At 45.6% G+C, this 131,727-nt stretch overlaps 4 protein-coding genes across 5 annotated transcripts; 2 read left to right on the top strand and 2 right to left on the bottom strand.

Annotated features, from left to right (window-relative positions):
• Positions 1-32,313: 32,313 nt before the first annotated feature.
• TMIE (transmembrane inner ear) lies at positions 32,314-42,274 on the bottom strand. Its single transcript, XM_031504138.2, has 4 exons — positions 42,188-42,274; positions 39,428-39,545; positions 35,104-35,253; positions 32,314-32,699 (listed from the first exon to the last, which is right to left on the bottom strand). The coding sequence occupies exons 1-4, from the start codon at positions 42,272-42,274 to the stop codon at positions 32,314-32,316; spliced, it is 741 nt and encodes a 246-aa protein (XP_031359998.1).
• An 8,923-nt stretch (positions 42,275-51,197) lies between these two features.
• Positions 51,198-92,992, top strand: ALS2CL (ALS2 C-terminal like). Its single transcript, XM_077789982.1, is given in 26 exon segments — positions 51,198-52,433; positions 54,726-54,843; positions 55,540-55,732; positions 56,643-56,708; positions 57,371-57,536; positions 58,850-58,978; positions 60,493-60,612; positions 61,968-62,044; positions 62,602-62,668; positions 63,123-63,319; positions 67,875-67,940; positions 69,257-69,355; positions 70,330-70,488; positions 70,728-70,839; positions 72,382-72,459; positions 75,915-75,996; positions 80,236-80,455; positions 81,202-81,295; positions 82,402-82,559; positions 84,090-84,152; positions 85,833-86,006; positions 86,884-86,926; positions 87,141-87,202; positions 90,125-90,274; positions 91,755-91,851; positions 92,085-92,992. Coding segments are annotated over 26 exon segments (2,973 nt in total). The 5' UTR covers positions 51,198-52,313; the 3' UTR covers positions 92,148-92,992.
• Positions 92,993-93,725: 733 nt separating this feature from the next.
• JMJD4 (jumonji domain containing 4) lies at positions 93,726-106,108 on the bottom strand. Its single transcript, XM_077789975.1, has 7 exons — positions 106,023-106,108; positions 102,896-103,373; positions 101,069-101,234; positions 99,743-99,868; positions 98,495-98,762; positions 96,397-96,543; positions 93,726-95,563 (listed from the first exon to the last, which is right to left on the bottom strand). Exons 2-7 carry the CDS (start codon positions 103,152-103,154, stop codon positions 95,252-95,254), a joined length of 1,278 nt encoding a protein of 425 aa, XP_077646101.1. The 5' UTR covers positions 103,155-103,373; positions 106,023-106,108; the 3' UTR covers positions 93,726-95,251.
• A 93-nt stretch (positions 106,109-106,201) lies between these two features.
• SNAP47 (synaptosome associated protein 47) lies at positions 106,202-124,833 on the top strand. Of its 2 annotated transcripts, none has more exons than XM_077789967.1 (5): positions 106,202-106,263; positions 113,672-114,224; positions 116,394-116,881; positions 120,905-121,026; positions 121,571-124,833. In XM_077789967.1, exons 2-5 carry the CDS (start codon positions 113,731-113,733, stop codon positions 121,715-121,717), a joined length of 1,251 nt encoding a protein of 416 aa, XP_077646093.1. In that variant the 5' UTR covers positions 106,202-106,263; positions 113,672-113,730; the 3' UTR covers positions 121,718-124,833. The 2 variants fall into 2 exon arrangements, with proteins under 2 accessions (XP_077646093.1, XP_077646096.1); XM_077789970.1 differs by lacking the exon at positions 106,202-106,263 and adding an exon at positions 106,284-106,352.
• Positions 124,834-131,727: the final 6,894 nt, after the last annotated feature.

The raw sequence follows: 131,727 nt of genomic DNA, 5'->3' as shown, positions 1-131,727 counted from the left end.
CAGCAAATCCACCCAAGCAGGGCCACGCTTCCCTGTGTTTGTCCAAGCCCAGGAATAAAAATGATGATTACAATAATAATAAATCCTTGCTGATTTATAAATAGGGGCTGGAGAACCCTTTGGAATTGACTCCATATCTGCTTTCAGAGGATGGATGCAGTTTATTTTTGTAGGAAGCTAAAAATTTAGGAATATTCCGGGAGCTGCAGCAAAGGGGAGGAAAAGTGGAGGAAAGAGGGTTCTGGGTGGGGGGGAAATATCTGGGGGCTTTCCCAACTACTGCTGCCATAGATGGGAATGCCTGAAAAGAGGGAATGGGGATTTGCCAGAGAAAGTGAAGGAAGGAGAGGAGAAGTGGGAGAATGAGAACCCTGAGGAAGCTTCAAGGTGATGGAATCAGAAGAAGGGAAGACAAAATTCCACAATTCCCAAATGTCTCGGTACAAGTCTGTGCATTCCTCCCATACTCCCCAATACCAGGATTCCTTCTCTTTTTATGGGAGGGGATCTGAGATGCAAACAGGGAGAAAGGAGGAATTTTTCATCCAGAGCAAAGGGAAATGCAATTGGTGAAGAAATTTTTGGGATGTGTTGGGAGCAGGGAGATGTCTCCCAGCATGGAAGAGGACTCGGGACAATGGGAAAGAGGAGAAGGAGGATCCCGAAGGCTCGAGGAGGGAATGGGGTTACAACCTGCAGGGCCAGAGGGTCCTGAATCCCTCTGCGCTTCCAGATGTGACCCTGGTGGAAAAGGAGAGTGGTGGGATGGCTGTGGAGCCGGGAGAATCTTGGATCCAGCAGCTTCTGCCAGGCAGGATGGACAAAGGGCAGGAAGAGAGGTCACAGGAAAGGTCAGACCTGGAGATCTGCAACCACACCACCAAATGCCAGGCCGTGGGATTTAATTCCCATGAAGGATCCCCTTTCCTTCCCTTTCCCAATAAATTAGACAGCAAATCAAACACTCCAGGCCATGGGATTTGTTTCCCATGCATGATCCCCTCTTCTTCCCTTTCCCACTATTCATAGAGCAAATCAAACACTCCAGGCCATGGATTTTGTTCCTACACAGGATTTCCCGATTAATCATGGAGCAAATCAAACACTCCAGGCCATAGATTTATTTCCCATCCATGATCCCTTCTCTTTCCCTTTCCCAATTAATCATGGAGCAAATCAAACACTCCAGGCCATGGATTTTGTTCCTACACAAGATTTCCCAATTAATCATGGAGCAAATCAAACACTCCAGGCCATAGATTTATTTCCCATCCATGATCCCTTCTCTTTCCCTTCCCCAGTTAATAATGGAGTAAATCAAACACTCCAGGCCATGGAATTAGTTTCTACAAAAGATTCCCTCTCCTTCTCTTTCCCACTAAATTCCAGAAAAACTGAAACACTCCGGGCCATGGAATTAGTGTCCACACAGCATCCCATCTCTTTCCCTTTCCCACCTAATTATGGAGCAAACCAAACACTCCAGGCCATGGATTTATTTCCCATCCACGATCCCTTCTCTTTCCCTTTCCCAATTAATCATGGAGCAAATCAAACACTCCAGGCCATATATTTATTTTCCATCCATGATCCTTTATCTTTTCCTTTTCCAATTAATTATGGAGCAAATCAAACACTCCAGGCCATGGATTTCGTTCCCGCACAAGATCCCTTCTCTTTCCCTTTCCCAATTAATCATGGAGCAAATCAAACACTCCAGACCATAGATTTATTTCCCATCCATGATCCCTTCTCTTTCCCTTTCCCAATTAATCATGGAGCAAATCAAACACTCCAGGCCATGGATTTCATTCCCATCCTCAGTCCCCTCTCCTTCCCTTTCCCACTGAATTCCAGAGCAAACCAAACACTGCAGGCCATGGATTTTGTTCCCACACAAGATCCCTTCTTGTTCCCTTTCCCAATTAATCATGGAGCAAACCAAACACTCCAGGTGCTGTTCCTGGCCCCGAGGCCCAGTCCCACGTCGTGACTCACATCCACTCACAGGAACTCTTTCCCTCCCCACCCTCCCAAGAAGAAAATGTCTAATTCCCAACTTTCCTTTGGGAATTGTTCCTGGATCCTCCTGCCTCAAAATCCAGGGATCTTTCCAAGCTCCCAGGATCCTGGTTTATTTGTAATGGATCCATGAGTATTTCTCGATTGGAAGGAGCCGGCTGAATCCTGAGACAATCTCCCAGTCATTCCAGCCCAGAGGTGTTCCAGTGTTTCAAAAACAAGGAATGAACGAATGGAATTGTCTTTATTCCATGGCTGGAATCCAGTGAGGGCAAAGGGATTAAGAGACTCACTCGAGCCAAACAAATGGATACTGATGGAGCAGTCCTCGGATTCTTGGATAAATCTTTGTTTTGGAAGTGTGCAAGAACTTCTGTCAGCTCCATGATTCCTTTCCAGCTTCAATAAATACCCAGGCTGAAATCCCAGACTTCCTAGTTTTTGGGGTTTATTTTCCCTTAAGAAAATGCCTCTCTTCCTACACCCCTCATATGAGTGAAGGTAAATATTCCCATATTTATATCTGGTGGAGAAAATTCCTTGTAGCAAATTCAGGATTAGCAATTTCTGACACTGCCCTAAAGCTTTATTGTGTGCAGTCCAAACGGAGTGTTTAAATATTAAATAAATCTTAAATAACGAAGAATGAATCATAAATTCATATGAAATATCATGGTTTTATGAGGAAGACCAGCCCACTCCCTAGGGATCAGATGACACTGGAGAACCTGATAAGCAGCTGGGACAAAATGTTTGATGATGCCAAAAATGTTTCCAAAGCCAACAAGGAGCAAAGAAATCCCAGTGACCCCAAGGATTGGCAGGAAGCCAATTCCTGGAATGTCTACGACAGGGCAGAACTACAAAGCTGGATTTTCTTTTTTTGGGAATTATGAGAGATGAGAGCAGCTCAAGAGAAGCACTGAAAGATGGGTTTCTTTTGGGAGAACATCCATTGATTTTTATCTCTCTCCAGCTTGAATTTCCCTGGATTTTCCATGGGTTGGCTGACAGCTTTGTCTGAAGCTGTCTCAGACCAACCTTGGAGCTGTTCCTGGGCACGGAACCACAGGAAATATCCCGGGAAGAGCACGGCCTCCCTGACACCCCCTGCTGCTGTCATTTCTCTGCTGATTCAACTCTTCATGTCCTTTACATCCCTCTCTCCCAAAATCTCAATGGCTTAGAGCCCTCCCCTCATCACTGCTCCTGAATTTTCTGTTTTTTCCTCCACTTTTTAGGAGGCTCCAAACCTTGAGAGTGGGGAGGGCCTGGAGCAGTTTTCCCACAGAAGTTGTGGCTTCCCCTGGATCCTGCAAGTGTCCAAGGTCAGGTTGGATGGGGCTTGGAGCAACCTGGGACAGTGGGATTTCCCCCAGCCCATGGAAGGGGATGGTCCTGAAGATCCTCTCCAATCCATTAATTGAGAAGGAATTTCATAGCACAAAGCTCTTCCTCATTTTCCTGATTTTTCCCCACACTGAAAGTGGTTCCATTTCTCCCAAGTGCTCCCAAAATTAGGGATTGATGCCCAGAACTCTCATCCCAACCAGAACTAGACATAACAAGAGATCACATTCCATGTGTTTCTCATGGAAAGTTTTCCCTCTGCTTGAGACCAGCAGGGGGGTAAAGATTTACAAAATCCTGGGAAAATCGGGAAATTTTCCATCTTTTTACCTTCTCTGGAAAGGCATAGAAATTTGAGACAAGACCTGGAGTGCAGGACAAAAGGAAATGGCTTTAAACTGAAGGGGAATAGGGGATAGATGGGATTTTGGGAATTGGGAATTCCTGGCTGGGAGGGTGGGGAGGGGCTGGGATGGAATTCCCAGGGCAGCTGTGGCTGCCCCTGGATCCCTGAAGTGTCCAAGGCCAGGTTGGACAGGGTTTGGATCCACCTGGAATAGTGGAAGGTGTCCCTGCCCAGGGCAGGCTGGGACTGGATGGGCTTTGAGGTCCCTTCCAATCCAAACCATTCCAGGATTTTCTGGAGATAAGGAAGGGATCTGAACGGGGCCCCTCTGGCTCCCAAACGGACCTTTCATTCCTTGCCTGCGCTTTGACCACGTCCAACATTCCAAGATTGCTGGAAGGTCCCACTCCTGCTGCAGCCGTTCCTCTGAAGCTCTTCAGAGGAGACACGTGAAGAAAGTCATGGAAATTGCGACAGCGGAGCAGAATTATTTCCCGAAAACCACAACGTGGGACAGGAAAATATCAAATGCAGGAATCTCCTGAGTTCCAGGGAAGGGCAAGGATCATCCAGCTCTTACATATCAGTTCCTCCATAGCCCAAATTTCTTGGAATGGCCTCTGGATCTTCCAATCCGTCCTTTAGATGTGTGAACATCAGATCAGCCCCAAAGCAAAGCTGCTCCTGCTTTTTCTCCTTTGACCACACAATTCCAGTGCTCAGGAGGAGCTGAGCAGATCAGGAAGGGAAGAGCAGCAGTTCAGGAATATCCCAGAAAATCAAGCACGTGGATCTTTTTTAGAGCTCTGGAGAGAAGATAATTCAAAATCCTGACATTGTCCAAAAATGAAATCATTTAAAAGGCCACTACACCCTGAGTTCTCGGCGTCTTTGCTCCAAGTCTGGGTGTGTGTCATTCCCACCTCCCTGTTTGTCTGGAAACAACAAACTCTGGAATTGGAAAGGGATGACACGATGAGGTAGAAAACCTCGATCCATGGGGAAAACTCAGGGATAATTTTTAGCTGCTGGGGTGACGTGGGAGAATTTTATTAAGGAATACAAAAAACTTGGAGCAACCAGGAAATGCATGAGACACCAACAACAGTCGTGCCATTCCCAAACAAGTGCTGGAAAGCTCCCTGATGTTCCCAGCATGGATTAGTCACCCTGCTGGGAAGGCCTTGGCAGCTCCTCCTGGTGGGCAGTCCAACAGGTGGGGCTGAAATTCCAGGGACTTCAATCCATCCGCTGCTCTGCCAACACCGGGAATGTCCTTCCTGGGAAATGGGGGTGTAAGTCACACAAATATCAAAAAAGCCATCCCAAAATTCTGTGTCCAGGGTGTGAAAAAACACCTCCGACCCTCCTGCAGCCTGGCAAACATTCCTTCATTTCTGTGCTTACTGAGGATTTTGGCTTCCCAACTTCTTTATTATTTTGTCGAAGAATGGATGATAATTCCCGTTCTTTTGGTTGAATTCCAAATTTTGTTTTCTCCTCTTACTGCCATTTGCCAGAATCCTTTTTTTTTTTTTTTTTTTCCCTTAAAATTGCTTTTAAAGATTCCATAGGACATTCCAGCAGGGAGTGACGAGGACACAAATTCTGAAAGTAGAAGGCAAACACACTGAGCCAAACTTCATTTTTTGGGAGCGGGTGTCCAAGTGGCGACTTTGTTCCCACGTTCATGCAAAGGAGACATCAAACTCCCGAAAACCAGGACATCTTAGGAAAAAAAATGTCCTAGGACAAAAAAAAGTCCCAAAAAGTTGTTGGGATAGGAAATCCTTCAGGAAAAGAGCACCTGCGTGTCCCCCGTTAATGATGTCATGATCCCTCAATTTGCATTTTTCCGGGTGCTTTGTGGCAAAGAGAGGTTCCAGGAGCCAAACATCCCTAAAATAGGAGCAAGCAGCAGTGTCGCATTCCCAATCCATGTTTTGGGGGAGCATCAGGTCCCTCCTGTTCCAAACAGGGAAATTCCAGACTCTGTTGGCACGGAGTTGGAAAAGAGCTCAGAGCCCAAACTCCAACTTCTCGATACAATCCATGGAGATTCTGGAAGGAGTCAAAGCTGGAAAATCTCCTCCTTTTGTGATGGGACAGCAAGAGCATCTCAGATATCCCTGTCCCATCCAACCAGGGATTTTGGGTTGAGGCAGATGATAATGACATTTTTCCTTCTCTGTTTGTGGCTGTGTCCAGGCAGAATTCTCTGCAATCCTTCATTTATCCAGCCAAAATCCAGGATGAACATCACCTACCCCACAGGTTTTAGCTTTTCCTGGCTTCCTAAAAAACACCCCTTTCCCGACACCCGAGTTCCATCCATTTCTGTGTTCACATCCTTCATTTTGCCCCCCAGATCCTGTCCATTTGTGTGTCCACATCCTTCATTTTCCCTCTCCATCCTTCCCCTCCTGACCTTTTTTTAAAGTGCAATAATTAATGACAACTGGATTTGCGGTGCTGCCTCAGATTCCTGGGAAATTTTGCGGCCAAAGCTCCCCAGACAAGGTAGAGAAGAGTTATTTATAACTCCCCAAAAATAAGGAAAAAGAACTTTACCTTTTGGAACCAGCCAGCCCTGCAAACAGGAATTCCTTTGTTTTCCTGCTGCTCCAAGCCCAGCCTTTACAAATTCCAACAGGGCCCCATTGTTAATCCCAATCCTGGAAGCCATCAACGCGTCGGGATAATTTTTCAGCACATTCCAGCACCTCCTCATCCATAATTTTCCTCTTCAGGAGCTTTTAAGTGGAGCAATTTCAGACCCAGCCTCCTCCTCCTTCCCTGCTGAGGCTCTTTGGGGGGAACTTTTCCCACTTCGACGCTCCCAGAGCCACCGGGAAACCTGAACTCCTGGAAAGAGATTTGGCATTCCATGAAAATTTCACTCCATCCTATGGAATCACATCCAAGAAAACCAGAACAATCCTATGGACTTTTCTTCCTGCTGCCGCTGCCAATTAAATCAAAATATTTTGAGGTTTTTTTTCAGCTTTCCTGCTCCTGAATGGAGTCTGGGTTTTGTTTTTTCTCCTCTTTCCCAATATTTTCTTTGTAATTCCAGAGCTTTTAAAATCCATTCATGGACTTGAGGAGTTATTTTTATCCAGGGGCTTCTCCAGGGCCAAACCCTGAGAAAACAGTGCTGGGCTTTGAGAGGGAATAAAAATTGCCAGGGAAATATTCAGGTTCATTTATTATTAGTTTAAAAATTGTTATTATCTATATATATTATAGTAATAAATATTATTAGCAACAATAATTTATGACACGAATAAGAATCCTTTATTGAAATTAGGCAGATTTTGGTAATAAAATATACAGTTTTTATTTATTTTACTATTTCTGACTAAAATTAAGGATGTATTTCCTTTCCTTTCCAACAGCTGGAGCAGCAGGAGGAAAATTTCACCCAAATTCTTTAAAGATTATTCCTTTTTTCCCTCCTTTTCTCTCTCACTTCCCTTTCCCCCTTCAGCTTTGATTTTACTCCTCCCAAATAATTGATGATGCCATTCATTAATTGATTGTCATCATCCTTAAAGCAAATTAATTCTGAGTGTATGCAAATGAGGTCTTTGTTCTCGTGTGTAGGATTCTAAGAAATGACATTTCCTCCCTTTCCTCTAATTTATTCATTAATTAATTACTTTGAAATTATAATAATAATAATAATAGTTATTATGTTAATATAATTTATATATATAATTTAGTATATTATAATAATAATTATTATTTTAATAATGTTTTTTAAATGGCTATTTTTGGCTTGAGATTGCCAGCCTGGAAAATGGCAAAAAAATTTTGGAACAATGAAAGATTAATTAAATTTTAAATAAAATTAAATTCAAAGGGCTCCCAAAATGGGAATGAGCATCCTGACATTCTATTTCTTCCTGGTTTTCCTTTTTTGTGATTTTTTGGGATACAGAAATAGCCAGGGAGGCATGGATGGATTTCAAGCAGGACTAAAAAAGCCCCAAATTTTTCGAGGAAGAGCCTGAAATCCCAACAGAGACGTTCCATGCTGAGAGATCAAAGGCTCCTGGATAAACATCTGGATCCTTGGATTTTTCCATCTGAGTCAGCGCCTCTGTCCGATCCTTCAGAGATTCTGGAGCAGGAGGAGGAAAATTTCACCCAAATTCTTTAAAAATGACTCCTTTTCCCCTCCTTTTCTCTCTCACTTCCCTTTCCCCCTTCAGCATTGATTTTACTCCTCCCAAATAATTGCTGATGCCATTAATTAATTAATTAATTAACTCATCTAAGTCAACGCCTCCGTCCGATCCTTTGGAGGCTCTCCCATGCTTTGAAACAAATTCTGCTTCAAACTGAGCTCCTGTCGGAACTCCAAATGTCCCTCAGACATTTTTGGAGGTTCCAGGCCCAGGTCAGAAGCATTTGAGACCCTGGCACAGCTGGAAACAGCTGGGATTTTGGGTTTGAGCCATGGAATGAGTTACCAACCTTGGAGGGGGAACAAGCAGTCACAAAAGTTTAGATATTAGAGTAGAAGTAGTCACAGAGTAAAAGGAGGAATTTTTGAGTGCTGTACAGGAGGGTTTTGGTTTTGTACATGGGGGTCAGAGGTTTAAGATGGATTTGGGATTTGGGCCTGCCCTGTCCTCCCTCTTTCTCCTGCCTCACCTCCATGTTCTTGGTGATGTTGGCACTCACAGATTGGTTTAGAGTAGAAAATCACCATTTAATATAGGTAATAGGCATTGGGGAAAAACTGTGAACATGTAACACGTAATGTACCATATAAAAGATAGAAAATCACCATTTAATATAGGTAATAGGCATTGGGAAAAACTGTACCCATGTAACACGTAATGTACCATATAAAAGATAGAAAATCACCATTTAATATAGGTAATAGGCATTGGGGAAAACTGTACCCATGTAACACGTAATGTACCATATAAAAGATAGAAAATCACCATTTAATATAGGTAATAGGCATTGGGAAAAACTGTACCCATGTAACACGTAATGTACCATATAAAAGATAGAAAATCACCATTTAATATAGGTAATAGGCATTGGGGAAAAACTGTAACCATGTCACACGTAATGTCCCATATCAAAGAGAGCAGCAGCCCTGGGTGGGAGAGAAGAAGCAGTCGGGGTCAGAGAGGATGTCAGGGTGTGTGTGTGCCTCTGCCTGAGCTCTGAGCAAACCACAGCAGCTCCAGGAGAAAATCTTTTAGATAACTTGCAATAAACTGCCTTGAGACCCAACAACAGAGACTGCTGAGCCTTTCTTTGGGAGCTCGGGTTGGAGGAGAGACTTTTCCACCACACGGAGCCACCCGTGACCTAGGGTGAGCTCCGGCCAGCTCCCTCTTCTGGATAGATCCAAGGAATCCTATGGATCTGGCTGCCCCTCTTTGCAGCCTGGGGAGCTCATCCCAGCTGGAATTCGCCCGAGGAGCTCCTTGCTGGCAGACAAGTGGCCGGCAGCGATCCCGGGAATGGCTCCACCTGGCAGCTCTCCTTGGATGGCGGGAGCAGCGGGATAATCGGAGCACGGGAGGGCGGAGGGCAGCTCCTGTTGATAGCAAAAGGGTTTTAAAATCACGGGGATTTGGGGTTGAAAGGAAAATTAAGCTTAGCAGGCCCTGAAAAAAAAAAAATACCCTAGGTACATGAAGACCTTGTACCTTGCTAGAACTGCACCTGTGTAGCCAGTACATGAGAAATTGTTAGATGTGATGATTGTTTAGTAATTAAATATAATTGCTGTTTAATCATAAGAATAATCATGAGAAACTGTGGTCAGGGGCCTAAGAAAGATCATGAGAAACTCATGTCAATGTATACAGTAGAAGAATATAAATTTAATAATTAATATATAAGTTATATAAGGATAGAATATAAAATAAGTTCAGCTCAAAAGCCGTGTCAGAGTCAGATTTGGGTTGGTACCCCTGATTCCCAGAGCTCTCAATAAAAGCACCTGCAGATAATCATATCCTGTGATTATTTGTGTTCCTGAACAATGTAAATTTAGTAATTAATATGCAAATTAATATATAAGTTATATAAGGATAGAATATAAAATAGGTTCAGCTCGAAAGCCGTGTTGGAGTCAGATTTGGGTTGGTACCCCTGATTTCAGAGCTCTCAATAAAAGCACCTGCAGATAATCATATCCCATGGTTATGTGTGTTCCTGAACGCTAAAACCATTGGATTGTAATTCCCTTGGAGGAAAATCAGTCCCAATCCCCAGATTTCATTCCCATGGATCTGTGTCCTCCACAAATAAATCAATAGGGAAATAATAAATTAGGATAAATCAATAAATAAGTATCTGCCTTCCTCCATGTTTATACATTTCCAAGACAAGTACTTGGAAAAAAAATTTGGAAGAGAGGCAGTGAGACTCCAATTAACATGAAAATAATAGATTTGTTTTTCTTTTTTGAATTATCCTTTCTTTCTGTCCAGGCAAAACAGCAGGATGAGGGTTCCACTACAGCCCTCAAAGAACAACATTAAATTAAAAAATCTGGGGGACTAAACAACCATAATTGAGATAATTGTTTAAAGTTTGCATCCTAGTTCCCTTAACTACTTATTAAAATTAAATTAATTAACATAAATTAAACTGAAAAGAATTAAATTTTTGCAACATTGAACCTGCCTGTATTTGATATTTCTCTATCCAATTCAAACTGATCTCTCAACTCTACACTTCTTTACGCAGGATTAGGGGAGTATTTGGATAATTGGTATCATGTCATGGAATAAATGGCATTTGGGATTAATCACATTCAAATAATCTTCCTGGAGCATTCCCAAAAAACCACAAACCAACAGGAAAAGCCGGGCATGGACTGATCATCCCTGACAAATTCCAGCTCTCCAGATGTTCTTTAATTGTACAACAAAATAACAGCAGCTGCAGACCAGGGAGAGAAGTTTGGAAATGAGAATATTCCCGCTGAGAATCCCAATTCTGTGGATATTTTCCTGCTTCTCCTTCCTTTCCTCCTATATCCAGGAAAGTGCCGGGTGGGAATCCTCAGGGTTGGGAGGTGAGGGGGGTCTGGAGCGGTGAAACCCCTCAGGTAAAGGAGGACACCTGGAAAGGCTCGGGATAAGGTGCCATGTCCAGGTATCCTAAAATCTATCCGTTAATTCCTAAATTTCTCCATGGAAAGGCGCTCAGGCCTTGGAACTGCCCAGGGAGGTTTGGAGTTCCCACCCATGGAGGTGTCCCAGGAATTCCTGGACGTGGCGCTCAGTGCTCTGGTGATCCCAGAGATCTGGGATTCCATCCTGGAATCTTGAAGCTTGGGAAAGGTCTCCAAAGTTCAGCCTTCAAATCCCACCATGCCCAGGGAAATCTTTCCTGCCCAAGCAGCCCCAGTCCTGGTGCAAAGGGAAATTCATTGGATAAGGAGCAACTTCTTGGCCATAAAGTGGAAGGAGTTGGGTTTTCCGAGTATTCCGTTATTTTTTCACTGGGATTCTTGATTCCACTCAGGATTGTGATCTCCTCATGCCAGGTGCAACACAAACGTTCAGATTTCATTGTCCAGAGAAATGGTGGATGCCTGGAAGTGCCCAAGGCCAGGTTGGATGGGGCTTGGAGCAAGCTGGGATAATGGGAGGTGTCCCTGCCCACTGGATGGGCTTTGAGGTCCTGTCCATCCCAAACCATTCCAGGATTCCATGATAATCCAATGTTTAATATCTACAATATAGAGAGCCACAGATTCTATAAACTGCTGGATGTAATTCCTGCAGTGACAGCTTTCCTGGGAGCTCAGTGCTCCAAAGGATCAATGGATAGGAATGCTCAGGATTCTTCTACTTTAATTATCTGATGACCTTGGAAGTATTTCCAACCTCAATGATTCCTTCGTTCCATGCCTAGCACCATGTCCCAAAGCTATTCCTTCATTCCTAAACCTGCAGGGAAGGGCACTGTGGGAATCCGTTATGAATATATTGGGATAATCCCATTGAACTCTGACAATGATAAAATCCCTGGATAGAGGCACCGAAATTTGGGAAAATCCAAGCACTGGTGGCCAGCTGGCAGCTCCTGAGCATCACCAGTAGCACGAGGAGCTCCAATCCAGCACTGCGTGGAGCCCAGCTGGCAAAAGGGAACACAAATCCCTGGATGAAGTGGGAATAAGCTGGGAAAGGAGCACCCTGAAGTCACATCCTCTTGTCCCACCACACCAGGTCCTGGTGGACAATCCATGTTCCACCTGGGAACAACTTCCCTTCCCTTCCCTTCCCTTCCCTTCCCTTCCCTTCCCTTCCCTTCCCTTCCCTTCCCTTCCCTTCCCTTCCCTTCCCTTCCCTTCCCTTCCCTTCCCTTCCCTTCCCTTCCCTTCCCTTCCCTTCCCTTCCCTTCCCTTCCCTTCCCTTCCCTTCCCTTCCCTTCCCTTCCCTTCCCTTCCCTTCCCTTCCCTTCCCTTCCCTTCCCTTCCCTTCCCTTCCCTTCCCTTCCCTTCCCTTCCCTTCCCTTCCCTTCCCTTCCCTTCCCTTCCCTTCCCATGGATATGTGGCACAGGTTCAATCATTTTGGCAAATCCAAATAATCTTTGGCAAATCCGGCTTTTAGGCTCGGCCTGTAGGCTTGGCTTTGTCCCCAGACCAAGCAGGAGCAAGGGAAGGTCATGAAGGACAACCTCCAGCCCTGCCACCCTGATCCATCCGGAGAACTTCTGGAAAGCCCTGGAGAAAATCCAACACGTCCATTTTCGTCTGGAAGCTGCCAAGCCAAACAAAGCTCTCGTAGCCACATGAATGAGATCCACATGTTTTTATGGAGTGCTCCCTTCAGATGGATCCACACAGAGGAATTGTGCTGATTTTGAGGGAAAACCATCCATGAAGAAGCTGCCAGATCTTATTGCAAAGCGCTTTTTGCACAAAAATATTAGTTTTTTTTCCCTTTTCCTTTCTTTATTTCCTCCCAAAATGAGAACGGGGGGAAAAAAGAAATCCCTATAAATAACTCTATTATACTACTCTGTCTGAAAACTCAGGGGATATTTTACGAGCTGGACTCAGAGCCAGAATTTGGGACCTGCAAATGGGAGCCCTTTCTGTGGTGGTTTAAAAATGTGGGGAAATAATAAAATGAGGAATGTCTCAGCTTAAAAAAAAAAAAAAAATTGAAAAAGGGAATCCAAACCCTCTGGTCTGTATTCCTGTTTTTTAATGGATTAAGTACAGGGGAAACATTCTTTAATTTGGGGGTGCTTGGAAGGGCCAGGGAAGGATCTAAAGCTGAGGGAAGGGTTTGAGCATTAATCAAAAGCAGCTGAAAATAATCAAATTTAAAATGAGGGGTGGGGGGAATGGGAAAAATGTTATTACATTTTACTCCAATCTTTTTCTGCTCGGGATTCAGGATGACCTGGGATAAAGGATGGCCTTGAGCCTCTTGTGGACATGGACCAGTTCTTCAGAGAGCTGAGAAATCACGGAATTCCAGAGTGATTTGGATTTGAATGGACCTTAAATCCCATCCCATCCCATCCCATCCCATCCCATCCCATCCCATCCCATCCCGTCCCGTCCCGTCCCGTCCCGTCCCGTCCCGTCCCGTCCCGTCCCGTCCCATCCCATCCCATCCCATCCCATAGGCTTGGACACCTCCCTCTATCCCAGGGTGCTCCATCCTGGCCTTGGGCACTTCCAGGGATCCAGGGGCAGCCACAGCTGCTCTGGGAATTCCATCCCAGCCAGGAATTCCCAATTCCCAATCTCCCACCCAGCCCTGCCCTCTGGCAGTGGGAGCCATTCCCTGTGTCCTGTCCCTCCATCCCTTGTCCAAAGTCTCTCCATCTTTCCTGCAGCTCCTCCATGTCCTGGAAGGTCACACTGATCTCACCCCAAAGCTTCTCCTCTCCAGGGGAACATTCCCAGCTCTCCCAGCCTTTCCTCCCAGCAGAGCTGCTCCATCCCTGGGATCATCCTGGAGCCTCCTCTGGGCTCTCTCCAGCAGCTCCAGCTCCTTCCCGTGCTGGATCCAGGCCTGGGGCAGCTCTGCAGGTGGGGCCTCACCTGAGCGGGGCAGGATGGATTGACACCACCATGGAACTCTGTTGTGTGTTTCCACAGAATTCCAAAATCCATCCCCCTGCTGCTATTCCGGACCACCCAATTCCACCTGTCTGGAATGACGTCGTTAAACCTGAGCAAAACAAATCCTGGAAGGGTTTGGGTGGGAAGGGACTTTAAAGCTCATCCCATTCCATGGACAGGGACACCTCCCACTATCCCAGGTTGCTCCAAGATCTGTCCAACCAAATCCCACCACCAGAGCAGTTTGAGGCAGATTTATCCTTTCCTTGCGTTGTCAACAACTTTAACAAAATCAACAAAATCAACAAAATCCAACAAAATCCTCAAGTGATGCCGGTGGTTTTTGACGGATCCTCTGATCCTTGCAGTGCTTTGGATTTCAATCCCTAGGAATTTGCCAGGTGGTTTTTGATGGATCTGCTCATCCTCACAGTGCTTTGCTTTTTTTTTTTTTTTAATTTTATTTTTTTTAGGCAGATTTGTCCTTTCCTTGCATTTTGCACAAAATCAACAAAATTAACAACAAAATCAGCAAAACCCTGAAGTGATGCCGGTGGTTTTTGATGGATCCTCTGATCCGTGCCATGCTTTGCACTCCAACGCCCAGGAATTTGCCAGGTGGTTTTTGATGGATCCACTGATCCTTGCAGTGCTTTGCAATTTTTTTTGAGGCGTATTTGTCTTTTCTTTGCATTATCCACATGATTAACGGAATTAACAAAATCAACAAAATCCCAAAGTAATGCCGGTGGTTTTTGATGGATCCGCTGATCCTTGCAGTGCTTTGCAATTTTTTTTGAGGCGTATTTGTCTTTTCTTTGCATTATCCACATGATTAACAGAATTAACAAAATCAACAAAATCCCAAAGTAATGCCGGTGGTTTTTGATGGATCCGCTGATCCTTGCAGTGCTTTGCATTCCAATGGCCAGGAATGGCAGCCCTGGGAGCGATTATCAGGGATTGGCATGCCTGGAAATTGCTTTCCTACTGAGGAACCATCAGGAAAAGAAGATATTTTAAATTGTGGGAATGATTTGAGCTGAAGCTCTGAGGGGAAGGAGCCGTTCCAGAGCATCTCTGGCAGCTCCGAGGTTGCTAATGAGGGAATCTTTATGGAGCTTCCTGCTGGGAGAGAGGGAAAATCTGGGATTTATTTCTGCGTGCAGTTTGTGCTTGGCAGCCAGAGGTGAAAATAAGACAGCAAAGCAAACAAAAATCAGGCACCGTCAGCAAATTGGAGGCTGTGGAGCAGAGAGGGGTGGAAATTTAATGGGAAAAAAGAGGGAAAATGAGGGGGAAAAAAGGCTCTGGGAGAGGGGAGCCACAATTCTTTCCAACTAATCAGCAAATCCAGGTTTCCTTTTCCAGGCTGGAGATTTGAGCGTGAGGGGCCAAAAGCAGGAAGAAGTTACAATATCCAAAATATCCTTGGGAAAAGTCGAGGAGATTGGGAGGTTGGAATGACGGGATCCTAAAGGTCCCTTCCAATGCGACCCGTTCCAGGATTCTATGGATGGAAGGAATTTAAATCCAGCTGGAGCATTTCCATGGGCTGAGGGAAAGCAAAGGATTTGGGAGGTTTCCATGTTGGCATTTTTCAAGGGAATTCTCAATTTGTAAAGGGAATTTCCCATTTTAAAAGGAAATTTTCTATTTTTAAGGGAATTCTCAATTTTTAAACAGTATTCTCAATTTTTCAAAGGGAAATATCAATTTTTTTGAGGGAATTATCCATTTACAAAGAGAATTTTCAATTTTGAAAGTGAACTCTCCATTTTGAAAATGAATTCTCCATTTTTAAAGAAAATTTTCAATTTTGAAAGGGAATTCTCCATTTTTAGAGGAATTCTCCACATTAAAAGGGAATTGTCCATTTTTAGAAGGGAATTGTCCATTTTAAAAGGGAATTCTCCATTTTTAGAGGGAATTTTCCTGCTTTCAGCTGGGATTTAGGTTGTTGAAGGCAGCAACCAGATCCCCCTTTAGAATTCCCTATTCAAGACTGGAAACTTTTTGTTGCCATGGGATTTTTTGGGAATACAGGTCAGATGATGGCAGAGGAGCCACCCTTTGGATTCCCTTCCCAAGGCGTTGGGAAGTCCAAGCCATCCCTTAGAAAGATCCAATGGCAAATAAATGAGGGATTCAGCACCCTCCTACAGCTGTAATTCCCAAAATCTCTTCCTTAATTTTGGAGACTGGAGGATGGATGAGATCAAGCTGTGAATTTTGTCTGGATTAAACTCGGTTTTGGGTCTTCTGAAGGAAAAGCAACACTAAAGAGGATCAAAAATCCTGGGATTTTCCAAGGTCTGAGTCCTCAGGGATGGGGATGTGGAACCACCGTGAGGAAATGGGGAAAGGACAGAGAATTTTTTACTTCGGGATTTTTTAGCAAACCGTCATTTTAAATTGGGAAAATCCAGCATTAATTGCTGTAATTAAAGGGCAAAACTGATGGGCTTCCACCACACCCAGGATTTGGGATAGGATACACCAGGATGATTCCCTGCTGGATACAGGAATGGTTTTCAGCACCTGAACTACATTGCAGTGGATTTTTGGCTGAATTTTGGGCATCTTCAGGGAAGGAAACAGGGTCCTCTCAGCATCTTCAAAGAGATTTTATCAACTCCCAGATATGTGGGCCGAAAAGGAGTTTTTAGACCATTTCCTCAGAAGATTAAATCCCACAAGGCTTCAAATTCCCTGATTCCCTTATGAGGAGCCACAGGCTGTGCAACCCACCAAAATCCAGAGCTCCCCACTCCCACCCATCCTGGTGCTCTCGTGGGAGCAAAATGGGGAAGTCAGGAAGAAAGATTTTTACTGGGTTTATTTTGGAACTCAGCATTTTGTGGTTGTAAAATGAAGTGTTTTGTCCCAAACCACTTTTGAGGAGCAAAAGGTGTATTTGGAGAACCAGACTTCTCCAGTGGTTTGCTGGTTTCATTTTGGGTGGTTTTGTTCAAAGGCAGGGGTGATTTTGGATTTCAGTTCCCAAAATCCATTGGCTATGAACTGAAAATAGAAACCCTTGGCCACTCAGAGCCAGAGATATTTTTTTAAAACCTATTTTATTTTTTACCCACATTTTAAATCCTTTTTTTTTCTTTTTTTTTTTTTTTTTTTTAATGAAAGCCAGAAACTCATTTCAGGGGGGACAGCAGGGAGAACTTCTGGATCCATTCCAGTTTTTCTATCCTTAATTATTTAATAAAGATGAGATTATTTTTGTCTCTTCCAAAGCTTCTAACACCCCTAAAAAATGGTGTTTAATTAGTGCAGAAGGTTTTAATGAGGGTGGAGCGCTCGTTCATCTGGAGATGGAGATAGGGGGAGGACTTTGGATGTTTTCACACTGACAAAGAGGAAAAACAAACTTCCATCATTTTTCATTCTTTATTTTAAGCATCCCCATCTGCCTTGTAAATCCCCCCCCTTGGCTGCTGGGGATCCTGCTTTTTCTTTTTGAGGAGAAATCAAGCTAAAAATGTAATTTGATTCCAAATCCAGATGTTCATTGAGTCTAAATCCACTCCCAGCCCTCCAAAGGAATTGTCTGGTGGTTTCGGACCTTCTGCTCAAATGAAATTTGGGAATCATCCCTGCTGAGAGCCTGGATTAATTTTAGGATTGGGATAGCAGGGATGGCCTGGATGCAGAGTGACATCAGCAGAGTCTGCTCTAAATGGTGTAAAGAAAGACACCGGGAACACGTTCCCTGGAAATGGCTTCCAGCAGGAATCTGATTCATCCCAAAATTCACAGATGTCTTTTCCACTGGCCTGGGATCACAAAATGAAGCTTTTTATTCCCAACTTCCTGGCTCCAACTTCAGCTCTGTGCTTAAAGTCTCTCCCCTTGAAGTGCAGCTGGCAAAGGATGCGATGAAATGAAGGATGAGGGACAACTCCCAGCGGATCATCCCGTCCCTTCTGGCTTTGGGAAGCAGCAGGGACCCTTTCCACCATCCCAGGCTGCTCCAAGCCCTGTCCAGCCTGGCCTTGGGCATTTCCACGGATCCAGGGGCAGCCACAGTTTTTCTGGGAAATCCAATCCAGTCCCTCGCTGCTCCCTGTCTCAGTTTGAAGAGACAGGTGTCTGCTAAGGAAGGCACGAGCTTCTCCTGAAATGGAAAATGTAAACCCATTCCCTCTGAATTATTATAATTTTGAAATTAAGGGGCTCTCAGACAAAGATGTGGGAATAGGAATAACAGTTCTTTATTAGGGAAATTAAAAATACAAATGCAATAGTACAAAAAAACCCCAAAACCAGAGTCAGAATCGGGATACACCCTGGCAGCCTGTGTGTCAGGGAGTGGCTCAGCCCCATCCCAGGGGGGCTCAGCCCTCCTGCAGTTCCAGCTGTGCTTCTGCTGGAGCAGGATCTGCACAAGGGGGGAGTTTTCCTTGGAGCTCCAGGGCTGGGGGAGATGGGCCTGGGCTCCTCTGGGAATGCAGGGGGAAGAAAGCTGCTCCTCTGGGAATGCAGGGGGGAGAAAGCTGCTCCTCTGGGAATGCAGGGGGAAGGAAGCTGCTCCTCTGGGAATGCAGGGGGAAGGAAGCTGCTCCTCTGGGAATGCAGGGGGCAAAGGCTGCTGTGCTGTTCCCAGGTCAGATTGTATCCAGGTAGGAATGTTTGGCTCCTCCCCTGGGCACAGCATCTCCCCATGGATGATGGAATTTTCTCAGCCATGCAGGGACACTCAGTGGCCATGAACAGAAGATAATTAATAATTAATGGCCCATGGACAGCAGAGATCTCCTGGAGGGAGGATTGGCTGTGGGAGAAATAAAGAAAACTGCCCCATGGAGAACAGAGACCTGCCCCAGCTCTGACAGATGGTGACAGAACACACACCCCCAAACACATCCTGCATTATTCCTTCCCAATTTATTCCTTCCCAATATCCCAGATAACTCTGATCTCCTTCAGGTTGAATCCACTCCCCCTCGTCCTGTCTCTCCAAGCTTTTACCAACAGCTCCTCTCTGGAATTTTTGCAAGCCTCCCTTTAGGATTACTCCAGGGATTTTGCAGTTTTCATTGAGTGTAGGAAATAATGTAGCTCAACTTGCTAAAATCAGAGTGTGCCCAATTAAATTCAGTCCCCGACACCGTGTGGAGGCAGTTGAAGGAAAGGAAGAAGTGTGGATACACAGCAGGAAATGGTTTTCCCTTAAAACAAAGAAATCTGGATATTTTAACAAGATAAAAAACTATTGCTAGCATCCCTTTCCCTCACAAACCACGGTTGCTTTTATCTCTTTGCTCACCTCTCTTTTCCATTCTCTCCATGCACAAAAATTCACTTGGATTTCATTTAATCACCCATTAAAAAGCAGGATGGAATCCCTTTGGAAGAGTCGAAAAAGGGGGTTATGGATTAATTTGTCTGAAGCAGGTGCGGAGCCACTGCTCAGTGATGGGATGGAATTCCCGGATTTCCAAACAGAAATTCCTGGATTTCCCTGGCCTGGTTCCTCAGGCTCCTTGAACCGGGTTTCTTTTTCAGATCTGGGAAGAATCTCCCGAAATCTCAGGGAGCTGAGCAGAGTCAGTCTCTTCCCCCAGGGAAAAGGAAAGATGGAATTTGTGCCAGGAGAGGTTTAAATTGGATGTAAGGAAAATTCCCTTTACTAAAACAGTTGTCCATGGCTGGAGGCAATTCCTGAGTGATTCCTGAGGGATTTAAAGCCCTGTGGATGTGGCACTTGGGGACACGGCCAGTGGTGGCTTTGGCGGTGCTGGATTAATGCTTGGACTTGATGATCCTAAAGGTCTTTTCCAATCTCAACAATTCCATGATTCCGTTTTAATTTAAGCCTCATCTTCCATTCTTTGCAACAAGAAGCAAGGTTGAGCCGCTGTTCTGAGTTAATTTTGATCAACTTTACATGAGCTTGAGCAGATTAAACTCAGCTCCACGTGGACTCCATCCCTTTTTATAATGGAATAAGTGGATTAAAATGATTCCAGCAGATAGAAAATCTCTCATCAGTACCACAAACTTGTTCTCGCCACAGAAATTTAAGTCAGCCTCTCTCCAAGCAGCTGCCCAGGCCAAAAATGCTGCAAATAAAGAGCTGAGGGTAATGAATCATCCCTAATATTCCATGGCATTGCAGGGAAGCAGTTCAGTGGCATATCCACACGGAGCAGTGGGAGACAACATCCTTGTTCGTGATCTGGCAGAGAACTGAACACAGGCATGAATGAAATTCACGGATTTTACTCGAGTGGGAAGTGCCAAAAAAAATCCCAGTGGATGGAGGATTTGGGGAACAGGGCCAGAAGAGTTAAAGGAGCAGGGACAGGCAGGAGCAAGCCAAAAGGAAAATTGGGACTTGCCCGTGCCAAAGGGTAGATGGAAGGGAGATCAAAGGAAAGAAAGCTGCAAAGTGTGAAGAAAATGGGGGAGGCTCTGAAGTGGGATTCCCAGAGCTGCTGTGGCTGCCCCTGGATCCCTGGAAGTGTCCAAGGCCAGGCTGGAGCAGCCTGGGACAGTGGGAGGTGTCCCTGCTCATGGCAGGGGTGGGAATGGGATCACCCTTCAGATCCCTCCCAACCCAAATTCTGGAATTCCAGGATTGTGTAGCACTTATTTCACACAGCTAGCACAAAACAAATTCCAACGGAGTCAAAGACTGCTGGGACATGGAGTATTCCCAAGAAACTTTGAGGAAAGCCACTTGGATTTTCCTCAAAAGGGATCTTCAGCTCCTGCTGGATTAATCCCATTGTTTGATTTATTTAAATGTTTCCCTTCCCTGGAGGTGCAGACGTGGAATATCAGGGCAAGGAAAAGCAGAGGGACGCCAAGGAAACGGCTCTGGGGCTCGGTGAGGAGAGTGGGAAGAGTGAAAGGATCATCCCAGGCTGTTGGTTTTCCCAGCTTTTACAGAGATGAGGCAACAGAGAGGTGCTTTAAAAGATTTTATTCCATTATCAGTCTTGATGAAGGGTGGGATGTAAGAGATGAAAAACTCAATGCCAATCCATCAGAACCTAACTTATTTCCTGGTTACAACGCCTTATAAATGTTTTTAGCCTATTAGCTTTTGTCACACTAAATGCTGCTTATTACTTCTAACACCAATCACCTGTATTTTTACTTGCTAGAATGCATCATTCACAGTTTTAATTCTCTAAAATATCTGGTCTTTGTGCAAGGCCATCTTTTGAAATCTATTGAAATTAGTTTTTAGTTCAACTTCTCTCTCAACAATGCCATCTCCATTCCATGGCCTTCCTAAGTCGGCACACCTCATCTCAGAGTCGGCACGCAGATGTACAAGACTATATGAACTTTCTATCAAGTTTTGAGAATTCTTTACAAATCCATTTCTCACATCTGTCTATAAATTTTAACTTCCCAAGTTTCTGGGATGAGTCTGGAGCTGGGAAATGAAAGGCAAGGTCCATTCTCCAGCCCTCGTGAGACTTTAAAGCTCCTGGAGGACATTTTGCTCTTCCCAGTTCCCAGAGAACCTCTAGCTGCCCCTGGATCCTTGGAAGTTGGACAGCCTGGATTGGGATGGAGTTTAAGGTCCCTTCCAAACCATTCCATGATATTCAAGCAGAGTGACCCCACATCCCTGCCCTTGGTGCCAGCTCCCCACAATCGGAAATGGGGAATCTGCAGCTTCCTAAGACACAGCTTTGTTTCAGGACCTGGAATAACATCCTCAAGGAAAGAGCGGTGTTACAGCTGAGGTGCGTGGCATCAGGAAAGAGATCCGCCGCCCCTAAATCCCGCTGAATGCTCAGGAATTCCCTTCTCCGGGCTGGCAGGAGGAGAGGCCATTTTGTCCCGCTGGGTGTCCCAGCTCCAGATCCGCTCCCCGCTGGGCCGGGACCTGTCCCACCTCAGCACTGCCTCTGCCTCCTCCAGGCTGGCAGCAGAGCAGATCAATCACCTCTTATTGGCTTCCCAATCACCGCTTATCAACCGCACAATCACCTCTTATCAATTAACATCTTACTGACTTCCCAATCCCCGCTTATCAACCGCACAATCACCTCTTATTGACTTCCCAATCACTGCTTATCAACCGCACAATCACCTCTTATCAATTAACATCTTATTGACTTCCCAATCACCGCTTATCAACCGCACAATCACCTCTTATCAATTAACATCTTACTGACTTCCCAATCACTGCTTATCAACCGCACAATCACCTCTTATCAATTAACATCTTATTGACTTCCCAATCACTGCTTATCAACCGCACAATCACCTCTTATCAATTAACATCTTACTGACTTCCAAATCCCCGCTTATCAACCGCACAATCACCTCTTATTGACTTCCCAATCACCGCTTATCAACCGCACAATCACCTCTTATCAATTAACATCTTATTGACTTCCCAGTTCACTGCTTATCAACCGCACAATCACCTCTTATCAGTTAATCTTTTATCAACTTCCCAATCACCACTTATCAAATGCACAAACACCTCTTATCAATTAACATTTTATTGACTTAGCAATCACCTCCTATCAACTGCACAATCACCTCTTATCAATTAATCTTTTATCAACTTCCCAATCACTGCTTATCAACCGCACAATCACCTCTTATCAATTAACATCTTATTGACTTCCCAATTACTGCTTATCAACTGCACAATCACCTCTTATCAGTTAACCTCTTATGAATGACACAATTGCATCTTATCAATTAACCTCTTATCAACTTCGTAATCACCTCCTATCAACCACACGATCACCTCTTATCAATTAACTCTCATCAACCACACAGTCACTTCTTATCAATTGACCTCTTATCAACTTCGCAATCACCGCTTATCAACCACACAATCACCTCTTATCAATTAATGTCTTATCAACCACACAATCGCCTCTTATCAATTAACCAACCACACAATTGCCTGTTAACAACTGCAGTCACCTCATATCAATTCACAATCAATCACCTCTTATCAACCTAGCAATCATCTCTTATCAATTGACCTCTTATCGATTCACAATGAATCACCTCTTATCAATTTAGAATCACCTCTTATCCACCCCACTGTCAGTCGCCTCTTATCAATTCACAGACACCGCTTATCAACCTCACAATCACATCTTATCAACCTCTTATCAATTTGCAATCATCTCTTACCAATTCACAACCACCCCTTATCAACCTCACAATTACATCTTATCAATTAAACTGTTATCTATTCACAATCACCGCTTATTAAACTCACAATCGCCTCTTAGCAATTCCCAATCACCTCTTATCAATTCCCAATCACTTCTTATCAACCTCACAGTCAGAACCTCCGGGGAATTTCATTCTGGAAAAAAAACTCCACATCCACCCAAAATCTTACCAAAACTTTGTTTTGGCAGAACTTTTTCCAGCAAAAATTCAATTTGTGTGATTTTCTTTTTTGTTTTTTTTTTGTTTGTAGGAAAATTCTCCTTTCCCAGTTTATTTTTGAGTCCCTGGATTTTAGCATTGATCTAAGAGTTTGTATGAGGAAATAAGACATAATGATTAAGAATGATAATATTTATTGTAATTAATTAAATATTCTCTAAGAGAGAAAATATTCATCAATAACTGGATTATTGCTAGGGTGAAGGAAGCAGAACAAGTTTTTTGGACAGCTGAATCTCACTTTTTTCCCAAATTTCCTTCCTGGAGAAAAGCCAGGTGAAAATGCTGAGCTGAGCTTAATGCAGCCCCTCCATCTCCTTGGGAATTGACCTCAAATCCCACGGCTCCTGCTCCAAATTTTCTCATTTTGGAAAATTACAGGCTGCAACTTGGCTCTTTCCTCCCCCACCTGGATGTTCCTCCCTTCCCAAACCCCAGCTCCGAAGGCCCCTGATCCCCTCCCAGGAATATCCCACAAAACTCTATTTTCAATCCTAATTAACGGCTCTGGCTGCTTTTGTTTGCTTTTCTGGTTAACCATCTTTACTACTCCACCTCCTCCTCGTTTTTCCAGGAAGAATGTTCCATGTGCACCCCACAATTAAATTCCAGACAGCGCTGGGGGAGATTTGGGCTATTCTGAAAGAAAAAAAACAACCAACCCAAGGTGCTCAAACTATATTTGACCACCCAAAAATGAGGTGAGGATCCTTCCAGGCAGAGTGAAAAAAAAAGAAAAATTACAAAAATAAAAAACTCAACTCAGCCACTGTGGGAGCCTCTTTTTTTGGAACGGCAAAACCAAACCCAGAGTTCAGCCCAAATGATGAATGCAAGAAAAAAAGCAAAATTTTGTGGTTTGCTGCCTTGAATCAGCTCCCACTTGATCCCCGGGGGGATTTGTTTCTATTTGAGCTCCACGTGGGATTTAGGATCGTTATCCCAGAGTGGCAATTTGCAAATTAGGACCTGCACTTGGAGGGAATTAAAACTGGAATTAGCTGAGGCATAATCACGCCACTGTCTTCTCTCAAGGTCTTCTTTATTCCCTGCTGGAGTCTCCCAAAAAAGCTTCGGCAAAACCCAAGTGGAGTTTTGGAGATGCCAGGTGGGGATGGGACAGTGAAGATCAAATGATCTTCCCCCTAAATATCCTCCCAGTCAGAGCTGCTGATCCCAGAATTACCAAAATCCCAAATATCCCCCAGTCAGAGCTGCTGAGCCCAGAATTACCAAAATCCCAAATATCCTCCCAGTCAGAGCAGATGATCCCAGAATTACCAAAATCCCAAATATCCCCCAGGTCAATGCTGCTGATCCCAGAATTACCAAAATCCCAAATATCCTCCCAGTCACAGCTGCTGATCCCAGAATTACCAAAATCCCAAATATCCCCCAGTCAGACCTGCTGATCCCAGAATTACCAAAATCCCAAATATCCTCCCAGTCAGAGCAGATGATCCCAGAATTACCAAAATCCCAAATATCCCCCAGGTCAGAGCTGCTGATCCCAGAATTACCAAAATCCCAAATATCCTCCCAGTCAGAGCAGATGATCCCAGAATTACCAAAATTCCAAATATCCCCCAGTCAGAGCTGCTGATCCCAGAATTACAAAAATCCCAAATATCCCCCAGGTCAGAGCGGCTGATCCCAGAGTCACCAAAATCCCAAATATCCCCCAGGTCAGTGCTGCTGATCCCAGAATTACAAAAATTCCAAATATCCCCAGGTCAGAGCTGCTGATCCCAGAATTACCAAAATCCCAAATATCCTCCCAGTCAGAGCTGCTGATCCCAGAATTACCAAAATCCCAAATATCCCCCAGGTCAGAGCGGCTGATCCCAGAATTACCAAAATCCCAAATATCCCCCAGGTCAGTGCTGCTGATCCCAGAATTACCAAAATCCCAAATATCCCCAGGTCAGTGCTGCTGATCCCAGAATTACAAAAATTCCAAATATCCCCCAGGTCAGTGCTGCTGAGCCCAGAATTACCAAAATCCCAAATATCCTCCCAGTCAGAGCTGCTGATCCCAGAATTACAAAAATTCCAAATATCCCCCAGGTCAGAGCGGCTGATCCCAGAATTACCAAAATCCCAAATATCCCCCAGTCAGAGCTGCTGATCCCAGAATTACCAAAATCCCAAATATCCTCCCAGGTCAGTGCTGCTGAGCCCAGAATTACCAAAATCCCAAATATCCTCCCCATTACAGCAGCTGATCCCAGAATTACCCCAAATCCCAAATATCCTCCCTGTATGAACTGCTGATCCCAGAATTAGCCCAAATCCCAAATATCCCCAACGTGGTTGTGTCCAGCCACTTCAGCATCTCTCACAAGGGACATCACGACATTCCCAGATGGAGCAGCACACACTAAAGCCCAGCCTAAATATTTAGGCCGGCTTAGATGGAACTTGGAGTCCAGTAGAAGGTGTCCATGGCATGGAGTTGGAATTGGATCTTTCCCAAAGCTCTTTCCGACCCAAACCATTCCCAGATTTTATGGCAAACACCCAAAAAAACTCCTCGGAGCACAGAGCCACAAAAGGCACCTCCAGGCCTTGGTTTTCAGCGGGAGGATTTAATCCCATAATGTTTTCCTGCCCTGGCATGAGCGGGAACAATTCATTCCACTCCCTAATCCCAGAAGTATTTTGTGGAGGTGCTGCCTCGTGCCTTTAGGACCTTGCAGCTGATCCTGAATTAATTACAGGGATTAATCCAGCTGGAGTTCCAGCCTGGCCCATCCCCGTGGACACGCTGACACCACAGCCTGGAATTCCAGCAGCTCAGCCTCTGGGAAAACCACTGGGAAAGCAGAGAGGAAAAGCATTCCCAAGGGATCGCTCATCCCATGATCTGGGGGGGCTGGAAAAGCGATTCCAGGAGGGGATCCCGCAGCAAGGAGAGCCGGGAATGGGCAACGCTGGTGAAATTCCTGCCTGGCCGTGCCCGGCTCTGGAGCCATTTCCCTCCCTCCCGAAATCCCACGCCACCCACACCCACTGACAGCTTTAATTCCAGCCTCATCCCAGAAAATCGGGTCCCTGCACATTCCCTGACGGACACAATGGAATTACAAAATCCTGGAATGCTTTGGCTTGGAAGGACCTGAAAGATCATCTCATCCCACGGGCAGGGACACCTCCCACTGCCCCAGGCTGCTCCAAGTGTCCAACCTGGCCTTGGGCAATTCCAGGGATCCAGGGGCAGCCACAGCTGCTCTGGGAATTCCATCCCAGCTCCTTCCCACCCTCCCAGCCAGGAATTCCTTCCCAAATTGAGTTTAAATGGATCTTGAGCATGGAATAAAAGGTGGAATTAAGCTGAGGCAGTACCAGGGATTTTAGGAGTTCTGAGCTCTTTTTGGAGCTGGAGGCCAAGGCTTTGGAATCCCTCAGGGAATGTTGGGATATTTTCCCTCCGTGCTGATGCTGAGTTCGTCTGCTTTGCCTCAAAGTCCCAACTGGAACACTTCAAAATCACGGAATTGTGGAATTATTAGGGAATCTTAAAGATCTTCAAGAACATCCAGTTCCAACCTCATCCCAGGGACACTTCCACTGTCCCAGGGTGCTCCAAGTGTCCACCCTGGCCTTGGACAATTCCAGGGATCCAGGGGCAGCCGCAGCTTCTCTGGGAATTCCATCCCAGCCCTTCCCTACCCTCCCAGGATTTTTTTTGATCTCCAAGCTAAACCTGCTCGGTTCCTGGCGATATCCCAAGTTCCTGGTGACAGATCCTGAAAGGAAAAGGGAAAAGCTCCAGGAGCAGCAGTGCCGGGGGCGTCTCTCTTATGGGAATTTTGGGAAAAATTCTGGATGAGTTAGAGACGGGATCTCGGAGTTGTTTTGGATGATGGGATTTATTTTCTTATCCTCTACAGAGGGTGAGCTCAGCTCACATCTTCACTGCACGGCTCAGAAGGTCACAGGACCCTCAGTCACAAACCTTTTAAGGATTTACTGACCACTAAAACACTGCCAACAAGGATATTTATGTTTCTGACCTGAAATATTTTGTCCTGAAATATGATATCCTTAATTATGTTCTAAATATTAATATGATATCCTCAAGTATTTTGTCTTACGGACCCATGCTGCAGTGTGAGCTTTCTAATCCAATCGTGTTATGGCGCACAAACCCACGGTGCTGCATTCTAAACCTCGTTTACCTCTGTAATTACTTTTATTATTTTATTATTAATGATAATAATAATAATAATTATTATTATTATTATTTATTTGTCTTAAACCCTAAAACTCCAGTCTTTCCTTTCCTTTGCTTAATGTGTCTCTGCTTTAAACTACAAATCCACATTCTCACCTCTAGCACCTCAGTTTGGAAGCCTTTTCCAAGGTCTCAGATCAAATCCTGGGTTTAATTCTAAGCTTTGGCTCACGGGCCCAAAGTTCTGAGAATTCCCGGCATTTTGGATTCCAACATCTCTTTTCCTTGGCTTTCCTGAGGTGCCAGACTGGGACAGGGAAGGGCAGGAAGGTGGAAGAAAAAAAACCAGGAATGGAAAGAGGAATGGTGGGAGCAGGGGTGAACGTTTGCCATAGAAACCACTCCTCTTTCTTGCCGTGCTTCCCTGGATAATTCCAGCCTGGATAAGGCTCCCTGATCCTTTGGTTCTGGTGGAAGGTGTCCCTGGCCACGGCAAGGGGTTGGAATGAGATGATCCAACCCAAACCATTCCAGGATTTTGGGGTTTCAGTCCAAACACCTCCTTCCTGATGGTGACACTGAAGTGAGTGCAAGGAAAGAGCTTCCGGAGGAGTTTGGCTTCCTTATTCCAATAGAAAATGGGAGCGTGATCCAGAAGTTTCCATAAATAAGAATAGTGTTTTATTTTGCCCAAACAAAAAAAAAAAACCAAAACAAATTGGGATTGGGATAAATCCTCCAATAAAATTCACACGCAGCTGGCAGAAAGGAAAGCTTTGAGAAATCCCCCTCAGCTTCAGAGATTTGGGATTCTTGTGTCATTCCTGCTTTTTTCCTGAGCACTCCCTTACTCTCTCCAGACCCTACCGGGATCCATGGGATTGATCCTCATGGAAACGTCTGGTGACTCTTTGGAAAACCCGGTGCATTCCATGGATGTTCAGGGAATACTGGAATACCTGAACTTTGCATCATCCATTCCTGGAAGCCAGGTGGCTTCAGAGCCCTTCTCCTGCTTTTTTTTTTTTTTTTTTATGGAATCATGGATTGGTTTCCATCCTCTAAAATTGTCAAGCCCACACTTTAAACCCCAAGTGTCACATGGATAATAAATCCCTCCAGGAATGGGGACTCCAAACCTCCCTGGGCAGTTCCAATCCTTGGCCACCTTTTCCATGAGGAAATTCCTGCTGATGTCCAACCTGAAGATCTCCTGGCCATTCCGTCTCCTCCTGTCCCTGTTCCTGGGGAGTGGATCCCAGATTTTCCCCCGGCCGTCCCCTCCTGTCAGAGCCAGGAGGTGCCTCAGGAGCCTCCTTTTCTCCAGGATCCTTGGTGGGATTAAGGGAAGAATTCCTGAAGCGAGGCAGAGATTCCTCTCTTCCCGCAGCAAACACCAAAATTGGGCTGATGGGAAACATTCCCAAAATGTTCATTTCTCCATGCTGATTATATGGATAACATGGATTTCTCTGGGGATATCCACGATCCCAACACCAAAATCCGGCTGAGGTGACACTTCCACAAGACCTCGTGGAATTTTCTTTCCTGCTCACCCACCCTCCCCCTCATTCCTTTTCCTTGGAAAAGCCTCACATCAGGAGTTCCTCGGACTCTGCCCTTTGGAAATTCCCAGAGGTGACAGCAGGACCTTGTTGGGGGTGTGCTTTTCATGGATTTGCTTCCCTGGGTTCAGTCCAAGAGGGAAAGATCCTTGATGGGATTAAGGGAAGAATTCCCGAAGCGAGGGAGAGATTCCTCTCTTCCCGCAGGAAACACCAAAATTGGGCTGATGGGAAATATTCCCAAAACGTTCATTTCTCCACATAGATTGTACGGAGAGATGTGATCCCAACACCAAAATCCGGCTCAGGTGACGATTCCACAAAATCCTGCGGAGTTTGTTTTCCTGCCCATCCACATCCACCCCTCATCCTTTTCCTTGAGATTACCTTGGAAAAGCCACAGACCTGACTTTGCCCTCGGCAAATTCCCAGAGGTGGCAGCAGGACCTTGCTGGGGCCGCGTTTTCCATGGATTTGCTTCCCTGGCTTCAGTCCAAGAGGGGTCAGGCGGTTCCTGATATTCCCGAGGGGGTTTTTCCAGGAGCTGCTTAACGAGGGACGAGAATGTCCCACAAATGTCCCACAAATGTCCCACAGGAGCCCGGGACTCAGGTCACTGCTCCCGCTGCCGGAGGGCTGAGCCGGCACCATTCCCCTTTCCAGGTTTTTCCATGGGCTCCACATTCCTGGGCACTGGGGAGGACCGAGGGAACAGCCCAATCCCTCTCCAGGCCGGCTGGGAATGTGTCTAACAAACGCTGGAGCACTCAATTTTTCCTTCTGTTTTCCATGGGAAGCTAATCCAGAGAGAAAACTGGGAGAAACCAGCACCAGGAGCAACTTCAGCTGGAAGATTTCCCAAATCCAGCTTAATTTCCCATCCCAAACAAGCCCAGATTCCTTAAAACTGGGTCTAAGATCCCAGACAAGATCCCCTCTAGTGGGAATTTCTGGAATATGTGGAGATCCTGGAATTTACTCCAGGTCCTGGCTGGGAGATTTTTCCTTCTCCAGGACCAGTGTCACCCGAATCCAAGAAAATGAGCGATCCTGTCATTATTCCCTGGATTTCTGAGAATTAAATGCAACTTTTGCCATCTGGAAATCCGGGACAATAAATCTAATTTGCCACTAAAAATTCCTTCCCACGGCTGTGGCTTTTCCAAGGCAATCTCTCCATCTGCTGGTGGAAAAGCAACTCCCAAGGTGCTGGAATTACTCCGGGCTGGAATTTTCCACCTTTTTTTTCCACTCCTGGCCTCCAGATCCCACTAGAACAGGAAAAACATCGATTTTGGGCTGGGAATTTCTTCCCTCTGTTTCCACTTCAGGAATTGGGATGAATTTTATGGGCAGGGTGATCCCTGGAAACTCTAGGAATGGATTCCCTGATCCCAGGAATGGATTCTGATCCCAGGAATGGATTCCCTGATCCCAGGAATGGATTCTGATCCCAGGAATGGATTCCCTACATTTCACTCCCATTCTGATAATTCCAAACCCAATTATTCCCAAAGAATATTTTTTTTTTTTTAAATGGAGAATCCCTTTTTTAAAATCAATAAGACAGTCCCACAAATCTTTTGGAATATTTGTTTGGAAAAAAGGGACTGAGGTGGATTTTAAAGGATTCCCCAATCCCAATGAATATTTTATTTCAGATTTTGATTATTTTTAACAAGATAGGGATGGAAGTGGGATGAGGGAGAAGGAATTCCATGGAAAAGAGAAGGAGTGGATTTTCCTCCTGGAAACCTTTGGATCGGGAATAAATCCACTCCTCTTCCCTCTCCAAATAGAGCCACATCCCAAATTTCCAGCACGATTCCAACTGCAGGACAGGAATCTGAGTTTTCCTGCCCCAATCCCACTTGGATCCCATCCTGGAGTTTTTGAGGCATAAATATCCTTTCCCAAAATTCCCGTGGATCCAGCAGATCCCAGGGAGCAAAGCCTGAATCCAATGGAAAAATCTTTTTTTTTTTTTTGTCATGGTTCCTGATTATAAAAGTCCTTGAAAAATTTGGATTGGGATGGAAATTCCAAAGAAATCCAATCTTTATATCCCTATTCCCACTTTTCTATCAGTGCCATTCCAAGGATGGAGATTTAGGGCTCCTCTGTGTCCAGGTGCAGAATTCCCAATGTTGGAATTCCAGATTTCCCTGGATCATTCTCTTCCCCAACATTCCCAGGCTTCCGAACATCATTCCCAACGTCTCTCCTTAGGTTTTCCGCCTTTTCAGGGGCTCTGGAATTTTGGGACATTTTGGAGCTGGGCGACCTCACTGAGACAGAAAATTCCCTTCAATTTTCCAGGCTCATTTCCCACCAGGATGAGTTGGGTGGGACAGAAGGGAAAGGAAAATTGGGAAAAGTGGGAAAAATCTTGGCACTGATTCATCCAGGTTGGAAAAACAGCTGGAAAACAGCTGAAAACAAAACAAAGCAAAAATCAATTAAATATCAAATAAATGCCATTCCTGGGGATAAAGGATTGGAGGGAATTCTCCCTATAGAGCAGACAGTTCCAGGATATCCTGAATTTTAATTATCCCAAGATTTTCCATGTTATCCCCCAAAAAATCCAGAGTTAAATCCCCCCAGCTGGAAATTTTAAGGCAGAAATTGCTGGAATATTCCCAATAGGGCTGGAAAATGCCGCTCTGGATAAATCCACTCCACAGGAATTCCTGGGAAGGGAGGCAATAGCAACCACATGGAAGCAGAGCGGAATTCCTGGTCTCAGAGCTGCCCTTCCTCAGCAAAAAAGTTGGAAAAATGTTGATAAATCTCCTGGAAAAGATGGAATTCCTGGTGTTTCCAGCAGCAATCCTGGGAAAGGGGCACTGGAGAAGGAAGGAAAAATTCCCATGTGTCCAAAAACCTCTTGGAATCCACAGGAGCCACACCTTGGAGAATTGCATCCTTTGGGATTTTCCCAGAATTTACATCATCCCTGAAATTCCCCACGAGGAGGTGCTGAGTGCCAGGAAATCTTTCTCCAACTTCTCCAGCTCCTCCAGGAGAAGAAATTCAGGATGAATCCCATTCTCCTTTAGTTTGGATCCTTATCCCTGAGCATCCCCCTGTTTATCCAACGTCCTCATTCCCATTCCAGCTTCCGGGTTCACGTCTATCCCATTCCCACTGGATATTTTTCCTGATTATGCAACCAAATTCCCAGTTTTCCTTCGCAGAGCCGAATCCTGATGGCTCCACCTCCAAATGGGAAGAAATCCACGCATCCAACAGTATCCCACAGGAATAGCTGGAAAAGCACATCCTGCTCCAAGTGCTCCTCCCCCAGCAACTTGCCAGAGCATTCCCAAAAAAAAAAAATTCCAGCCCCACCCTTCCGGGATGTCACTTCTTCTTTGCCGGAGCTTTGGAATTCCCACCGGCTTTTCCATCGGTTTTGGCGCCTCCGGATTTTCCAGCTTCGCCTTCTTTCTCCCCCTTTTTCCCTTGTTTCTTGTCGTTGGTGTCCTTTCCCTTTTCCCCCTTTTCCTTTTCCCCCTTTTCTCCTTTCCCCCCTTTTTCCTCTTTTCCTCCTTTTTCCCCTTTCTCCCCCTTTTCTCCGTCTTTTTTTTTGGCTCCGTCCTTCCCTTCCTTCTTGGATTCTTCCTTCTGCTCCTTCTCCCCGTCCTTTTTCTTGGAGCCTTTGGATCCATCCTTCTTTCCCTGAGCCTTGTCCACTTTTCCGGACACAGTGGGAACTTCTTCCTCTTTTTTTTCTTCTCCAACCTGGGCTGTTTCCAAGGAAAACAAAACAAAACAGAACAAAACAGGAAAGGAATTGATGTGGATTCAACAGCCCAGGGATTGTCAAAATTCCAGCTCCCTGCTAGAAATCTGGGATAAAGGGAAAATATTCCTACTGGGGATTTGCCCATCCAGATGATTGCTCCCGGTGAGGTTTTTTTGGGATTGAGAAGCAGCAAATCCAAGGATTGATGGATCCCCTTGGAAAAGAGAAGCCGCAGGCGGACGGGAACCAAAATTCCCTAAATTCCTTGGAGAACCATCTCATCCCATAAGGATTAATTGGAAGGACAAGGATTCAGTGGAAGGACAAGGATTTATTCATGGAATTGAGTTCAGCTCCAGAGGGAGGGCTGGGAATTCCCATTTCCCGGCACCCCTGAAATGGTGGGATTTGTGCAAATTCCCGTTGTTCAACTCCTAATTCCGCATTTTGATGGTGTAGGACTGAATTCCCCCGAGGAATTCCTGAATTCCTACAGTGGTGGGATCTGCCTCTTTTCCCACGGATTGAAGCAGCACATCCCAAATTTCGGAAATGCCGTTTTTATGGAATTACAGCTCCCGGAGAGACACAGGAAAGAAGGAGAAAAAAAGTCATCAAAAGGTGTCGAGGAAACAGGAAAAATCCAGGAATGGAGAAGCAGCAAATCCAAGGATTGATGGATCCCCTTGGAAAAGAGAAGCCACAGGCGGCTGGGAATCAAAATTCCCTAAATTCCTTGGAAAACCATCTCATCCTCTTCCTTCAGCACAGGCAGGGAGTGGAGAGGTCTGGACTGGCCGTGGCCAGAGAGAGTGAGGAGATTTTCGGGAGAGCCTATGGAATCAGGAAAGGAGAGTGAAAGCAGCGGAGAAGAAACATTCCAGCAGGAAAAACCGGGAATGTGGAATTCCAACCACGCCAGTTTCGCTCCCGGTATTCCCCAACCCAAGGGCAGGCCCTGAAATGAAATTAATTCCCACTGGGAATTTTCAGCATGGAGTTCCCCTTCTAACTAAGGAGGGTGAGGGATGGAAATTGTTGGGAAAATGGGATACGGCCGCCAGATGTCCCAGGAAAACTTTGGATTGAATATTAGGGAAAAAAATCCCTAATATGGTGTGAATAAGGATTGGGAAGCGTCGGAATCACCATCCATGGAAAGGGCTCCAAAACCCAGGAGATGTGGAATTCCACAGGATTTTTAGTAGGGTTTGGTTCAAAATAGGATTTGATGGATTTGAGAAGCTTTTTCCAAACCTAATTTGGGAATGAAGAAATGATTCCGACTCGAACTGACGGAAAAGTTCCCTCTTATCCAAAGGATTTTATCCCAGTATCCTGAGTCCATGCTGGGAGGGTTGACACTGGTGGTGGCACCACGGGAGGGACTTGGAGCTCCCAGAATCCCAAAAAAAAAAGCAGGAATTACCTCTGGAATGTCAGTGAGCTCATTGAGGGAGTTTGTGTTGCCACAATCCCAAAATAAAGTGGGAATTACCTCTGGAATGTCAGTGAGCTCATTGAGGGAGTTTGTGTTGCCACAATCCCAAAATAAAGTGGGAATTACCTCTGGGAATGTCACTGAGCTCTTTGAGGGACTTTGCACTGCCACAATCCCAAAAAAATAGTGGGAATTAACTCTGGGAATGTCAGTGAGCTCTTTGAGGGACTTTGCACTGCCACAGTCACAAAAAAATAAAGTGGGAATTACCTCTGGGAATATCACTGAGCTCTTTGAGGGATTTTGCACTGCCACAATCCCAAAAAAATAGTGGGAATTAACTCTGGGAATGTCACTGAGCTCTTTGAGGGATTTTGCACTGCCACAATCCCAAGAAAAGAGTGGGAATTAACTCTGGGAATGTTGCTGAGCTCTTTGAGGTATGTTGTGCTGCCACAATCCCAAAATAAAGTGGGAATTACCTCTGGGAATGTCGCTGAGCACTTTGAGGGACTTTGCACTGCCACAATCCCAAAAAAGGAGTGGGAATTACCTCTGGGAATTTCGGTGAGCACTTTGAGGGACTTTGCCAGAATCCCAAAGAAAGAGCGGGAATTACCTCTGGGAATTTTGGTGAGCACTTTGAGGGACTTTGCCCTGCCGGAATCCCAAGGAAAGGGTGGGAATTACCTCTGGGAATGTCGCTGAGCTCATTGAGGGACTTTGCCAGAATCCCAAAGAAAGAGCGGGAATTACCTCCGGGAATGTCGCTGAGCTCATTGAGGGACTTTGCCAGAATCCCAAGGAAAGGGCGGGAATTAACTCTGGGAATGTCGGTGAGCTCATTGAGGGACTTTGCCCTGCCGGAATCCCAAGGAAAGGGCGGGAATTACCTCCGGGAATGTCGGTGAGCTCATTGAGGGACTTTGCCCTGCCGGAATCCCAAGGAAAGGGCGGGAATTACCTCCGGGAATGTCGGTGAGCTCCGCCAGGGCCGGCACGGTGTCCAGCTGGTCGGCGTAGCCCTTGGCCGCCTGGCGCTGGGCGTAGCGCGCCTCGATCTCCTTCCGCGTGCGCGGGATCCGGCACTTGAAGATGCAGCACAGCGTGATGACTGCAACGGGAAACCGGGAATTCCGGGGACGGAACGGGAAACCGGGAATTGCGGGGAGGGAAACCGGGAATTGCGGGGAGGGAACGGGAAACTGGGAATTCCAGGAACGGAAGGGGAATGGGAAACGGGGAATTCCGGGGAGGGAACGGGAAACCGGGAATTGCGGGGAGGGAACGGGAATGGGAAACCGGGAATTGCGGGGAGGGAATGGGAAACCGGGAATTGCGGGGAGGGAATGGGAATGGGAAACGTGGAATTCTGAGTGAGGGAATGGGAATGGGAAACAGGGAATTCTGGGTGAGTTATTGGGAATGGGAAACGTGGAATTCTGGTGAGGGAACAGGAATGGGAAACGTGGAATTCTGAGTGAGGGAACGGGAATGTGAAATGTGGAATTCCGGGTGAGTTATTGGGAATGGGAAACGTGGAATTCTGGTGAGGGAACGGGAATGGGAAACCGGGAATTCCAGGTGAGTTAATGGGAATGGGAAACGTGGAATTCTGCGTGAGTTATTGGGAATGGGAAACGTGGAATTCTGAGTGAGGGGCCAGGAATGGGAAACGTGGAATTCTGGGTGAGTTAATGGGAATGGGAAACAGGGAATTCCAGGTAAGGGAACGGGAATGGGAAACGAGGAATTCCGGGTGAGTTAATGGGAATGGGAAACGAGGAATTCCGGGTGAGTTAATGGGAATGGGAAACGAGGAATTCCGGGTGAGGGGCCAGGAATGGGAAACGTGGAATTCCGGGTGAGGGGCCGGGAATGGGAAATGTGGAATTCCGGGTGAGTTATTGGGAATGGGAAACGTGGAATTCCGGGTGAGTTAATGGGAATGGGAAACTGGGAATTCCAGGTAAGGGAACGGGAATGGGAAACGTGGAATTCCGGGTGAGTTATTGGGAATGGGAAACTGGGAATTCCGGGTGAGTTATTGGGAATGGGAAACGAGGAATTCCGCGTGAGGTCCTGGGAATGGGATTCATGGAATTCCGGGGGAATTTTTGGGATCGGGAATTGAGGAATTCCGGGTGAGTTGCTGGGAATGGCCATGGGAAGGAGGAGGGGCTGGCAATGGAAATCCGGGATTTGGAATTCCCCCGTTGATTTTGGGATGGCGCCCCCTGGTGGGAGTTGGAATCCCCGCTTGGATCAGATTCCTGGATTGATTGGATTCCTTTTGTTTAATTTTATTAATATTAACCTTAATAGAAACATTAATATTAATTTATCAAATAGTCAATAATTATATTATGAGAACAATTCATTAAAACATATCTCTTATTAATTATAATGCTGTAGAAAATATTATTTATAACGTAAAAACGTATGTGTTAAATATTTATAATTTATAATATATTTATTATTATAATTACTTATAGTCACTATTTAATATTATTATAACTATAATGCTAATTAATGACATTATTATGTAAATACATTATTCCTTATAACGATATATTTCTATATATTCCTTATAGAGCAATATCTTTAGATGGAATATTTGTTTATTTAATATTTATTATTTGTTATGTATAATTATTGTAAACATTTCTGAAATTTTATATTGTTCTAATTAATTATTATAACTTGAATTATAATTAATTGTATAATAAAAATATATTAGTATTTGTAACATTGAAATATATTTAGATCAAATAAATATTATTTATTCAATATTATTTCTATTAATCTATATTAAATATTTATTATAAGTATACTATATTAAATATTTATTATAATTATACTATTATTGCTATAATTATAATTAATTCTCTTATTCAAGAAATATATTTTTATTTATGACATGGAAATATATTCCGTTACGATAATTTAATTTATTTAATTAATTCTTTTTATTTCCTTCTTTAATAAAATAATAGTTATTATAATAAAATAATTAATTATAACTATAATCGAAATTATTATGCCATGAAATACATACATTATTATTAATAAAATAGAAATATATTATTAAAAACATATAATTCAAATTACTTAATTTTATTTCCTATATTTATTATAATAATGAAAATGAAGTTATTAATTATAACTGTAATTACAATCAGTTATAACATTGTATAAACATTATTATTTATAAACATTATTATTTATAATACAGAACTCTATTATTCCATAAATATAATTTTAATTAATCCTAATACTTTATAATAATAAAAATTATTTTAAATTAGTAGGTCATCGATAAAGTAATACTCACTATAATACTAATTTAAATTATATTTACAACCCAATTACCTTTTAAGCATAATTCCTGTATTTCTATTTTATTTATGTTTATATTTGGTTCTTGTTTTTGTTTTTCAATTATTTCCATTTCTTAACTTTATAGTTTATATTTAATTCTAGTTTGAATTTACAGCTTGATATGAATTCTATTTTAAAATGCTACATTTTTGTATTAGTTTCTAATTTTTAATTTCCTATCTTATGGTTAATTTTATGTTTTCTATTTTTTGTATTGATTAAATCCTATTTTCATATTTCATTCAATGTAATATAACAGATTTACTAATTTATATTTAATTATATGTTTAAATTTCCCATTTTTCTATTTATTTTTTAATTTTATACTTTTATATATTTTTTAATTCCCCATTTTTATATTTATTTTTATATTTATTTTTATATGTATTTTTATATTTATTTTTATATTCATTTTTATTTTTCATTCCCTATTTTTGCGTTTCATTCCATTTCCCAGTTCCCCGTTTTCCATGGATTTTTCTCCATCCCAAATCCCATCCCAGGCAGGGATGGGGGCGGAGCTTGGGCCATCCTCCCTCTGCATTCCCACTGGGAAATCCCTCCGGAATTCCCACCCCCAGCTGGGAATTCCAGCCCAGAGGAATTCCCGAATTCCCGGACACCGGCAGGGAATCCAGGAAACTCCGGGATCACTCCCAGGGACAGGATGATCTTGGAAAGAGATTCCAGGTGGGAATCTCCAGTTTAGGGCTGGGACCTCCCTCTGGAATTCCCACACTCAGCTGGGAATTCCTGCCCGGAGGAATTCCCGAATTCCTGAAAGCCTGAAGGGAATCCAGGAAACTCACCCGACACATTCCACGATTCCCAACCCGATGCATTCCGCAATTCCCAACCTGCATCATTCCATGATTCCCAACCCGACACATTCTGCAATTCCCAACCCCCACCATTCCATGATTCCCAACCCGATGCATTCCACAATTCCCAACCCGACACATTCTGCAATTCCCAACCCCCATCATTCCATGATTATCAACCCACATCATTCCATGATTCCCAGCCTGACACATTCCACAATTCCCAACCCAAGGCAATGCACGATTCCCAACCCCCACCATTCCATGATTCCCAACCCGACACATTCCATGATTCCCAACCCAAGGCAATGCACGATTCCCAACCCACACCATTCCATAATTCCCAATCTGCATAATTCCATGATTCCCAACCCTCATCATTCCATGATTCCCAACCCCAGGCACTCCATGACTCCCAGCCTGAATCATTCCACAATTTCCAACCCAAGGCAATCCACGATTCCCAACCCGACACATTCCACGATTCCCAACCCCCACCATTCCACGATTCCCAACCCGACACATTCCACGATTCCCAACCCCCATCATTCCACGATTCCCAACCCCCACCATTCCACGATTCCCAACCCGACACATTCCACAATTCCCAACCCCCATCATTCCACAATTCCCAACCCTCATCATTCCACAATTCCCAACCTGACACATTCCACGATTCCCAACCCGACACATTCCACGATTCCCAACCCCCACCATTCCATGATTCCCAACCTGACACATTCCACAATTCCTAACACATTCCACGATTCCCAACCCCCATCATTCCACGATTCCCGACACATTCCACAATTCCCAACCCCCATCATTCCACGATTCCGAACCCCCATCATTCCACGATTCCCACCCCCCACCATTCCACGATTCCCAGGCCCACGGCTCCATCCCGCCTTGGGGCGGGAATGTTCTGCCGGAGCCGATTCCCACCCCGGAACGTCTCCAGGCTCTCCCTGGCGACGAATCCCCGGTCATTCCCAGCGGAGAATCCCTCCCCGCACGTTCCTGGGATCCCAGAGAGCGCCCTGGGGAGTTTTCCAGGGGAGAATTCCTGGGAATTCCGGGACTCACTGATGGAAAGGACGAAGAGGGCGAAGATCCCGACCACCTGCCAGAGGCGCAGCCCCCAGATCACCACGGTCTCCGACGTCACCGGATCCGGCTTTTTCTTCGGAGGGGCCGTGGTGGCCTGGGAAAAACCAGCGGGAAAAGATGGATCCGGGCAGCGAAATTCCCAAAAATACCCCGGGAGGCGTTGGGAGCACGGGAAATGGCGGAGAGGTTGGTGAGGGCTCAAGAATTCGGGAATGCTGGAGGGGTTTTTAAGGAATGGGAGCAGGAGGAATCTCCTTTTTCCAGCCGCTCCTTGGCTCGCTCTGGAATTCCTTTGTCCGCTTTTCCAATGGATTTTAGGGATTGGGATCTCCATCAATGAATGAGGAAATTCCTGGGAAAACTCCTGGAAAATTCCTCCCTTCACGTTCCCACTGAATTTTCATGGAAACACATCCTCGGGATGTTGGAAAGCCGCGGCTCCAGGAGGAAGCAGCATGGAATCACGTGGAAATTCCGGGATAAAAACTTGTGGAATTTCTTAATGGAAAAAATCGACTCAGCCTCAACCTAAGGGATGGAAATTGCACTAAATATTCCATGGGATTTTTAGGGAACACCTTGGAGCAGCAGCTGGAAAACAGCTGGAACACATCCGATGCCCAAAAGAAATTCCCGATTTTTTGGGAAGGGGATTTCCGAGCAATCCCGCTGCAACGAGGAGATTCCTCCAGGAATTTTATCCCGAGCTGGGAATGAAGGATTATCCCTGATTTCTCCTCCTGGGATCCAATTCCCGGAGAAATCCCTCGATATCCCGTTGTTTGCTGATCTCTGGATTTTCGGGATCACGCAGGGATTTGGGGGCACATCCTGGGATTTCAGGGTTTCGGATTTTCTGATTCTCTTCCCAAATTTTGGGAGAATTCCCAGCCCTGGGAATTTTTCCGAAGGCCTGGGAGCCTTTTCTCCATCAAATCCAAGATTTCAAGGGATTTTTGCTTCAAATATTCCCTTGCTTTTCCCCCCTTTATTTTTCCTTATCTTTGGGGTTTTTTGGGAATTTTTTTCAGCCACCAGAATTCTTTTCTTCTCCAGCTTTTTTTTCCTCCTCTGTCTGCTCCAGCCTGGCTGAGCCGGAATCGAATTATTCGGGATAACTCCATTATCCAATTATTTCCAGGAATAAACTCCTCACAGGGCTTTCATTTTTCCAGGAAAAAAAAAACCAAAAACCTGGAATAAACAAAGCAGATCCAGGAATTCTCGCTGATTATCCTGTTTTTTTGATGTTTGCGTGTTTTATTTTTAGTTTTTGGGAATTATTTGGAAAAAAAATGGGAAATTTTCCGGCTGGCTGGGTCGTCCTTGGGATTCAGGGAAGGATAATTTGGGAATTCTGCGCTGTCAGGGGAAGTTCTGCCTCATTTCTCCCCTTGGGAATGGTCGGACAGCTTGGAAAACCTGGAATTCTTCCTGGAGCAGCAGCCTGGCCTGGGAAAGGATTCCTGGATTTATGGAATGCTCAGGTAGGATGGGATGGGGAAAAGCAGGGATTCGGTCGGGAATGAGAGGCCAGAAATCCTGGAAAAAATCAGGAAAAAGGAAAGGATGAGAGACTGAAAATCCTGGGATATAAAAATATGGGAAAGGAGAGATGAGAGGTTTGAAATCCTGGGGAAAAATGGGAAAAGGAGGGAGAAGAGGCCAGAAATCCTGGGAAAAAAATATGGAAAGGGAAATCCTGGGAAAAAAATCAGGATAAGGGCAGGGGTGAGAGATTTGAAATCCCAGGAAAAATGAGAAAGGAGGGATGAAAGGCCAGAAATCCTGGGAAAAACATAGAAAGGGAAATCCTGGAAAAAACGGGATAAGGGAAAGGATGACAGACTGGAATACTTGGAGGAAAAATATATGGAAAAGGGAAAGGGATGAGAGGGTTGAAATCCTGGAAAAAAATATGGAAAAGGAGGGAGAAGAGGCCGGAGAGGCTGGAAATCTTTTGGAAAAATAAATCTGGATAAGGGCAGGGATGAGAGGCCAGAAATCCCGAGGGAAAAGCGTGGAAAAGGGGAAGGATGAGAAGCTTGAAATGCTGGGAAATCCCTGGAATTTTCCAATCCCAGAAATCGCAGCCAAATGTTGCTCCAGGAATTCCCAGGCGGAGCAGGGAAAAGGATCCAGAGGGGGGAAAGTGAAAGTTTTTGGGAAGTGGGATTTGTGCTCCGGGCAGGAATTTCCCTCTGGAATTGCAGCCAGGGCTCGGGAGCCGCTCTTCCCTCCCGGAGCATTCCCGCTTTTTCCATAAATTTGGGAATGCAGAGTCATCCTTAGGGAAAAGCTACTGTGGAGGGGCAGGAATTCCCTGAAATCCCACAATTCCATGAAATCCCACAATTCCATGGAATTCCACAATTCCACGAAGCCCAACGCTATCGGGAATGAGGGAAGGCAGGAGAAGGAAAACCCATCCCAAAGATTTCCAAAAGTTTCCAAATATTTCACGGGAATATCCATCAGGAATAGGATTTTTCAGGATCATTTTTGCCCTGCTCCTCAGACCGTTGAAAAACCAGGAAAACCCCGCGATTCCAACCCGAAATTCCCGATTCAGCCTTTCAGGAAGCACCAAAAATTCCCAAAAAAACCCTCCTTGGATCCACCTTAAATCGCCGGCCGCTCGTTTGCCAGCGAGATCTCCCATTCCCGGCCCTCATTCCCACTTTTCCCGAGGGTTTTTCCAGCGGGATGATTATTTTGTGTTTTGTTTTCCCTCACCTCGATCAGCTGCGCCAGGGAAAGTCGGGATGGGAGCAGGACGAGGCAGGAAAATCCCAAAAATTCCCAGCCGGGATCCCACGCCATCTTCTCCTCCCTGCCGGGATTTTCCACCTCCTGCCCAGCCTGGGATATTTGATTTTTTATTATTATTTTTTTTTTGGGAATTTCGGGAAAAGTGCCGGCCTGGCTTTTCCCAGCGGCGCCCTGGGAGCGGCGGCGGGCGCCGTTAATGAATTAATTAGTTAATGAGGCGGTGTCGCTGACGGAGCCCCGCGAGGGGGGAGCGGGAGCTCCGCGCAGGATTCCCGACTCCGCCGATTCCACCTTCGCTGTCCCGGCTTTTCCCGGTTCTCCCGCTCCTTTTCCAGGTTTTTTGTCAAATTTGTGGTTTTTCCAATTTCCCCCCATTTTTCCCCCATTTTAGCCCCCATTTCCCCCCATTTTTTCCCCCCTTTATTCCCATTTTTCCCCATTTTCCCCCCCTTTTTTCCATTTTTTATCCCATTTTTCCCCATTTTCTCCCAGTTTTTTTCTATTTTCCCTATTTTTTTTCCATTTTTTAATTTTCCCTATTTTTTTTCATTTTTAGAATTTTTACCCATTTTTCCATTTCCCCCAGTTTTTTTTCCATTTTCCTCCCATTTTCCCATTTTTTTCCATTTTCCCCATTTTTCCCCATTTCCCCCCAGTTTTTCCCATTTTTTCCATTTTTCCCCAGTTTTTTTCTATTTTCCCTATTTTTTTCCATTTTAAAATTTTTACCCATTTTTCCATTTACCCCCAGTTTTTTTTCCATTTTCCTCCCATTTTCCCATATTCTTTTCCATTTTCCCCATTTTTCTCCATTTCCCCCCAGTTTTTCCCATTTTTTCCATTTTTACCATTTTTCCCATTTTTTCCCCAGTTTTTTTCTATTTTCCCTATTTTATTCCATTTTTAAAATTTTTACCCATTTTTTCCATTTTCCCCCAGTTTTTTTTCCATTTTCCTCCCATTTTCCCATTTTTTTTCCATTTTCCCCATTTTTCTCCATTTCCCCCCAGTTTTTCCCATTTTTTCCATTTGTCCTATTTTTCCCATTTTCCCCCAGTTTTTAATATTTTTCCCATTTTCCCCTTTTCCCCCCATTTTTTTCCCTTTTCTCCCCCTGTTTTCCTTTTTTTTCCCATTTTCCCTCATCTTTCCCCATTTTCCCCATTTTTTTCTTTTTTCTTTTTACTTTTTTTTTTTTTTTTTTCCATTTTCCCCCATTTTTCTCCCGGCTTTTTTCCGTTCCGTTTTTTTCTCCCTTTTTTGTTTCTCTCGGGTTTTTTTCCCCAGTTTTTATTTTTATTTTTCCCTAGACTTTATTTTTCCCACTTTTTTCTTCCCGGTGTTTTTTTATTCCCAGGTGTATTTTATTCCCCAGGTTTTTTTCCCCCAGGTTTTCTTTCCTGGCATTTGTTTTCCCAGGTTTTTTTTTAGTTTTTTAGGGGTGTTTTTTTTTTTTATTATTATTTTTTATATTTTATTTTTTATTTTTTTAATTTATTTTTTCCCCAGGAGTTTTTCCCTCCCCCTGTTTTGTTTTTTTTCCCGGTGTTATTTTTCCAGGAGTTTTCTTCCCCCGGGTTTTTTCCTTCCCCAGTTACTCCCCTCCAGTTTTTTGGGTCTTTTTCCCTCATTTTTTTTAAATAATTTTTTTTTTGTTGTTTTCCCAAATCTTGTTGCTTCAGGGAGTGAAATTCTTGATTTTTTTTTTTTCCTTAAAAAGAAAAAATTCCCAAACCCCGCTGGGATTCAAGCCAAGCTCGATGTTGGAATTCTGGGATTTCAGGGATGATTTCCTTCACCTGCATTTAGTGGAATTCCTGATTTTTGGGGATTTAAAGCTCATCCCGTTCTCCAGGCAGCAACAGCTCCCAATATTCCAGGGATATTCCAGGGATATTCCAGGGATATTCCAGGGATATTCCAGGGATATTCCAGCTTTTCTGGGAATTCCACCCCAAAATCCCACAAAAACCTTCCCTGATTTGGGAATTCCTGGGATTTTGTCCCGGGAGAATCCCGGGATTTCGGGCGGCTCAAAAAGGGATCCAGGAGTATCCAACATTTTCCGGGAATCCGAGAGAATTCCAGGATCAGCGCATTCCCACGGGAAGGAACATTCCAGCAGCTCCAAGGTTTCATCCCGGATTAACTGGGAATATTCCAGCCAATCCGAGTCTTTGGTTTTGGGGGAATTTTCCAGGGGAAAATCCTTGGGAATTCGGGATGAGGGAAGAGCCACGCGGTGGCAGCAGCGCGACGGGGAATTCCCGCTTCCCAAAATTCCTCTGGAATTCCGGGCTGGGGCTCCAAGATTTTAAGGAATTCTTTGGTTTTTTGGGAATGAGGCTCCTGCATCCAAGATTTTCCTTGCTCCTCTCCCGCTCTCTCCTCCTTGATTTTCCCGGATTTCCCAAATTTCCCGTTTTCCCAAAAATCGGGATAAAACCGCGGGAGATCTCGAGGAATTCCTTGGGTTTTTTGGGTCTGGTTAAAAAAATTCCCTCTGGAAGCGAAAGGGATCAAATGTGGCGAAATCCTGGAGCGCAGATCTTTGGGAATTCTGGGTCAATCTGTGGGGAATAACCCGGAATTCCCAAATCCACACCAAAGCAAATTCTGGAATTTTCCCTTTTGGAAAAACGCCATGGAAATTTGGGATGTGGATAAGAGGATTTGCTGGGAATTCATTGGGAGTGCTGGGAATATCAATGGGAATTGTGGGATGGGAATTCCAGGTCATTCCTGTCCACAAAATGGGAATTCCAGATCCTTCATTTCATTCCCAGAGCTTTGGGAATGGAATTCTTTCCTTGTGGAAAATTCCGTGGAAATTTGGGATTTGGTTAAGAGGATTTGCCAGGAATCCATTCCAGGTGCTGGGAATATCAATGGGAATTGTGGGATGGGAATTCCGGCCCCATCCCAGAACTTTGGGAATGGAAATCCCCGGATGTGGAGCAGGGAATTTCCCGGGAATCCATTCCGGGTGCTGGGATATCAATGGGAATGCCGGGCCTGGCCAATCCATGGGAAGCTGCGATTCCCAAATCCATAATGAAGCAGAATTCCCGGATTTTTTCCTCTTGGAAAACACTGTGGAAATCTGGGATGTGGTTCAGGGAATTTGCTGGGAATCCATCCCAGGCGCTGGGAATTTCAACTCCGGGAATTCTGGGATGGGAATTCCAGGTCATTCCTTCTATTCCCGGAGGTTTTATTCTCCATTTTCTGCTGGTTTAATTTTATTTCTTTTTATTTCTTTTATTTGTTAAAAATGAAGGTTTTTTTCCTTGATTTTTAAATTTTACTTTGAATTTATTTTATACTTTTTCCCCTATTTTAATTTATTAAATTTTTAATATTTTCCTCTATTTTTTAAATTTCCCTTAAACTTTGTTTTTATTTTTTATTTATAATTTTAAAAAAGTTTCAAATGTATCGAATAGTATTTTTATTTATTTAATTTTTAAATTTTTATTTATTAGTTTTCATTTTATGTATTATTTATTCTTATTTTTATTTACTTCTCTATTTTTGTTTTAATGTATTTTATCTTCAACTTTTTTAATATTTTCAATTATTTATTTTAAATGTCTTTAATTTTTTTTTAATTTAATTCTTGTTTTATTTTTACTCATTAAAATTTTTAAATTTTATTTTTATTCCAATCTGATGTAGTTGTTGATTTGATTTTCTTTCTCTATAATTCTTATTTTTACTTTTATTTATTTTTATCTGGACTTTGAATTTTTGTTTTACTTTTATTATATTTTAAGTGTTATTTAAATGTAATTTAAATAGTGTTTAAATAGTATTTATTTTTTTAAAATATTAATTAAATATTATTTTAATATATCTTAACATAGTTTAAGTTCTTTTAATTGATTTTATTTCATTTTAATTGTATTTATTCTTTTAGTTTATTAAATTTACCAAATCCGGCAAGATCCGTCCCAAATCCCTTTGGCTGCAGGGAAATCCCTGGAAAACGGGAAATCCTCCCCTTCGTCTTCCGCGTCTGGAATTGTCCCGGCGGATTTTTGGGAATGGGGGAAATCTCCGGGAATTCGGCGCGTTCCCTTTAAATCCCGCGGAGCCGCTCCCGGCTCGGGTTGCGGCCGCTGGAATTTTCCAGCCGCGGAGTTTCCATGGACACCGGGAATGCTGCGCCTGGCGAGAAAAGAATTCCAGGAATTCCCGGAATTCCCCTTCCCTCCCTCTGGAATTGGGGCCGGGAATTGTCCCCGTCCCGTGGATCCCGGCTCATCCCGAGCCTGGAGGGAATTCTTGCGCCTCTGGAATTGTTCCTCTGGGAATTCGTGGGTGTCAGGGGATTCCAGCTGGGGAATTTTGGGATTTGGGAATGTCCGTGCCCAGCCGAAGGCACAAGGGAGGAAACTGGGAATTGTGGAAAAGGCCGTTCCGTGGGAATGCGCCTCATTTCCTACAAATATTCCCAAATCCTGGAGATGGATGGGACATTGGGAATGGGATAAATATTCCCAAATCCTGGAGATGGATGGGACATTGATTATGGGATAAATATTCCCAAATCCCGGACAGGGATGGGACATTGGGAATGGGATAAATATTCCCAAATCCTGGAGATGGATGGGACATTGATTATGGGATAAATATTCCCAAATCCTGGAGATGGATGGAACATTGGGAATGGGATAAATATTCCCAAATCCTGGAGATGGATGGAACATTGATTATGGGATAAATATTCCCAAATCCTGGAGATGGATGGGACATTGGGAATGGGATAAATATTCCCAAATCCTGGAGATGGGTGGAACATTGGGAATGGGATAAATATTCCCAAATCCTGGAGATGGGTGGAACATTGGGAATGGGATAAATATTCCCAAATCCTGGTGGTGGATGGGACAGCGGGAATGGGATAAATATTCCCAAATCCTGGAGATGGATGAGAAATTGGGAATGGGATAAATATTCCCAAATCCCAGACAGGGATGGGACACTGGGAATGGGATAAATATTCCCAAATCCTGGAGATGGATGGGACATTGGGAATGGGATAAATATTCCCAAATCCTGGAGATGGATGGGACATTGGGAATGGGATAAATATTCCCAAATCCTGGAGATGGATGGGACATTGGGAATGGGATAAATATTCCCAAATCCTGAAGATGGATGGGACATTGGGAATGGGATAAATATTCCCAAATCCTGGAGATGGATGAGAAATTGGGAATGGGATAAATATTCCCAAATCCTGGAGATGGATGGGACATTGGGAATGGGATAAATATTCCCAAATCCTGGAGATGGATGGGACATTGGGAATGGGATAAATATTCCCAAATCCCGGACAGGGATGGGACATTGGGAATGGGATAAATATTCCCAAATCCCTGCTGGTCCCAATGGAATGTTGGGAATGGGGTAGAACAGTGGGACAAATATTCCTAAAATCCCTAACTTGGATGTAACATCAGGAATGGGATATAACGGGGTGATAAATATTCCCAAATTCCTGCCCGTCCCGATGGAATGTTGGGAATGGGATGGAAGACGGTGGGATAAATATTCCCAAAGTCCTTGAGTTGGATGGAAAGTTGGGAACGGGATAAATATTCCCAAATCCCTGCCGGTCCCAATGGAATGTTTGGAATGGGATGTAATAGTGGGATAATTATTCCCAAAATCCCTAAATTGGATGGAACATCAGGAATGGGATATAAATATTCCCAAAATCCCTGAGTTGGACGGAAAGTTGGGAATGGGATAGAACGTTGGGATAAATATTCCCGAATCCCTGCAATTCCTGATGGAACTTCAGGAATGGGACACGGTGTTGGGATAAGTATTCCCAAATTCCCTGAGCTGGATGGAATATCAGGAATGGGGGATGATGGTGGCAGAAATATTCCCAAATCCCTGCCGGTCCCGATGGAATGCTGGGAATGGGATAGAACGAGGGATTCCCTGGCATGAGGGGATCTGGTGCCTCCGGGTCCTGACGGATCTCAAGGAATGTCCGGATGATGATCCCGGAAACATTCTGGGATGTCCTGGGCAGGAGCAGGAGCGGGATGATCCTGGAGGATCCCGGTTCTTGTGGATCATTATGGATGTGGGGACAGGGCCAGGGTGTCCCCATGGAGCTGGGAAAGGTTGGAGATGGATGGGAAGGTTGGATGGGGATGGGAAAGGTTGGATGGGGATGGAAAGGTTGGATGGGGATGGAAAGGTTGGATGGGGATGGGAAAGGTTGGATGGGGATGGAAAGGTTGGATGGGGATGGAAAGGTTGGATGGGGATGGGAAAGGTTGGAGAGGGATGGGAAAGGTTGGATGGGGATGGGAAGGTTGGAGATGGATGGGAAAGGTTGGAGATGGATGGGAAAGGTTGGATGGGGATGGAAAGGTTGGATGGGGATGGGAAAGGTTGGAGAGGGATGGGAAAGGTTGGATGGGGATGGGAAGGTTGGAGATGGATGGGAAAGGTTGGAGATGGATGGGAAAGGTTGGAGATGGATGGGAAAGGTTGGATGGGGATGGAAAGGTTGGATGGGGATGGGAAAGGTTGGAGAGGGATGGGAAAGGTTGGAGAGGGATGGGAAAGGTTGGAGAGGGATGGGAAAGGTTGGATGGGGATGGAAAAGGTTGGATGGGGATGGAAAAGGTTGGATGGGGATGGGAAAGGTTGGAGAGGGATGGGAAAGGTTGGAGAGGGATGGGAAAGGTTGGAGAGGGATGGGAAAGGTTGGAGAGGGATGGAAAAGGTTGGATGGGGATGGGAAGGTTGGATGGGGATGGAAAGGTTGGAGATGGATGGGAAAGGTTGGAGAGGGATGGGAAAGGTTGGATGGGGATGGGAAGGTCGCTCCAAGGCCACCAACTCCTGTGGCCACAGGAAAAAAGTCCTGGAATGTTTGGGATGGAAAGGACCTCCAAAGGTTCTCCAGAGCAGCCAATTCCGAGATTTCATCTCTCCTGTCTCTCCTCCATATCCAAAGGTTGGATGGGGATGGGAAAGTTTGGAGATGCATGGAAAAGGTTGGGTACAGATGGGAAGGGTTGGATGTGATGGAAAATTGGGGATGGATGGGAAATGTTGGATATAGATGGGAAAAGTTGGATGTGGATGGAAAGGGTTGGAGATGGGAAATGTTGGAGATGGATGGGAAATGTTGGATACATTTGGGAAAAGTTGGATGTGGATGGGAAGTTGGAGATGGATGGGAAGGGTTGGATGTGGATGGAGAGCTGGAGATGGGAAATGTTGGAGATGGATGGGAAATGTTGGATACATTTGGGAAAAGCTGGATGTGGATGGAAAGGCCGTTCCAAGGCCACCAACTCCTGAGGCCACAGTAAAACCATCCCGGTGGTGACGGAGCTCAAGGAATGTTTGGAAAAGCTGGAACGGGATGAATCCAACCTGGAACCCTCCAAAGGAAGGGACAAACTCCTGATCCTGATCCAAGGGCTGAGAATTCCCTGGGAATAAAAGAAAATATTCCTGAGGCCTGTTGGTTGAGCAGGACTGGTTCTGGAACTCCTGGAGAAATTCCAGCGGCGGCCGGATGGGGAATTCCCATGGAATTCCCATGGAATTCCGGCCTCTCCTGGCCCATTCCCGTCCCATTCAATCCCACTCTTCCCTAAATCCTCCTGTTCATCCCAATGGGATTTTCCTAAAAGGGAATTTTCTGGAATTAACCCTGGAATTCCATCCTGGTTTCCAACAGCTCTTCAAAGCGAATTCCCACTGCTGATCCCAATTTTTTCTTGGGATTTGTTTTCCAACCCCTCCCTCATCCTTTAGGGAAAGGTTTGCATTGCCTCGGTGAAAAAAGCTGGATTGGGTTTTGGGATCACACTTCCACATCCACGCCCCGTTTCCCAGGAATGTGAAAATCCCAGGATTCTGGACTTGCAAGGCAAAAATTTGGGAATTTTGGCGTTGGATTTAGGATCTTTTTAGGAAGAGGGGAAATGGTTCCTGGGGCTGAGGTGTGTGGGGTCTCCTTACAAGATTTTGGGAATTTTGGGGTTGGATTTAGGATATTTTTAGGAGGAGGGGAAGTGGGTTCTGGGGCTGGGGGGTCTGGAGTCTCCTTACAAGATTTTGGGAATTTTGGGGCTGGATTTAGGATTTTTTTAGGAGGAGCAGGAAGAGTTAAAAGTGGCTGAGGCGCAGCAGGGAACTCTGGGAGCCCCTGAGAGAAGGATTTGGGATTTTGGGGTTGGTTTTAGGGATTTTGGGAGGAGGGGAAATGGTTAAAGATGGCTGAGGTGTCTGGGATATCCTGAGGGACGAATTTGGGAATTTTGGGGTCAGATTTAGGATTTTTAGCAGGAAGGGAAAGAGCTGGAGGTGGCTGAGGTGCTCAGAGAAGTCCAGAACCTCCGGAGGGAAGGATTTGGGATTCGGGGTTGGATTTGGGGTTTTTTAGGAAGAGCAGAAAGAGTTCCTGGGGCTGAGGTGTCTGGGATCTCCTGGAAAGGTTTTAGGGATTTTGGGGTTGGATTTAGGATTTTTTAGGAGGAGGGGAAATGGTTAAAGGTGGCTGAGGTGCACAGAGACGTTCAGAACCTCCCGAGGGATGGATTTGGGATTTTTTGGGGTTGGATTTAGGATTTTCAGGATGAAGGGAAAGAGTTAAAGGCGGCTGAGCCGGAGCAGAGAACTCCGGGATCTCCCGAGGGATGGATTTGGGATTTGGGGTTGGATTTGGGGTTTTTAGGAGGAGCGGAAAGAGTTCCTGGGGCTGAGGTGCCTGAGATCTCCTGAGGGATGGATTTGGGAATTTTAGGATTGGATTTAGGATTTTTTTAGGAGAAAGGGAAAAACTTACAGGTGGTCGAGAGGTGTCTGGGGTTTCCTTGAAAGTTTTAGGAACTTTGGGGTTGGGTTTAGGGTTTTTTAGGAGGAGGGGAAAGAGTTAAAGGTGGAGGTGCAGCAGAGAACTCTGGGAGCTCCCGGGGGATGGATTTGGGATTTGGGGTTGGATTTGGGGGTTTTTAGGAGGAGCAGAAAGAGTTCCTGGGGCTGAGGTGTCTGGGGTCTCCTGGAAAGGTTTTAGAGATTTTGGGGTCGGATTTAGGATTTTTTAGGAGGAGGGGAAATGGTTAAAGGTGGCTGAGCTGTAGAAGAGAACTCCGGAACCTCCTGACTGATGGATTTGGGAATTTTGGGGCTGGATTTCGGGTTTTTGGGAGGAGAGGAAAGAGTTAAAAGCGGCTGAGGTGTCTGGGATCTCCTCACAGATGGAATTCGAATTTTTAGGGTTGGATTTAGGATTTTTAGGAGGACGGAAATCAATTTCTGGTGCAGCAGAGAACTCCGGGACCCACTGAGAAAAGAATTTGGGAATTTTGGGGTTGGATTTCGGGTTTTTAGGAGGAAGGGAAATGGTTAAAGGTGGCTGAGCTGTAGAAGAGAACTCCGGAACCTCCCGAGGAATGGATTTGGGAATTTTGGGGTTGGATTTAGGATTTTTAGGAGGAAGGGAAATGGTTAAAGGTGGCTGAGCTGTAGAAGAGAACTCCGGAACATCCTGACCGATGGATTTGGGAATTTTGGGGTCGGATTTCGGGTTTTTGGGAGGAAGGGAAATGGTTAAAGGTGCCTGAGCTGCAGCAGAGGACTCCGGGGGCTCCTGACCGAGGGATTCGGGAAGTTTGGGGTTATTTTGGGGTTTTAGACAGAAGGGAAGCGCCGCTTGTGAACGGCAGGAAAAATCTCCTTTCCCAAGGAATTCCTGGAATTTCCAGCAAATGGGAGCGAGCCTGGAAGGAGGAGGAAACAATCCCAAAGTTTTTTTTGTTTTGGGAGAAGCGCTGTGGGAACAGAGCGAGGCTGAAAAGCGAAACTTCCCCCAAAACCCCTCCTGACCTTCTTCCCTTTCGCTTCCCGAAATTACAACTTCCCCAAAATCCGGGATGACAAAATCCGGGATGACAAAATCCGGGATGATTTAAATTTAAAAAAAACAAGATAAAAGGGAGGAGGGGGGGAAGAGGAGGAGCAGGAACTTTGGGGAACCGAGATTTGGGATTTTGTAATCGCGGCGCCCGTGGGTGTTCGGGGTTTGGGGCTCTGCCTCCAAATGTGGGAGGGAAATATGGGAGGGAGAAATTCCAGCCTTGGGAACACCGAGAATTCCCGGATTTCTGCGCCTCCCGGAGTTTTTTCCAGCCGGGAATTTTCCTGCGCTGCCTCATTCCAGGTGGGTCTCTCCAGAATCCAGCGAATTTTGGGATTTCCTGCTCGGTTTTGGGATCAGTTTGATTTAACCCGCAGGAAATTCGGGAATGTTTTCCCTAGGCAGAACCGCGATCAAATTCCAAATGCCGGCGCGGATTTTCGCGGATTTTCCCACAAAGCCCCGCCTTCCCCAGAGGAATTTCAGTCCTTTCCAAGGAATTTCACCCCCGGCATAAATGTAAGCCCGGCCTAAAGGCCGTGCTGGCTCCCACGGCGGCTTTTCCAGGCGGGACTGCCGCTCCTGCTCCTGCAGGGAGGGATTTTCCAGCCGCGCCCGCAATTCCAGGGCGGAGGAGAGAAAACTGGGAAAGCCGCGCCGCTGCCGGGAGCCGGGAATTCGAGCCGGGTCCATAAACTCGGGTCAGCAGGAGGAGATCATCCCAAAAAAACCTTCCAGGAGCGCCGCAATTCCATGGAAAACCGGGATCCGAGGCTCGGCTTTGAGGGAAAGCGGCGCTTTGGAGGCTTTAAAAAAAAATAAAGAATTAAGGGCAGAGGAGAGGCCGGGTTTGGACTTCGCTTTATTTTGGGGCTGGGTTTAGTCTGTGGTTTAAACTTGGGTTTAGTTTGGGGCTGGGTTTAAACTGTGGTTTAACTTGGGGCTGGGTTTAAACTTTGGTTTAAAGTTGGGGTTCATTTGGGGCTGGGTTTAAACTTTGGTTTAAACTTGGGGTTCATTTGGGGCTGGGTTTAAACTTTGGTTTAAATTTAAACTTTGGTTTAAACTTGGGGTTCATTTGGGGCTGGGTTTAAACTTTGGTTTAAATTTAAACTTTGTTTTAAACTTGGGGTTCATTTGGGGCTGGGTTTAAACTTTGTTTTAGAGTTTGGTTTAATTTGGGTCTGGGTTTAAACTGTGGTTTAAATCTAAACTTTGTTTTAAACTTGGGGTTCATTTGGGACTGGGTTTAAACTGTTTTAAATTTGGGGTTCATTTGGGGCTGGGTTTAAACTGGGTTTAAATTTAAACTTTGTTTTAAACTTGGGGTCCATCTGGGGCTGGGTTTAAACTTTGGTTTCATTTGAGGCATGTTTTAAACTTGGGTTTAAATTGGGGCTGGGTTTAAACTGGGTTTAAATTTAAACTTTGTTTTAAACCTGGGTTTAATTTAGGGCTGGGTTTAAACTGGGTTTAAATTTAAACTTTGTTTTAAACCTGGGTTTCATTTGGGGCTGGGTTTAAACTGGGTTTAAATTGGGTTTAGGTAGGCCTGGCTTAAAGCTGAGGCTGTTTAAGGAAAACTCCTTTGGAATGTACAGCTGCTCCCTGGAATGGTTTCAATGCCAAAGAGCAGGAAAATGGGAATTTTTTGGGAATGTGGGCAGGATTATCCCAAAAATGTGGCCTCGAGTGTGTTTTGAAGGCCAAGAAATCCTGGAATTCCAAAGAAACTTGGGAATAACAGGGAGGAAGAGGGACTAAAGTTGGTCATTCGGAGATTCCTGATTCCAGAGTTGTTTTTTTGGGAATAGGAGCGGCACAAACCTCGGGAAGCTGCCAGGTTTAGGTTTGGCTGCTAAAACCAGCTCCAGTTAATCCCAGCCTAGCTGAGCCACAGGCCTGACCTGTTTGGGAATGTTGACATTCCAAAGGTGTTGGAAAAGGCTTCATGCAAAGCACCCGGAATTCCCTCGGGAAAGGCTTTGGGCAGGAAAGCGCCTGGGGAATTTCTCAGGGAATTGTGGGAAATTCCTCCGGGAATTGTAGGAATTCTTTCCGGGAATTGGGGGAATTCTCTGCAGGAATTGGGGGAATTTCCTCTGGGAATTGTGGGAACTTTCTCTGGGAATTTTCTTTGGGAAAAGACAAATAATCCTGCTGAATTCCATTGAAGGAATTAATTCCAGGCTTTTCCAAATATCTTGTGGCCCTGGGATCATCTGGAATTTGGGAAAAGAGGGATAAGAATGGGATGGGAAGAGATTTCTTTTTCATTCTTTGGATTTCCATGATTTAATTCCCTCTGGAATGAATCAGGATTAACACAAGGAATTAATTCCAGGCTTTTCCAGCCTTGAGATCTTTAGGAATTCGGGAAAATTCAGGAAATTTTGGGAAAACTGGGCCGGGCTGTCTCTACTTGTGCTGTTTGGTTTCCGTTCCTTTCCCAATTTTTCCTGCGGATTTTTGGGATCAGCTCCACCTGGGAACGCTGCCAAGGGCAGGGAAGCTTTGCTGGAAATCCAGGGAAAAACCTTGGCGATGGAATCTGACAGATTTCCAGGGATTTGATTCATTCCCGCTTTTTTGCAGGCCATGTCCGCAGGTGGAATTTCGGGAATTTTGGGATCATTGCTGCAGCTGGAGGAAAACTTCTCCTCCTGCCTGGCCCGGATTGACGCCCTCATCCTCAAACCTCTGCTCCAGGCAGGTAAATTCCGGGATTTTTAATCTGGAATTCCCACCAGGAATTGATCTGGGAAGGGATTTCTGGCTGGAATTCCCACTGGGAAGAGGAAATGTTTTGTGGGAATGTTTTTCCTAAAACTGGGGATAGGGAATGAGGCCAGGGTGGTTTTTTGGGATCAGTGTTTTCACCGGGATCAGCATTCCTGATCCTGGGAAATTCCTGGCCCTGATTTTCCTGGGTGGGGCTTTTCCAGGAATTCTTTCTGGGATGACTCCAAGGAAACTGGAAATGGTTCCTTGGGAAAAGGGTGGGAATTTTCCCTCTGGGGCAGCGGGATGAGCGTCCAGAGAGTTTGGGATAGTTTGTCCCATTCCAGCAAAAACTGCTCCATGGCCTCCAAAAATTCCTGGAATTTCCCCTGTTTTTTCCATTTTTCCCATTGTTTTCCTCTCTATTTTCCCAAATTATTTCATTCATTCCTTCCAGCCAAAACAGCTCTGAAAATTCCTGGAATTTTCCTTTTTTTTTTTTTTTCCATTCTTTGCCTATTTTCTTCTCTCTACATCCCCAAATTATTGAATTCATTCCTTCTAACCAAAACAACTCTGAAAATTCCTGAAATTTCCAATTTCCCGGAATTTTTCAGCCACAGAATTCCACAAAATCCCTTGGGAATTCCTGCTTTCCCACAGCGTTTTCCTGATTTTTCCCTCCCAGAGCCGCAGGATCCAAAGGAAAAGGAGAACTTCCAGCTCTTGGTGCTCCTCAACGATCGCTTCCAAACCCTCTGGAATTTCACAGAGGAGAATTCCCGGATCCTGAGGGGGAAATCCCAGGTGGAAAATTCCGGTTGTATCCAGGATTTTTACATCCTTTGGAAAGGAGATCTTTTCCTCAGCCTCTACATCCAGTGAGTGCTGGAATATTTGGGGAAAAAAGGATCGGGTTGATCCCATTGGGAATATTGGGAAAAATCGGGATGAGAGCCCACAGAGGGAAAATATCCTTGGAGAATGGGTTGGGTGTGATTTTTCCAGGATTTTGTGGTTTTGGATCAGGATTGGTGATCCCAGCGGGAATGGAATTTTATGGAGAGCTGAAATTCCGTAAAAATTTTCAATTCCACGTTTTTGCTTCTCCATGGAAGTGGCCAAAGCTTTTCCAGTTTGGGATTTCCTGATTTGGGATTTCCCAATTTGGGATTTCCTGGTTTGGGATTTCCCAGGCGGATAAGGTTTTGGATGATCCAAAGGAATTTTCTTTTGGAATTAAACCTGGATTTAATCTGGGATTTGCATGGGAAGTGTGGGATTTTCTGGGAGAAATTGTGGGATTTTCTGGGATTTTTTTGGTACAGAAAATGCAGATCTTGGAAGAAAATCTTGGGAAATACCAGATGGAAAAAGAAAATTCCAAGTTTTACTTGGAAAAATAAAGCTCAGAGCCGGAGTGTGACAACTCCATTATTTCCATCCCAGAATTCCCAGTTTTCCCAATTCTGATGGGAATTCTGTGGTGAAGAGTCTGTGAATGAACAGCTTGGAGCAGGAAATTCATTCCTGGAATTTCATTCCGTAAAACCTGATGGAAACAGATCCCGGGATTATCAGCACTTTTGCCTTATCCAAGTCTGCCCAAAATCCTGGAATTAAGATTGGGAAAGAATTCCAAGATCCAATCCAACCTTTGATCCCAATCCATCAAATATCTGGATTTTTCCAGAGGTGCTTTTATGGGATTAAGAGAACTTCCCAAAAAGTTGGGATCCATAAACTCATCCCGAATTTCCGTCTTGAACTTCTCCTTGGAATTTTTTCCAGGTATTTCGTCACCTTCGCCAACTTTGTCGTGGTCCAGGGCTTCGAGAAGATTGCCAAGAGCAAGAGGTCAGTGAGTGGAAAATCCTTGGGAATTTTGGGAATCCTTGGGATATGGGGACACCAGAGAATCACAGAATGGTTCAGAAAATTCCCAGAAAAATCCTCTAATTCCATCCCAGGCCAGCTCCCACTATCCCAGGTCGCTCCAAGCCCTTTCCAACCTTGGACAATTCCAGGATTGGATTTTCCTCTTTCCAAGCACCCCCAGCTTCTGCCGGAGTTGGAAACTTGGGAGATTTAGGGAAAAGATGGAATTGGAGAAAGGAATCTGTCTGGGAATTCCCACTTATCCCAGATTTTTCTGGAAGCAGGAAATGAAAACGTGATTTTCTGAGGAAAACATTCCCAATTTTTCCATGGCTCCTACTATCCCAGGTTGCCCCAAGCCCTGTCCCATTCCAGGATTGGATTTTCATCTTGCCAACCACCCTGAGCTCCTTCTGCAGTTGGAAATGTAGGATTTGGGGATTTAGGGAAGGGGTGGGAATCTGGCTGGGCATTCCCACTAATCCCAGATATTTATGGAAGCAACACCCGCAAACGCTAATTTCTAGGGAGCGCGTTCCCGGATTTTTCACGCCTTTCTCCCTCCTTGCCGGGCGGAAAGTTTGGAAAACAGAAGAGCAGGAATAATGAACGCCCCTTTCTCATCATTCCCAATTTTCCAGCGAGGCCTGGAAGCTGCACAAGGCCGTGCTGAAGGAATTCCTGCGGGATTTCCCCTCGGAGAAGTCCCTGGCGCTGGCCCTGCACTCGGCGCTCCACCAACCCTTCCAGGAGCACGTCCGGAGCTCCCTGCGGCTCCTCCAGCAGCTCCACGAGCAGCTCCAGCAGGTGGGGATTCCCTGGAATGCTCAGTGGATCTTCTTGAGCGCTTTGGCGGGAAGCAATATTCCCTAAAAATTCAACCTGGATCTCCTTGGCCAAATATTCCTGCCAATCTAACCTGGAACTTGTTTAGTCCAGGATGGACGCATTGGTGAATATTCCCAAAGACCCAAACTGGAAATCCTTTCCTAAATATTCCCAAAAATCCAGCCTGGACCTTTTCTGATCCAGGATGGACACGTTGCTAAATATTCCCTAAATCCAACCTGGACATTGATAAATATTCCCAAAAATCCAACCCGGAAGTCCTTTCCTAAGTATTCCCAAAAATCCAGCCTGGACCTTTTCTCATCCAAGATGGACGTGTTGCTAAATATTCCCTTAAATCCAATCTGGAACTCCTTTCCTAAATATTCCCAAAAATCCAGGCGGGACCTGTTCTGATCCAGGATGGACACGTTGCTAAATATTCCCTAAAATCCAACCTGGACATTGCTAAATATTCCCAAAAATCCACTCTGGACCTTCTTTTCTAAATATTCCCAAAAATCCACTCTGGACCTTTTCTGATCCAGGATGGACACATTGCTAAATATTCCCTAAAATCCAACCTGGACATTGCTAAATATTCCCTAAAATCCAACCCGGAAGTTCTTTCCTAAATATTCCCAAAAATCCAGGCTGGACCTTTTCTGATCCAGGATGGACACGTTGCTAAATATTCCCAAAAATCCAACCCGGAAGTCCTTTCCTAAATATTCCCTAAAATCCACCCTGGACATTGATAAATATTCCCTAAAATCCACTCTGGACCTTCTTTTCTAAATATTCCCAAAAATCCACTCTGGACCTTTTCTGATCCAGGATGGACATGTTGCTAAATATTCCCAAAAATCCAACCTGGACATTGAAAAATATTCCCAAAAATCCAACCCGGAAGTCCTTTCCTAAATATTCCCAAAAATCCAGCCTGGACCTTTTCTGATCCAGGATGGATGTCTTGCTAAATATTCCCTAAATCCAACCTAGACACTGATAAATATTCCCAAAAATCCACTCTGGACCTTCTTTGCTAAATATTCCCTAAAATCCACCCTGGACATTGATAAATATTCCCTAAAATCCACCCTGGAGCTCCCTCATTCCCGGAGGAACACGATGCTGAATATTCCCGAATATCCTGCCTGGACATTGCTAAACATAAAATAAAGAAATATTGAAATTTAATATGGAAATGGATAAATATTCCCTAAAATCCAGCCTGGACCTCCCTTGACCCAGATTTGCAGCGTTCCTGGAGTTTTCCTGTCTTTTCCCAGGGGTCGGAGCGGGATGTGGTGGCCGCTGTGGCGCAGGAATTCGGGAAGTTGGAATCCTTCATTGGTCAGGTCCTGGATGAGGCCGGCGTCACCAAGGAGCTCTGGAAATCCTTGGGCTACAAATTCACCGTGAGTCCCGAGGGAATGGAACGGGAATCGGGAATTTGATGAGGATGAGGACTTTGGTACGGATCGGGAATTTGGAATGGTTCGGGAATTTCACGTAGATCAGGAACTGGAAGTGGATGGGGAATTTGATAAGGATGAGGAATTTGGTATGGATTGGGAATTTGAAGTGGACTGGGAATTTGGTGTGAATGAGGAATTGGAAGTGGATGGAGAATTGGAAGTGGATGGGGAATTGGAAGTGGATGGGGAATTGGAAGTGGATGGGGAATTGGAAGAGGATGAGGAATTGGACGTGGATGGAGAATTGGCAGTGGATGAGGAATTGGAAGTGGATGAGGAATTGGAAGTGGATGGGGAATTGGAAGTGGATGGAGAATTGGAAGTGGATGGAGAATTGGAAGTGGATGAGGAATTGGAAGTGGATGGGGAATTGGAAGTGGACGGGGAATTTGATAAGAATGAAGAATTTAATATAGATTGGGAATTTGATATAAATTGGGAATTTGGTATGGGTCAGGAATTAGATATGGATCAGAAATTGAAGTGGATCAGGAATTTGATGTGGGTCAGGAATTTGTTATGGATCGGGAATTTGATAGGGATGAGGAATTTGATATGGATGAGGAATTTGATAAGGATGAAGAATTCAAAGTGGATTGGGAGTTTAATATGGATCAGCAATTTGGTATGGATCTCAAATTTGATAAGGATGAGGGAATTTGATATCGGGAATTTAATTTGGATTGGGAATTTGAGGCTGGAATTCAATAGAGCAGAGCTGGGTGGAAGTGCTGGAGGAACTCTGTGGGAGTTTCAAAGCTGCGTTTGTGTCCCAAGTGTGTCACTGCCACTGGAACCCCGAGCCAGAGGGAATTTGGTATGGATCAGGAATTGGATGTGGATTAGGAATTTAACGTGGATCGGGAGCTTGATTTTGATTGGGAATTTGATACGGATGTGATGTAGATTTGATATGGATCAAGGAATCGAGGATTGAGGTTGACAGAGCAGAGCTGGGTGGAAGAGCTGGAGGAACTCCCAGGAGGTTTTAATGTTGAGTTCTGTGTCCAGTGGTGTCACTGCCGCTGGAACCCTGAGCCAGAGGGAATTGGGCATGGATTGGGAATTTAGTATGGATTGGGAATTTGAGGCTGGAGTTAAATAGAACAGAGTTGGATGGAAGAGCTGGAGGAACTCCCTGGGGGCTTTAAAGCTGCGTTTGTGTCCCAAGTGTGTCACTGCCACTGGAACCCTGAGCCAGAGGGAATTTGCTATGGATCAGGAATTTGGTGTGGATTGGGAATTTGGTATGGATCAGGAATTTGGTATGGGTTGGGAATTCTATATGGATCGGGAATTTGAGATTGAAGTTGACAGAGCAGAGTTGGGTGGAAGATGAATTTGTGTCCCAAGCGTGTCACTGTCGCCGCAACCCTGAGCCAGCTGATCCCTGCAGGAATCCCTGCCTGGAATTCCATGTCCTTTCCCAATCCCGGTTTTTCCTGCTGCTCCAGGACGTGCTGTGTGTCCCCGAGAGGAGGCTCCTGGAGGACAGCAGGAACCTTCCCATCGCTTCCGGCACCGCCCGCTCCGAGCGGCTCCTGCTCTTCGACGACGTCCTGGTGCTCATCCAGGCGAGTCCGGGATCCTCCGCAGGGACTGGGAAGGGAACGCGGATTAACGGACCTAAAATTCCAATGGAATGGCAGAAATGACAGGAATTTCCATAGGAATGGTGGTAAAATTCCAGTTTCTGGATGCTGAGCACACAGCGGAGTTTGGCTGTTGGGAAAAGTTGGGAAAACTTTGTCTCGGATCCGTCTGTGTGTGGTTGGCTCTGGAAAATAAAGGAAATCTGGGAAAGAGTAGAGGAGATCCACAGAACATTTTCCCAGGAAATGCGGATTATCCACCACCACAGGCACTTTTTGAGTGGTCCAAACCCTTTTCCACAGGGATTTTTGGCCTTTGGTTATCCCAAGGGATTTGATGGATCAAGGATGACACATTCCGTGAACTCCCACGCATTGGGATAAACAGGATTTTCCGTGTTTGTGGCACGGCTGCAGATGCTGGAGGGGTTTTGGGGCTATTTTGGGAATTTTGGGATGTGGAGATGTGTTCCTATGAGGGAATTCCAGCTTGGATTACGCTGGTGGCTGGGATGGGAACACAGCACCAGCAAATCCATGGAATCATCTCCATGTTCAATCCATGACTGCCGTCTGTGTCCCACCTGCTGCTGCCAAGCTTTATGGAGGTTTGGGAATTCCGACTGAATTGGGATTGAGCTGGTTGGGAATTTTGATGTCCCTTCCTTGTCTGTTCTCCGAAATCTGGGAAAAGACTGTTGAATTCCTTGGAAAACTCCATCCCTCCAGGCAGCAGCTCTGTGTGAACACCTGGATGTGAGGCAGGGAAAGGAGATGAGAAATGAAAATCTTCCTTTTATTCCAATTGTTGGAGTTTGTTTGGGTGCTGCTGATCCCAAAAGCGGCTCCTTAAATTTGGGATTTCTGGGATATTTCTTGGAGTCCAAATCCTAAGTAAATCCTGGAATGGATTGAATGGAAAGGGAGCTCAAAGATGATCCATTCCCACCCTATTTCATTGTTCCCACCATCCCAGGTTGCTCCAAGCCTTGTCCAACCTTTCCATGGATACTTCCAGGGATGGGCAACCACAAATCTCTGGGAATGTTGGCTGGGATGATTTGGGAATGTTGCCATGTGACAGGGAAGGAATTCCTGTGGAGATCACGGTCATGTAGGAATGTTTTACTCCTGGATGTGGCCATGGAATTTTGCAAGAGCTTTAGAACAAGAACTTCCCTCCTTTTCTGGTGGCATTCCATCTCCAAGATCTCCCAATGTGGGATGGATGGACCAGAAAGTTGGGAATTTGTGCTGCCACTCCAGTTTTGCCATTCCATGGATATTTATGGATATTTCCAGCAATAACAGGACCATCTTTTCCCATTTTTTTCCAGGGAAACAGCTTCCAGAGTTTTGATCTGAAGCTGGTGTGGGTGGATGAAAACTGCGGAGAGAAATCGGCTCCAGGATTGTGAGTGAGAAATTCCCACTGGGAGTTTAAAAAAAAAGAATAAAAATTTTCCGGATATATGAGAAAATGATCCAAAGCTTTGTCCCATCTCCTTTCCGAGCTGTGGGATTGGGATATGGATAATAGGGTCTCATCAGCTTGGAATCTGCTGCCAGATTGAAATTCCAGAGTTTCTGAGGTTGGAAAAGCCCTCTGGGATCAACAAATCCAGCCTTGGATGGGTGTCCCATCCCCACCTTGTTTCCAGCCCAGAATTCCTTGGAGACCTCCAGGGATGGGCACTCCAAACCTGCCTGGGCAATTCCAATGCCTGACCACATTTTCCATGAAAAAATTCCTGCTGACGTCCAACCTGACCTTCCCCCAGAACAACCTGAGGCTGTTCCCTCTCATCCCATTCGTTGCCAAAGAATCCCAAACTTCTTTAATCCAGTCCTGGAGAATTTGAGATCTCTCCAGAAAAACCACCTGGGAAAGCACCAGGATCTCCAGGAGGGGAATGGGAAGAGCTGATGGATTGGGAATTGTGTTTTCCATCTTTTTTTTTTCCTTCCCAGGTACAGCCTACGCATCACGACCCCGGAAGAGACGTTCGTCCTCTCCACCAAGGACCCCCAGATGAAGGTCAGGCTGTGGGATTTTCCCATCTCTATTATTTAAAACAGGATAATAATCCTAGTGAGGGTGGGTTGGGATTTTTTTGGCTCCTTTTCAAAAAAAAAAATCCTGGATTAGATGGCCAGAGGTGGCTCGGAGTTGATGGCTGGTGAGGAATGTTGGTGGGAACCCATCGGTTTCTTGCTGCTTGTCCTGAAGTTTCTCTTGCAAATCAACTTGAAAGTTATATTTATTTATTTATTTTTAATATCCAAGTGGAATTTTCCCCCCCGTTTTTAAACATCCAAGAGGAAATTCCTCCCTCACAGCTGTTGTGCCTTGCTGCAGTACCCAACTTCCAGGAGAACCCCTGTGGAAGCCGCAGACGGGGGATCCCACGAGCTCCTGGCTGCTTTCCCGACGTTGCCTCCGGTGGCTTTCCCGGTTTCCCGCGCTCATTCCCGGTTTTCCGTGCCCGCAGGCCGTGTGGCGGTGGAAGCTGGCGCAGGCCGTGCGGCAGGCGCTGAACGGGAAGCGCGACTTCCCCCTGTGGGGCCGCGGCGGGGAGGACAGCGAGGCCCCGTCCCGCCGCTTCTTCTCCTACGGCTTCCGCAGGGACGGGCGGCTCCGCGGGGCCACCTACGAGGGCGAGTGGCTCTGGGGGAAGCCCCACGGCAAGTAAGGAACATTCCGGGCCCCTTTTCCGGGTGGGAATAAGGTTGGAAGTGGTGGGACACTTGGACTTTAGCTTAGAGTTTCTCTGAAGGTTGGTAAGGATCTCCAAGGTCAACCCAAACTTCTGCAGGTCAACTCAACCACATCATGAAGGGGCTGCTGATCCTTTTCTGGGCAGGTTCAGAGGGGTCACCCATGAGGGCGAGTGGCTCTGGGGAGGGACATTTTAAGCGTCTTTTCCGAGTGGGAATAAGGTTGGAAGTGCTGGGACACTTAGAGTTTAGTTTAGAGTTTCTCTGAAGGTTGGGAAAGTTCTCCAAGGTCAACCCAAACTTCTCCAGGTCACTCTACCACATCATGAAGGGGCTGCTCCTTTTCTAGGGAAGGCAAGTGGCTCTGGGGGAAGCCTCATGGCAAGTAAGGAACATTCCAGGCCCCTTTTCCAGGTGGGAATAAGGTTGGAAGTGGTGGTTGGGCTTTTCCGTGAAAGATCTCCAAGGTCAACCCAAACATCTCCAGGTCACTCATGAAGAGGCTGCTCCATTTCTGGGCGGGCTCAGGGGGGCTGCCTATGAGGACAAGTTCCTCTGGGAATGAACCTTTTAGGCCTCTTTTCCAAGTGGGAATAAGGTTGGAAGTGGTGGTTGGGCGTTTCCATGAAAGATCTCCGAGGTCAACCCAAACTTCTGCAGGTCACTCAACCACATCACGAAGAAGCCGCTCCTTTTGTGGGCAGGCTCAGAGGGGACACCATGAGGGCGAGTGGCTCTGGGAAGGAACCTTTTAGGACTCTTTTCCAAGTGGGAATAAGGTTGGAAGTAGTGGTTGGGCGTTTCCATGAAAGATCTCCAAGGTCAACCCAAACATCTCCAGGTCAACTCAACCACATCATGAAGGGGCTGCTCCTTTTCTGGGCAGGTTCAGAGGGGTCACCCATGAGGGCGAGTGGCTCTGGGGAGGAACATTTTAGGTCTCTTTTCCGAGTGGGAATAAGGTTGGAAGTGCTGGGACACTTAGAGATTAGTTTAGAGTTTCTCTGAAGGTTGGGAAAGTTCTCCAAGGTCAACCCAAACTTCTCCAGGTCACTCTACCACATCATGAAGGGGCTGCTGCTCCTTTTCTGGGCAGGTTCAGAGGGGACACCCATGAGGACAATTCCTCTGGGGGAAGCCCCATGGCAAGTAAGGAACCTTCTGGGCCCTTTTTCCAAGTGGGAATAAGGATGGCAGTGGTGGCTCGCAGTTTCCGTGAAGGTTGGGAAAGATCTCCAAGGTCACGCAACCACCTCACCAAGGGTCTGCTCCTTTTTTGGGCACTGCCAGGGTGGGGATAAGGTCAAAACTTGATTCTTAATGAGGTTGTGGATGTGAATCCAGGCCCGGCTCTGATTCCTGCCTCACTCATTCCCAGAGGGAATTCTGGCCTTGAGGGCAGGATTAGCAAAGCCTGAGTCCTAAAATTTGGGATTTATTGTGGATGTCTCATAGTTTATGGATTAAATCCTAAAGGCAGCCCCAAAAACGTGGTGTTGGTCACCCTGAGGGTGCTGCATGAGCTGCTGCCTCTGCTTAGAATTTAGGCTTGGCCTAAAATCAAGATCTCAGCCTGGGGTATGAAAATCTCACCCTCACAATGAGGAAAATCCCCGATAAAAACCCTTTGTGGGGAATTTTATTTATGTTTATTTTATTTTATTCTCTGCTATCAGAATCTCTTCAGACTTTATCCAAACTTGAAACATCCAGACTTTTACCCCAGGAATTAAGAAAAGCTTAATTAAGAAAATTAAGCTTAGTTAAGAAAATCCAAAAGGAGCTAAATGGGAACATTTGGGAAGTGTTCAATAAATCCAGGTTTAAGCGAGGGAATGTCTGCAAATCAAAGATCCCAACCAAATCTTTTCGGACATAGGATAGAGAATGCTCTGGTTTTTTTTGGGAATATCCCTGGAATATGACCAAGCTCCTCAGCCACTAAAACATGGGGAAATTTTATTTTCCTTGAGTTTTACACGGTTTGCTTTGGAAGCAAAACGGATGGAGAGAGACTCAGTTTGAGAGAGCCTTAAAATAATGAAAGGATCCGGAATATAAATGGCTTGGAAGGGATTTGAATCCAGTTCCAACCCCAAATCCAAAACTGAATCCTGAATATTCCGTGGAAGAGATTGTGCTGTGCCCTGGAACAGCATCAAAGGAGCTTCTAGGGCAGGAGACCTTTGGATCATCCCCCACTTCACCTCCCTCAAAACCATCTCCGGGTTTTTATCCTCTCCTGCCTTAGGGCTGGAAAACTGGGATTAATCCAAACCTCTCCTGCCCATGGAGTGACTTGGGCGAGGCAACCCAGGAAATTTCTGGCAGAATTCAGGGACTTCAGGTGTTCAATTCCTTGGATTTGAGTTCCCTTCTCACTCCAATCCCACCTGGATATGAGTTCCCAGAGGAACTCCTGGAATTGCTCTGTTGTGATTTTGTTGCTGGAAGGTTCTGGAGCAGCGTCCCAGCCTTGGTGGCTGCTCTGGGATTTCTGAGGGAGGAGGAGGTGAGCAGAGCTGTGGGACTGGGAATTTGGGCTCTTTGGCAAAAACATTGGCATTGTCCACTGGCTTCCAGAGTGTCCTGGAATTCCATAGTTCTCCAGTGGCTGTCCTGGGATTTCGGGTGACCTGGGCTGCGGGAAGGCCAGACTCCCACTCAGATGTGGCTTAAACATCCTCATGCCTGGAGCAGACTTGGAATTATGGAATATCTTGAGTGGGAAGCGCTCACAGGGATCAAGTCCTGCACAGATCCCAACAATCCCACCCTGTCCAAACTCCCGGAGCAGCTTTGGGAATGTGCCCATTCCTCAGGGAATGTTCACTGCCCGACACGCTCTGGGGGAAGAACTTTTCCCTAAAATCCAAACTAAACCTGGCCCAGCTCCAGCTGTTCCCTCATCCCCTTTGGCTGATCCCCTTTTCCATCCCGACCCACAAAGCCAAAGGAGATTTAAATGAAAATTAAAATATTGGAATGTCAAACACGTCTGACCAATCCCCTGGAAAACCTGGAGAAGTGCCAGTCTCGTGGAGGTGTTTGAAACAACAACCTCGGTGAAAGTCAAACAACCTCGTCACGGTTTTGGTGTTGCACCATCTCCTGGCAAACCGACCCACAGGAGGTTTGGATTAAATGTTGGGAAGGAATTCCTGGCTGGGAGGGTAAGGAGGGTCTGGGACGGAATTCCCAGAGCGGCTGTGGCTGCCCCTGGATCCATGGAAGTGCCAAGGCCAGGCTGGACACTTGGAACACCCTGGGATAGTGGGAGGTGTCCCTGGCATGGGGTTGGAACTGGATGTTCTTGAAGATCCCATGAACCCCAAAAATTCCATGATTCCGTGGGTTGCAGTTGTTCCAGCTGGGGTTTTGAGGTGAAGCAGACGAGCTCAGCATCAGCACAGAGGGAAAATATCCCAACATTCCCTGAGGGATTCCAAAGCCTTGGCCTCCAGCTCCAAAAAGAGCTCAGAACTCCTAAAATCCCTAGTACTGCCTCAGCCTCATTCCCAGCTTTTATTCCATGCTCAAGATCCATTTAAACTCAATTTGGGAAGGAATTCCTGGCTGGGAGGGTGGGAAGGAGCTGGGATGGAATTCCCAGAGCAGCTGTGGCTGCCCCTGGATCCCTGGAATTGCCCAAGGCCAGGTTGGACACTTGGAGCAGCCTGGGGCAGTGGGAGGTGTCCCTGCCCGTGGGATGAGATGATCTTTCAGGTCCTTCCAAGCCAAAGCATTCCAGGATTTTGTAATTCCATTGTGTCCATCAGGGAATGTGCAGGGACCCGATTTTCTGGGATGAGGCTGGAATTAAAGCTGTCAGTGGGTGTGGGTGGCGTGGGATTTCGGGAGGGAGGGAAATGGCTCCAGAGCCGGGCACGGCCAGGCAGGAATTTCACCAGCGTTGCCCATTCCCGGCTCTCCTTGCTGCGGGATCCCCTCCTGGAATCGCTTTTCCAGCCCCCCCAGATCATGGGATGAGCGATCCCTTGGGAATGCTTTTCCTCTCTGCTTTCCCAGTGGTTTTCCCAGAGGCTGAGCTGCTGGAATTCCAGGCTGTGGTGTCAGCGTGTCCACGGGGATGGGCCAGGCTGGAACTCCAGCTGGATTAATCCCTGTAATTAATTCAGGATCAGCTGCAAGGTCCTAAAGGCACGAGGCAGCACCTCCACAAAATACTTCTGGGATTAGGGAATGGAATGAATTGTTCCCGCTCATGCCAGGGCAGGAAAACATTATGGGATTAAATCCTCCTGCTGAAATCCAAGGCCTGGAGGTGCCTTTTGTGGCTCTGTGCTCCGAGGAGTTTTTTTGGGTGTTTGCCATAAAATCTGGGAATGGTTTGGGTCGGAAAGAACTTTGGGAAAGATCCAATTCCAACCCCATGCCATGGACACCTTCCACTGGACTCCAAGTTCCATCTAAGCCGGCCTAAATATTTAGGCTGGGCTTTAGTGTGTGCTGCTCCATCTGGGAATGTTGTGATGTCCCTTGTGAGAGAATTCCTTGGATTCCAGGGGGACGCTGAAGTGGCGCGATGGACGCAACCACGTCGGGGATTTCCAGGAGGGCCTGGAGCACGGGTAAGCCTTGGGAAACGGGATATTCCCTGCTCTGAACAGAAACTGGGATGGTTCCTGCCAGACGTTGGAACCTGGAGAAAGGGGACTGACTGTGACTGACCCCAGGGCATGGAATCTGATCCCAAAATCTGTGGGAATTTATTCCCAGGAAGTGTCTTCAAGTCATTTTTAGATCCCTTTAAAACCTCACTTAAATGTGTTTTTCCTCACGCTTTAAGAAACCAATCCACGAAATCCAAGTATTATTTATCTGAATTTATTATTTATCTCAATTATTTATCTCAATCCCAAAAATCTGTGGGAATTTTTTTCTAGGAAGTGTCTTCAAGCTATTTTTAGATCCCTTTAAAACCTCACTTAAATGAGTTTTTCCTCACGATTTAAGAAACCAATCCATGAAATTCAAGTATTATTTATCTCAATTTTATTGGAAGTAGGACTTTAGGATTCCTCATTTTTCCAAATGTGGGGGAAGAATTATCCCAGACACTTTGTGTTGGGAATCCCAGAACATTTTACTCAGCTCCTAAATCAGGTAAGGAGGAAAGAGGGGGAAAACCAGCACTGAAAGAAGCTCTGGAGAAGGAACAGTGAGGATCTGGGAGTGCAGCTCCCAAAGGGATGAGTTTTCCTTTGGAAAAAGTCCAGCAGCTCCTAGGAATGTCCCAGGTATGGCAGATCCAAGCGCATAAAGACTGGGAATCTGGACAATCCTTGGATTTTGAACTTCATCCGCTACAATGCAGTTGCTGTTTTCAGTGCAGACATTTCCATCCAGCTGGAACATGATCCCAGATCCCCAAATCCATGAGAATTTATTCCTAGGAAGAGTCTTAAAGTTATTTTTAGATCCTTTTATAAACCTCACTTAAATGAGGGGTTTTACAGGAAAAAAAAAACAATCCCATGAAATTCAAATTGGTTTTTAAACTTCAACCAATACAACGGAGTTGCTGTTTTCCATGCTGACCTTTTCCATGCAGACATTCCATCCAGCTGGAATCTGATCCCAGATCCCCAAATCCATGGGAATTTATTCACAGAAAGCGTCTTAAGGTTGTTTTTAGGTCTCTTTAAAACCTCATTTAAATGAGAAGCTTTTCACAGAAAAAAAAAAAAATCAATCCCGTGAAGTTTAAATTGGTTTTGGAAGTTCGACCACTACAATGGAGTCACCCTTTTCCATGTTGACCTTTTCCATGGTGATTTTTCCACTCTGACCTTTTCCATGGTGATTTTTCCACGCTGACCTTTTCCATGGTGACCTTTTCCATGGTGATTTTTCCACGCCGACCTTTTCCCTGTGCTCCCGCTAGGTTTGGGATCTGCCTGGTGCCGCGGCGCTCCGAGGACCGCTACGACTGCTACAAGTGCCACTGGTACCAGGGCAAGATGAGGGGCTATGGAATCTGTGAGTAAGTAAAATCCAGGATGGACTCCAGGGAAAAAGGGTTCCAGGGATTTAAATGGGGAAATGTTCCTTGAAGTCTTTGGAGCCTGGTCTGGAAATGCTTTGTGGGCATTTAGAATTCCAGAATTGTTTGGGAGCTTAAGGATGATCCCATTCCATGGGCAGGGACACCTCCCACTGTCCCAGGGTGCTCCAGCCTTTCCTTGGACATTCCCAGGGATCCAGGGGCAGCCACAGCTGCTCTGGGAATTCCATCCCAGCCAGGAATTCCCAATTCCCAATCTCCCACCCATCCCTGCCCTTTGGCAGTGGGAGCCATTCCCTGTGTCCTGTCCCTCCATCCTTGTCCCCAGTCCCTCTCCAGCTCTCCTGGAGCCCCTCCAGGCCCTGGAAGGGGCTCTGAGATTTCCCTGGAATTTTCTCCTCTGAGGTCACCCCCAGTGCTTGGGCCGCTGGGAACACCCAGCTCCTGCTGCTCATCCCTGTCCTTGATTTCTCCACGCCAAGTGGGACAGACCCAACATTCCACCTGGGATCATCTATGGGATAGGCCTGTCCTCCAGCCTGGATGTTCTCCTTCGTTCAGCTCGGAGCTGCTCTTCCAATCCAGGGAAGGGCTGGTGGCCACCACAGAGAGCTGGATCCAAGCCTGGCCTCCTCCTGTGGATTCCATTTTCCAGCCTGGATTCACCAGAGCTTCCTGTGCCCAGGCTGGTGAGAGGTCAAGGCCTGAGTGGCCTCTCCCAGGACAGTTCCAAGCCCATGTGTTGAGCCCTTGGATAATTTGGGAAGCTCTGGAATGTCTGGTTTGGGTGATGCACATTCCCAACAGCAAACAAAGATCCAGTTCAATGCTGTTGGAAATACCTATGGAATATTTCGAGATGGATGAGCCTGATCTCCTCGCTTCCCTGGTTTTCTACTCCGGGAGTAGCTGTCAAATATTCCCAGGCTGGAATTCCATCCCTCTTCCTGCAGGTATGGGAATGACCTGGTCTACAAGGGCTACTTCAAGGACAACGTGCGCCAAGGGTTTGGGATCCTGGAGAACTTCTCGGCTGAGCATCCCTTCAAATACACGGGACAGTGGGAAAACGACAGAAAGAACGGATACGGGGTCTGGGAAGACAAGGAGAGGTAACGATGGGATGGATCTGAGGTGTGGGACAGCTTTGGGTTTGGTGGGATAAATCCTGGAGCTTTGGGATGGATGTAAGGCTTGAGTTCCTTGGGAAATATTCCCAGAGCTCAGTTTGTGTGGGACAACCAGTCCGGAGTGTTACGTCAGGAAAAGCCACCCTGAGCAGGACAAATCCGACGGATCGAGAGCTGGGAAAATGGGGAGATCCATCACTTGGGTTCTCCTTGCATTCCAGAGGGGAGAGGTACATCGGGATGTGGTTGGATGACCACAGACATGGAGAAGGCATCGTGGTGACCCAGTCAGGGCTCTGCTACCAGAGGACATTCCATGCGGACAAAATGGTGGTGAGTCCAAGATTTCCATGGAATCTGGAAATCCCCGGGATGGGGAATTCACCGCTGAGGGCGAGATGGAGGCTTCATTCCCAAATTCATCCTGGAGGACAAAGAGGGTTGGAGATCAGGGAAAGGTTCTGCCCTCAGAGGGTGCTTGGGATGGACATTCCCAAGGGAACGGGCACATTCCAAAGGCTGCCAGAGCTCCGGGAATGTTTGGAAAACTCTCCAGGGAAGGGTGGGATTGTTGGGAGGTCTGTGCAAGGCCAGGGGTTGGATTTGGATCCTTGTGGACCCTTCAGGATATTCCACGATTTTCCTCTAATTGTGGTTTGGAAGAACAAGGTCTTGGTTAAGTCTTGTTTCTTCTCCCCTTCCAGAGGGATTGATGGGATACTGGGAAGGAATTCCTGGATTGGAGGGGTTGGGATGGAATTCCCAGAGATTTGTGGCAGCCTCTGGATCCCTGGAAGTGTCCAAGGCCACGTTGGAGCACCCTGCCCATGGATCCTGAAGGTCCCTTCCAGCCCAAACCATTCCAAGAATTCCATAACATTCCATCTTTCCTGGAAATCATTAAATCCTTACTTTTCCAGTGGGAATTCACCCGTCCAGTTCATGGAACGTTGGGAATTTGGTGGGGAATGCAAAGGGAATTGGCACTGGAATAAAAACATTCTTAAAAAAAATCAACCTTAAAAAAAGTCCATCCTTAAAATAAAACCAACAACCTCATTCCCGCTTCCCAAATTAGGGAAAAATAGGGTTTTTTTGGGTCTATGAGACATTTTTGGTTGGAATTTTGGGATCATTTTTTATAATTTTTTTTTTGATTTTTACTGGATTTTTATGGGACATTTTTGATGGAGCTTTTGGGATTTTTGTCTCCTTTTTTGGGTTCTTTATTTGGCTTCATGGGACATTATTGGTTGAGTTTTTTTTGGGGTATTTCCATTCCAGAGGAAAATATTCCAGCTCTGGAAGTGATCCCAGCTGCTTTGGGGATGAAGAAACCTTTGGGCTTAAACTACACAAGAAATCCCAGTGGGAAGGAAATTCCCTATGGATAGGAATTATTCCCTGGAATGGGCACATTCCCAACACTACCAGAGCTCCGGGATTTTCCAGGGATTCGTGGGGTGGCTCCTGTGCCAGGAGTTGGGTTTTGATCCTTCTGGATCCCTTTCCCACAGGGAATTCCACGATTCCACAGTTGCTGTTTTCTTGGAATAATTTCCCAAAGAATTCCCTAAAATATCCCAGGATTGGGGTCACCACGAGTTTGACCCTGTGACGATCCTTGGTGTCTTTTCCTGGATTTTTGTTCCTTTTCCATGGAAAATCCATGGAATAATTTTGTTATTCCAAGTTTCCTGACCTCCTGCTCCATGAGTTTTCCCCGGAGCTTCTCCCACACATTGAGAGGAAATGTTTGGCTTTAAAAAAAAAAAAAAAAATCTTGGAATGTAGATCCCATAAATTTTTCTGGGATGAATCGGACCAGGTGGGAAGTTCATTCCACGAATTCCTGACTTTTCCTTTCATCCCAAGGGTTCGGGAATTCTGCTCCTGGAAGATGGCTCCGTCTACGAAGGGAACTTCACGGAAGATCTGACGTTCGTTGGAAAGGTGGGAATTTTCTTCCTGGAATTTCCCATGGATTCATCTCCCAAGTTCATTCCTTCCTGCTCCGCTCCCCCCAGGCTTCCTAAAAAACCCAATTTTCCAAATTTTGGGAATATTTCCTGCAGAGGAAAAGCTGAAGCTTTTGAGAGATTTTGGGAATTTCGGGAATATTTATTAACGTCAGGTTCGGTTGGTTTGAGGTTTTTTGGTTGAGTTTTTGGGATTTATTTTGAGGTTTTATGGGACATTTTTGGTCGAGGTTTTGGGGTTTTTTGGGGTTTTTTTCGAGGTTTTTATTGGGTTTTATGGGGTTTTTGTTTTTGTTTCGTTGAGTTTTACAGGACATTTTTAATGGAATTTTTGGTTTTTTTTTTTTGTTGCAATTTTGTTTTTGGTTGATGTTTTGGGATTTTTTTCTTTTTTTTTGTGATTTTTTATTGGAAGGATATTTTTGATGGAGGTTTTTGGAGTTTTTTTCTCTTTTTTGGAGTTTTTATTGGGTTTTATGGAACATTTTTGGTTGAGTTTTTTGGTGTTTTTTATTGGGTTTTTACTGGGTGTTATGGGAAACTGAATTTTTGGGGTTTTTTACATTGGACTTTATGGGAAATTTTTGGTGGAATTTTTGGGATTTTTTTGGTTGGGTTTTATGGGACATTTTTGGTTGAATTTTTGGGGTTTTTTGTTGGGTTTTTATTGGGTTTTATGGGACATTTTTGGTTGAATTTTTGGGTTTTTTTGTGTTTTATGGAACATTTTTGGTTGAGGTTTTTTGGCGTTTTTTGTTGGGTTTTTATTAGGTTTTATGGGACATTTTTGGTTAAATTTTTGGGTTTTTTTGTGTTTTATGGAACATTTTTGGTTGAGTTTTTTGGCGTTTTCGGTTGGGTTTTTATTGGGTTTTATGGGACATTTTTGGTTAAATTTTTGGGTTTTTTTGTGTTTTATGGAACATTTTTGGTTGAGGTTTTTTTTGTTGCGTCTATTGGGTTTTACATGACATTTTTGGTTGAGTTTTTTTGGCGTTTTTGGTTGGGTTTTTATTGTGTTTTATGGGACATTTTTTTGTTGAATTTTTGGCATTTTTGGTTGGGTTTTTATTGTGTTTTACAGGACATTTTTGATGGAGTTTCTAAGGGTTTTTCTTTTTTTTTGGGTTCTTTTTATTGTGTTTTACAAAACATTTTTGATGGATTTTTTTTGGTGTTTTCTATTTTTTTGGTGTTTTTATTGAATTTTATGGTACATTTTTGGTTGAGCATTTGTTTGGGTTTTTTTTTTCTTTTTTTGACTGTTTTTATCAGGTTTTTTTGGGTTTTTTTGGGGCTGCAGCTGCACCCAAAATCCTTTTTGATGTTGGGAACAAAACCATTCCGAGGCCGCGGAAATTCGGGATTTCGCCGTCCGGGCCCTGCCCTGCCACGCCCCGACTCCTGCGGTTGGATTCCGACGGAAATTCCCGCTCCGGGGCATTGAGAAAAGGAATTTTCCAGAAATCCGGGAGGAGCCGGGCAGGAATTCTGGGAGCTGGCGCAATTAACGCTCGTTAATTAACGCTCGCCAAGAATTTGTCGTCCCTGCCCTCCTCCAAGGGCATCCCCTGCTGAGAAAATGGTGGCGAATCCAAGATTTCCTGGGAATCCGGGAATCCCCGGGAGGCGGGAATCCGGGAATCCCCGGGAAATCCGCGGGGTGGATTTTGCGGGATTGGTTCCGGCGCTGGGATGTTTTCCCTCCAAAATTCCTCTTTGGATTCCGGGGCAAATCCGGGGAAATCCGGGATTCGGTGCAGCTGGAATGTGCTTCCCGCTTTTCTGGCTGGAATTCCACGGCAGATTTGGGACATTGATTTGGGTTTAATTTTGGGGAATTTTAGTAATTAAGAAAGAATTGAATGGATAATAATTGAGAATTTAATTATAAATGGCGAATGTATATAATCAGTGAGAATTTAATTATAAATAGAGAATTTAATAGTGAAGAATTTAAAATGAAAGAATTAATAACAGAGACTTTAATAATAGACAATTTATATAATAAAAAAGAATTTAATAATGAAGAATGTAATAGTAAATTTAATTATAAATAGAGGATTTAATAAGTAAAGTATTTAAAATTAAAGAATTTTATAGTAAATAGAGAAATTTTATAGTAGAGGATTTAAGAATACAGAATTTATAGAATACATAGAGTTTAATAATAAATAGAGAATTTAGTAATAATGTGGCTAATAATTAATTTAATATTGAATTATTCTATTAGATTTAGAATAGACAATTTAATGATATAGATAATTTAATAATAAAAAGATAATTTAATAATAGAAAATTTATATAATTAATACAAAGTGCAATAATAGAGTTTAATAATTAGAAAATTCAGTAACAAGTAGAGAATTTAATCATAAATAGAGAAATTAATAACAAATTAAATTTAAAAAAAATTAAACAAAATAAAATTATTAATAATAGAGAATTGAATAGAGAACTGATGTCGAGAAATTGAAGTAAAGAATTTCATTTATAATTAAAAATAATGACATTTATCATTTTAATTTAATTCCTAATCCCAGAGTTTTCCACAGGGAAAACCATCCAGAATTTAATACTAAAAAAGTAATTTAATAATAGAGACTTTAACAAAAAATAATTTAATAACAATCAAGAATTGAGTACAGAATTTATTTAGAGAAATGGAAATAAGCAATTTTTAAAAATTAAAAAAATTATAGTTTTAATTTAATTCATAATTCCAGATATTTCTGCAGAGAAAGCTACCCAGAATTTAATAATAAATACAGACTTTAATAATATAAAATTTAATAAGAAATGGGCAATTTAACACCAAATCATTTAATAATAATCAAGAATTGAATAGAGAATTGATGTAGAGAAATTGAAGTATTTTTTTTTAATTAAAAATTAATAAATGTTAGAATTTTTAATTTAATTAATAATTCTAGCTTTTTCTGCAGAGAAGACTCTTTGGAATTTAATAATAAAAAGGGAATTTCATAATAAATAGAGAATTCAATAATAAAAATGGAATTTAATGATAGAGAATTTAATAATAAAAATATTTAATAGAAAGGGAATTTAATAATAGAAAATTTAATAACAAATAAAGAATTTAACACCAAAAATTTAATAATAATTGAGGATTGAATACAGAATTACGTAGAGAAATTGAAATATGTCATTTAAAAAAGTTTGTAAATTAATTAATTTTAAAAAAATGAATGCAATTTTTTTTTATTAGTACATAATTAAAAAATATTAAAAAAGTATAAATAATGTAACTATATCATTTAATAGAAATAATAGCATAAATAATAAAAAATTACACTTTTAATTTTAAAGTGATAATAAACAATATACAAATGTATTTTACAGTTAGATTTACATTTATTTTACATGTAAATGAGGTTTAATTGAGTTAACGAGCGACTTTTTCCGCAGGGGAAGCTCTCGCTGCCCAACGGCTTCGTGCTCCAGGGGACGTTCGGCGCGCGCGGCACCCACGGGCGCGGCACCCATGGGTGCGGCACCCACGGGATCAGCACCCATGGGATCAGCACCCACGGCGGGATCAGCACCCATGGGTGCGGCACCCACGGGATCAGCACCCACGGGATCAGCACCCACGGCGGGATCAGCACCCATGGGTGCGGCACCCACGGGATCAGCACCCACGGGATCAGCACCCACGGCGGGATCAGCACCCATGGGTGCGCCACCCACGGCGGGATCAGCACGGCCACCGAGCCACCCCGGCCGCCGGCCGCCATGTGAGGGCCGGGATCCTTGGGAATGGGATCCTGGGAATGGGGTCCTGAGGAATGGGATCATTGGGAATGGGATCCTGGGAATGGGATTGTTGGGAATGGGGTACTGGGAATGGGATTGTTGGGAATGGGATTGTTGGGAATGGGGTCCTGGGAATGGGGTCCTGAGGAATGGGATCATTGGGAATGGGATCCTGGGAATGGGATTGTTGGGAATGGGATCCTGGGAATGGGATCCTGGGAATGGGATTGTTGGGAATGGGGTCCTGGGAATGGGATCCTGGGAATGGGGTCCTGAGGAATGGGATCATTGGGAATGGGATCCTGGGAATGGGGTCCTGAGGAATGGGATCATTGGGAATGGGATCCTGGGAATGGGGTCCTGAGGAATGGGATCATTGGGAATGGGGTCCTGGGAATGGGGTCCTGAGGAATGGGATCATTGGGAATGGGATCCTGGGAATGGGATCATTGGGAATGGGATCCTGGGAATGGGATCCTGGGAATGGGATTGTTGGGAATGGGGTCCTGGGAATGGGATCCTGGGAATGGCCCCCTGGGAATGGGATCCTGGGAATGGGGTCCTGGGAATGGGATCCTGGGGAATGGGATTGTTGGGAATGGGGTACTGGGAATGGGGTCCTGGGAATGGGATCATTGGGAATGGGATCCTGGGAATGGGATTGTTGGGAATGGGGTCCTGGGAATGGGGTCCTGGGAATGGGATCATTGGGAATGGGATCCTGGGAATGGGATTGTTGGGAATGGGGTCCTGGGAATGGGGTCCTGGGAATGGGATCATTGGGAATGGGATCCTGGGAATGGGGTCCTGGGATTGGGATCATTGGGAATGGGACCCTGGGAATGGGATACTGGGGAATGGGATCATTGGGAATGGGATTGTTGGGAATGGGGTCCTGGGAATGGGATCCTGGGAATGGGATCATTGGGAATGGGATCCTGGGAATGGGATCATTGGGAATGGGATTGTTGGGAATGGGGTCCTGGGAATGGGATCCTGGGAATGGGATCATTGGGAATGGGGTCCTGGGAATGGGATCCTGAGGAATGGGATTGTTGGGAATGGGATCCTGGGGAATGGGATTGTTGGGAATGGGGTCCTGGGAATGGGGTCCTGGGAATGGGGTCCTGGGAATGGGATCATTGGGAATGGGAACCTGGGAATGGGATCATTGGGAATGCGATCCTGGGAATGGGATCATGGGGAATGGGATCCTGGGAATGGGATCATTGGGAATGGGGTCCTGGGGAATGGGATCATTGGGAATGGGGTCCTGGGAATGGGGTCCTGGAAATGGGATCATTGGGAATGCGATCCTGGGAATGGGATCATGGGGAATGGGATCCTGGGGAATGGGATCATTGGGAATGGAATCCTGGGGATGGGATCCTCGGGAACAGGATCATTGGGAATAAGATCCTGGGGATGGGATCCTTGGGAACGGGACTGTTGGGAATGGGATCCTGGGGAATGGAATTGTTGGGAATGGGATCCTGGGGAATGGGATTGTTGGGAATGGGATCCTGGAGAACGGGACCATTGGGAATGGGGTCCTTGGGATGGGGGTCCTGGGGACGGGATCCTGGGAATGGGGTCCTTGAACAGGGTCCTCGGGATGGAATCCTAGCGATGGGATCCATGGGATGAGACCCTCAGGATAAGGTCCTTGGTGACAGGATCCTTGATGATGGGATCATTGGGAGTGGGATCATTGGGAATGGGATCCTTGGAATGGGGTCCTCGGGGATGGGATCATCAAGATGGAATCATTGGGATGGGATCCTGGGGATGGGATTGTTGGGAATGGGATCCTCGGGAATGGGATCCTCAGGATGGGGTCCTTAAGCATGGGACCCTCGAGATGGGATCCTGGGGATGGGGTCCTTGGGAATGAGATCCTGGGGACAGGGTCCTGAGGATGGGATCCTCGGACAGGGTCCTTGGTGATGGGATCCTTGGGATGTGATCCTTGGGATGGAATTGTTGGGATGGGATGCTCGGGAAAGGGATCCTTGGAAATGGGGTTCATGGGATGGGATCCTGGGGATGGGATCGTTGGGAATGGGATCCCGGGGATGGGATCGTTGGGATGAGATCCTTGGGAACGGGGTCATTGGGAATGGGATCCTGGGGACAGGGTCCTCGGGGATGGGATCCTTGGAGATGAGATCCGCAGGATGGGATCCTCGGGATGGGATTGTTGGGATGGGATCCTCGGGATGGGATTGTTGGGAACAGGATCCTAGGGACGGGGTCTTTGGGATGGGATCCTAGGGACAGGATCCTGGGTAGTGGGATCATCGGGATGGGACCTGGGGATGGGATCCTTGGGAACAGGATCCTCGGGATGGGATCCTGGGTAATGGAATCCTCAGGAGTGCTCCGGATCCAGCCCCGTGGGCATTCCCGGGAATTGATCCCAGTGTGGATCTGTGGGAATGGGACAGGGAGGGGTGGGGCCCAGGGTGGTGGGAGGCAGGGATGGGTGTTGGGCTGAAATCCTGGGATTGATTCCATGTGGGAATGAGGGAATGGATGTTGGACTGAAATCCTGGGATTGATTCCATGTGGGAATGAGGGAGTGGATGTTGGACTGAAATCCTGGGATTGATTCCATGTGGGAATGAGGGAATGGATGTTGGACTGAAATCCTGGGATTGATTCCATGTGGGAATGAGGGAATGGATGTTGGACTGAAATCCTGGGATTGATTCCATGTGGGAATGAGGGAATGGATGTTGGACTGAAATCCTGGGATTGATTCCATGTGGGAATGAGGGAATGGATGTTGGACTGAAATCCTGGGATTGATTCCATGTGGGAATGAGGGAGTGGATGTTGTTCTGCAATTCCCTAGGGATCAGGGATGGGTGTTGGACTGAAATCCTGGGATTGATTCCATGTGGGAATGAGGGAATGGATGTTGGACTGAAATCCTGGGATTGATTCCATGTGGGAATGAGGGAATGGATGTTGGACTGCAATTCCCTAGGGATCAGGGATGGGTGTTGGACTGAAATCCTGGGATTAATTCCATGTGGGAATGAGGGAATGGAAGTTTTAGTGCCATCCTGGGATTTTCATGGAATGAATTCCATGTGGGAAGCAGGGATGGATGTTGAACTGCAGTCTTGGAATTGCCATGGAGCCAGTTCCATAGGGAAGCAGGGAATGGAGCTTTTCCTGAAATGCTGGGATTAATTCCATGTGGGAAGCAGGGAATGGCCCGCTTCAATTCCATTTTTTTTCCCCTCCAAAACATTCCCAGTCCCTCAGAGAATCCATGGGACAGAAATTCCTTTTCCCTGAGCTATCCCGGCAGGAACAGCTCCTGGGAGTGGTTGCTCAACTCTTTTCCAGCTTTTCTGCAGGAATTCCAAGGAGATAAAGAATCCTAATTAGGAATATTTAGGAATATCCAGCAGCGCATGGAGCAGGAATTCAAAAATTCCAGATTATTTCAGTCCCTTGCATCTGGAATTTTTTTCCCCCAAAGGATTTTTCTGGTCAGGACAAGACCCTTGAGGGTTTTTTATGGAATTCCCACTGAGGAATTCTGGAATTCCTGGAATTATGGAATTCTGGAATTATGGAACCCGTTTGGGATTATCTGGGAATGGTTTTGGTGGGAATGGAGCTGAATGATGATCCCATTCCATGGATCTTCCCACTATCCCAGGTGGATCCAAGCTGACCTTGGACACTCCCAGGGATCCATGGGCAGCCACAGCTTCTTTGGGAATTCCACCCCAGCCAGGAATTCCTTCCCAAAATCCCATTGAAATCCCCATTTTTCCAATGGGAAGCCATTCCCTGTGTCCTGTCCCTCCATCCCTTATCCCAAGCCCCTCTCCAGCTCTCCTGGAGCTCCTGGAATTTTCCCTTCTCCAGGAAAATATTCCCAGCTCTCCCAGCCCTGTGTTTCCATCAGATCCCAGAGAACATTCCCATATTTGAGGGGGAAATCCACAAGGATTTGGGAAGACCATGGAAAATCCCAATCCCGTGTTGTTTTCCAGCCAGCTGGGCCTCAAGGAATTCCCAGTGGAGAAGAGATGGACGGGAATCTTCGAGCAATTCCTGGAATTCCTCCATTCCGGCTGCAAGGAGGAAATGGAGGAATCTTTCACGGGATTCCACATCCAAACCAGCAAGGAGCTGAGGAAATCCCAGGAATATCTGTTCTGCCAGAGGTACTGAGGGAATCCTGGGAATCCCTGAGGAAATCCTGGGAATTCCTGAGGAAATCCTGGGAATCCCTGAGGAAATCCTGGGAATTTCTGAGGGAATCCTGGGAATCCCTGAGGAAATCCTGGGAATTCCTCTTCTGCCAATGAGGAAATCCTGGGAATCCCTGAGGAAATCCTGGGAATTCCTGAGGAAATCCTGGGAATTCCTCTTCTGCCAATGAGGGAATCCCAGGAATTCCTGTTCTGTCAAAGGAACAGGAACTTCTACTGAAGAATTCCTGGGAATTCCTGTTCTGTCAAAGGAACAGGAACTTTTACTGAGGAAATCCTGGGAATCCCTGAGGGAATCCTGGGAATTCCTGTCCTGCCAATGAGGGAATCCTGGGAATTCCTTTTCAGCCAAAGAGGAAATCCCAGGAATATCTGCTCTGCCAAAAAAACCAGGAACTTTTACTAAGGAAATCCTGGGAATTCCTGTCCTGCCAATGAGGGAATCCCAGGAATTCCTGTTGGGAATGCCAGACCCTCATTCCCACCCAGGAGTGTTGCGTAATTCCAAGAATTTTCCAGTTGTTCCCACTCAGGGAAAAGGAGCAGGAATTTCCGACCTCAGTTGGAATTTTCGCTGTTGAGCTTAATCCACATCCGTGAAAAATTCACTTTTTGGAATTATTTTAATGTCCCTTTGGAATTTGCCAGTTGGGATTTCTCCATGGGTGGTTTTCCCTCCTCAATTCCCGTTTTTCCAGAGGCGCTGAGGAAGTTTCTTGGAAAATTGAGGAGATCCTGGAAGAGCTCGTCCAGCACCAGGAGCCGGAGTCGCTCCAGAGTTATTTGGAGAAGGTGAGGATTGAAATTATTCATTACAATTATTAAAAATCATTAAAAAATATAAAATTATCAAAATCCAGGATTTGATGATAAATAATGGACGATTAAATAATTTGAATATAGAAGAAATAATTTCATCGTTATTATAAGAATTTATTAATAACTAGAGAATTTCATAATAAAGAATTTGTATTATAAATAAGACATCTACTAATGCGTAAAGAATTTATAAATAAAAAGGGGATTTAATAATGAAGAATTTATTAATAATTAAGGAATTTATAGAGAGGAAATTTATTAATGGAGAATTTAATAACAAATAGAGAACTTCTAATAAATAGAGAATTTATATAGTCAGTAAATTGAATAATAAATAATTTAATAATAGAGGCTTTAATATTAAATAGATAATTTAATAATAAAGCATCTAATAATAAATAGTTTAATAATAAATAGATAATTAATGATGGAGATTTAAATAATGAATTGGGAATTTAATTATAGAGAATTTGCTATAATAGCTGACTTAATAGTAGAGAATTAATAGATAATGAGGGAGAATTTAATAATAAATATTTTAATAATAGAAAATTTATATAATAGAGAATTTATTAGCAAACAAAGAATTTATGTAATAGAGAATTTAAGAATAGAGCTTTTAATAATAAATAGAGAATTTAAGATGAAAGAATTTAATAATAAATGTTATTATTAAATATATATTTTATTATATTTGTTATATAATAAATAACAATTTAAAAGAAATAACAATTTAATTTTAACAATTAAATATAATAATAAATAACAATTTAATATATTTTTATTCTATTTACTACATAATAATAAATAGAGAATTTATTTTAAAAACATAGAGTTTATAGAATAGAAAAATGAAGAATGAAGAATTTATGGAATAAATGGCGAGGTTATTTTCCCTCCCCCACTTTTCCCTGGAGCACCTTTTGTTCCCTCTGGAATATCCCAGCAAATCCCAACCGGCAAAGGGAGCAGAGAACATTTACGGGCATCCAAGAGATCCCAAATTCCAGCTGGGAATTCCGGGAGAAATCCAGGTGCCTCCTGGGGCTTTCCCTGATCCATGGAATTGGGTTTTCCAGGCGTTGGGATGTTCCCTGCATCCCTTGGGAAAGCTGCTCGGGGCTCTGAGCGCGGCGTTCCAGGCAACGTATTCCGGGATCGGAGCCAACCGGCACCTGCTGCCCATGGCGCAGGAGGAGGTCAAGTTCTACTCCAGGAAAATCTGGGAATTCTACCAGTGAGTCCAGCCTGGAGGTTTCCCACGGGATGGGAGCACGGAATGGATCTTTGGGATCGTGGGATTAGGAGCCGGGCCTTGTGTTCCTGTTTTCTTGGGAGCTCTTGGGAGTTCTTCAGGATTTTTGGGAATTCTTGGGAATTCTTTAGAATTCTTTGGGAGTTCTTGGGAATTCTTCAGAATTTTAGGGAGTTCTTGGGAATTTTTGGGAGTTCTCTGGGAGTTCTTGGAAGTTCTTCAGAATTCTTTGGGAGTTCTTGGGAGTTCTTCAGAATTTTTGGGAGTTCTTGGCAATTCTTCAGAATTCTTTGGGAGTTCTTGGAAGTTCTTCAGAATTTTTGGGAGTTCTTGGGAATTCTTGGGAGTTCTTGGAAGTTCTTCAGAATTTTTGGGAATTCTTGGGAATTCTTCAGAATTCTTTGGGAGTTCGTGGAAGTTCTTCAGAATTTTTGGGAGTTCTTGGGAATTCTTCAGAATTTCTGGGAGTTCTTGGAAGTTCTTCAGAATTCTTTGGGAGTTCTTGGGAATTCTTCAGAATTCTTTGGGAGTTCTTGGAAGTTCTTCAGAATTTTTGGGAGTTCTTGGGAATTCTTGGGAGTTCTTGGAAGTTCTTCAGAATTTTTGGGAATTCTTGGGAATTCTTCAGAATTCTTGGGAGTTCTTGGGAATTCTTCAGAATTCTTTGGGAGTTCTTGGAAGTTCTTCAGAATTTTTGGGAGTTCTTGGGAATTCTTCAGAATTTTTGGGAGTTCTTGGGAATTCTTGGGAGTTCTTAAGAATTCTTGGGACTTCTTGGGACTTCTTGGGATTTATTTGGGAGTTCTTTGGGAGTTCTTGGAAGTTCTTTGGGAGTTTTTAGGAGTTCTTCAGAATTCTTGGGAGTTCTTGAGAATTCTTGGGAGTTCTCGAGAGTTTTGGGGAGTTCTTGAGAATTCTTGGGAATTCTTCAGAATTCTTGGGAGTTCTTTGGGAATTCCTGGGAGAGTTGCCTCCTTGAGGTGACAGTGTCAATCAGGGCACAAATCCCTGTGGCTGGAAATCCGTGACTGCAGGAAAAATGGGATCATGGAATGCTTTGGGTTGGGAATCTCATCCAGATCCAATCCCTTCCTACTATCCCAGGTGGCTCCAAGCCCTGTCCAGCCACTCCTTGGACATTTCCAGGGATCCAGGGACAGCCACAAATTTCCTGGGAATTCCATCCCAGCCCCTCCCCACCCTCCCAGCCAGGAATTCCTTCCTAAGATCCAACCCGAACCATTCCGGGATTCTCTTGGAAATCAAGACAAAGCCCAGCTGCTTTTCCAGAGTGGGATCAGGAATTGTGAGCACTCTGCTCTTTAGAATCCATGGAAATTCTGGAATTCTCAGCCATTCCTGGTGCTTCTGCTGCTCGAGCAGAAACCCCTCAAACACTGCAGCAGCTCTGCCGGAATTCCAGGGATGTTCACTGATCTCACACTGGGATTTTGGGAACAGATTTTCCTTACAAAAACCGGGAAGGAACTAATCCTTGTTTCTGCTCTCCAGGGGTTTGCTCCGGCTGGCCCTGGAGCGGAAGGGCCGCGTGGCCCCGGAGGATGCGGATCCCAGGTGGGTGGCACCTCCGGAGCTTCCGCGTTCAGATCCCGCTGGGATCTACGAGGGGTCCCGAAATCCAGGAAGGGCTGAGCTCATGTTTGTCCGCTTGAGCCAGGCTCAGCGCCCGGCTTTTCCCAGGGACTCCAAGGATTTCCTGGAGCTCCAGGTTTCTCCCGGTGAATTTCCTGGAGATCTCCTGGAGCTCCAGGTTCTTCCCAGTGAATTCCCTGGAAATCTCCTGAAGCCCCAGGTTTCTCCCAGTGAATTCCCTGGAAATCTCCTGGAGCTTCAGGTTTTTCCCAGTGAATTTCCTGGAGATCTCCTGGAGCTCCAGGTTTTTCCCAGTGAATTTCCTGGAGATCTCCTGGAGCTCCAGGTTTTCCCAGGGACTCCAAAGATTTCCTGGAGCTCCAGGTTTCTCCCAGTGATGTCCTAGAGTTCCAGGTTCTTCCTGGTGACTCCAGAAATCGGGAGCTTCAGGTTTTTCCCAGTGAATTTCCTGGAGATCTCCTGCTGCTCCGGGTTTTCCCAGGGACTCCAAAGATTTCCCCCAGTGAATTTCCTAGAGATTCCTGGAGCTCCAGGTTTTCCCAGGGACTCCAAGGATTTCCTGGAGCTCCAGGTTTCTCCCGGTGAATTTCCTGGAGATCTGAAGCTCCAGGCTTTTCCCAGTGAATTTCCTGCAGATCTCCTGGAGCTCCAGGCTTTTCCCAGTGAATTTGCTGGAGATTGCCTGCTGCTCCAGGTTTTCCCAGGGAATCCAAAGACTTCCTGGAGTTCCAGGTTCTTCCTGGTGACTCTGAAAATCTGGAGCTCCAGGTTTCTCCCAGTGAATTTGCTGGAGATCTCCTGGAGCTCCAGGTTTTCCCAGGGATTCCAAAGATCCCCTGGAGCTCCAGGTTTCTCCCAGTGAATTTCCTGGAGATCTCCTGCTGCTCCAGGTTTTCCCAGGGACTCCAAGGATTTCCTGGAGCTCCAGGTTTCTCCCGGTGAATTTCCTGGAGATCTGAAGCCCCAGGCTTTTCCCAGTGAATTTCATGGAGATCTCCTGGAGCTCCAGGCTTTTCCCAGTGAATTTGCTGGAGATCTCCTGGAGCTCCAGGTATTTCCCAGGGACTCCAAAGATCTCCTGGAGCTCCAGGTTCTTCCTGGTGACTCTGGAAATCTGGAGCTCCAGGTTTTTCCCAGTGAATTTCCTGGAGATCTCCTGGAGCTCCAGGTTTCTCCCAGTGAATTTCCTGGAGATCTCCTGGAGCTCCAGGCTTTTCCCAGTGAATTTCCTGCAGATCTCCTGGAGCTCCAGGCTTTTCCCAGTGAATTCCCTGGAGATCTCCTGGAGCTCCAGGCTTTTCCCAGTGAATTTCCTGGAGATCTCCTGGAGCTCCAGGTTTTTCCCAGTGAATTTCCTGGATCTCCTGGAGCTCCAGGCTTTTCCCAGTGAATTTCCTGCAGATCTCCTGGAGCTCCAGGCTTTTCCCAGTGAATTCCCTGGAGATCTCCTGGAGCTCCAGGCTTTTCCCAGTGAATTCCCTGGAGATCTCCTGGCGCATTGGAACCTCTTAGATCAACTTGTGGCCACCACAACCCAACCGCGCCAAGCTCGGAAGAGCGGAAAACAAGGAGAACCCCTTGGGAAATATCTCTTCCATGGGTTTGGGAATATCCACATGGATTTTTTTCCCTCTTTTCCAGCCTCGGGAAGGGCTCCAGCCTGGTGCTGCCGCTGATCCTGCCCGGATTCTATCCCGAGCTCTCCATGCTCTACATGCTCCAGCACCAGCGGGAGGACGAGCTCTACTGCCAGGGAATCGTGGAGCTCAGCCTCTTCCCAGATATCCAGCTCCTGGAATTCCTGGATGTGCAGAAGTAAGCGGGATTTTTCCATCCCCAGGGAAAAATTCCAGAAAGGTTGAGTTGTTGTTGGATTCATCATTGGGTTTTTTTTCCCAGTTTTTCACGGGATTTTTCTCCCAGAATTCCTAATCTGGAATGTTTGGCTGGAAGGAGGATTGGTAATGGAAAACTGCTGTTATCCCTACTAACCCTCGTTTTTGTGTGGATAATTCCCAAATTTTTTGCTCCGAACCATCCAGAATTGATAAACGCCTTGGAAAAGGAATGTTCATTCCAGGGTATTCCCTGTTAAAATGTGGGAATACTGACTGAAAAGATGGGAAAAGTGGAGGCAGATGTTTCCCTTGTCCATGGCTACTCCTGGATCCACCTCTGGAAGTGATGGGAAGCAGCTTGGGAATTTTCCTCTGGGATTTCAGGAGCGCAGCAGATCCAGGGTCTCAGTTGGATTACATCCAAAAGAAATGAGAGGAATTAGATCCAAAAGTGCCAAAATTTCTCCTGGATTATCCCAGGATCATCCCTGAGGAATGGAAACTCTAATGGGAACTCCCAAGGAGGTGGATCCATGGGATGGGAACTCCCAAGGAGGTGGATCCATGGGATGGGAACTCCCAAGGAGGTGGATCCATGGGATGGGAACTCCCGAGGAGGTGGATCCATGGGATGGGAACTCCCGAGGAGGTGGATCCATGGGATGGGAACTCCCAAGGAGGTGGATCCATGGGATGGGAACTCCCAGGATTCTGAGGCAAATCCCACCTGGAGCGGGGCCAGGAGAGGAACAAACGGAGGCTCCGAGGCTTTGGCAGCACCTCGGAGGAGGAGATGGAAGAAGCGATGGGATTTAGGATGGAATCCATCCTAAATCCCACTTTTCCCTTTCCAGGCACCTGTGGCCTCTCAAAGATCTCACCCTGACCTCCAACCAGGTAAGGAAAACCCTCGGAGCTGGCTGGGAATGGCAAGGGACATGGAGCTGGGCTCGGATGAGGACGGAGCTTCTCCAGACGAATCCCAGGAACTCGAGCTCTGTGATCAGTTCCCATCCAGAGGTGCTTCCTGTGGATTTCCAGGGACATTTTGTGGGATGGCTCCGGAACCTCTGCCCCCGGTATTCCAAAGGTATCCCTGTCTCTTTTCCAGAGGCGCTCCCTGATCAAGGATAAATGTTTCCTCTCTGCCACCGAGTGTCTGCAGAAGCTCATGTGAGTCCCTGTCTGGCTCTTCCCATTGAAATCCAGGGATTTTTTTTGGGATTTGCCAGGAATTTCTGCCTGTTTCAAAAGCATTCTCGGGCCATTCCATTCATTATTTAAGGAAAAGTTCTTTGGGATGTTCTTCCTAGTTCGAAGTGAATTCCATGGAATCTTTTCCTCCGAAATTCCATGAAGACATTGATGATGAAATCCAGCAACTCCCTGCTCAGCATCTTCACTTCCCACAGATATTTCCTGGGAAAGAATTCCTGGTTGAGAAAGTGGGAAGGGGCTGGGATGGAATTCCCAGAGAAGCTGCAGCTGTGCCTGGATCCCTGGAAGTGTCCAAGACCAGGCTGGAGCAGTCTGGGACAGTGGGAATTGTCCTTGGCCATGGAATGGGATGATCCTTAAGGTCCCTTCCCACCCAAACCATTCCATGGTTTCTCCCTATGGAAAATGGGACTGGAACAGCTCCTGCAGCCAGACCTGGATTGGGATTTGAGTTGGGATTATTCCATGGCCATGTTGGATTTGGGATCCTTTTGTCTCCATGGGCTTTTCTGGGAACATTCCCACTCCTTCAAGTTGCCTTCCCCCAGCTCTGCCTTTCCTTCTCCAGCTGGAAAAGAACCTTGGGAATGAATATTCCCTGTGGGAATGGGGAAGGGGCTGGGATGGAATTCCCAGAGAAGCTGTGGCTGCCTCTGAATCCCTGGAAATGGCCAAGGAAAGGTTGCACGGGGCTTGGAGAACCCTGGGATAGTGGGAGGTGTCCCTGCCCATGGAATGGGATGAGATGTTCCTTAAGGTCTCTTCCAACCCCAAACCAGTGTGGAATGATGATTCCACACAAAATCTTGGATCAAAGGGAATTCATTGTTTTCAGCTGGAGAGCAGATCTGGCTTGGCTGGGATTTCCTGGAATTCCGTTCCTCTGTGTATGAGCTCCAGGAGGTTCATCTCTCCAGTGGAGTATCCCGAGAGCTTGAGGGGATCCATGGGATGGAGGCTTCCAGGAAGTGCATCCATGGGATGGGATCCACCTTGGAGATAGCAGGAATTCCACCCTGGGGAAAACGGACAGGAATGCCCCATCCCATATTGGAGACACCAGGAATGTCCCGTTCCACCTTGGAGATCCCAGGAATGTCCCATCCTATATTGGAGATCCCAGGAATGTCCCATTCCATATGGGAAACACCAGGAATGTCCCATCCAATATTGGAGATCCCAGGAATGTCCTATACCATATGGGAAACACCCGGAATTTCCCATTCCACCTTGGAAATCTCAGGAACGTCCCATTCCATATGGGAAATGGCAGGAATGTCCCATCCAATATTGGAGACACCAGGAATGTTCCATCCAATATTGGAGATCCCAGGAATGTCCCATCCTATATTGGAGATACCAGGAATGTCCCATCCCATCTTGGAGACACCAGGAATGTCCCATTCCATATGGGAAATGACAGGAATGTCCCATCCAATGTTTGAAATCCCAGGAATGTCCCATTCCATATTGGAGACACCGGGAATGTCCCATTCCATATTGGAGACACCGGGAATGTCCCATTCCATATTGGAGATCCCAGGAATGTCCCATTCCATATTGGAGACACCGGGAATGTCCCATTCCATATTGGAGATCCCAGGAATGTCCCATTCCATATTGGAGACACCGGGAATGTCCCATTCCATATTGGAGATCCCAGGAATGTCCTACTCCATATGGGAAACACCCGGAATTTCCCATTCCACCTTGGAAATCTCAGGAACGTCCCATTCCATATGGGAAATGGCAGGAATGTCCCATTCCACCTTGGAGATCCCAGGAACATCCCATTCCCTATGGGAAATGACAGGAATGTCCCATCCAAAATTGGGCATCCTAGGAATGTCCCATCCAATATTGGAGATCCCAGGAATGTCCCATTCCATAAGGGAAACACCAGGAATGTCCCATCCAATATTGGACATCCTAGGAATGTCCCATCCAATATTGGAGATCCCAGGAATGTCCCATTCCATAAGGGAAACACCAGGAATGTCCCATCCAATATTGGAGATCCCAGGAATGTCCCATTCCATAAGGGAAACACCAGGAATGTCCCATCCAATATTGGAGATCCCAGGAATGTCCTATTCCATATGGGAAACACCCGGAATTTCCCATTCCACCTTGGAAATCTCAGGAACGTCCCATTCCATATGGGAAATGGCAGGAATGTCCCATCCAATATTGGAGATCCCAGGAATGTCCCATCCAATATTGGGCATCCTAGGAATGTTCCATCCAATATTGGAGATCCCAGGAATGTCCCATTCCATATGGGAGACACCGGGAATGTCCCATCCTATATTGGAGATACCAGGAATGTCCTATTCCATATGGGAAACACCCGGAATTTCCCATTCCACCTTGGAAATCTCAGGAACGTCCCATTCCATATGGGAAATGGCAGGAATGTCCCATTCCACCTTGGAGATCCCAGGAACATCCCATTCCCTATGGGAAATGACAGGAATGTCCCATCCAAAATTGGGCATCCTAGGAATGTTCCATCCAATATTGGAGACACCAGGAATGTCCCATTCCATATTGGAGATCCCAGGAATGTCCCATCCAATATTGGGCATCCTAGGAATGTCCCATCCAATATTGGAGATCCCAGGAATGTCCCATTCCATATGGGAGACACCAGGAATGTCCTATTCCATATTGGAGACCCCAGGAATGTCCCATTCCACCCTGGAACATCTCCTGGCCCATCCTCTGCTCCCCCTCTTTCCTCCACCCTTCGGAGCCAATCCATCAATCCTTTCACCCCGAATTTTTTTTTTATTTTTTTATTTTTTAAGTTTTTTTTAAATGTTGAAACCCTGCTTTTCCGGAGGCGGCTCTCCCACGGCTCTTGTCTCCCGGCAGCACCACGGTGGATCCCAGGGAGAAGCTGGAGATCCTGCGGAAGACCTACGAGGAGCTGGAGCGCGCGGTGTCGCGGCTGCCGGGCGCCGCGTCCCGGCTCCCCATGGACGACCTCCTGCCGCTCCTCCTGTTCGTCGTGTCCCGAGCCAAGTCAGTGGGATGTTTCCCCCCCTCTGGAATATTTCCAGCTGGAAGAATTCCAGTGAAAACTCTCGGGATTTGGGGTTGGATGTGGTGGTGTTTTGTTTTTTTCCCCCCCCACCTCCCGGAGGTGGGCGGTTGGGGTTTTTGGGATATAAAGTGCCGGCGGAATTCTGGAGTGTCCGTGTTTTATCCCAGACAATATTTCATGGAAAAGTAGATTCCTTTTATCTCGGAATTCCAGGATGTCTGTGTCTTAGCCCAGAGAAATTCCAGGGTTTTCATGGAAAAAGCGATTCCTTTTATCCCAGAATTCCAGAGTAGCTGTGTCTTATCCCAAAGGATATTTCATGGAAAATCCCAGGATTCCAGACTGTCTGTGTCTTATCCCAGACGATATTCCAGGGTTTTCATGGAAAAAGTGATTCCTTTTATCCCAGAGAGTGGCTCTGTCTTATCCCAAAGGATATTTCATGGAAAATCCCAGAATTCCAGACTGTGTCTTATCCCAGACAATATTCCAGGGTTTTCATGGAAAAAGTGATTCCTTTTATCCCAGAGAGTGGCTCTGTCTTATCCCAAAGGATATTTCATGGAAAATCCCAGAATTCCAGACTGTCTGTGTCTTATCCCAGACAATATTCCAGGGTTTTCATGGAAAATGAGATTCCTTTTATCCCAGAGAGTGGCTCTGTCTTATCCCAAAGGATATTTCATGGAAAATCCCAGAATTCCAGACTGTCTGTGTCTTATCCCAGACAATATTCCAGGGTTTTCATGGAAAAAGTGATTCCTTTTATCCCAGAGAGTGGCTCTGTCTTATCCCAAAGGATATTTCATGGAAAATCCCAGAATTCCAGACTGTCTGTGTCTTATCCCAGACGATATTCCAGGGTTTTCATGGAAAATGACATTCATTTTATCCCAGAATTCCAGAGTCTCCATCTTTTAGCCCAGACAAAACTGGGATAATGGGAAGTCCTTGACCATGGATCATCTTTAAGGACCTTTCCAGCCCCAAACACTCTGGGATTCTGGAATTCTGGGATTTTTACAGGAATTTTCCATCCTCAGCAGGAACTGGGATTCCTCTGGGAGATGAAGGATCCAAAATTCCACCCAGCACTTGGAATTTCCTATGGATGGATCTGGAATTTTCTTGGGATGGAACATCCCAAGTTGTGGCTGCTCCATCCCTGGAAGTGTTCCCAGTGGGAAGCACTTGGAAAAAAAATTGGGACAATGGGATGTTCCTGCTCATGGATCATCCCGAAGGAGCTTTCCAACCCCAAACACTCCGGGATTCTGGAATTCTGGGATTCTGTGGTTCTGGAATTCTGGGATTCTGAGATCCCAGATCCTTCCAGCAGATCAGGATGCACCAGCAAGCAGCACCAGAATTCCAGAGTTTTCCTCCTCCTCTCCAAAATTCCAGCCCCTCCACTTGGCCGGAGATTTCCCCCAGATTTCGGGATTTGTTTTTCCTTAGGATCCAACACCTGGGAGCTGAAATCCATCTGATCCGGGATTTGATGGATCCGACCAACCAGGGAGGAATGTTGGACTTCCTGCTGACGGCACTGGAGGTAAGGGGAGTTTTTCCAGGAATTCCAGCAAAATTCCAGCTTTTCTGGAATGGAATTTTTGGGATTTTATTCCCTTGCTAGGCTGGGAAAAAATCCTAATCTTTAATTCCGGACAGATCGAATTCTGTTGGAATTCTCCTTGGGATCAGCAGGGATTTTCTGTCTGCAGGAGATTGGATTTGATCCCAGAATTCCCAAATTTTTCCCTGATTTTTGCTCTATTCCCTCCCCAGTCGTGCTATGAACACATCCAGAGGATCCGGCTCCATCCAAAGGAAAACTCCCACAGCTCCTGATCCGTAGGGAAAATCCAAATTTTCCCAAATTTTCCGGACCAAACCCCACTGGAAAAAGTGGGAATTGTATCCCTGGCTGCCTTAAAAGGGAAGAATTCCTCCCCAGCCGAGGTTTTCCTGATCCCAAAACCACTGGAAGGGCTGGAATTTCCATCTCCAAGGTTTTTTGGGGGTTTTTTTTGAGTTTTATCCCCTTTTCCCACAAATAATTCCTGGGAAAAATCTGTCAGGATGTTTTGTTTGTGTTTTTTTTTTTTATTTTCTGCACTGGAGAATTCCCAAAAAAGAAATAATTTCTTTGGGAAAAACCAATTTTTAATGGGATTTCTTGGACTGGGAAGGAGAGCTCATCCCAAAACTCCTAAAAAATTCTGGGAATGAGAGGAGATTTTTCTCGCCACTCCTTTTCCTACTTTTCCCATCTCAGGACTTTTCCGATTCCCTTTGGAAGCTGCTATTCCCAAACTTCCTGATTCTTCCCATGCTCCAAGATTTTTATTTATCCTTGGGAGACCTCGGGGGTGATCCCACACCTTGGATAATCCCGTGGTTCTTTGGAATTCTGGGGAGGGCTTGGAAAAAACCATGGATTTCTTCTGGATTTTGGGAAATTCTGGGAAAACAAAAATCATGGAATAAAGACTCCACTCCCAGCTGGATTCGCGCTCGGCCAACCCCAGACGTGCTTTGTGCTCCAAGCTGGAATTTCCCTTTGGAAAAAAAATATTTGGGATATTCCCAATGGATATTTGGGGTGCTGTTCCCAGCATCCCAAAATAAGTTAAAAATAACCTAAAAAAAAAAAAATCTTATTTTTGACATTTTTATCCTGCTTTTTTTTTTTTTTTTTTCATGTTTCCTGGGAATTTTTTTTTTCTTATCCAGGAAAATAGAACTCCCCGAGCTTTTTCCAGCTGTTCTTCCCAAGTTTTCCCAATTTTCTAAATTAAGGAAAATGCTCCCTGATAATTTTGGAAATGAAGAATTGGAGATCCAACGCTTCCAAAAATTGGGATTTTTGTTATTTTTCCCAGGAATTCTTGGCCTTATCCAGGTGACTCTGGGAAAACAAAACCCACCAGGTTTTTTCCTCCCATTTTTTCCCGAAATTTTTAATTTAATGAATAACAGAATAATTACAAGAATTAATATATTAATGAGAGAATCCCATGGGAAGATTGCCAGGAATTTTTATTTAAGTAAAACTCTTGGAATTTGGAAGAAATTCCAGGATCCACGCGCTCCTTCTTCCAATCTTCTTTGTTTTCAGGAATTTGAGAATTTTCTGAATGAAGGAAAAGTGGATCCTTGATATTTTTGGGAAGGGAAAACTGGAAGTCCAAAACTTTAAATAAATGGGATTTTTGTCATTTTTCCCTTGGGATTTTTTCATTTTTTTTTAAGGATGTATTTCATTTTTCCAAGGAATTTTTTTGCCTTATCCAGGTGACTCTGGGAAAACAAAACCCCCCCCAGGTTTTTTCCTCCCATTTCCCCCCAATTTTATCTTTTAATAAATAACAGATTAATTACTATATTAACTAATTAAGAATTAATATATTAACGAGCGACTCTCACTGGATGTTTGCCAGGAATTTTTATTTAAATAAAACTCTTGGAATTTTGAAGATTCCAGGCTCCGCATGCTCCTTATTCCAATCTTTGTCGTCTTCAAGAATCCGGGAATTTCCTAAATTAAGGAAAAACGGCTCCTTGATAATTTTGGGCATGAAGAAAAAAATGCAAAATTCCTACTGGAAAAGGACATGCAAAGTGCAGGGGGGGGTAAAAATTCCAAGGAATTCAAGGAAAACGAGGTGGATTTTCAGTTTGATTTCCTAAAACTTCCTGAAATTCCAGGTTTTTCTCGGTTTTAGTTTCGGGAAGAATTCAAGCAAGGCCTGAAGGTAACAGTGTGCAGCCATTTGTGCTTCCAGGTTTTTGATTTTTCCAAGGAAAAGCAGGAGGGGGAGGTTCCACTGGGAATAGTCTGGGTGGGAATTGTGCTGTGGAAGTGTGCAGGAAGTGCTGGATCCACAAAAAATTCCACAAGGAATTTTTTTCCTGAGTGCCTGCTCAGAATCCTAAAATATTCGGGATTTTCCTTTAGTTGGGATGATTTTTTTTTTTCCTAATTCCTCCAAACCACTCACAACTTTTCCTGGAGGGAATTTTGGGCCTTGGGATAGAATTTTGGGAGCACATTCCCATTCCTGCTTTTTATTGGGATGAGTCAAGGCAGGTTTCGCTCGGAGCTGAATTAAATTTAATCCTGAGCGTCTCAGCTTTGGAAATCCCACTTTGGAAGACAGGGAATCAACATTCCCAAATCCAGGCTCCAGCTCCACGGAATTCACCAGCTGGAATTCCCAAAAAAAAAGATGGAAAAGCTGAGCTGCAGCTGGAAGTAGGAGAGGTTTTAACAAAGCTGAGCTTAAGCACAGGGAATTTGCTTCATTCCAACGCCAGATGATCCAGAGGGAATTTTTTCCCTGAGTGATGCTCACAATCCTAAGGAAGTTTGGGATTTTCCTTTGGCTGGGGATGGTTTTTTCCCTAATTCCTCCAAACCACTCAGCACTTTGGGAATGTTCTCCCTCCTTCCCAAAGGTTCTCCCTCCTCCTGCTGGAATAAAGCTCTTGTCCAAATCCGTTTCCTCCAAACCCTTTGGAAAAAAGCTTGGAAAAGTGGGAATTCCAAGCAGGGCCATGTCTATGGCAGATTCCAGGTGCTGGCTCCAGCTCAGGCTTCCATGGAACTCACCAGCTGGAATTCCCTAAAAAAAAAGATGGAAAAGCTGAGCTGCAGCTGGAAGTAGGAGAGGTTGTAACAAAGCTGAGCTTAAGCACAGGGAATTTGCTTCATTCCAACGCCAGATGATCCAGAGGGAATTTGTTCCCTGAGCACCTGCACAGAATCCTGAGGAAGTTTGGGATTTTCCTCTGGCTGGGAGGGTTTTTTCCCTAATTCCTCCAAACCACTCAGCACTTTGGGAATGTTCTCCCTCCTTCCCAAATGTTCTCCCTCCTCCTGCTGGAGTAAAGCTCTTGTCCAAGTCCGTTTCCTCCAAACCCTTTGGAAAAAAGCTTGGAAAAGTGGGAATTCAGAGCAGGGCCGTGTCGATGGCGGATTCCAGGTGCTGGAGCAGAGCCTCTGGAGAAGGAGACAGGGAAGTCAGATCCAGCTTCCGGAAATCCTCGTTAGCGCTTAACGAGCTCAGCACCTTCACCGTCCTCTTCAGGTCGAACACGGCGTGCAGCATTCCCAAGGTGGAAATGGCGGCTTTGGAATTGTTCTGGGATGAGGATTCCTCGTCCAGGCCCTTCTCCAGGATGGAAATCCGGTTTTCCGCGATGACTTTGAGGAAGTTGTAGAATTCCTTGTAGTCAATGCCCGTGCAGGATTTCATGATCAGCTAAAGGGGGGGAAACGGAATGAAAATGGGAATGGTGGTGAGAAAAATCCAGGAAAAAATCCCTAAAATTGGATTTTATGAAGCTAGGAATTCTATGGAATCATAAATAATTGTGTTTAATATTTTTTTTTTCATTGGAATTGCTTGTGGAGCCAAAGGCAGCAGGTTGTTTTTCCCAAATACGAATTGTGGGAATTTTCCCAAATATTCATTTTTGGAAGGAAATCAACCCAAGGAGAGGGGACAGCTTCCAGAAATAAACTTGGAATTTGGTTCATCCAGAAGATTTTGGAAGGAATCCTCTTCCTCATGGAATTTTGGTTGGATTATGGAGTTTGGTCTTTTGGATTCTTTCCCACCTCCAGGGATCCAGGGGCAGCCACGGCTTCTCAGGGAATTCTATCTCAGCCAGGAATTCCTTCCCAATATCCCACTGAAATTAAGTGGGAAGCCATTCCCTGTGTCCTGTCATTCCATGTTTATCCCAAATCCCTCTCCAGCTTTTCTGGAGCTTCTTTAGGCTCTGGGAGAGGCTCTGAGGTCTCTGCCTGGAATTTTCCCTTCTCCAGGTGAACATTTCCAGCTCTCTTGATCCTGAAGTTTTCCATCTTTCCAACCAACATTCCAACCTGGACACACAGCCAATAACCAGAAGCAATTCCCAAACTCTCACAGGGAACATTCCCAAACTTTTACAGGGAATATTTCCCAGCAAAACAAAGCTCGTCCCGAAGTCCCACTTCCTTAAAAACCGCGGAAATTCCGCTGCCGGAACTTCAGCTGCAAGAATCCCGGAATTCCGGCCGCCTGGATAATCCAGGATCGGGGTGTACCTGGCACTGGAGGTGCCAGTCGTCCATGGGATCTTTCCATTGGCTGATTTCCCTCTGGACGGCCGCCAGCTCGTCCTGCAGGAAGCACCACATGACGGCCACGTTGCAGCCGTTGACCCAGTTGTGGTTGATGGAGATGGTGTCTTCCTGGGGGAAAAAATTGGGATAATCCACGGATAATTAGTAATTAGGCACTAATTAAGTGATTAGGGATGATAATATGGAATTTGCTGCTCCAAAAACCTGATTCCTTCTTTAGAGACCCAAAATGTCCTTAATTTCCAAAATGCAGCTGCTGACCCAGCTGTGGTTGATGGAGATGGTGTCTTCCTGGGGGAAAAAATTGGGATAATCCACGGATAATTAGTAATTAGGCACTAATTAAGTGATTAGGGATGATGATATGGAATTCGCTGCTCTAAAAATCCTATTCCTGAGGAAACCAGAATATCCCTAATTCCCAAAATGCAGCTTCTGACCCAGCTGTGGTTGATGGAGATGGTGTCTTCCTGAGGAAAAAAATTGGGATAATCCATGGATAATTAGTAATTAGGAACTAATTAAGTTATTAGGGATGCTGATATGGGATTTGCTGCTCCAAAAACCTGATTCCTTCTTTAGACACCCAAAATGTCCTTAATTCCCAAAATGCAGCTGCTGACCCAGCTGTGGTTGAGGAAAATGGTGTCTTCCCGAGGGAAAAATTTGGGATAATCCATGAATAATTAGTAATTAGGCACTAATTAAGTGATTAGGGATGATAATATGGAATTCGCTGCTCCAAAAATCCTATTCCTGAGGAAACCAGAAATGTCCCTAATTCCCAAAATGCAGCTGCTGACCCAGCTGTGGTTGATGGAGATGGTGTCTTCCCGAGGGAAAAAATTGGGATAATCCATGGATAATTAGTAATTAGGAACTAATTAAGTTATTAGGGATGCTGATATGGGATTTGCTGCTCCAAAAACCTGATTCCTTCTTTAGACACCCAAAATGTCCTTAATTTCCAAAATGCAGCTGCTGACCCAGCTGTGGTTGAGGAAAATGGTGTCTTCCCAAGCGAAAAATTTGGGATAATCCACGGATAATTAGTAATTAGGAACTAATTAAGTTATTAGGGATGCTGATATGGGATTTGCTGCTCCAAAAATCCTATTCCTTCTTTAGACACCCAAAATGTCCTTAATTCCCAAAATGCAGCTGCTGACCCAGCTGTGGTTGAGGAAAATGGTGTCTTCCCGAGGGAGAAATTTGGGATAATCCACGGATAATTAGTATTTAGACACTAATTAAGTGATTAGGGATGATAATATGGAATTTGCTGCTCCAAAAACCTGATTCCTTCTTTAGAGACCCAAAATGTCCTTAATTCCCAAAATGCAGCTGCTGACCCAGCTGTGGTTGATGGAGATGGTGTCTTCCCGAGGGAAAAATTTGGGATAATCTACGGATAATTAGTCACTAATTAAGTCATTAGGAATGATAATATGGAATGTGCCACTCCAAAATTCCCATCTTTAGGGATCTTAAGAATCATCCCATTCCATCATCCCATCCCACACTTCCCACTATCCATGGTGCTCCAAGCTGGAATTCCTTATTCTTGGCAAGGATTTCCATCTTTTCCTTTATCCTGGGTTCTTCCTCCTTCTCGCCCCAATTCCATGCCATGGAATTCCTGGAATGGTTCGAGTGCGAAAGGACTTGACGGACCATCCCATTCCCACTATCCCAGGGTGTTCCAAGCTGGAATTCCTTATTCTTGGCAAGGATTTCCATCTTTTCCTTTATCCTGGGTTCTTCCTCCTCCTCGCCCCAATTTCTATGCCATGGAATTCCTGGAATGGTTTGAGTGGGAAGGACCATCCCATTCCCACTCTCCCAAGGGTCCTCCAAGCCTTATCCAAGCTCTCCTTGGACACTTCCAGGAATGGAGCTTCTCTTCAACAACTCCAAGGCCTCAACTCCATCCCAACATCACCCAGGAGAAAGGATCAACCTTTTCCCTGGAAATCCCGATTTCCATCCACCCCAACAAAACCCTTGGGATCCCGTTTCCCGTTCCAAGAGCAATTCCCAGCGGGATCCATTCCCTCACCAGGTTATAAACCTGGTGGTGCCATCCACTGGGAATGAAGACGATCTCTCCGGCTTCCTGGAGGATTTCCAGAGGGGGCTGGCTCTGGCTGTAGCGCGGATAAATCCTCTTATCCCGAAGATCCGGAGCCGTCACGTCGAAGGGGAGATTCCCGTGGCGATCCTTCAGGAATTCCTCCTGTCCCGCGGGATACAGGAGCCATCTCTTCCTGCCGCAGATGTTGGCTGACCAGCTGTAAGAGCGGAAGACGTCGGCGTGGAACGGCGTCCTGGGGAAAAAAAATCAGGGATGGGCGGGAATCAATCCCGAAAAATTCCAGCAGGCATTTGAGTCGCTGAGAAGCTGAGGTGCTGATCCCAAAATTCCTCAGGGAATTTTGGTTGGATTGTGGAGTTTTGGTTATTAAAAGGCCGTTCTATGGATACTGATCCCAAAATTCCGTGAGGAATATCAGTTGGATTATGGAGTTTTAGCTATTAAAAAAACACTGTATCCATACCCAAAATTCCCAAAATTCCTCATGGAATTTTGATTGGATTATGGAGTTCTGGATATAAAAAGGCCATTCTATGGATACTGATCCCAAAATTCTTCATGGAATTTCAGTTGGATTATGGGGTTCTGGTTATTAAAAAAACACTGTATCCATACCAATCCCAAAATTCCTCATGGAATTTTGGTTGGATAATTTAATTTGGCTATTAAAAGGCCACTATATCCATACCAATCCCAAAATTTCTTATGGAATTTCAGTTGGATTGTGGAGTTTTGGCTATTAAAAGGCCATTCTATGGATCCTGATCCCAAAATTCCTCATGGAATTCTTCATGGAATTCTGGCTGGATAATGGAGTGTTTTATATCCTCTGTGCTTCTCCTCTTTAATCTATCCCAAAAATCCCTCAAGAACAGGGAAATCTGATAAGAACACCCCAAATGCATCTTTAGAACCAATACTGGGCTGGAATTCTCACTTGGAATTTCCCCCTGGAAAACACTGGCGTTATCCCTGCCATTCCAGGCTCCTGCCCATTCCAAGTGGCTGATCCCAAGGGAATTTCTCCTCTAATCTCCCAGGTGATTTTTTTTTTTGTTGTTTTTGTGGGCACAATTTGGGTTTTTTCCCTTTTCCCTCTCATCTGGAGCCAACCGGGACACCAGGAAACCTGCCTGGTTATCCTGAGGGATAACAGGATAATTTCCTGGGATAGTCAGCTGGAAAAGGAATTTTTTGGGATGAGAGCCTTACCAGGATCCCTTGGGTCCCATGTAGACGAACCTAAAATCATCCACGGCCACGGCATCCCAATATTCGTTGAGCCAATCCGAGGAAAAATACACGGGAGTGGTGTAAACATCCTGCTCTGGAAAAGCCCTGGAAAACAGAAACACTTGGAAAAGCAGCTCGGGAAAATGGGATCCTCCAAATGCAGGGGGAAGAGCAAGGTGGCTCCTTTAGGATGGAATTCCAAGGGTTTGGGGTGGAAGGGGAGTTGAAGGAGTGGCTTATCCCAAATTTTCGCTATCCCAGATTGTTCCAAACTGGTCTTGGGCACTTCCAGGGATTCAGAGGCAGCCACAGGCTTCTCTGGGAATTCCAGCCCAGCCCCTTTCCCATTCCCACAGGGAAAATTCATTCCCAAGGTTCTTTTCCAGCTGGAGAAGGAAAGGCAGAGCTGGGAGAAGGCAACTTGAAGGAGTGGGAATGTTCCCAGAAAAGCCCATGGAGACAAAAGGATCCCAAATCCAACATGGCCATGGAATAATCCCAACTCAAATCCCAATCCAGGTCTGGCTGCAGGAGCTGTTCCAGTCCCATCTTCCATAGGGAGAAACCATGGAATGGTTTGGGTGGGAAGGGACCTTAAGGATCATCCCATTCCATGGCCAAGGACAATTCCCACTGTCCCAGACTGCTCCAGCCTGGCCTTGGGCACTTCCAGGGATCCAGGGGCAGCCACAGCTGCTCTGGGAATTCCATCCCAGCCCCTCCCCACCCTCCCAGCCAGGAATTCCTTCCCAAGCTGGGCTGAAATGGATCTTGAGCATGGAATAAAAGCTGGGAATGAGGCTGAGGGAACGACATCAGCCTGGAATATCGGGGATTTGAGGAGTTCTGAGCTCTTTTTGGAGCTGGAGGCCAAGGCTTTGGAATCCCCCAGGGAATGTTGGAATATTTTCCCTCTGTGCTGATGCTGAGCTCGTCTGCTTTGCCTCGCAACTCCAGCTGGAACAACTGCAACCCACGGAATCATGGAATTTCTGGGGTTGGATGGCATCCCAAAGAAAATCCCGTTCCAACCCCGTGCCAGGGACACTTCCCACGATCCCAGGGTGCTCCAAGCTGGCTTTGGCTGCTTCCAGGGATGGAGCAACTTCTCTGGGAATTCCTTCCCAGCCAGGAACGCCTTCCCAAATTAAGTGGGAAGCCATTCCCTGTGTCCTGTCATTCCAAGCTTATCCCAAATCCCTCTCCAGCTTTTCTGGAGCGTCTTTAGGCTCTGAGGATTCCGTGGACACTTCCCTTCTCCCGAGGAACATTCCCAGTGCCGGAGCGTTGGGAATGAGCCCTGACCTGCTCAGGTGCCAGTCCTTGAGGTAGAGGCAGCCCCGGGAGGAGCGGTAGCCGTTCCTGATGTATTCCCGCCAATATTCCACGTATTCCTTGAAGGGCAGCTGCTCCTTGGGGTTGGAATTGTACTCCTTGACATCGCAGTTGGCAACGGGCACCACGGCTTCTCCTGGAATTACAAATCCCTCGGGAATTCTCCGCGGGAATGAGGAGGACTCATCAAATCATCTGCACCTCAAACTCATCCCCACGGAATTCCGGGCTTCAGATATTCCAGAGGAACCTTCCCAATCCCAGAATCATCGTAACAGGGGAATACGATCCAGGATCTACAAATTCCTTAGGAATTCTCCTCGGGAATGAGGAAGATTTGTCAAATCACCTCCCTCAAACTCATTCCCACGGAATTCCAGGCTTCAGATATTCCAGAGGAATCATCCCAATCCCAGAACCATCATTCCAAGGGAACATGATCCAGAAATTAGAAATCCTTTGGGAATGAGGAGGACTCATCAAATCACCTCCCTCAAGCTCATTCCCATGGAATTCCAGGCTTCAGATATTCCAGAGGAACCATCCCAATCCCAGAACCATCATAACAGGGGAACACAATCCAGGATCTACAAATTCCTTGGGAATTCTCCATGGGAATGAGGAAGATTCATCAAATCACTGCCCTCAAACTCATCCCTGTGGAATTCCGGGCTTCAAATATTCCAGAGGAACCATCCCAATCCCAGAACCATCATTCCAAGGGAACATGATCCAGAAATTACAAATCCTTTGGGAATTCTCTGCAGGAATGAGAAGGATTTGTCAAATCACCTCCCTCAAGCTCATCCCTGCAGAATTCCGGGCTTCAAATATTCCAGAGGAACCATCCCAATATTCCAGGGAAACAACATCCAAATCCAGAGTTGTTTATTTCCAGTGACCTGAATTTTCCTGCTGTTTATTCCATGTGCCCCAAATTTTCCTGGTTTTTCTGTGCTGTGACCTGAATTTTCTATTTTTTTCTTTAAAGGGGATTTTTCCGCTAAATCCATTAGGAGGGAGGTATTGATTAGGACTGCATCCTTTAGGATTTGGAATAATGGAATTATCCAAGATTTTTGATTTATTTAAATGATAAATTCTAAAGAAAAATCGGGAATAAATTTTAGCTTGGAATCTGCAAACCAGACAGTGAGGAAACAGGAAAAAAAAAAAATCCACAGATTAATTTTGGAAAAAATCTTGGAATTTTGGGGTTTTTTAGTTCTTTTATCCTGAAAATTCAATCGTAAAAAGCTGAATCCTTTAGGATCTGGAAAAAATCCCAGGATTTACCAAACTTCTGCAGGACATGCTCAAAGTTGGGTTTCCCATGGGATAAAAAAAAAAATCCATGGATTAATTTAGGATTAAAACCTGGAATTTAGAGGTTTTAAGTGCTTTTATCCCTAAAATTCAATCTTTTAAAGATGAATCCTTTAGGATTTAGATTAATTAAATTCTCAAAGATTTAAAATTTATTTAAATATAAATAAAATTTGGGAATGAATAAATGGAAAAAAATCCATGTAATAGTTTAGGGAAAAAATCTTGGAATTTTGGTTCTTTTAGTGTTTTTACCTGAAAACTCAATCCTATAAAGCTGACTCCTTTAGGATTTGGAATAATTAAATTCTCCAAGATTTGAAATTTATTTAAATTTAAATAAAAATAAAATTTGGGAACAAATAAATGGAAAAAATCTTGGAATTCTGTGTTTTTTAGTGCTTTTATCCTGAAAATTCAATCCTAAAAAGCTGAATCCTTTAGGATCTGGAAAAAAATCCCAGGACTTACCAAACTTCTGCAGGAGATGCTCAAAGTTGGGTTTCCCATCCCAGGTCACCCAATTTTTCCTGCTGCCCCAATCCTCGGTGAACTTGGCCGAGAAAATGCAGGGATGGTTGGGAATGAGATAATCCCGGAAAAAATCGGAATAAGTGAAGGAATCGGCTTTGTCAATAAAATCCACGTGGCCCCCGGGGAGAGCACCCGGAGAAGAATTCCCAAAATCCCGGAAAAAAGCGGTGGAACAGGCAAAGGTTGCTCTGTCCATGCAGGCTGGAAAAAATTCCTGGCTAAGCCGAGGAATTTGGAAAAATAATCCCCAAAAAATTCCCTGCTAAAGACGGGATTTGAGGCTTTAAAGGTGTGGAAAATCATGGGGAAATCGAGGGGGAATAAGTGTTGGGATAATTTGGATTTTCCATGGTTTTTGGGATAGCTGGGAATTGCCCTGTGGATGATTTTTCCTCTTGTTAGAGCTGGTTCCGTCCTAAAAAAAGTGGGAAAAGGAGATTTCAGTGGGATATTTCCAAGGAATTAATGAATTGAAGGGGTGGAGGGAAAAAAAAATTCCTGAAATATCTGGGAACGCTCTGGGATCATCCCTTTGTTCCCAGGTCTGGCACCTCCCACTTACTGCAGAGCTTTTCCGTGGATTTGGAGCAATGGCAGGATAAAAATAGGGCAAAAAAATGGGAAAAAAAAAAAAGAGGGAAGACTGAGCACAGAGGGAATAAAGCAAAGAGGCTGCAGGGATAGGATTTGGGAAACACTGAGGGAAAAGGGGATTTAGGGATATTCGGGAGGGAATTCCTCCCTCAGAAACGTCCAAGGGAACACCGGAATTAGGGAACCTCCATGAGGGAATTCCTCCCTCATGGAGCTCCAAAGGAATATGGGAATTATGGGATATCCATGGGGGAATCCCTCTCACAGATCTCTAAGGAAAGACTGGGATTAAGGAACTCTGATGAGGGAATTCCTCCCTCAGAGATCTCCAAGGTAATATCAGAATTATGGGAAATCCATGAGGAATTCCCCCCTCACGGAACTCCATGGGAATATGGGAATTAAGGATTTCCATGAGGGAATTCCTCCCTCAGAGATGTTCATGGGAATATTGGAATTAAGGAACCTCCAGGAGGGAATTCCTCCCTCCCAGAACTCCAAGGGAATATTGGAATTATGGAACATCTGTGAAGGAAATCCTCCCTCACAGATCTCCATGGGAATATGGGAATTAAGGGACCTCCATGAGGGAATTCCCCACTCAGAGATCTCCATGGAAACACTGGGATTAGGGAACCTCTATGAGGGAATTCCTCCATCAGAAATCTGCAAGGGAATATGGGAATTATGGGACATCCACGGGGGAAATCCTCCCTCAGAAATCTCCAAGGGAACCCCGGGATTAAGGGAAATCCATGAGGGAATTTTCCTTCACAGAGCTCCAAGAGAATTTTGGAATGAAAGGAAATCCATGAGGGAACTCCTCATTCACAGATCTCCAAGGGATATGGCAGTGGGATTAAAGGATTTCCATGAGGGAATTCCCCCCTCACAGAGCTCCAAGTGAACACCAGGATTAAGGAGCCTCCATGTGGGAATTCTTTCCTCACAGATCCCCAAGGGAATATTGGAATTAAGGAACATCCATGATGGAATTCCCCTCACAGAGCTCCAAGGGAATATTGAAATTAAGGAACATCCATGAGGGAATTCCTCCCTCATGGAGCTCCAAAGGAATATGGGAATTATGGGATATCCACGGGGGAATTCCTCTCACAAATCTCCATGGGAACACTGGGATTAAGGAACCTGCATGAGGGAATTCCTCCCTCAGAGATCTCCAAGGGAATATTGGAATTAAAGAACCTCCATGAGGGAATTTCTCCCTCCCAGAACTACAAGGGAATATTGGAATTATGGAACATCCATAAGGGAATTCCTCCCTCACAGAACTCCATGGGAATATGGAGATAAAGGGACCTCCATGAGGGAATTCCTTCCTCAGATATGTCCAAGGAAACACCGGGATTAGGGAACCTCTATGAGGGAATTCCTTCATCAGAAATCTCCAAGGGAATATGGGAATTATGGGACATCCTGAGGGAATTCCTCCCTCAGAGATCTCCAAGAGAACACTGGGATTAGGGAACCTCCATAAGGGAATTCCTTCCTTACGAGCTCCAAGTGAATTTCAAAATTAAGGGACATCCCTGAGGGAATTCCTCCCTCACGGAGCTCCAAGAAAACACTGGGATATCGCAGTGGGAATAAAGGATTTCCATGTGGGAATTCCTCCCTCAGAGATCTCCATGGGAACACTGGGATTAAGGGAAATCCATGGGGGAATTTTCTTGCACAGAGCTCCAAGAAAATATTGGAATTAAAGGAAATGCAGGAGGGAATTCCTCCCTCACAGAGCTCCAAGGGAATATGGAAAATCACTAAGGGAATTCCTCCTTCACTGATCTCCAAGGGATATGGCAGTGGGATTAAAGGATTTCCAGGAGGGAATTCCCCACTCAGAGATCTCCATGGGAACACTGGGATTAGGGAACGTCCATGAGGGAATTCCCCCCCCCGCACAGATCTCCATGTGAACACCGGGATTAGGGAATTTCCATGAGGGAATTCCTCCCTCGTGGAGCTCCAAGAAAACACTGGGATAGCACAGTGGGATGAAAGGATTTCCATTAAGGGAATTCCCCCCTCAACGATCTCCATGGGAACACCGGGATTAGGGAATCCCCAGGAGGGAATTCCTCTCTCAGAGATCTCCATGGGAACACCGGGATCAGGGAATCTCCAGGAGGGAATTCCTCTCTCAAAGATCTCCATGGGAACACCGGGATCAGGGAATCTCCAGGAGGGAATTCCTCTCTCAGAGATCTCCATGGGAACACCGGGATCAGGGAATCTCCAGGAGGGAATTCCTCTCTCAGAGATCTCCATGGGAACACCGGGATCAGGGAATCTCCAGGAGGGAATTCCCCTCAGGGCCCTCCCCGGAGTAGGGCGGGAGGACCCGGACACCACAGGGCGTCGCACACGCCATCCCCGCCTCCCCCTCCCGTCCCACCCGCACCGTCGCTGCCCGCAGGAACCGGGAGCGCCCCGAGGGAGCCACACTCACCCCCGCCCCCTCCAGGGCAGCCCCGCCAAGCGAATGGCGGCGTCGGCGGCGACAATGAACGGCTATGGCGGGCGCCGCCGGAACCTCTGCGTCGGGCGGGTGGGGGCCGGGGGGGAGGTGAAAAGAGGAGCGCAGCGGCGCGGGGCTCAGCCAATAGGAACGCTCGGGTGCGCGGGGCTCAGCCAATGAGAGCGCGCGGAGGGCGCAGGCGCGGAGCGGAGCCGGTGCCGCACTGAGGGAGGTGCGTGGGGGGGCCCGGGGGGCTCCGAGTGGGGCTGGGGGGTCGGAAATGGAGGCTCGGGGGCACAGCTTGCGGCTTGGGGCCATCAGGTTGGGCTTGGGGGCCACAAATTTGGGTCTGGGGGTGCTCTGGATAGGGAAAGGGGGGCTCTGATCCATGGCCGCAGTGGTCTTGAACCGAGACCACGGGGTCCGAACGGGGCGGGGGGCTCCAAATGAGGCTTGGGGGTCGGAAATGGGGCTGAGGGCCACAAATCGCAGCTTGGGGGCGACAAATTTGGGCTGGGGGGGGGTCACAAATTTTGTCCTGGGGGTGCTGTGGATAGGGAAATGGGGCTCCGTTCCATGGCCGCGGGGTCCAAACGGGGCTGGGGGGGCTCCAGGTGGAGCGGGAGGGGCTCGAGGTGAAGTTTGGGGTTGGAATTGGGTTTTGGGGTGCTCTGGATAGGGAAGAGGGGCTCTGATCCATGGCCCTGGTGGTCTTGGACCAGGATTGGGGGGTCTGAGGGGGGCTGGGGGGCTCCAAATGGAGCTTGGGGGTCAGAAATGGGGCTGGGGGGACACAAATTTGGGCTGGGGGGTCACAAGTTTTGGGTTGGGAGGACACAAACTGAGGTCAGGGGTGCTGTGGATAGGGAAAGGGGGTTCCATTTTATCACTGTGGTGGTCTTGGGCTGGGACTGGGGGGTCCGAACGGGACTGGGGGGCTCCAAATGGGGCGGGAGGGGTTGGAGGTGGAGCTTGGGGTGAAAAATTTGGGCTGGGGAGGTCACAGATTGGGGCTGAGGGGTCAAAAATTTGGGCTTGGGGGTGCTGTGGATAGGGAAAGGGGTCTCCAATCCATGGCTGCCGTGGTCTTGGACTGGGATTGAGGGGTCTGAACAGGGCTGGGGGGCTCCAAATGGAGCTTGGGGGTCGGAAATGGGGCTGGGGGGACACAGAATTGGGTTGGAGGGTCAGAAATTTGGGCTGGAGGGACACAAATTGGGTCTGGGGGTGCTGTGGATAGGGAATGGGGGTCTCCAGTCCATGGCCACGGTGGTCTTGAACTGGGACCAGGGGGTCCAAATGGGGCTGGGGGGCTCCAAATGGAGATTTGGGGTTGGAAATGGGGCTGGGGGGACACAGAATTGGGCTGGGGGGTAAAAAATTTTGGGTTGGGGGGACACAAATTGAAGTCAGGGCTGCTGTGGATAGGGAATGGGGGTTCCATTTTATCACTGTGGTGGTCTTGGACTGGGACTGGGGGGTCCGAACGGGGCTGGGGGGCTCCAAATGGGGCGGGAGGGGTTGGAGGTGGAGCTTAGGGTGAAAAATTTGGGCTGGGGAGGTCACAGATTGGGGCTGGGGGGTCAGAAATTTGGGCTGGGGGGACACAAATTGGGTCTGGGGGTGCTGTGGATAGGGAATGGGGGCTCCAATCCATGGCTGCTGTGGTCTTGGACTGGGATTGAGGGGTCTGAACAGGGCTGGGGGGCTCCAAATGGAGCTTGGGGGTCAGAAATGGGGCTGGGGGGACACAAATTGGGACTGGGGGGTTGGCAATGGGGCTGAGGGGTCCCGAATTGGGTTTTGGGGACTCCTGTCCTGGTCTGGGACTGGGCCCAGGGAGACTGGAAAGGCGGTGAGGGGAGCTGGAGGTGGAGAGGGGCTGGAAATGGGGAGGCAGAATTTGGGATTTGGGGCTCAGATCCATGGGATTGACACAGGATTGGGACAGGGGGTTGGAAATGGGGCTGGGGAGGCAGAATTTGGGGTTTGGGGGGCTCGGATCCATGGGATTGACACGGGATTGGGACAGGGGGTTGGAATTGGGGCTGGGGAGGCACAGTTTGGGGTTTGGGGCTCAGATCCATGGGATCTGACTGGGATTGGGACAGGGGGTTGGAATTGGGGCTGGGGAGGCACAATTTGGGGTTTGGGGGGCTCAGATCCATGGGATCTGACTGGGATTGGGACAGGGGAGTTGGAATTGGGGCTGGAGCAGGGTTGGTGCTGGGAATTGGGGAGGGGGCCGGGAATGGAGGGGCTGGGATTGGGAATTCTCTTGGATCCTGGGCTGAGCTGGCTCCGGAGCGGGGCTGGGATGGGATTTGGAGAGGGAAGGGATGGATGGGGGAAGGGGAGTGGGAAAATCCCTTAAATTCCTGGGTGACAGCGAGTTGTGTGGGAATCTGGGCATGGAGGGGCTGGGGGATCCTGAGGGAGCTGGGAATGTTCAGTCAGGAGAGAAGGAGGCTCCGGGGGAGCTGCTGGGGTCTGGCTCTGCTCCCGGGGAACAGGGACAGGAGGAGAGGGAGATTTTGGTTGGAAATTGGGGAAATTCCTTTGTGGAAGTGTCCAAGGACAGATTGGATCCACTTGGGATAGTGGAAGGTGTCCATGCCCTTGGAATGGGATCATCCTTAGGGTCCCTCCCAACCCAAACTGTTGGAATTCTCTGGAATTCTCTGTTCCATTGGGCTGAGGAGGAGGAAGACTTCTGGGAAAAAGGAAGAGGAAGGGATGGAGATCCTTGGAAGAAGGGAGGAATTCCAGCTTGGGGTGAGGAAACAGAAGTGAGGAATGAAGGAATGAGGTCAGGCCTGGATACTTCACAGCTTGGAGGATCCTAAATTTGAAATTTGTGGATTTATTAATCCTGGAATTGAGTCTTAATTAAAAAAAGAGGCAGAGTGACTGGATAGGATTTATAAACTCATTTATTGAGTGTGGCTCCCAGGGGTTTTGAGCTCAGCATTTCCCAGATTTAATTCCGGGATTAAACCACCCTGTGGAATTCTCAGCCAGGCAGGAGGAGAGGAACTAAACAGTAAAAAGTGCAGGACAGTTCTGGTCATCATTCCCAAAAAACCTGGGAATGAATGTTGATGGGAACGTCACCCAGGGATGGTGCCAGCTCCTCCCCCTAATTAGCTAATTAGTAACGCTCCCGGTTAATTGGCTGAGCTCACCGAAGGTGAATCAGCTCCTTTTTCTGGAAGCAGCCCCTGGATGATGTTCCAGGGAAAGAATTCCTGTAAAATCCCCGTGACGCTGCTGATGCCAAATCCTCACCTTCCTGGGGCTGATCCAGGCCTTGCTGTGGATGGAATTCCAGGATTTTGGGGCAGATGTGGCCAAAAATCCGATTATTTCCTAAAAAAAGAGTGTGGATGATGGAAGAGTCCCCATTTGATCTGAGAACAAATGGAGAAGGAACATTTTGGGAAGAAGCTGAAGGAATTTCTTGTGGAATCCCTCAGGTGTCTCCTGGATGAAGGACTGTGACATTCCCAAGTTTGCAAACCTGTGACATTCCCAAATTTCCAAACCTATTCCTGAATTTACAAAGAATCCAGAAGCAATTTGGTTTTTTTTGTTTTATTTTTCCACCCATCCCAACCTTTTCATGGATGTCAAATCCACCTTTCCCTGACAGAAATCCCAGGGGTTCCTGTGGATGGAATTCCAGGGTTTTGGGGCAGATGTGGCTAAAAATCAGATTATTTCCTAAAAAAAAAGTGTGGATAATGGGAGAGTCCAGATCTGACCTGGGGACAAATTGTGAGGGAATGTTTTGGGAAGAAATGGAAGGAATTTCTTGTGGAATATTTGGGATGGTGGAAGGTGATCCCATGGCAGCTGGAACTGGGTGATCCTTAAGATCCTTTCCCAAACCATTCCCTGATTCTTATCCCAAAATCCAGGATAATTCTGCCGCTTGGTTTTCCAAGAATTCCAACCGTTTCCTTTGTTTAATGTTGGAAAAAAAATCCTTTTGTCTTTTTAATTGGAAATTTAAATTTCTTTTTGGAGAGAGAAGAATTCTCCTGATCTGTTGCTAATGAAAATATCGTTATATTGGGGAAAAAAAAAAAGGATTACATTCCCAGCTGGATTTTTCCTTGGAAAAATAAAAAGGATTTCATTCACAACTTGATTTATTCCATGGAAAATGAAAAGGATTTTATTCCCAGCTGGATTTTTCTTTGGCAAAAAAAAAAAAGGATTTTATTCCCAGCTGGATTTTTCTTTGGGGAAAAAAAAGGGATTTGATTCCCAGCTGGATTTTTCCTTGGGGAAAAAAAAAAAGGATTTCAATCACAACTTGATTTATTCCATGGAAAATGAAAAGGATTTTATTCCCAGCTGGATTTTTACTTGGGGAAAAATAAGTTTTTTTCCCAGATGGATTATTCTTTGGGGAAAAAAATAAGGATTTTATTCCCAGCTGGATTTTTACTTGGGGAAAAATAGGTTTTATTCCCAGATGGATTTTTCTTTGGGGAAAAAAAAGGGATTTGGTTCCCAGCTGGATTTTTCCTTGGAAAATAAAAAGGATTTCATTCCCAGCTGGAATTTTTCCTTGGCAATCTTGCCCTCGGGCGCAGCAGGGAGCTGAGCAAAGCTTGGAGCTCTCAGGTGAGTCAGGAATCCCAGGGCTGGAGACAAATCCAGGCCTGAAAACCTCGGGAAGTGACGGCTCCGCCTGTGCTGCCCTGCCAGGCCTTGGCTTCGTTTCCTACTCCATACAAATCCTGGAATTCTTAAGGAATTTTCATTTTGGGAACAGCCTCTCTTGTGTTTTCCTTTAGCTTCAAGGTTTTTTAAAAAAATTTGGAAGAGAAAAAAAACTGAGGGGAAAAAATTCCTCCCTGAGGGGAAAAAATGCTCCTGGAGAATTCCATGGATCCAAATCCAGGTAAGAAACTTGGGATAAGGATCAAGAAGAGCTTATTTTAATTTATAATTAGGTATAAATCCTTGATTTTTTAAAGGAATTTTGATTTTGGGAACAGCTTTAGTTATATTTTCCTTTAGAATTTTTTTCCCTGGTGAAAATTTGGGGGAAAAACCCTGAGGGAAAAAATTCCTCCCTGAGAATTCCGTGGATACAATTCCAGGTAGGAAATTTGGGATAAGGATCGAGAAGAGCTTATTTTAATTTATTATTAAATATAAATCCATTCTATTTCAAGGAATTTTCGTTTTGGGAACAGCCTCAGTTGTATTTTCCTTTGGAATTTTTTCCCTGGTTGAAAACTTGAAAATCTCCGAGGGGGAAAATTCCTCCCTGAGGGGAAAATTCCATGGATCCAAATCCAGATAAGAAATTTGGGATAAGGATCAAGAAGAGCTTATTTTAATTTATTATTAAATATAAATCCATTCTATTTTAGGGAATTTTTGTTTTGGGAACAGCCTCAGTTGTATTTTCCTTTGGAATTTTTTCCCTGGCTGAAAACTTGAAAAACCCTGTGGGAGAAAATTCCTCCCTGAGGAGAAAAAATTCTTCCCTGAAAATTCCATGGATCCAAATCCAGATAGGAAACTTGGGATAAGGCTCAGGAAGAACTTATTTTAATTTATTAAATATAAATCCTTGATTTTTAAAGGAATTTTCATGTTGAGAATAGCCTCGGTTGTATTTTCCTTTGGAATTTTTTCCTTGCTGAAAACTTGGCTGTAACCACTCTTCGAAATCCGATTTTTCCTGTGATTTTGTTCCCTCTCTGTCCCCACAATTTTCTCCAGGGATTTACTGGATCAAAAGAGGTGGAGAATTTTCACTTTGAATTCCAGGTTTTTTTGCCAATTTATGGCTGATTTTTTTTTTTTGTCTCTAAAATTAACGATGAAGAAAAGTTATTAAAAATCTATGGAAATAAGGGATGCAATCCAAATAAAGGAATTTTTTTGTGTATAGCGTGATCTAATCCTTATCTTAATTATATTGAAATTTTGAGTGTGTTTGATTAAAATAAATAATTCTAAAATTATTTAACTTAAAATTATTTACTAAAAAAAATATTTTTTAAAAATCACTGGAAGTGAACTTTTTAAGGAATTAATGATCGAGCAGCCTGAAAATGCTGGGAGATCTCAGGGTGGGATCAGGAATTCAGCATTCCTGAAGAATTTTTTTGTTTTCCTGAGAATTCCTCAACTTTTCCTGAAGGGAGCAGGCTGGTGTGAAATTAAGGAGGGTAATTAGTGAGCACCTCATTAATGGCACAGCAGAATTCCAGAGCTCCTGGAATTCATCCGTGGAATACCAAAGCCTTGGAGAAGATGATGGATCGTGGAGCAATGGAATCCCAGTGATGTCATCAGCATTCCCAATTAATTCCGGGATGGAGCCAGGCCTCGGTGCTGGAATCCGCAGCCATGAGGAAGATATTCCAGGAAAATTCCAACCCTTGGCTCCAAGAAACTTCTGGAAGCCTGGAGAGAAACCGTTCCAAAGTTGGGATTTTTTGGATGGAAGGAATTCCTGAGGAATTTTGGGAATTCCCAGAAAACACTGGGATTTCCTGGAGAATATTGACAAATCCTGGAAAATACTGGGAATTCCTGTGGAATACTGCGAATTTCCAGAGAATATTGACAAACCTTGAGAATACTGGGACTGTCCTGGAGAATACTGGGAATTTGCAGAAAATACTGGGATTTCCTGGAGAATACTGGGATTTCCTGGAGAATATTGACAAATCCTGGAAAATACTGGGAATTCCTGCGGAATACTGCGAATTTCCAGAGAATATTGACAAACCTTGAGAATACTGGGACTGTCCTGGAGAATACTGGGAATTTGCAGAAAATACTGGGATTTCCTGGAGAATACTGGGAATATGTGGAGAATACTGGGATTTCCTGGAGAATACTGGGATTTTCTGGAGAATACTGGGAATTTGTGGAGAATACTGGGATTTCCTGGAGAATACGGGGAAATCTTGGAGAATAATAGGAATTCCTGAGGAATGTTGACAATTTCTGGAGAATTCCTGAATTGTGCTTAACGTGCCTGGATGTTGAGATGCCAGAGGGGGAAGGGAGTGAGCAGGGATTTATAAAGAGGAATGAGCCGGAATTTTGGGATATCCTGGGTTTTCTTCAGGACCTGTTGGTCTGTGGGAAGCTGAGGATGAGCTGGGAATTGGAATATTCCAGTATATGGATGGAATTACTGGGAGAACTCATGGAAGTGGTGTTAATGGGTTTTTTCAGAGGAAATCGGGAATTTTGGGATATCTGGGATTTTCCTCAGTGCCTGTTGGTCTATGGGAGGCTGGGATGAGCTGGGAATGGGAATATTCCAGGATGTGGATGGAATTATTGGGAAAATGCATGGCCAGTGATGTTGATGGGCTTTTCCTGAGGAAATACGGAATTTTGGGATACCTGGGATTTTTCTCAGTGCCTGTTGAGGATGTGGGAAGCTGAGGATGAGCTGGGAATGGGAATATTCCGGGATATGAATGGAATTCTTGGGAAAACGCATGATGGGCTTTTCCAGAGCAGATATTCCTGTGGTTAGAAATGCTTCCCAAATTCCTTGGCTATCCAGCTGAAAAGAGCCAGGAGCCAGATGAATTCATGTGTGTTTTTTCAGGATTCCTGCTTTTTTTTTCCCCCTTGGATTTTAGTGTCTCCTGCTGGATCCAAGAGCATTTCCCTGGGAGAGGAGGCCGGGAAGAGCGAGCTGATGAACGAGGACATCCGGATCCATTCCTGGCCTTGCTCCTACTACCTGGACACCAGCAAACAATGGATCCCTGGGAAGCTCTCCCTGACTCCCGTTTCCATCAAATTCACGGCTGACAAAACGGGAGAGCTCCTGGTGGATTTCCACCTTTCCGGGATCAGCGAGATCAAGAAGGAATCTTCCCATTTAATCTTCAGCTCCCTCACCATCCTGGAGAAGAGCACCAAGCACTGGTTCAGCTCCCTGCATCCCAACAGGAATGTGGTGTTCAACATCCTGGAGCATTTCTGGAGGGAGCAGCTGCTGTCCAGCCGGGAGGCCGGAGCGGGAGCAGCCCTGGAATCCAGCAAGGGCAAGGAGTTGACGGGAATGTTGGAGGGATCCCAGAAACGCCTGGAGGACACGGCCAAGGTGCTGCATTCCCAGGGGGAACAGTTCGACAACATCATGAGGGGACTCCACAAGATCGAGGGGGACATGGATGTGGCCGACAGGTTTGGAATGGGAACGGTCCTGGAGCTGGGAATGCTTTGGTGGGCATGGAATTCCTGGGGGAGGTCTTCGGGAAATGAGACTGGGTTTTTCATTGGAAGGATGGAGCAGCTCCGTGAGGAAAGCCTGAGGGAGCTGGGAATGTTCACCTGGAGAAGGGAAAAATCCATGGAAAACTCAGAGCCCCTGGCAGGGCCTGGAGGAACTCCAGGAGAGCTGGAGAGGGACTGGGGACAAGGATGGAGGGACAGGACACAGGGAATGGCTCCCACTGCCAGAGGGCAGGGATGGGTGGGAGATTGGGAATTGGGAATTCCTGACTGGGATGGAATTCCCAGAGCAGCTGTGGCTGCCCCTGGATTATCCCTGGCAGTGCCCAAGGCCAGGCTGGAGCACCCTGGAGCAGTGGGAATTCCCTGCCCATGGAATGGGATAATCCTTAGGATCCCTTCCAATCCCAGCCTTTTGTGCCCATGGGCTCAGGGAATGTTGGGAATTCAGCTCTGGGAATTCAGGAATGCCACAATCTCCTTCCTCCATAGGAATAAAATGGGGATAGGTGGAGCTGAGCAGTGTTTGCAGTGCCCAGCCCTGCTGCCATTCCTGGAAAATCCGGAGCTGTGCCGCCTTTTTTCCCTCACGATTTTTTCCCGCCATTTTTCCCTCATGATTTTTTCCCGACGTTTTTCCCCTCACGATTTTTTGCCTGCCATTTTTTTTTCCCTCTGTTTTTTCCCTTCCCTATCTTCCTACATTTTTTTCCTTTCCCACACTTTTTCCTGCCCTTTTTCCCTCACGATTTTTTTCCCTCATGATTTTTTCCCTGCCATTTTTGTTTCCCACTCTTTTTTCCCTTCCATGTCTTCCCACTCTTTTTTCCTTTCCCACACTTTTTCCCTCACCATTTTTTCCCTGCCATTTTTGTTTCCCTCTGTTTTTTCCCTTCCCTATCTTCCTACATTTTTTTCCTTTCCCACACTTTTTCCTGCCCTTTTTCCCTCATGATTTTTTCCCTGCCATTTTTGTTTCCCTCTGTTTTTTCCCTCTCCTTTTCCCTTCCTGCCCTTTTTTCCTTTCCCTCCCTCTTTTCTTCCCTCCCTTTTCCCTCACAGCTTCCCTGGAAAACCTTTGCTTTGATTTTCTAGGAATATTCCCAAGCCTTTAAAAACTTTGGGTTTAATGGGAAGGAAGCCGGAATTGGGGATTTTTGGGCAAGCTTGTGGCAGGATTGGAATATCCAATATTCCAATGCCCGGGAAAAGCAGGAATTGGCAGGAATGGGAACAGCCAGGGCTCCCGGGGAATATTTGTGCCAAATATTTCCTTATCTTGGAACCCTCTGGATAAAATTCCAGCGGGAGTGAGGGGAATGCAGCTCTGGAGGAGAGGAAAGGAATGGGAAAGGACTCGGAGTGTGGAAGGGACTTGGAATTCCATGGATTCAAGGGTGGCTAAGCATTAGCCAGCTTGGAGCTGCAGCAGGGAATTCCAGAGGGCTCTTCCCAGGTTTTATTGAATTTATGGAGCAGGGAATTCCTGGGAGTATCCTAAAGTTTTAATGGGCTTAAAACCAGGGAATGAAAACAGAATTAAATTGGGATTTTAGGGATGTTTATTTTTGGTTTTCCCTTGAAAAAATCAGGAATATTTTCCTTGTATTTGGATCAGGCGCTGCAGCTGAACAATTCCAGCCCTGGCTCCCTTCCCTGTTGGCTGGGAATGTTTTCCTTAGGGAGCTGCACCAACACTGCTGGAAAGGTGGGGTCTGGACACTTCTGGGAAGTGTCTGCTGGATTTTGGAGCCTCGATCTGGAATTTTCAGTGTTTTATCTGGGAATTTGGGTGTGGAGCAAAGGGGGTAAAGGAAAAGGGACAGGGAAAGGCCTGGGAAGTGGTGATGGATGGCTGGGCAGGAGTGGGAATACTGAGGAACAGGCACATGGAAATGGGCCTGGAAAAACCCAATTTCATTCCTTCCTTCCCAGCTGGGATTCGGGGATTTTTTCCAAAGGATTATGAGGAGAAGGTGGGGTTTGATCTGCCTGCATCCTGGGAAATTGTGGATGGGTTTGAGGAGGGATTAAGGAATTTCCTTGTCCGTGGGGATTTTTTTGGAACTGCTGGAATACCCAGAGCTTTTCCCTCTCCCAACCCTCCCTTCCTCCTTCCAGGCTGTTGACAGAGCTGGAATCTCCTTCCTGGTGGCCCTTCAGCACCAAACTCTGGAAAACCCCTCTGGAAGCGAAGCCCAAGGAAAGCTCCGCAGCTCCCGATCCCGAAACGCAGGAAGGAGTCCTGCTGCGAATTCCCGTGATTATCACCCACAGGACGGACTCCAGCGCCAAACCGGGCAAGCTCACGCTGCTTCCCTCCGGCCTGGAAATCGAGGATTGCAATTCCCAGCTGCTGCACCGCTTCGAATCCCGGGATGTGGACGATATCCGCGTGCACACTCCCTACGAGATCAGCGTCCGGCAGAGGTTCATCGGCAAGCCCGACACTTCCTACCGGCTCCTGGCGGCGCGGATGCCCGAGGCCATTCCCATCCTGGAGATGCAGTTCAGCAAGAAGATCCAGTTTTTGGAGGATGCTCTGGGATTTGCCGGAGGAGCCGGGAAGTCTCCTCGGGCGGATTTGGGCGCGTCCATCTGGCAGGCAGGTGGGTGCCAGCGGATTCCAAAGGGTTTTTCCCAAGGAGTGCTCCAGAGGCAAATCGGCCCCACAGAGAAGTCCGTGGCGAGGATAAATCCAAGGAATAAACTCCAGGTGGCTCCCGAGCCATTGGCACTGCTGCTGCTCTTCCTGCAGTGAATTCCCAGCTGGAAGGGAATATCCAATATTCAATAGCCAATAATTAACACCCAATAATTACTATCCAATACCCGCTAATTGATATCCAGTATCCAATATCCCGTATCCAATATCCAATGTTTAATATCCAATATCCCGTATCCAATATCCAATGTTTAATATCCAATATCCCATATCCAATATCCAATGCTTAATATCCAATATCCCGTATCCAATATCCAATGCTTAATATCCAATATCCCGTATCCAATATCCAATGTTTAATATCCAATATCCCATATCCAATATCCAATATCCCGTATCCAATATCCAATGCTTAATATCCAATATCCCATATCCAATGTGTAATATCCCATATTTAATATCCCAAATCAAATATTTAATATCTCGTGTCCTGTATCAAATATCACACATCCAATAGTCAGTATTCAGTATTCCATATTTAAAATCCAGTATCCATTATTTCATAATTTATATTGCATATTCCATATCCAAGGTTTAATATCCCATATCCAATGTTTAATATCCAATATTCCATATCCACTATCCCATATCCAGTGTTTAATATCCCAAATCCAATATTTTATATCTCATGTCCCATATCCAGTATCACACATCCAATAGTCAATATTCAATATCCCATATTTAAAATTCAGTATTTCATAATTGATACTGCATATTCCGTATCCAAGGTTTAATATCCCATATCCAATGTTTAATATCCAATATTCCACACCCACTATCCCATATCCAATGTTTAATCTCCCAAATCCAATATTTAATATCTCATGTCCTATATCCAATATCACACATCCAATAGTCAATATTCAATATCCAATATTTAAAATCCAGTATCCAATGTCCAGTATTTCGTAATTGATATTGGATATTCCATATCCAAGGTTTAACATCCCATATCCAATATCCAAGTTTGAATATCCCACATCCAGTATCCCATATCCAATACCCCATATCCAATGTATGATATTTAATATCCCATATCAAGTGTGCAATATCCAATGTTTAATATCCAGTATCCCATATCCAATAATAAATATCCAATATCCCATATCCAGTATCCAATATTTAATATCTCATATCCAACATCCCATATCCAGTGTTTTAATATCCCATATTCAATATCCCATATTCCATATCCCATGTCCAATATCCAGTATTTATATTAAATCTTTAATTCCCTTAAATCCTGAATATTTACCCCCAATATCCAGGAATCTTGAATTAAAACATGGGATAAAAAACTGATTTTGCCAGATTAAAAACCCAGGATTTTGATATAAGACAAGCCCAGGTGTGGGAATTGCAGAGATTTTGGAATAATTTTAAGAAAACTTTGGAAAAGTATTTTGGAAATTTGGAAAATTCCCAACAAGAAAATTGATATTCCCTACTACTAATCCTAAAATTCCAGGATGGGTTTTTTTAACCCAACCTTGGGAATTTTCAACAGCTTGGAATTTATTCCTCCCACCATCCCTGAACCCTTTTTTTTTTTGTTTTCCCTAATTTTTAATCCCAAAGTAGCAAAGAAAAGATGTATCCAGTGCCAAAAACAACTGGAAAATCGGGATAAATTCATAAATCCACCAATTTCTGATTGGAATTCCAGCAAGGAAGGGAATATCCTGGTTTTGAGGAATATTCCAGCTTGGAAAAGCTCCTTGATTTTTTTTAAGGAAGTGAATTTTGGCCTCTGGAATTTTGTGTTATTCCAAAAAAATCTCGGTTCCCGATGGGATTCCAGGAAACTTATTGGATCTCCAGCCCTTTTCCAGAGGTTTTCCTGCTGTTTTCCAGCTGGATTTTGTTCTCCTTCCCTACTTAATTTAGAAAATCTTGGGAAGCAGAGGGGAGCTGATGGAAATCCTGACTTTTCCCATTTTATTTGTGTTTTCCTTGGATTTGTCGCCGTTCCCATTCCGTCACAAGGTGGCACTCACGGACTGTGTGGGATACTTTGGGATTTTTCCATGGAAAACTGATTTTTTTCCTTCTTTTTTTGCCATTTTTCTCAAATCAGGAGGGAAAAAAAATCAGTTTTTTCTGGTCCCGTCTCCGTGTTTTCCAATAGGGAATTGATCCAAGGATTTTTGGGATAAATATCCTTGTAGGGCATGGAAATCTCTGGGAAAAATCTGGATTTTCCCTCAAAACTGCCACAATCCCACTTGGACCTTTTGTTTACACCAATCCTGCCCTTGGTTTATGCATAAATTTATAGAATTAAATTCCCAAAAAAATCCATTTTGGCTTCATTCCACGTGGAAAAGGAATTTAGGGAAATATTTTTATCCAAAACCTACTGGCTATTTTAATTTTAAAATTAATATTATTTTTAATTTTAAAATTAATATTATTATTTACTATCAGTATTTTTTCTGGATTTTTTAGCTGCTTTACGCTTTTTCCCAGTTTTTTTTTTTTTGGGGATAAACATTGTAATTTTGGAACAGCTTTGATGCAATTTTATCCCAAAAACCATCTGAGAATTCCCAGGATTAAAAACCTGGATTCAAATCCTAAATTCCATTTGCAGTGGCATCATTTAGGACAACTTAATCCTGGATTAAATTCCAGATTAATTCCCAAATTAAAATTCTCAGATTTTTATCCCTGGAGATAATTTTAATTGCCCTGCTTATCCTTGTGAACAAATTCCCTGATCATCTGGATTTTCCAGGAATTCCTGGAAAAATTGGGTGGATTTTTGTCTTTGACAGAAATAACCCCAAATATTTCTGATTTTCAACCAGTTCCATCCCTAAAAATGTCCTGGGAATTCCAGCTCTCCTTCCCACCTTGGCATTCCCGTGTTTTCTTCCTTATTCCAGGAATTCCTCCTGTCCTCAGTGGGATGAAAGGTTGGGAAGGATGGCGGCCTTGATTTTCATGGAATAATTAACAGACGGCTCTTGGGAATTCTCTGGGGAATTCTGTCATTCCCACTTTTCCTAATGAAATGCAGCAAGTGTATCCCAAATAAACAATGCCTGGTTCTTCCCCCTTTGGAAAACAAGGATAACATGGAAAAAATTCCTTGTTTTTCATTGGATGGAAGCTGAATGCGGGGATTGCAAGGATTGGGAATTTGTAGGAATTCTGGAGAGGGATTTAGGCTTTGGTGCTTTCAGGGCAGCTTTTCCTAAGGAAGAGTGGTTGGGATAGATGGGATATTTGGGAAGCAATTCCTGCCTGGAATGGAATTCCCACAGAAGCTGTGGATCCTTGGAAGTGTCCAAGGAAAGTTTGGAGCAGCTTGGGATAGTGAGAGTTGTGGAATGGGATCATCCCTGGTCCATCCCAAATCCTGGGATAATCCTGCTTTGTGGATTTGGGAATGTGTTGCCCTGCTCCCATGAATCCTCACATTCCAAATGATCTGGTTTTCCAAAGGCTCCCTAAATATGGAATAAAATTTAAAAAATAATAATGACTTAAAAAAGAAAACAACATTAAATAACATAAAGATAAAATAACAAAACATAAATAAAATGAAATAAAGTGAAATGAGGAAAAAATAAAATAAAAGAGAAGTAATAAAGAGATAATTAAAAACAAAAAGAGAAGAATAAAGGGAAGTTGTAAGGAATACACTTTGAATATTCCCAGCAAACCAGAATTTAATGGGAAAAATTGGATCCTGATTCCTCCCAAATTCCCATGGAGCAAAGCACAGCTCAACCGCTTCCAGAATTCCGGAACAATCCTTAAGGATTCCACGAGCAGCAATTCTGTTATCCCAAGCTACCCTTGGACATTCCCAGGGATTCCTCAGCTTCTCTGGGAATTGCTGAAGCTTCCCCTCCTTTCCAGGCAGGAATTTTTCCTTAACGTGGAATTTTTCTGGCAGCCACGGGATTCCTGGGCGCTGCGGTGAATCCCGGATTGCCGGCGGGCAGCGCCGAAGGGACGGACAAGGAGCAGGTGCAGCTGCAGAAAATATCCCAGGAGGAAGCCAAGGAGCTCCGACAGGTGAAAATGGGGATGAGATTTCCCAGAATTTCCCAGAATTCCCAGAATGACCGGGTTGGAAGAGACCTCCAAGATCATCGGGTCCAACCCAGCCCTGGCACCCAGTGCCACATCCAGGTTTTGTTAAACACACCCTGGGATGGATGGGGACTCCACCTCCTCCCCGGGTAGAACATTCCAGAACTTTTTTTATTTTATTCCTTCTTCTACACTTTATTTCTTTGATTTTTATTTATTTCATTTTATTTTATTTTTTTTATAACGGGAAAAATATCCTGCCAGAGGGCAGGGCTGGATGGGATATTGGGAATTGGGAATTCCTGGCTGGGAGGGTGGGGAGGGGCTGGGCTGGAATTCCCAGAGCAGCTGTGGCTGCCCCTGGATCCCTGAGGTGTCCAAGGCCAGGCTGGGGCTTGGAGCTGGGATAGTGGGAGATGTCCCCATGGCTGGATGATCCTTAAGATCCCTTCCCACCCGGATTCTGGGATGTCAGAGCAGGAATTATCCCGTTGTTCCGCACGCTCTCCGTGTTTCCCTCCGTCAGATCCTGAAGAAGCTGAAGGGGCTGGCGCTGGAGACGGAGGCGGAGCTGGAAAGGCAGGACGAGGCCCTGGATTCCATCAGCAGCTCCGTGGATCGTGCCACGCTCACCATCGACCGGCAGAACCGCAGGATGAGGAAGCTGACCTAAGCTCCCGGCGGGAATGGGAACGCCGGCACGAGCAGGAGGGTGGGGGAGCCGGGAATTTCAGGACTGGTTTTTCCAGAGACACCTCGGGAGGGGTTTGGGATGAGGTTTGGAAAATGGCGCTGCTAGAGGTGAGTTCCTGAGAGGATTGGACGGTTCCTGGACTTGGATGATGGTTGGATCTTGGATCGTGATTGGATCTTGGAGGATGTTTGGATCTTGGATGGTTGGATCTTTGAGCATGACTTGGAGGATGTTTGGATCTTGGATGGTTGGATCTTGGATCGTGATTGGATCTTGGAGGATGTTTGGATCTTGGATGGTTGGATCTTGGAGCATGACTTGGAGGATGTTTGGATCTTGGATGGTTGGATCTTGGATCGTGATTGGATCTTGGAGGATGTTTGGATCTTGGATGGTTGGATCTTGGAGCATGACTTGGAGGATGTTTGGATCTTGGAGGATGTTTGGATCTTGGATGGTTGGATCTTGGAGCATGACTTGGAGGATGTTTGGATCTTGGATGGTTGGATCTTGGATCATGATTGGATCTTGGATGGCAGTTGGATTTTGGATGAGGTTTGCATGTTGGATGATGGACCTTGGGTAACTTTTGCATCTTGGATGTGGGTTGGCTCTTGGATCACGGTTGGATCTTGGATCGTGATTGGATCTTGGAGGATGTTTGGATCTTGGATGGTTGGATCTTGGAGCGTGATTGGATCTTGGAGGATGTTTGGATCTTGGATGGTTGGATCTTGGAGGATGTTTGTATCTTGGATGGTTGGATCTTGGAGCATGACTTGGAGGATGTTTGGATCTTGGATGGTTGGATCTTGGATCATGATTGGATCTTGGAGGATGTTTGTATCTTGGATGGTTGGATCTTGGAGCATGACTTGGAGGATGTTTGGATTTTGGATGAGGTTTGCATGCTGGATGATGGCTGGATCTTGGAGGAGGTTTGGATCTTGGATGGCAGTTGGATTTTGGATGAGGTTTGGATGTTGGATGATGGTTGGATCTTAGATGAGGATTGGACCTTGGGTAATGTTTGCATCTTGGATGTGGGTTGGATCTTGGATCATGGTTGGATCTTGGATCGTGATTAGATCTTGGAGGATGTTTGGATCTTGGCTGATTGGATCTTAGATGATGGATAATGATGGATAATGTTTGGATTTTGGATGAGGTTTGCATGTTGGATGATGGCTGGATCTTGGACAGTGTTTGGATCTTGGGTCATGGTTGGACATTGGATGAGGTTTGGATCTTGGAAGGTGTTTGGATTTTGAATAAGGATTGGACCTTGGGTAACGTTTGGATCTTGGAGGATGGTTGGATCTTGGATCATGGTTGGATCTTGGGTGGTTGGATCTTGGATGAGGGTTGTACCTTGGATAATGTTTGGATTTTGGATGAGGTTTGCATGTTGGATGATTGTTGGACCTTGGATCACGTTTGGATCTTGGATGAGGGTTGGACCTTGGAGGATGGTTGGATCTTGCATCATGTTTGGATCTTGGAGGATGGTTGGATCTGGGATAATGTTTGGATTTTGGATGATTGTTTGCATGTTGGATGATGGCTGGATCTTGGACAGTGTTTGGATCTTGGATCATGGTTGGATCTTGGATCATGGTTGGATCTTGGATGAGGGTTGGACCTTGGATAATGTTTGGATTTTGGATGAGGTTTGCATGTTGGATGATTGTTGGACCGTGGATCATGTTTGGATCTTGGATCATGGTTGGATCTTGGATCACGTTTGGATCTTGGATCAAGTTTGGATCTTGGATCACGTTTGGATCTTGGATGAGGGTTGGACCTTGGCTCGTGCCTGGATCTTGGATCACGTTTGGATCTTGGATCACGTTTGGACCTTGGATCAAGTTTGGATCTTGGATCCTGGTTGCATCTTGGACGAGGTTTAGATCGTGGATGAGGTTTGGAAGCTTTTTTTGGATGGAAAGATCCGAATTTCCAATTGGGATGAAACAGAACTTGTGGATTCTCCACTGCCAAACCCTGTAAATAGGAAGGGGCGTGACAAAACCTGACTTAATTAATTAATTCATTCATTCATTAACGTGCTTTTTCATTTTGCTGCTTTCCAGCCCATGAATTCCCTCTCCAGCTCTTTCCCTAAAATCCTTTGGAGCTGATCCTGATTTTTTTTGTTTATTTGCACTCAGTGGTGATGAAACATTTCAAGGCTTTTCCAGAATTCCTTAAAAAAAAGGGAATATTTTCAATTAAAGTCTGAAGTTTACACTTGGCTCTGTTGAGAGCAGAGATTCCTAAATTATTGATATTCCATAGGAAAAATTCCCATTTCATCAATCCCTACCTTTTCCAGCTATTTCACCTCCAAGGAGCCGTTGTTAAATATATTTTTTAAATTATTTTTTTAATTTTAATTTAAGTATTTTTGGTGTTGCTTTCAAATCCAACACTTCCAGTGCAATATTTTCAAACAGTGAAGCTTCAAATCCTTGGATTCCCTGGGAATTTTTCCCATTTTTTTGGAATCCAGCCTAATTTTGGGAGAAAAAGACACCGAACCATGTCGAGGGTGTTGTTTGCAAGGTTTGTATTTCTTCAGCTTCGTTAGGACTGGAGTAAAATTTATTCCAAGTTTTTCCTGGCATGCACTTTATTGGAAAATCCAGTGATAATTCCATATCCATCAATTATTTCCAGGGAATAAAATCCCCTCGGAGCTTCTCCTGTTGTTTGCCGCCCCCAAATCGCTGCAGGTTTGCTGAGAGAGGAAAGGGCACTTCCCACACCTCATTTTTCCATGGATTTCGCACCAAATCCGTGTTTGTTGAGGCTGGGATGGGAACTGGGCGTGGGATGAGTCCAACCCAGAATTCCCAAAAAGAAATCTTTCGGATTGGAGCGGTTTTGGGGTGTTCTTTGTGCCATACTTTTTATTGTTGTGGGGTTTTAGCACCGACTCCGTATTTTGTGGGTTGTGTTGAGTCCAACATGTCCCAAAAAACTTGGAATATTCCTTGGAAAACCCATCCTGGAGCTGTACATTGACTGAATTCCATGTGCCAGAAGGATTTTCCACCTGTAATTCCTTCTTATTAAATCTCTTGGAATTGTGATTTTTCTCTCCTGTCTTCACTTGGCTGGGAATTTACGGGAAAAATCTATCCCTGTTTTCCTGTGGAATGGCATTTCATGGATTCTGTGCAGTTGGGCTTTAGGATGGCTTTATTCGGGATTAAAAATATGGAAAATTTTCCCTGCTGGAAGGTGGCCCTGGATGAATTTTACGCTTCCAACCCAAACTGTTCCGTAATTCCGTGATCTTCAGCGAGGCTGGGAAGAGTGGCTGATATTCCAGAGGGGCCTCAAACTCCTGGAGAAATGGGCTGGTGGGATCCTCATGGATTTAAAAAGGAGAAATCCTTCCCTGGGGAGGAGCAATCCCGGGAATCGGAACATCCTGGGAACACCCAGCTGGAAAACGGGAGCTGGAGGTGCTGCTGGATGGAATTCCCAAATGGATTGGCTTGGAAGGGATTTTTTAGGATCATCCAGCCCCATCCCCAGGGACGTTTGCCACTATCCCAAGGTTGCTCCAAGCCCTTTTTTTCCATGAGAGTTGGAATGGAATGGGATGATCCTTAAGATCCCTTCCACCCCAAACCATCCTGGGATTTTCTGGGATTCTTTGTGGGATTCCCGACTCCTTTTGTGGGCTGTAGATCCCGAACTCAGTGGAGTCCCACACCAGCTTGAAATTCCATAGGGAAATCCCAAAATTTGATGGATTTGAGGGATTCCAAACGGGAATTCCGTGTCCCAGGTGCCAAATGTAGAACAGGACCCAAAACCGAGGATCCGGAGACCTCAGGGATGGCTCCCTGTGGAACAACCTGTCCTTCCACATGGATCATCCTGGAGATTCCTGGATTTGGGAATTACTCCTTGTCCACATCCTCTCCAGAGCCTTTCCAGCTCCCAGAGGTGAGTCAAGCTCAGGAAAACGCATCCCAAAAAGAGAGGAAACATCTCGGGAGACGTTTCCCTGTTGCATCCCGGAGAGGGAAATTCCGCGATCCCGACTCCAGCCGCTCTCCGTGGCCTTAGGGCCGCCTGCTTTTCCACACTTTTTTAATGGGATTGCTGCTTCCAAGCACAGCAAATTCCCCGAGTGAGAGAAATCCCGTTGCGGCCGGGGTTTGGCTCCTCCCGGGCACCTTGGCCTCGTTTTTGTGCTCCATGGCAGCAAATGCCCACGGGGTGTTTTTTGGGAGAGCCGTCAGGGAAAGGAGGTGGGATGGAGGGATGAACGGGGGGGCCAGGAAAAAAAAAAAAAAAGGGAAAAAGTGAAATGCATCTTTTTCCGCCTTTCCATTAAAAAAAAAAAAACAAGTTGGGAAAATTTGAGCTCATAAACACCCCTGGAGAGCGGGGTGAGGTTTTTCTCCCCCTCTCTCCTTGGTTGTAACCACAGTTGGGGTTTGGGTTTTTTTTTTTAAATCCATGGAAATCATGGGGAAAAAAAAAAAAAAAAAGCCTGTTCCGACTTAGAAGGAAATACCTTGGGCCAAATTCCTTAAAAAATAAAATTAAATAAGAAAAGGAATTGTGGGACTTGTGGATGGATAAGGCTGGATCAGCTGGATGGGGGAGGTGGGAGTGGGAGCATGGATTTGGAATTCAAACGTTCTCCTGTTCATCCTGTTTGTGGGGATAACGGAATTCCAGGATGGATTGGGTGGGAAGGGACCTTAAGGATGATCCCATGGGCAGAGACATCTCCCGCTATCCCAGGGTGCTCCAGCCTGGCCTTGGACACTTCCAGGGATCCAGGGGCAGCCACAGCTGCTCTGGGAATTCCATCCCAGCCAGGAATTCCCAATTCCCAATCTCCCACCCATCCCTGCCCTCTGGCAGTGGGAGCCATTCCCTGTGTCCTGTCCCTCCATCCTTGTCCCCAGTCCCTCTCCAGCTCTCCTGGAGCCCCTCCAGGCCCTGCCAGGGGCTCTGAGTTTTCCATGGATTTTTCCCTTCTCCAGGTGAACATTCCCAGCTCTCCCAGCCTGGCTCCAGCCCTTGGAGCAGCTCTGTGGGATTTGGTGGCAGAAGTTCTGTGGGCTGGATCCCACCTGAGATCCCAAGGCCGGCCTGGACAGGGCTTGGAGCACCCTGGGGTGGAGGGAATTGTCCCTGCCCGTGGCCGGGGTGGCACTGGATGATCCTCAAGGTCCCTTCCAACCCACCCAAGCCATCCTGGGATTCCATCATTCCATGATGAGGAGCTTTTTTTCTGCTCCACAAAATCTCCAGCAATCCCATTTTATAAACTGGGAAGGCTTTTTGGGAAGTCCCATGTCCATAATCTCTGTGCTGAGGGAAAATATTTTGTTGGGAAGTGGAGCAGCTCTAAAATGGGTTCATTTCCATTGTTTTTGGGACCGTCATGGTTTGTGTTAACTCCGTGTTAATGTGAGCGATCGATTTTATGGTTCACCCAAACTCTGGATAAACAGCTCCACTTCCAGAGAGTCACAATTCCAAATTCCCTCTTTTCTGGAGCCACCTGGATGTGCCAACTTTGCTGTTACTGGGTTTTGTGATCCCAAAAGCTGGGAATTTCGTAGAAAGAGGGAGATTTGGATGGTGGAGGAGCCATTTCCCGTCATGGCTCCGGCTTGGAATCTGAATGGAACATTCCTGGAGCTGTGGAAGTGCTGGGATCACCTCCCTGACAATGCCAAGTCACCCCTGAGACTCCTGAAGTCCAGGCTGTAGGAAGAGGGATGGAAAACCCAAGTGCAAGGCCAGGATGTGGACTTCCATGATCCTCCCAATTCAAATTCCAGGATTTTATGATGAGATTCCCTGAGGGATACAGAAAACAAAAGAACAGGGATGACTTGAAACTCTTTTGGGGTTTTTTTGTGATGCTTGGATCAGCTTTTCCGGCTGATTTTTTGGTGGCCTTGTCAGCTGGATTAGGAACCAACCTGTTCCCGAGGCTCAGAATTCCTGTGGTGTCTCCTGGGACAAATATGGAAATCCCCAGCTTCAGTATTGGATTAAAAACTTCTCAGTTTAGGTTTTCAGGGCTGGTGTCTTTGGAAAACCTGCAAAATCGCACTTCTGGCATGATAAAATTTGGAATTTTTTTTTTTTTTTTGTGGCCTTGTCAGCTGGATCAGCCTGTTCCTGATGTTCGGAATTCCTGCGGCTTCTCCTGGGACAAATATTGGATTCTCCAGCATGGGATAAGAACATGTAAATTTAAGATTTCAGGGCTGGTGCCTCTGGAAAACTGGGAAAACCTCACTTTTGGCATGATTAAGCCTGGAAATTCTGGTGACTTTGTCAGCTGGATTAGGGAGCAAGCTGTTCCCGAGGCTTGGAATTCCCGTGGCAACTTCTGGGACAAATCTGGGACTCTCCCGCTTCAGCACTGGGTGAAAACATGGGAATTTTGGTTTTCAGGGCTGGTGCCTTTGGAAAACATGGAAAACCTCAAACATTTGGGTTTTTTTGGTGGCCTTGTCAGCTGGATCAGGGACCAACCTGTTCCTGAGGATCAAAATTCCTGTGGCATCTCCTGACAAACCTGGGACTCTTCAGCACGGGATAAGAACATGTGAATTTAGGATTTCAGGGCTGGTGCCTTTGGAAAACATGGAAAAGCTCAGGAAAAACTTGACCCTGGTGTGAATCCCAGCTCTGTTGTGTCCTGAAGTACAGGTGGGATTACGGAGCTGCTCCCGGCAGGAAGCGGAGAGGAAGGAAAGAGCGGGAAGAGCGTTGGATCCTTATCTCCTGCTCTCCCACTTGCTCTTATCTCCAGATAAATTTGTTTTTCCCGGGTGGATGTGATTGATCCAGGGCTCCATCCGGCCCGAGGGGATGCTTTTCATGCTTTTCCTTTGGATTTAAAGGACTGGGAGGAGGTGGCGGCTCCCTGGATCAAGGCCAGGAGCAGCCAGGGTAAGGTGAGGGCAAGTTTGGACTTCTGGATCAAATTTGGAAGGTTGGAGGGGAGGAAAATCCAGGATCACAGGGGAAATATCAGCTACCAACCGCTGGAGCTGTTAGGAAATGGGAAAATCCACAGTGGGACCTCTCCCACCATCCCAGGTGATCCCAGTATCCAGCCTGGCCTTGGACAATTCCAGGGATCCACAGCTTCTCTGGAAAGTCCATTCCAACCCTTCACCACCCTCCCAGCCAGGAATTCCCAATTCCCAATCTCCCACCCATCCCTGCCCTCTGGCAGTGGGAGCCATTCCCTGTGTCCTGTCCCTCCATCCCTTGGAAATTTTCTCTCCACATTTCCTGCAGCTCCTCCAGGTCCTGGAAAGTCACGCTGAGCTCACCCCAAAGCTTCTCCTCTCCAGGGGAACATTCCCAGCTCTCCCAGCCTTTCCTCCCAGCAGAGCTGCTCCATCCCTGGGATCATCCTGGAGCCTCCTCTGGGCTCTCTCCAGCAGCTCCAGCTCCTTCCCGTGCTGGATCCAGGCCTGGGGCAGCTCTGCAGGTGGGGCCTCACCTGAGCGGGGCACAGGGGCAGAATTCCCCCATTCCCTGGATCCCCCAGCCACATTTCTTCCGGATCTTCATTTTTCCAACAAGACTGTGGCCTGAAACCCTCCCAGAATCGCGTTTAATATCAGGTTTGATGTTTTTTAATTTCTCTCTGGTTAAGGATTTTTGGACTTTGTGCTTTCCCATGTTTCTGCATGGAGAGCAGCGTGGGCACCTTGATTTTTTTCCACCAGGATCTGGGATCCACATCTTTGTGGCATTTCAAGAATTCCATCCCTGTAGCACTGAGATCCTCCAATTCCTTCAGGCTCATCCCATCTTGGCATCAACCAGAGCAGATCTTACCCTGGTCACTCCTTGAGCACGGGGACCACATTCCAGGTGCTGCCTGAACTCCTCCCCGCTTTTGGGCTCCCAGGAAAGTGCAGATTCCAGCAGAAAACAGGAGGAAAACTCCACCAATTCCCAGCTTCTCCAGGGCCAAGGAGTTTGGCACTAAGCAGCTTTTTGCTGCCTGGTGTCTGGCAGTGCTGGGTCTTATTTTCAACAAACCCCGTTAAAGGATTACGAGGGCCTTGTTAAAATAATGCCCTTGGAGCTTATTCCTTATTGGAAGGAAAACAAGGATAAACAGAAAGGGTTCTCTCATCCCCGGGGTTATTGCTTGGAGTGCTTTGAAAGGAGAAAAAAGGAGGAAAACTGGCAGGAATTAGGGAATATATAAACACACACACATACTTGTCTGGGGATATAAAGTGAGTTTTGTTTCATTTCTGCTTTACAGCCCTCGAAAAAAAAAAAATAATTAACATCTCCCCCCGCTAATTAATCTAATTAATACCGATGTTTGGCCATTGCATGAAAAGTTTTACCTTGGAGAAATAATCAATTAAAAGGGAAAAGGGAAAGGAAGCCGTTCCGAAGGGGAGTTGCTATATTTACCTTTTTAATGGAGTTTAATAAATGGGAATTGGAAATCCAGGGATTTTTTGAGTCGGCCGGAACGACGACAACAAAATGGGAAATTTTAAATGGTGCTTGCCACAAAGTGTTCACGTTTTCCAAATAAAACGTGGAAAGGCTGGATGGCTCCATGTGGAGCTCTGGGAGCAGGGGACCTTTCCCTCAAGGCTTTGATTTCATCCAGAGGGGGAAAACAGCAAACAGGGAAGATCCCAGTGGTGCTGATCCCTGAGGTCTCCTGTGCTTCCCAGAGATCAGATCCACCCTGTTCTTCTGCAGGTGGAGGAATCGAGGATCTGGAGCCAGTGGGAACTGAGCAGGAATCTCTGGGATGTCACCCGAAAACAGCAGCTCACAAGGTTGGGTGATGAGTGGGAAATGTTCCTGGTAGGATGGGGAATGTCACAGAATCCCAGAATTCCAGCTTTGTGTTGGAAGGGCCCTTAGGGATCGTCCTGCTCCATCCAGGGATTCTTTTCCCTGTCCCAGGATGCTCCAAGCCCTGTCCAACCTGACAGCTGCTTAAAACTCATCCACTTGGAAAAAATTCCTGCTGTCAGAGGAGTAAAACCAAGCTGGTCTCTGTTTCTTGTAATGTTCAGGATGACAGGGACTCATGAACTTCAAATGTTTGTTTTTTTCTGATTCTGACCCAACTTTTGAGTCATTTTTCTCAAAATGGATGCTCAGCTGCAGGAAATCCGAGGTCTTGAGTGGGATGGGTGCATTTATAGAACCCTGGAATGGTTTGGGTTGGAAGGGAACTCAAGGATCATCCCAGTGCCATTCCCTGGGACACCTCCCACTGTCCCAGGCTGCTCCAAGCCCCATCCAGCCTGACCTTGGGCACTTTCAGGGATCCAGGGACAGCCACAGCCGCTCTGGGAATTCCATCCCAGTTCCTCCCCACCCTCCCAGCCAGGAATTCCTTCCCAATATCCCACCCATCCCTGCCCTCTGGCACTGGGAAGCCATTCCCTGTGTGCTGTCCCTCCATCCTTTATCCCAATCCTGCTCCAGCCTTGGAGAAGAGTGGGGAGCACCCAGGATGAGTGACTGGAATTTCATGTCCCAGGTCAGTCCCCAGATCCATGTCTGGCCACGCTGGGGCAGCCAGAATTCCCTCCTTGCCTCCCTTGCTGGTTCTGGAAGCGGGAATGGAACAGGGCAGGTGTCCATTGCTCTTCTCCCAAAAAACCCATGTCCAGAGGTAGGAGACCTGGAGATCGATTTGCTTTTGGAATCCTGCTGGTTTCAGGCATCCATGGATTCTCTGGCAAGGAATTTGTGCTGGATATTCCAATTGCTGATTTAATTTGAGCCTTTCCGCTTCTTCCACTGAAACCAGGAACGGCCAATCCCTTTTCCCTTTGTCTTTTCCCATGGATTTGATAACCCTCCATCATCTCCCATCAATCCATCCTCAATACTCCCATTGTCAACCATTCCTCATAACCCTTTTTGGTTTTTTGGTTTTTTTTTTTGATCTTTGCCTTTATCCCAGAGGACTTTTCCAT

This window comes from Lonchura striata, chromosome 1 (genome assembly GCF_046129695.1).
Source record: "Lonchura striata isolate bLonStr1 chromosome 1, bLonStr1.mat, whole genome shotgun sequence".
In the NCBI taxonomy this organism is placed as follows: domain Eukaryota; kingdom Metazoa; phylum Chordata; class Aves; order Passeriformes; family Estrildidae; genus Lonchura; species Lonchura striata.
The sequence above is the reverse complement of the archived record's forward strand: the minus strand, read 5'-3'. Positions and strand labels throughout refer to the sequence as shown.

Excerpts from the sequence above, each read along its gene's own strand:
- TMIE (XM_031504138.2), bottom strand. The coding sequence starts at position 42,274 with ATGGCGTGGGATCCCGGCTGGGAATTTTTGGGATTTTCCTGCCTCGTC. Across the intron at positions 39,546-42,187 it reads CCCTGGCGCAGCTGATCGAG|GCCACCACGGCCCCTCCGAA; the intron begins GTGAGGGAAAAC and ends GGTTTTTCCCAG. Across the intron at positions 32,700-35,103 it reads GCTCACCGACATTCCCGGAG|CCCAGGTTGGAGAAGAAAAA; the intron begins GTAATTCCCGCC and ends CCTTGGAAACAG.
- JMJD4 (XM_077789975.1), bottom strand. The coding sequence starts at position 103,154 with ATGGACAGAGCAACCTTTGCCTGTTCCACCGCTTTTTTCCGGGATTTT. Across the intron at positions 101,235-102,895 it reads GCATCTCCTGCAGAAGTTTG|GAGAAGCCGTGGTGCCCGTT; the intron begins GTAAGTCCTGGG and ends TTGTAATTCCAG. Across the intron at positions 95,564-96,396 it reads ACTGGCACCTCCAGTGCCAG|CTGATCATGAAATCCTGCAC; the intron begins GTACACCCCGAT and ends CCCCCCCTTTAG.
- SNAP47 (XM_077789967.1), top strand. The coding sequence starts at position 113,731 with ATGAACGAGGACATCCGGATCCATTCCTGGCCTTGCTCCTACTACCTG. Across the intron at positions 114,225-116,393 it reads GACATGGATGTGGCCGACAG|GCTGTTGACAGAGCTGGAAT; the intron begins GTTTGGAATGGG and ends TCCTCCTTCCAG. Across the intron at positions 121,027-121,570 it reads AAGCCAAGGAGCTCCGACAG|ATCCTGAAGAAGCTGAAGGG; the intron begins GTGAAAATGGGG and ends TCCCTCCGTCAG.